The 144,179-nt window shown below is 42.0% G+C and overlaps 2 protein-coding genes across 3 annotated transcripts; one reads left to right on the plus strand and one right to left on the minus strand.

Annotated features, from left to right (window-relative positions):
• Positions 1 to 746: 746 nt before the first annotated feature.
• Positions 747 to 14,156, plus strand: FEM1B (fem-1 homolog B). 2 transcript variants are annotated; one of them, XM_020982501.2, is made up of 2 exons: positions 747 to 1,770; positions 7,390 to 14,156. In XM_020982501.2, the coding sequence occupies exons 1-2, from the start codon at positions 1,523 to 1,525 to the stop codon at positions 9,023 to 9,025; spliced, it is 1,884 nt and encodes a 627-aa protein (XP_020838160.1). In that variant the 5' UTR covers positions 747 to 1,522; the 3' UTR covers positions 9,026 to 14,156. The 2 variants fall into 2 exon arrangements, with proteins under 2 accessions (XP_020838160.1, XP_078007349.1); XM_078151223.1 differs by lacking the exon at positions 747 to 1,770 and adding an exon at positions 1,784 to 1,974.
• Positions 14,157 to 20,211: 6,055 nt separating this feature from the next.
• On the minus strand, positions 20,212 to 101,463 carry ITGA11 (integrin subunit alpha 11). Its single transcript, XM_020982483.2, has 26 exons — positions 101,354 to 101,463; positions 97,646 to 97,773; positions 95,464 to 95,612; positions 86,937 to 87,081; positions 85,148 to 85,313; positions 81,340 to 81,410; positions 70,327 to 70,471; positions 66,479 to 66,624; positions 63,667 to 63,807; positions 61,267 to 61,470; positions 55,950 to 56,080; positions 54,883 to 55,049; positions 52,946 to 53,088; positions 50,761 to 50,871; positions 47,200 to 47,285; positions 45,942 to 46,149; positions 39,700 to 39,798; positions 37,610 to 37,686; positions 33,799 to 33,888; positions 32,778 to 32,868; positions 29,827 to 29,940; positions 29,485 to 29,571; positions 28,076 to 28,186; positions 25,992 to 26,087; positions 23,669 to 23,782; positions 20,212 to 21,894 (listed from the first exon to the last, which is right to left on the minus strand). The coding sequence occupies exons 1-26, from the start codon at positions 101,412 to 101,414 to the stop codon at positions 21,823 to 21,825; spliced, it is 3,153 nt and encodes a 1,050-aa protein (XP_020838142.2). The 5' UTR covers positions 101,415 to 101,463; the 3' UTR covers positions 20,212 to 21,822.
• Positions 101,464 to 144,179: the final 42,716 nt, after the last annotated feature.

Below are 144,179 nucleotides of genomic sequence, written 5' to 3' on the forward strand. Positions count from 1 at the left end.
TCAAACCTGTGCTATAATGAAAAGTGCACTAGATTTTGAATCAGAAGACCTGGGTTCTAATCTTGATATTGTGGGACCTTGGGCAAGTCATCCTTCTCTAAGCCTGTTTCCTCATCGAAAACAACTAGACTCCTTCTGAGGTCTCTTCCAGCCCCATATCTATGATCCTAAGACTTTTGCTTTGAGCCTCAGTTTCCCCATTTTAAAAGTCGGGGTTGGGCTTTGGGGTGCCTCTCAGCTGTCATCCAGAATCCTGTGCTCTAGGTGGGTGGGGAGCTTCCCTAGGGAAAGTGGGTGCGCGCCCATGAGGTGGGGAGGCCTACGCCTCCGATGCGGAGGGACGCTGGACAGCGCCAGGGGTCCCCCTTTACTGTGGGCCCTCCTCCCCAGCCGGCGCCCGCGTCCCTCAGCCTCGGGCCGCCTCCAGCCGGCCTCCTTTCCCGCCGCCCCGGGGCTCCGCGGGCTGGACGTGCAGAGGTAGGCTCGCGTGGGGTGCTCACGTCCCTTCCCCCGCGAGGTGGCGAGGCTGGGGAGAGGGCTTGCGCCGGCCCCTAGAGGCCCCCCTCGTGGCCGGCCCGGCAGGCGCGCGGTCGGGGACTAGGTAGCGGGGTGTGGAGGATCAGGACTGCGGGCAGGAAGCCGGGGCTGGGGCAGGGCGGACTCTGCGTCCCGGAACCTTTCTTCTGCAGCATGCAGTTTCCTCATCGGGCAGCATTGGGGGACGGGACCGAGATTAACCGTCCCCCTTGGCCTCCGCCCCTTCCCCGCCCTCCTCTCCTCCCAAGGCTTCCCTTCCTCCCGTCCCGGAGTTCTGGGGGCAGCCGTGGCGGCACCGTTCCGCTCCGCGAGCCGGCCCTTCAGTCTCTGCCCCGGGGGCTCCGCAATCCCCGCCGCCGCCGGTCCCTGCAGGCTAGTACAGACCGGCGCGAGCAGAGCCGCCTCCTGCTGGATACTCGGGTTGGGGTGGGGGGGAGAGAGTAGGGAGGGAGGAGCAGCAGCAGGAGCCGGAGCTGGAGGCCTCGGGCCGGACCCGCTCCGAGCCCTCCCTTGGAGCCTTGCGCTCTCCCCGGCCTCCCAGGCCCTCGGGTCTGGCCCGCCACCCGTAGATTCGGCGCGAGCCCGTTCGACCGCGGGAGGGGGAGGAGGAGGAGGAGGGGGAAGAAGGGAGGGGTCCGACCCCAGGTCCGGGGCGACCGCCGCCATGGAGACCCCTTCAGCGGGCGCCCGGCGCCTCGGGGCCAGGGGGCGGCCCTGACGCTGTCCGCCCCGTCGGGGAGCGGGTCCCGGGACGTCCCCCTGTCCCCACTTCGACCGGCTGCTGCTCCCCGTGCCTTCGGCCGCTCCCTCCCCTCCTCCGGCCTCCGCTGCTGCCCCCGAGCGGCGGCGGCGGCCCCCTGTTGAATGGGCGGTGCGGAGCCGGGTCTGAGGCGCTGGCGGAGGCGGCCTCGAGGGGCAGGCGGCGGCGGCGGTGGAGGAGACGGAGGAGGCGGCGGCGGCGGTGGTGGCGGCCGCGGGGGCGACCATGGAGGGTCTGGCCGGCTACGTGTACAAGGCGGCCAGCGAGGGGAGAGTGCTGACCCTGGCCGCCCTGCTCCTGAACCGGTCCGAGAGCGACATCCGCTACCTGCTGGGCTATGTCAGCCACCAGGGAGGGCAGCGCTCCACGCCGCTCATCATCGCGGCGCGCAACGGGCATGCCAAGGTGGTGCGCCTGCTGCTGGAGCATTACCGGGTGCAGACCCAGCAGACTGGCACTGTCCGCTTCGACGGGTACGTACCCTGCCGGCCCGGGCCTCCCCCGGCCCCGATGGCCCCGTGCAACTGCCCAGCCCCGGCTGGGGCTCTCCCGCTTCGCCCTGAGGCAGGAGGAGGGCATGCGGTCATCAAATTACACCTTGCTCCATCCCTGTTCGGGGCAGGGCCGAGAATTGATCCCCAGTGCTGTCGAGAAGTTCAGAAGTTTAGCTATTCAAGGTAAACGTTAGCACACCCTTTGGGAAGTAGGAAATGGAATAAAGAAAGGACTGGTGAGGGAATGAGGGTGATGTACACCATCCATAGTTGGAGTCTTCTTGTAGAGATTTCATTATGTATTTCGTAGTTACTTATGCCAAGTATTTATTTTGAAGTTAATTTATCCCAAGTATCAAACATCTTTCCCCCTTTGACTTTTATTACTTAAAAACAGTCTGTTTAAAATTCTACCAAAATTTATGTTTTCTTCCCAAAATTCTTTGAATTTTTGGTAGTTTTTCCTCAGTTTTAGGAAGGAAACTTTTCTTACAGGTTTTAGATGAGAGGAAAATACTTGAGCAAGTTATCATTGAATAAAATGAAACTTGAGAATTGAAGCATTTCACTGATGTTTAATGTCTTATGCTTATAGTTAATACAAAAACAATGTAGCTGTAATATTTCCTTTATTGCCATTATCTTTCGCTAAGTGTTTATGATGATAACTCTTGTCACACCATTTTCAATGTCTTTCCTTCTTTCTGTCCAATGACAAATCGTGCTTGGTGATGTGGAAAGAATACTGAATTTCACCTGTGTTCAAGTCTTGTAAGTTGTTATCATCCAGGGCAAGTCGTTTAATCTCTTCTGACCTCAACTTTTTCTTTTTGAGAATGTTGGACTTGATAAAACTCTCAAGGTCCCTTCTACCTCCTTACCCCTAGGAAAGCAGAGTGATAAAAAGGGGTGTAGTCCCTGGACCTACTTTATATATAGCACCTTCTCAGCCACTGTCATCCATTCCAACATTCCTTTTTCCAGTAACAAACCATTAAGGACATAATCTGAATCTGTTCTGATAAGTTTTAAAAATGGATGAATGAAAACAATATAGGAGGGTTACTTGATTACTTTCCCATTTCAAGTTTTTTTTTTAAGGTAATTGGGGTTAAGTGACTTGCCTAGGGTCACACAGCTAGTAAGTGTCAAGTGTTTGGTCTGAGGTGGGATTTGAATTCAAGTCCTCCTGACTTCAGGGCCGGGTGCGCCATCTAGCTGCCATCTAGCCACGCCCACCCCCCCATTTCAAGTTCTAAGGGGAATTCTTCAAAAAAATATTTTGAAATGGTTTTAAAAAGTAGGTAATGAATGCCATATTGAGTCAGACTCGTAGCCACCCATCCTCCATAACTCATTGGTATCAATGAATATGTTTTGAGACTGTTGCTTCTTCATTTTCCTCGTTTGTAAAATACTAGATAAAAGACTAGATAGCCTTTGATGTATCTGTCAACTCTAAATCAGTTATCCTTAATCTCAAAAGGTTAGGGTTGTATACTTCATTTAATAACTCATTATGGATCCATCATTGGGGAATTTATCTAAAGCCTTTTAGAGTGTATATATCTATATTTAAACCTGTGGAGTTATTTTTACTAGTTTACTAGACATCATATGAAGCCATTTTGTACTTTCTTCTCAGTCATTCAGTCAAAAAACATTTATTGTGTGCTTATACGTTATACTTAGACCTCTTTTAATCTGGAGGCATGCTAGATGAAGATATCAAGGAAGACAAGATACCCTCAAGAAAAATATGGTTGAGTTGGAGAGACCCCTTTCTGAGATATAGCTATTAATCATGTTCCTCTTTTCAGGAAGCCTTACATATTCCAACTGTTTAAGCTCTCCCTCAGTTTACCTCATTTTCACTTTGTTCATGTTATGTGCTTTCTTCCTCCCCTCCTCTGTTAGAATATCAGCTCCTTGAGGGCAAGACCAAAAGATATATATTTGCTTGTGTATCCCCAGTTGCAAGAGGGAGGACCAGCTTTGGTCAGTTTATGGGAAGATAAGTATCAAACTTGAACAAGATGAGAGTGCTTGTCTGTACTGTGGTTTGATCTGTAGAAAGAAGTAAAGATGTCATTGTGATCACAGATTAATTGAAGTTTTGAAGTATTTTCCCAGTGCCTACCTAGCACCTACTAGGTGGTAAATATACTTTTGTTGAGTTGAATTGAATTGTGTGTAGACTACTGTGTTAGGTGTTGAGTGTGATGCAAAATGTAGATAGACGTGGTCCCTGTCTTTATGGAGCTTAGTCTAGTAAACTTCTAAGTATAGTTCTGATAAATGGAACTCATGAAGGTTTTTTGCCTACTCATACAACTCTTAAGCTATTTCTGTAGTCTTATAGTCATCTTGACATTTTGCTGTTTAGAAAAAGTTAGCCCCCATCTGTGATTTTCACAGTTCGATTTTACTGTCTTCTAGACTATTTACAAAAATGTTAATGAGCAACATGTAAAGAACATGAGGCTCACTTACTTATCCCCTCTGTGAATGGCTTTTGAAAGGTACTCGGCAAAAACTTCATGCTTTTATCCGGGTGACACTCTTAAGATAGATGGCCAGGATGAGTTTTTTGGTTAATATCCATGCATTGGTTTAGTGTAAATGATGAATGTCACCGTTCACACTTACAGCAGTAACCTTTGGAATTTTCTCCCCCTTATATGCCAGTGGATAGAGGAGTAGGAGTGAAATGGGTATCAGGAAAGATTTCATTAGTAGGAAGTGAGAAGAAAAATTCCTAGGAAGGGAAAGTTGTTAAAGTAAGAATGTTACAGAAAATGAACAGAACAAAGGGAGGGTGATATGTCATGTGACCCCTGGAATACTGTGATGGCAATGAGTTCTGAGGGACTGTTGTTGGGCTGTACTTTAAAAAAAAGTCATGTGGTAGGGGGAGCTTTGTGAGGAAAGGGGGGGAAATAAGATGAAGTTCTGATGACTTTCTTTTAGGTGCTTTGGCATCACTAGCACTAATAATTGAAATTAGCTTTTATGGGGAGAAATGGTGAGAGCTCCATCATTTGAGCTCTCTGAAATTAGGTTGAATGAGTCAGTGAGCAGGGTATATACTTCAGGAAACTTGTGATCTAATAAATTACTTAATAAATGATTGTTAAAGTCTTGATTAACATTAAATACTGATCACCTAATAAATAGTAAGGTTTTTCCATCTCAAATTCGTGTGATATCATGAAAGAATTGAGAAACAAACATAATTGGAGGCAGAATATTATCTTCTTTTTGAAGTTTTTGACACTATCCCCAGTAAATTCTTTTTGTTTGAAAATTTGAAAACTAGCTATAAAGTCTTGAATCTAAAACAAAATGCATAACCCAGAATTTGTGCTGTAATTTTGGTTTAATTTTAGAAAGCTAATTGTTTTTCAGTAAGGACCACATTGCATATATGAATTTTCTGTCATTAAAAATACTTGTAGAACTCTATTTGAAGCAATGTGTATTTTTTCATTTAAAGCTAATTAGCATAGAAAGAGAAACATCTTTTGTGTAAACCACAGATACAGTTCCCTGTAATCTGCCTGTTCTCTATTATACTTCAGATTTAGATATTTCTAAGTTCTCCAAGTGTTTAAGATTTATAAAAGGATAGTCTTTTATGAAATATTATGTAATGAATTTTATATTCATTTACCTTCCCTCATTTTCTTTAGAGATTTCCTTTTGTAGCTTAACCAAAGATACGTAATTTAAATATTATATCTTTTGTGATTTGCAAATAAAGCATCTTGAGGTGATGCAGCTCAAGGAACAAGCGATTGAAATGACAGTGAATGACAGAAAAATTTAATTTGTTTTCATCATTCTAAGCTTTTATATTTTACATAATGTGGAAGTCAATTTAAAAAATATATTTCCAGGCTCATGTTTCTAATAGTTTAAAGTTAATGTAGCTGGTTTTACAAATTTAACTTTTAAAAACATTACTTCAGGAAAACCAGGTAACAGTGCTTCTGGATAAATCTGATGATATTTTAAAGTAAGATTTTCTAAGGAAATGTATTGTGAAATGTAATGATAAATTTGGGGAAATGTTAAAGTGAATATATTTTTAATGGCATAATGTTATTCAGTACAATTCAGTTCTGTGCTGAGTTGAGTATATATACTTGTGTTCACTTATGATTAAAAACATTTCACAATTCACAATAATTAAAAACATTTTTTCTTTAAAGCAACTTATTTCCTTAAATCTTTAAAAGAAAATTCATAAGACCTTTTGTTTTTGAACAGTTTGTTTTATCCGTTGTTAGCTGAAAAAAATAGCATTAATTTATTATAGACTTGATATTCTATTTACAGTAAAAATAGTATTTTGTTTTGCTGCTGTTTTGGATCACTAGTAATATCCATGATAATGGAGTTATACTATTTTTGTTTTTTGTGGGTTTTTTTTACTATGCTTAAGGAACACAATTTGACTGGTGGTATTACTAAGTTTATGATACAGTGAGATGATTTATAATGAGGCTTATTAAGTATGTAGTTTTTTATAATCTATACCATCATATGGCAGTAAGTTTTACCCTTATTTTCTTCATAAAAGATTAATTCTAATTGGTCTAATTACAGTAGTGTTCCTCACAGGGTTTGGAATTTTCATGTAGAATTTTACCTGTTAGATCTAAAAGTTATTAATTCAAATATGGGGTAGAAAAAATGATCTGGCAAGCAAGAGGTCTAGTGGCTAGATAGAAGATAGTTTGAGCCCACTTATATTTAGGCTTATAAACTGCTTATCTAGGTCAGGAGGACCTGTTATGAACTGAGGTATATGGGGAAAGACTCCTTTGTTCTTAGAGAGTGCTGTTTATTTTCCAGCCATTAATGTTTTTCCAAAAGTAGTTTGACCTTTGTGGGGGAGCTAGAATAGGGAGAGTTTGCATATTCCAAACTCTTTTTAAGGAAAAGAAAGATTGTACTGATCCACATCCTTCTGCACAAGTGTTATTGGTGTTGCAGATTGTCTTGGAAAATTGGGTAGCATTAATATCGATCTTTGGAAAGGGAGATAAGATAATAGGAAGGACTGAAAAAGAGGAAGATTGGCATCCATTCCTATCTTGCTTCCCCTATGTCAGCCTCAGGAAAAATTGTTAGGTAATTGATGATCTGTAGAAGTAGTTGAAGATTTACTGTAGGCTTTCCAGAGTTAATTTTGATTTTGCCATAGGGAAATTAGTGATTCTTTCAAGGCCTTTTTCAGGGCTTCAGTATATTCATAGATAAATTGGATACTGGCCAATACATTTGTCTTTTTGGTATGGAGGAAAGAGCAGTTGGATTTGGAGTAAGAAGACCTTTATTCAAGTTGCAGTTCTTCTACCAACAAATATGACCATGGCAAGTTATTGAATCTCTCTGAACCTCAGTTTCCTCAGTTGTAAAATAAGGGGATTAGAATAGATAGCTTTAGGATTCTGTCTAGCTCTGGCTATATCTTTTGGCTTTATATAGGCTTTTTTGTAGGACCTTACAAAAAGTGTACCATTTAAATTAGGAATTTGTATTGTATTCTGAGGTATTGAATTTTTAATTGTTTGTTTTTTACATTTATAGTTATGTCATTGATGGAGCCACCGCCCTCTGGTGTGCAGCAGGAGCTGGACATTTTGAAGTTGTCAAACTTCTAGTCAGTCATGGAGCCAACGTGAACCATACTACAGTAACTAACTCAACACCTTTGCGGGCTGCATGTTTTGATGGCAGATTGGACATCGTTAAATATCTGGTAGAAAATAATGCCAACATCAGCATTGCCAACAAATATGACAACACTTGCCTTATGATTGCAGCTTATAAAGGACACACGGATGTGGTCAAGTATCTTTTAGAACAACATGCAGATCCCAATGCCAAAGCACATTGTGGGGCTACGGCATTACACTTTGCAGCCGAAGCTGGGCACTTGGAGATCGTTCGAGAATTGGTAAGGTGGAAAGCTGCAATGGTGGTGAATGGCCACGGAATGACTCCGTTAAAAGTAGCTGCTGAAAGCTGTAAGGCAGATGTTGTTGAATTATTACTTTCTCATGCTGATTGTGACCGAAAAAGTAGAATTGAAGCTTTGGAACTTTTGGGTGCCTCGTTTGCAAATGACCGAGAGAACTATGACATAATGAAAACATACCACTATTTATATTTAGCGATGTTGGAGAGGTATCAAGATCGTGAAAACGTTATTGAAAAAGAGGTTCTTCCACCGATTGATGCTTATGGAAATAGAACTGAATGCAGAAATCCTCAGGAACTAGAATCCATTAGGCAAGACAGAGATGCTCTTCACATGGAAGGCCTGATAGTTCGCGAACGGATTTTAGGCTCAGACAACATTGATGTTTCTCATCCTATCATTTACCGTGGGGCTGTTTATGCTGATAACATGGAATTTGAACAGTGTATCAAGTTGTGGCTTCATGCTTTGCATTTAAGGCAAAAAGGTAACAGAAACACTCACAAAGATCTTTTAAGGTTCGCTCAAGTTTTCTCACAGATGATACATCTGAATGAACCGGTAAAGGCCAAGGACATAGAAAGTGTTTTGAGATGTTGTGTTTTAGAAATAGAACAAGGGATGTCTAGGGTGAAAAGTACTCAAGACGCTGATATCCACACCACCCTGGACAACTATGAATGCAATATTTTTACCTTTTTATATTTGGTGTGCATCTCCACCAAAACACAGTGTAGCGAGGAAGATCAGTCAAGAATTAATAAGCAGATTTACAACTTGATTCACCTCGATCCCAGAACTCGAGAGGGGTCGAGCTTGTTGCATCTTGCTGTCAACTCTAACACCCCAGTAGACGACTTCCACACAAATGACGTCTGCAGTTTTCCCAATGCGCTTGTCACTAAACTCCTTTTGGACTGCGGTGCTGAGGTGAATGCTGTTGACAATGAGGGAAATAGTCCCCTTCATATTATTGTTCAGTACAACAGGCCCATCAGTGATTTTTTGACCTTGCATTCTATCATCATTAGCCTAGTGGAAGCTGGCGCTCACACTGACATGACGAATAAACAGAAGAAGACTCCGCTAGACAAAAGTACGACGGGGGTGTCTGAAATATTACTTAAAACTCAAATGAAGCTGAGCCTTAAGTGCCTGGCTGCCCGAGCAGTTCGGATTTATAACATTAACTACCAAAACCAGATCCCCAGAACTCTTGAAGAGTTTGTTGAATTTCATTAGGTGACTGGATATGTAAAATCTTTAAATGTGGTGCTAAAAAAGTAAAGGACTTTAATCACAGACAATAGAATTAAGTGTTTATAAATTCTACTTCTCCATCATCCCCTACCCTCCCTTTCCCTTGGTCTTATCCTCAGTTCTATATTTGGTCTCTCTTGCTCAGACTGGAGTCAATTACAGATAACATCCCAAGGAAAACCTTGGTATAACCATAATATGGTATCTTTGGATATTGGTCAGGTTACCTCTCCCTGCCTCTTTTTTAAAGAAACAAATATAAACTATTTTGTTTAATCGTACTAAGGTACATTTATGATTTGCAGTTGATAATGTTTTAAACAGTTATGTACAAATGTATTTCTGTTTAAAAGCCTATCTCAACATGTGATCTATGCAGCAGTTTTGATGATTTAAAGTTTTCTTTTGGAGAAAAGGAAGAAATAGAAACCCAGTGATTCATTGCAGTTGCCCATTATGGTTGTCAGTTCACACTAAAACAATTGGCAGGTTTTTTTCCCCCCACTTTTCCAGTGATCTTTCTTTTTTGAATGAAATATAAACAACACACTAAAACATAAGGAAGATTTGGAAAATACAGTATTAAATTATTGTGAATAAATATGCTAAAATAATAATGGTTACAAATTGTTATCATTCAGTCCATTGAAATTGATGTAGTTTGCCATGTTGAATGTGAGAAGGATGGTAACAAAACCCAATTTTAATCAAACCAGTTCTTTTTAGAGAACATTGAAGAGGGCTTTCTAGAGAATAAGCAGGCTTTTGTTCTTGAACTCCTTTTCCAATAGGTTGAGTTCTAAAATTCTTTGCTGATATTTTCATATAATTTGTACAACTTGGAAGAGACAGCATTTGACCTAGAATTTCCACTAATGTATGAATTATGAATGTTAGCCTTTATAATGAAACAGATTGTCACAACACGACTGTAAGTCCTGTTTCATGCCACCTACCTTCACTACTCACTTTACCCTCCTGTGGTGTCTTCCTTTTGAATATGAAAACCACTTTTCCAGGGGGAAATAGCTAGTGCCTCCCTAAGAAGATGCTTATGACGGGTGAAAGGGAACCTGGATACTTTTAAAAAAAATACATTTCTTTTATTAGTCTCTGACAAAGGTAGAAGAATCACAAGTGTGGTATGAAATGAAATTTTTTTATGATGAAAAGTAATTTGTAAAGTGTTACTTTGAAAAGGTACTTCTGTCTGAGAGCTACAGATTTTTCAACAACAGAATGTTGTATTTGTTCTGACAGGTAGTTTGGAATGTTCTGTTGATTGTTTTTAACTGCGATTTTTAAAACTGTCAGATTGAAAGAATATTTTGTGATTAAAAAAATAGTAAACCAGAAATTCAGAGGGAGGATACATATCTGAAATGTGAATGTAGCTTGTAATAACTCTTATTTCCTGTCCGGTGCCAAATGAACTACTCAGCTACTATAAGTGTGGATGCGTAACTTCTGTTTTGCAGAAAAATGTTTAGGTTTGTCACAATTCCAAACCCTCAAATGCAAAAACAACTGCTAATGTTTTAATTTGTGTTTCATATATGTATGTTGCCTTGTGGGATAATAATAAAGGTTCCAGTTTAAGCAGTGTAGAACAGAATGACCAAGCCAAACTCAACCACCTGGGGCCTTAAATAGTGCAACACCATAAAATGAAATGCTTGTTTTTTTGGTGGGGGGAGGCAGGGGAGGGATATTAATTTTTTTCCTTTCAAGAATGGGGGGAAAATGTGCAAGGTAATTTTACAGTTATGGCAATTTTGTATTTTGTATGTCTTTCTACTTCAGTTAGATATGGATTATGAATTGGGCAACAGTAATTGATTTCTATTTTGCTAAACAGATTTTATGAGAAAAGTTTTCAGTCTGATGTGGTTTGAAGGAGGTATTTTAATGTATATTAATTTAAAAATCACAGGCCTTGATACTACCAGTGAGTAGGTAGCACTGTCCCTTATTTTTTGGTGCTCTGAAAGAGGTTACAGTTCATAAAGAGGATTAGTCCACACCTTCCTCATTGTTAGGATCAAGCACTTTGTATTACAGACTTAAGGGCCTTCTTTTTTGACAGTTCCAAGGAGCAAATGTGATCTTCTTGGCATTTATTTGGTGATATTATTAATGTTGATATGTTCTTAAGGCACCAAAATTAAAAATAGTAAATATATTGCACTTTTTTCACTATATTTGTTTAGGAACTTATTCTGTCCCTTCTCTTGCCCTGGACCATAATTGTTTTAAACTTTGCTAATTTATGATGTCCTTTTAAATGATACAAATAATTACTTATGGATACACAGGCATCTATAGGTTTAAATAATCCCCAATTATTTTTAAGAGGGAGGATTGAATGCTGAGAACAAGTAAGGCTGTATTGATTACAATGCTGGCAAAATAGGAGAAAGGTATTTGGTAACATTTGAATAAAATATGAATTGCTCCAATGTTAATTGGTAACTTCTGTACTGTTATTTACAGTAGAACTTAATTGCACTATATTGCTCAGGATGTAATTCCAACTTGTAAAATAAATTAAGATATGTATTGTAAAATATCTGTATAAAACCATTCTTGGAACAAGTGATCTATAAGCCTGTTTTTGCTTTTCTTGTTTTTTTTTTTTCCATACAGCTGACATGAAGTATGTTTGGCTTAACTCTTCCCAAACTCTCTCAACTTACAGGAAAAAAACCCCCACCAAACAGAAAATAAAGCTGGTATTTATTGGTACCTTAGCTTTCTTCATACTGTATGTTGTCCATTTTTCAGTCACTTGCACTGGTTTGTGTTCATTTTTTGGTGTAGGAATGTCTTGTTTTGTCAATATTCTTTAATACTGTTACAGATCTCAGAATTGCTTTGTGCTGCTCAGCAATTGCTATATATGTTTGCACATACTAGCAGCCTAGAAGTACTTTCAGAAACCACAAGAAACTTGTTGGGATTTTGCCTTATTTTAACACATCTGGCAATGGAAATTTATATTCGAATGGCTATTTAACTTGGGGAATGGACAGCAAATCAATGCCAGCTGGCAGGAAGTATGGGAGGGTGTGAAGAAAAGGTCTATCCTTAAAGCTGAAAACATGGGTTCTCCAGTGCACAATTTGGATTTCACAACAAGAATTGGTATTGTCTTCCCAACAAATAGCCTTAAGCATGCCACCTGATCCCAGCTGCTGTGTTGAATGGGAGCTTTTAAAAATTGCTATCATTAAGCTTTCATTTTTTTTCCACTCTCCCTCTTGTATGCGGTAAGAGGTTAATTTCCTTATGCTGGAAGTTTAATGACAACTGTTAAATTTTAAGGATGTTCTCGTTACACATTAACATTAAGTAGCGGGATTGTATTATATGTTAGAGTTTTTTTTTCTTTTTTGGTGAGGCAATTGGGGTTAAGTGACTTGCCCGGAGTCACACAGCTAGTGCTATGTGTCTGAGGTCGGATTTGAACTCAGGACCTCCTGCCTCCAGGGCCAGTGCTCTATCCACTGCGCCACCTAACTGTCCCCATGTTAGAGGTTGAAGGGAGATGTTTTGGGGATAGTACCTATATAACTTGATAAATATCTTTCAAAGAGAAACCTAAAGCAAACAGCACTCCGTGGCCAGTTTTTCGCTGCAATTAAGACAATTATTTGGATAGTACAAGCCACTTCCTTTTATCTGTACTTTTCAAGCAGAAACTTTTGTTTTTTGGAAAGGGCCTAAATTACCCACATAACTGCTTTAGACCTCCATTTTTCTGGCAGGAGAGCGGCTTGTGGATGAATTAGCAAGTAGGTAAATACAGGTAAAACAAATATAAAGGGCTTATTTTTATGACAGCAAGTTTTTGTGCTTAAAAAAATTACGGTTGAATACAGTCAGCATGTCAGTGAACAGCAGATAACACTTCCTTTTCAGACAAGGTACTATAACATTAAACAGATCGTTTTGCCATTTGGTCAGTGGAAAGTTATTCTGCAGTATCTTAAGCTTTGTCTTCAGCCCTACTCTGAAAAGCTATGGAGCTCGGAGAAAGATTTTCTAAAAGCAGAAAATTACTAATAGTTTAATGATAACTCCTAAGAAAGTATGACAGGTTTCAAGGCCATCTGTGTTGTAGTCTTTTTTAGCAGAATTGCTCACATTTGGGTAGAGTACTAGTTTTCTCCCTTTCTTAAAAGAAGATAGAGCTGCTCTTCCAGCCTTGTAAACTTTTCCTGTTTTGGGATCTACAGTAGGTATTACACTGAGACTAGTGGGAAGAAGATATATTAGTTTGTAAATTGTGAAATAAATGTACTGTATTCATGTTCGGATAGGTGTATTTCAGTTTTGTATTACTGTTTAAGGAAGGTACAGTGACTTTATAAATTGTGGAGTGTATCCTGACATCTGTGTGCCGGGTTATGATAATGCTAAATGATGAGCACCTTTTCGGTTTTGGTCTCATGCTGGGAATACAGGGTCCACTATATTGTAGAGGTGGGGATCTAAATCAGCTAGCTGTTAAGAAGGCATCAGTGGAGACAAGATGAAGCTTGCAAGTTTTAAGTGAAAAAAGTCTTATTATTTTAAGTTTGTCCTTATGTAGCATTGTTTATGGCTCTTAAAGAGTTGGAGTGTTAGGAGAACAGGGGGAATTAAAACTGTTCTTTACTGTATTGTGTACCTTTTCTTTGCTGCAAAACTTGGGAGTGGGAGAGACAGGGAAACTGTACAGGCTGAATCTAATATCTTTTGGAAAGTCCTTGGTCCTCTGGCTTCAAAATTGCCTCACCCTTGATACCTTGTTCAGATGATCTGCATTGCTGTACTCCAGTAATTTCACTGTGATTTATAACTTACCAATGATGTCATTCTGTTGTGCACTTTTGTCAAATTGTTTACCTGATTTTAATAAAGAGAGTAAACCTGTCAGTTGCACTAGAGCCCTGTTGATAATTTATATACTGGATAGTATTTTTTATTTGAGTTTTATGACACCCAGGAACTCCTCCATTCTTAATCACTCTTATGGAAACAGATGGCTTGAAGAGCTCAACTAATTAGGAAAATAAAAGTGTTCTATAAAGAAAAAAGTGTACCTAAATCAATAAAGATATAAACTTTTTGAAGTTGGTCATCTTTGTTCAGATTGTTGTAATTGAGATCATCTTATGTGAAAACATGACATTTAAACAAGGTGATTTTATGGTACTTTTCTCAGTCTTATAACAGTGAAGGACATCTCATCCAGAATTCACAGTTTATCCTCCAGTTAGGCTGTCAGTTTCTGGTTACAATAGTCACAGGAAGCAACTTGATAAATCTTTCAAAGTGTTATCTGATTTATTAAGTGATGGCTGTTGTGTTAATGTAGCATATAACAAGACTAATAGAAAAAAAATTTGTCTAAAGTTCCTTACATATTTCTAACTCCTAGGTTTTTTGTATGTGAGTTGGATTATGAGTGAGATTATTTTATATAATCTGAGCCTGTAGTCAGACTTTCAGGGAAAAAAACAATTAAAAAATATAGTGTGTACGTTTGCCACCTGTCAAATTACTTTGGTCAAGTTAGAGAACAGGATTGTTGTATCTGAATCAGTAGGAAAATATCACTAGTGAGTAATTTGTAGTTTGATTTTTAAAGCCATATTCCACTTCTAGCATTCCCCTTCCCCCCTCCCCACCAGCATTCCTTTTTCAAAGCCAATTTAGGAACAAGAAGAAATTTTTCATCTGATACAGCCTTATGTGAAAGTTCGCAAAGTTGCTCTTAAGCTGATCTGGAAAATATCCAAGTAACACTCCAGCCTTGGAATCACTGTATTGGTCTATTTAGTATTTAGGAGTTCTTGAGGGATTGTGAAAATGCAAACCTGGTGAGACAGGATGGTTTACATTTGTGAGTAGTTTTAAAAAATTTTTGTAAATAGGTTTTCTAATGAAGTGGGAAATGGTATCTTAATGTAATGTTAACCCTGCTTTTTATTGAATATAGTGATTTGGCTAGGTGCAATCTAGCTTATATAAGTAAGAAACTTTTGAAAAAAAAAACCCATTGCATGTTAAATGCAAGACTTCTAAGCATCTGTGTCTAGAGGGGGAAGTTTTCTCAGTTTTTCCAAGTGCCTCAGTTTCCATCTATAAAGCTAATGGAATATATGCCACCATTATAATATTGTGATCAGTTAAATTGCCTCTAAAGTCTAAGTGTACCATTTATACTTAGATGTGAATGGTAATCTGAATTCTCAGATTTTGGGGGAATTTTAGATCCTGAGTACCAATCTACAATAGAGAACTAACTGCCTGAACTATAAGCAGAGGTAAAAAATGGGCAAGCCAGTCTTTTGGATCGAAATAAGGGATCATTCAATATTAGTGGCTGTACTCACTTAGCACAAAGTCATGCCTTATGTCAGGGTTGAGTGTGGTTAGGGAGAAGCCTGGCCATGTAGTGCCTAGTATGGTATAGATGACAGTTTGTATTGAACTGTTATACTAGAAAGAAAATATAAATAAATCAGCCCTCTCTGAGAACAGTTTTCATGGCATTTAAGTACTTGAACCTTGTGGTACTGACTGATCAGAGATAAGGGAGGATTGATTCTCAAAGCTTTTGGACATAGATTGTGGCAGCACCCTGTTGCAAAGAGCAATGTCTTATGTGTACCACAGTTGTCTCTTCTGATGTAGGAGGAAGAGGTTATAGCATATATATGTTGGGGGTGAGTTTGAGGTATTGAGCAAGTGACTTTTTACAGCTCTGAATTTTGGGGTTAGATGTCCTTTGTTTCTAGACAGTATCTCAGAATTTCAAAGTTGTAAGGGACCCATTTAGTGAAACCCATATCCGAAAAGAATCCCTGCTAACATACTTAACAGTGGTCATCCAACCTTTCCTTGAAGATTCCTTGAAGTTGGGGAAATCCTCTCACTCCCTCCTGAAGTAGCTCATTCTGCTTTGGGACAGCTCTGATTATTAGGAAGTTTTTCACCACATTAAGCCTAAATTTGGCTTTTTGCAGTTTCTGCTCATTGGTCTTGGTTTTGCCCTTTGGGGCCAAATAGGACAAGTTTAATTTCTTTTCTACATGACAGCCCTTCAGATGCTTGAGGAAAGTAATTATGCCCCTGGCCTTGTCAGTCAGCTTTTCTTCAAACTAAACATTGCTAATTCCTTAAAGCTCTCATCTTAAAACACCATCATCCATTATCTATAGATCTATTCTTAAAAGATCTTCTGTCCCGTAGGTATAAGATGTTTATGTACTCCAAAATATCTGATTTCATCAGTTTGGCTATTCCACCAGCATAGATCACAATGCCTTAGTCTTTATGAGTTGATGACTGAGTTCAGGAATAGGAGAATAATAAGAGTTAACATTCCCCAGTGGAAAAGTTGTTCCCCAATTTAGTAATTTTAAAAAAAATATGTATTTTTTTCCTCCATCAAAAAATTTATTGCCTAATGGCCAACCTTTTGTTGATGAGCCTTTCTGAAATGAACTACATTGTTCCTCAGACAGCGTTTATATACTACATCACTGGGTCCATACTTGAGGCTTTTACAGTTTTGTAAGACTTGCCAACTTTATGTTTGACCTTTAAAGGCAGAGCCTTTGTAGAAGCAAAGATTTAGATTTGGAAGGCCAACAGAGGCCATCTAGTTCAACCTCTTATTTTTTTTTTTGCCTTTTCGAGGTTAAGTGACCTGCCTAGGGTCACACAGCTAGTGTCATGTGTCTGAGGCTGGATTTGAACTCAGATCCTCCTGACTCTAAGGCTGGAGCTCTATCCACTGCACCATCTAACTGCCCCCAACCTCTTCATTTTAAGGATGAGGAAGTGAGGCCAATAGAGGTGAAGCCAGATAGCAAGTAACAGAATCAGGAATTGAACACAAGCCTCTTGACTTCAAATATGACTTCCTTACTCTACTTTCAAGTATCCTGGGTTACCAGCATACCATCATAAGGCATCAAATTAAACCTAATGAAAGAGGTAGTTATATATGACACCAGTAGTACTTTACATTTGTATAGCATATTCAATTAATGACTTTTTGAAATCTTATCTATATTCATAGTGTCTGTGCTTCTCTCTCCATTCTACTCCCCCCCCCAAAACCCACCCCAACAATCTAAACTAGACAAGACAGTTACACATTGCTTTAACTAAGGTAGAGATGGTCACAGTTTGTCTCCATGGGGGATACTAGTCAAAGAAGGGTTACATCTGGGGAACAACTTACTATCCATTAAAAGATAATACTATGTAGGTAATATTTGTTGTACTGCTTTTTTCCCCTGAAAAATATTCTGCGAATTGGAGGAAAATGGTATAAAAATGAGTCCAAACTATCTAGTCTGAACTAGAGCACATGTTAGAAGACAAGGCTACATGTCAACTTCATCAGCTATGGGACCGTGTCCCAACTGGTCTTATTACCAGATGTTTAGTCTTTGATTTGGCGTGTCCCAACTGGTCTTATTACCAGATGTTTAATCTTTGATTTGGCTCTTGGTTTCTCTCTTAACTTTCTAACATGGTTACCATTTAAGAATGAAAGAATGGTTTGCTGATTTATCCCATGATAATAATGACGGGTAAATGTGTATCATCCATATGATTATGATTCTTTGTTCTCTGTACCTCCCTTTGTGTGCACTCTTCCTACCTGAAAATGTTGAAGTCAAACTTTCTGTCTTTTGCATTGATGATCCTGAACTTTGGAAGACTTGATAAGAGTAGTGGTGAACTCTGTTTAATTAAATCCTGTCTACTGATTATTCATTCTTCTTCAGCTGTGTTTATCAAATATAAAAGACTCCCTTCTTAAAAAGGACTTCCTGAAGAGCTGAGCAGTTATGGAGCTGGTGGAGTAGGGTGGGTACTACCTGTCTGAAAAATTACCTTCTCAGTTATAGTGCTACAGTGTGACTAGAGTTGATTGCTGTCAGAGCACTGTAATCACATGATTCACCCCCCTGCCCATTTTAACAATTAAACAAATCAACACAGTAGATTAGATAGCATAATGAATCAAATCAAGCATTCTTGTATGTGGGGGTGAACTCTAGTTGCCCCTGGGAATTCTCAGAATACATCTTGAACAGGATATCACAAAGACAACCTTCTCTGTGTCACGAGGGAATTGTACTTAAAATAACCATATTGTTAAGAAGTTGGGGATGTGTGCGCAGATTATTCACTTTACCAGAAAGAAATTGCCACAGGGAACTCATTAAGTAGCTGTTACTGTGTGTAAAATAGAATTAAATTTATATGCAACTTTTCAGGAGGGCACCCACTGTGTACAATGAGGCACACATGGAACAAGTAGTAATGTGACCAAAATCATTGAAGTTAAAGTTGGTGGAACCTAAGTGAAGAATTGCAATCATTGTGGTAGCACTATCTTGGTGGGGAGAACAAGAGCTGAACTTCAACAGAGGATGAATTCAATAATGGTAATAACAGAGCTTAGATGTCATGACTGTAATTGGTTTAAATCTAAAATGATGTTTGCATTTTGGCTTTTACAAGAAAGCTAATCTCAAGCATATCCATACCATGCATGCTAAACCTGTTATACATAGATGCAAACTGCATCAATATCCATGGGATCTAGCTGAAGTCAAAACAGCACACTTAGTTCCAGAGTTCTGGGGCAGTCATAAGTCACCCATAATGTATTGTACCAGCTTATTTTGGGGGAGCAGTTTTGGTGTCGTAAAGGTAAGTGAAGAGTGCCAGGTCAAGTCCTTTATGGTAAATTCCATCCAGACAAAAGCTTATGTAACCTTCCTAGCCTGAGCCCATAGCCTATTTGTTCTGAGGAATATTTATATTCTTGTCCAACAAAAAAAGTTCAAATTGGCTCTTGAAGTTGTCATAGGGATTTTTTATGTTTGAAACACCTGAACTCTTCTTTTCATAGACTATATCAACCTGCCAGAATAACTAGTTTAAATTATCTACAAAATTTGGTTGCACTGCTTTTTTTCTCCCATCGGAGTAACTATATTATTTGTCTATGTTGGGTTAATTTTGATGTAATGTACTGACTTGAAGGGAATTTTCTTTGGTTTCAGGAAGTGGGCTTCTTATATCCTGGCTACTCATGTTGGTCACTGAGAAAGCCTTTAGAGTTTGTTTTTTTATTTGCACAGCCATAGGAGAGATTTTCATTTTCTTGGCTAGGCAATGGGGTTAAGTGACTTGCCCAGGGTCACATAGCTAGTATGTGTCTGAGGCTGGATTTGAACTCAGGTCCTCCTGAATCCAGGCCCGGTGTCCTATCCACTGCGCCACCTAGCTGCCCCCATAGGAGAGATTTCTGTCTCTGTTGTGTATGATGTGAAATGCTTGAAAAGAGTGTGGCTGGGATAAGGAGGGTGAGAAAAATAAAGCTAATCATTTTCATGTTCTTTAAACAAAGTCCTGGTATGAAATTGTGTTGAAATATCATATCTAAAATGAAATAGTTAGACCGCTTTGATAGTTCTCCGTACTGGAGAGTGTAAATATTCACTATTCCTTGAAGGCCAGGGTTGGACCATATGATCTTTCATGATTCTTTCTAGTGCTCTGATTTGATGCCCTCTTATAATGCAAGTAGGTGCAAAATAAATGCTTTCTTTTGAAGATGGGTGCTACCTTTTAAGACCAAGCAAAATCTGTTTACTTTTTATTCTGCATAATCCTTTCAATATTATGAAATAACTACAGGGTTACCCTATACAGAGATTGGAAGTTGGAATGGACCTCAGAAACCAGCTGATCCAGTCCCCTAAATTCTTCTCCATGCTGAGTCTCTCCTGTTTTCTAACTTGGTTCTTATGTGGCTTGGTTTTAAAGCCCCCTTACCATCTTGATCCTTACTAGAGAACTGAGCCGAAGCTGGGCAAAGCAGCTCTGAATTTTGTGATACAACCTGTGGAATGAGGGTCTAGGCTAGACAGATGACCTTTGAGCATCCATCCAATTCTGAGATTCTGCAGCTTTGCTAAAGGTAAGGAAGTTGGCAGCCCTTTTTATGTCTTTCCTCCTACAGGGGAAAAAAATGATGGAGTCAGCGTCATCCTGATAGAAAGGACCCTGACCACAGGATATTAGATCAAAACTATTGTTATCTTAAACATTATATTTTTAATTCTCAAAAATATTTAAGACAGTAAAGATTGTACTATGTAACAGGTGGACAGATGCTCTTGGTTCCCCCGCATCCCCCTGTTCCCATCAAAAATAAGTTCAAAAGGCATAAATAATTCCATTTTGCACAAAGAAGGCCTAGACCGTTGGCCTCGGTGTCTTCTGGCTCAGTGGCCTCATGGTGGACTCAGCCAGTACACACCTGTCAGTTTCCCTTGCACACACACACACTTATGAAGCCACACAGTTTGTAGAAGATGCTTCAAACTGGTTTTTTCATAATGTCTCAAATGTAAATGTTTCCTGAATATGTAGTTGGACACTGAACTCTGTACATTAAGGTGCTTAATTTGATAAGGATTTTATTCAGTGCATTCAGAAGATGATGAATCAAAATATCTCTGCTAAAACTCTTCTCTCTTAGACCACTGGTTATATCTTTGGGATTGGCAGGACCATGAGTGGAATCCTTCTAGGGGGTTTGGTTGAGAAGGGGTTGGCAGAAGCCACAGCTTGGCTGTAGTGAATGGATATGTTGCCAAATGAATGAATACTGTCAGGTACATAGAGCAGAGTTTGGGATTTGACTCCTCCCCGGTAACCAACTCCAATACCTTCTTCCTGTAGGCTGTCAGTAGGAAAACCAGAAATGTAGATTTCATAGCACCATGTTTTGCATCATCCAAACTCTTCCCTCTGAGGTACTGAGAAACTAAAGCACTTTAACAGTAGCTGGGGAGTAAGGAGGGAAGTGTGTGTGTGTGTGTGTGTGTGTGTGTGTGTGTGTGTGTGTGTGTTTGTATTTAGCCTGCCTCTCTGATTGCTGAGGCTGGTGACATAAATCCCTGCCTGTCCGAGTCTTCACATCCCATAACTGCTAGGGGTAGAAAACAAAACCTTATTCCCTGGGATAAATTGCTCCTTGGGATGTAGGACTTCCCTTGGCTCTGAGTTAATCTGGCAGGGGATAGGGAGGAACCTCATGAGGTCTTCCACCTGCTGTTGTCCAATCCAGCTTGGAGAAAATGTGGTAAAGAATCAGGATGGGTGGGACGATTGATGAGCCGTCAGCAGAATTTCAGGTGGGTAGGAGATGAACGTACCAAATCTTAGTGCCTCCTACAACACTGCTCAGATTTTCTGCACAGCCTAGTGTTGGGGATAGAGCATGAGCAGTGGCCGTTAGAATCTTCTTCCCCAGGTTTTATCTGATCATGATGACAATAATGATGATGAAGAAGAATTGCTTGCATCCTGGCACCTTGGGAAAGGTATGCTCCCCCAAAGCATCTCTAAATTGAGACACTGAGAAAACAGAGCTGGGTCTTTGGATAAGCCAGGCAGGAGCAGTGTGTGTGTGTGTGTGTGTGTGTGTGTGTGTGTGTGTGTGTGTGCGCTCAGCTGCCAGGGCTCAGGTAGAGCAGCGTTGTTTAAAAACCAGTTTGAAGTACCTTTCTGGGGAACGCAGGACTGCAGCCACCCTGGGAATTTATGCTTTGAGATGACATCATTTGAAAAGGGATGCCTCTTCTCTTCTCCCCTTGGTTCAGAGATGGTCAGATGGGCGCTCCACAGGCTGCAGACACCAAGCGTACCCCCGTCCTGTCCCCATTGAATCACACCCAGATGAAGCCTCATTCCAGCACTTTGGCATTGGGTTCCTGTTCTGTCTTCCTTTCTCGACTGGAACTCTTAAAGAATCCGAGCTGTGGGCATTGAAAGGAAACAACACCCCCCCTTCATTAGCCATAGGCAAGATAGAGTCTACTTTCCCTCCATATCCTGGCCTAGACCCCATCACTCTAACCCCTTCACTTTTTTGCTATCCTTCAAAGTCCCATTCACCTCTCTCATCTTCCAGGAAGCTTCCTGCTCATGATGTTAGTCCCTTTCAGATTCTCCTTCAGTTGAATGTACCAGTCGGTACTTAATTCTATCTTGGTTTATGTTTGCTATCTCTCAAATGATATTGTAAGCTGTTTGAGAGGAATTAATATCGATGCATTTCTTCCTTTCCTCTCTTCTTCCCTCTGCCCCCACCTCCTGTCACAGGAAACTCTGAATAAACAGTTGTTAATGTAGTAGAAAGAGCACTGGACTTGGAATTGGAAGACTAGGATTCTAGTCATAGACAGCTTGCTAGTCATGTGACTTTGATCAAGTCCCTTCATCTCGCTAAGACAGTTTCTTCATCTGCAAAATGAAGATTGTAATACACTGTCTAGTCTGACAGTGGTATTGTGAGGATCTAATGTGACAATATACGTGTAAGTGGAATATCAGAATTGTAAGGGATGATTATGGGTGAAGGAACTTCATTTAGGCAAGCAAGTTTAACTTTGGGGATTAGAAATGGTTTGGAGTGGTGGTGGAGGTAGTGCAGCAAAGGTGTGTGGGTTGGTGTGGGTATGGGTGGTAGTGAAGAAAGGAAAGGATCAGTAGTTGGAGGCAGGGCCAACCCTAAACACTGATAGAATTAAGGACATGTCTACATGGTATGATTTCAGGAGCCTAAAAAAAGGCCCCCTATCTCCCAAGCCACTGTTTCATTCATTGGCCTTGATACAGTAACTAAAATGTTCACCATTTCACAGTCTTTCTCACTACACTGGTTTAAAGCATTGAAGGCACAGTTAAAATTCAGATATTCCTTGGGAAGGAGGAACACATTAAGCCATTAACAATTTGGTATGAATTAATTTACTAGACGACCTTTCTCCCATCTCTCAGGCAGAACAGAGGTCTGCTGAGTTTTGATGTGGGGAAAGGTAGGAAGAGCAAACCACAGGAAGGAGGGGGTGAGTAGGCTATGACAGGGGTTACCTCAGGCAGCCTGGGTACAGTTCAAGAGCATTGTGAGACAGAGAGAAAGAGGGGGGGGGGGAGAGAGAGAGAGAGAGACAGACAGACAGACAGACAGACAGAGACAGAGAAATAGAAAATGAAAGGGCACTAAAGGAAAACTTGATCTACTTAAAACTTTCATTAGAGTCTGTTAAAGGAGGAGAGAATCTCTTAAGTTGACGTTAGTGCCCTTAATGTTAGTTGAATTGAATTTTAAAGATTCATATGAAGTTAAGATGTAAGAAACGTGGGATCTGGTCTCTGCTCTTATTCCAGCTTTGTGATTTTGGGCCCATCTCTTCTCTGTGTTCTCCTCTGTAGAATGAGGGGGTGGAACTTGATCTCCTTAAGGTTTCTTTCAGTTCTGATGCTCTATAGTTCTATCAAACTTAGAAGCATGTCTGATCTTCAACTCAAGAGCCTGGATAGTGGGCTGGAAGCAGCAGGTAAAGGTTTCATGGAGGAAAGATGGAGGGTCCAACCTCAGTCTCTTGGGGAGGAAGTACTCAAGAGGTCGGGAGTTTGTTTAGACCTTGGAGAGCTGATGAGGGTGAAATGCTCAGGCTCCCCAGCTCCCTATTCTCTTTTATCATTAGCCTGTGTCACCTCAATAGCTGCCTGTAGCCAAGGTCTCACCTTCCAGAGTGCGAGAACCAGCAGGGCAAGGAGCAAGAGGCCTCCCAATGTGCTTCCAATGATGATCCAGATTGGGATCTGGGAATCCTCTTGCTTAGAGATTTCGAAAATGATCTGAAAGGGACAACAGCCAAGAAACACCATTAATTGAATATTGCCCAAACAGTCTTGTTCATAGTTGGAGACACAGCTTCTGCTCTTGTGGAGCATGCAGTCTGATGGGGAGTGAGATCTGGTCCTTATCCTAACAGAAAATGCTAAAAAGACTGGCATGACCAGAGTCTAATTCTCTTCCTCCATTTGGCCCAACCAATAGGGAACCCAGTCTCTCAAGCCCTCAAGGATCAATACCTTCCAGAAGGAGGTTCTCTGTAGGTTGGCAAATCTATCTCTGGCTATCCATTACCTAAGACTCTTTTCTAGGCTGTACTTGTCAAATGGGAAGTATATGTGAATGTGTGTGTGTGTGTGTGTGTGTGTGTGTGTGTGTGTGTGTGTGTGTGTGTGTGAGGTTACTGAGAAAGCTGCCTTCAAATTGCTTTCTTATCCTTTGATTTTGGAGCTTTGAGGTCCAATGCCACCCGGTAAGATGGGGTCTGGAAAGGGGAGGCAGAAAGCAGAGAAGACAGACTTGGAGAGCTGGCTCTAAAGACCCCAATTCCAATTAACACTAGTAATTTTGGCTTTTAATTTTTATTGTAATGTCCATCCTCACTATCCTATTCAATGTTTATCTGTACCTCTCCACTTGTCTGAATTCTACATACACCTCAAAGCCCAGTTAAGTCCTCCCTTCTCCATTAAGTCATCTGCCACCATCCTCATCATCTTCAGAGGTGGTGATGTCTACCACCTCTGAACTCGTGGCACTCATGACAGATCGGTATAGTAGACAGAGCCCTGGAGTCGGAGTCTGCTGCTTACTAGCAGAACTAGGATTGCTTTGGGCAACTCATTTAACCTCTTTGTCTCTCAGTTTCCTCATCAGTAGATTGAGGGAGTTAGACCACATGACTTTTGAGATCCCTTTCAGTTCTAAATGCGGATTCCTTTGCTATGTGTACCACTAATATACTTAAAAAGTTTTCATACACTGTTCTTATACTTATATTTTGCCATCCCAACTAGACTGGGATTGAGGTAGGGGCCTTATCTTATACATCTTTGTATGCTTTATTGTGTATAGTACAAGAATAGGTCCTTACGAGTGAATATTGAAAACTAAAAATAAATAAATTTATATTTAAAAAAAAAAAGAATAGGTCCTTGCTAATTTTGGTTGATTTTCTGAAAGACAAAGTATCCAAAAAGCCTTACACTCCCTCGGGAGAAAGGGAGAGGATCACTAAATACGTGAAGATGATTGAAAAAGTCTGTTCCCCTACTTCCCTGTTAAAAAAAACCCCCAAAACCCAACTAAACTGTGGGTGGTGAGAAGAGCCGCTGAGTTGAGTTTCTGAGCCTTGCTTCTTAAGTAAAGCCAGGAGAGGGCAGCAGAACTACATGGTCCTCAAGTGGCCAGATTCTGGAGGCAGCCCCTTCCCTTGGTTTCTGTCTTCTTTTTTAGGTGGCCCGGGTACCAGAGGCTTGAGGGTGGGGTTCAGCAGATAGGACAGATTTCTTTTCCATCCCTTTGTGTCATCATCATCATCATCATCATCATCATCATCATCATCATCATCATCATCATCAAATCCCCTTATGTAAGTGCTTGGCCAGAGCTTTGTACTTTGCCCAAAGCAAAATGATTCAGAGTATCAGATCCCCCCCTTTAAAACAGCAACTTCCTGTAAACATTCCATATCAAATGATCGACCTTCCAATAACTTCTAAGCAACATATGATATGCATTCATATGGATTTAAGTTTTCATTTTATAGGGTGAGGAACAGGGAGATGAGCTAATGACTTTTTACTGGACATTCTGAATGGAGTTTCTTATTTCACCAACTAATAGAAAACTGATTATACAGACAGACCCAGAAAAATAGAGAAGAGAAATAATAAAATAGTTTATAGATTGCTTTAAGGTTTGCAAAACCTGTAATGCATTGTTAAATTTGCTTTAAAGAGATTACCCTGCCTTGCTGGCCTTTCCAGGGGAGTGGGAGTGGGGATGGGGAAGAGTAGAGTAGTCCTGACCTCTTGGGCCCTTGGCCCTTGTGGTCTTGCCTTCTGGGATGGAGTAAGGCCAGCCTGGGTTTGGAGGTGGAGTCTAGAGTGGACCAGGGCCACCTCTCAGGCTCAGAGCTCCCAGATCTTGTCTTGCCACCCCTCTATCCCAGCGAGTCCCTCCCTACTCCTTCCTCCCCCACAAGCTCACCTGCCGGCTGGGATCTTCTTCCCGGAAGATGAAAGGGCTCTGGAACTGACGCTGCAGTGCCGCATTGACTTTGATTTTCAAAGACTTGAATTTGAGCTGCCCAGAGACAGGGATGTTGTTGTCTGGCATTGGACAGAGAGGCTTCAACCCCCAACCCGCCTCTGTGTCCCAGGAGGCCACATAAGGATCCCCCCCAATATAATGGCTACTTCTCTGTTCCTCTCCTTCAAAAACAAAGGCACATGTTTTGATGCAAGACACTTTTCAGTACACCCTCACACGAGGTATATTATTGGAAAACAGTGCCACCTAGTAGAATAACTGGGACTAGTTACACATGGTGTTTGCCTTTGTAGCTGACTGATGATAAGAGAAGGGATGTGTACTTTGCCATAGGTCCTTTGGTGCCGTCTAGCTTGACCTGAGTTTTGGTGCCCATTAGTGTTTTCTTTATTGATGTTGTTGGAATTGTGTCTGTTGTTCTTTGAGTTTTGCCTTCTTCATTCTCCCCTCCTCTCCTTTCACCAGATGGGTCACCAGTGGTTCCCAGCCATGTCTGCCTTTGCTGGAGTCAACACCTTTCTCAGTTGCCCCAGATGAAGGGCTGTCAGGTTGGTTTACTACAGTGTCCAGGACAGTGTTGGCATAGAACGGGTGCTTAATGTTTGCCAATTTGATCCAAATACTGGGTGCAAATCAGCAATGGAAACTTGATTTCTTTAGTGTCGCTAAGGGAGAGAATGACAGATCTGGGACCATAGACTGAGATTGGGAAGGGACCTTCAGGGTCACCTAGGCCAACCCTTTTATTTCACATGTTGCTCAGCAGATGCTGCTGTGCAATGACTGTTACAAACAGATAAAAAAAGGCTTAAGGTCCTGGGAGAGATCAAGTCACCACTTCTACAAGTATACTCAGGGAGTACTCAGGTCCTATGACTCCTAGTTCAGTGTTCTTTCCAGGGCACTGATTGATCTGGTGTGACCTTGAGTGAGTCTTTTCTGGGACCCACTTTTTCCACGATTAAATGTTGTCTAAAGACCTTGCCTGCTTTTAGCATTCTATGATTTATGTATCAGGGATGTTATGCCCCAAGTCAATAATTAAACTTGTTACCTTTTCTTGGGGTGAAGTGTGACAAGGAAATCCATAGCTCTTGTCTTCACTCCACATTTTTGCCAACTCTCTCTTTGGCCACCTATCATTCACTAGGGCCCTTCCCCAGCTCTCCTACCCCCAACCCACTTCCATCTGATTTTGAGGTCTTTAGCTCTTACCCTGAATTCAACACATACGGCATTTATTTTTCAACTAGGAGAACTTGGTGGTATTAGGTAGACTACAGTGGGTAGGAGCTTATCCACTGAATGAGGATGGTCAGGGATTGAAGAGAATCCATTGGGGTCCAGGGATAAGGAGAACATATCTAAGGCCAGCCAGACTTCAATGACATACACCACTTTAGTGGATAATCCAGAGTAATGGATAAGGTAGAAAAGATTTCCGTTAGTTCTGAAGGCATTCTGTAATTATCTAGGTAGCATATCTATCTAGCTGCCTAATTATATTCTGCCAATCTTACCTGTTTCATGAAACTTTGTTTTACTATCCCAGTTTACAACAAGCCCTTCTCTGTCTGACCTCCTATAGCATTTCCTTTCTGAACCACCTGCTCGGCACTTAACATTGCTTTGTGCTGGCTTCTGTACTGATATTTCATTTTATTGTATTTATATCTTGTTGGCCTTGTTAGAAGATAAGTTGCTTAGCACAGAGATTGGGTTGTTTGCATATCCTACAATACAGTGTTGACTACATGTTGATTGTTCAATTAAGTTGTCATTGAGTGGGAGGAAGGAGGAAGAATTGGTGAAGGGGATAGATTGGAGGAGGCTGGTTTGCCATGAAATACTGGCTAAGAATAACCCACAAATTGGAAAACCAATCCGTGGAGGACCTAAAGAGGGGCTCTATTCTTTGGAAATTGAGAGGGATCGAATCCTCTTGTGGGTTCTGCATTCTTTAGCTGAATTAGGAGAGCCCAAGGATGGGGAGTAAGTCAGACAGGGACTTGACCACTTACTGCTTTGAGGGATTTCAGCCATAGATTCCCCAGCAGGTGGAAACTCATTTCTTGGTTGGTGGCCAGCTTCACGTTGCATTGGATTGAAACCACATCTGAATTGCTATGGTTCTGAAAAAAGATGGACCCAAGGGAGGCAAGTTTAATTGAATTCCACAAATGTTTATTAAGAGCCTACTCTGTTCAAGGCCTAGATATGGTCACTCTCTCTCAGACTAGACCTACAATCCTCCAGCCACTAATATTGAATGATCCCTTATTTAGAACCAAAAGACTGTCTAGCTCAGTTCTCTATTGTAGATTGGTAGAAATGACTAGCTCAGTTATTAAAATTAAGGACTCTTCCTGCATCTGAAAACCCCAGAGTCAGGCTCGATGGAATCTATCTCAGGGCATGAGACCTGAATCAGGACATCAGACCATGGAGATTCTGGAGCTTATGATCTCTCTGTCTCATAAATCAGGCTGGCCTTACATATGGGTGGATGCTTTTGTGGTAAAGTTTGAAGGCCCCTGTAGGACTGTGCTGGAGGAGGAGTCTACTTTATTCTTGGATTTCAGATGGACAAGACTGGTAGTATTTGGCATAGTGGAATAATAGCCAACATTTACATAACACTTTAACATTTGAAAACTTTTACCTGTATTATTTCATCCCACAGAAGTGGTTTGAGGTAGGTCTTATTATTATTCTCAGTTTACAGAGAAAGAAACTAAGGCACAGAGATGCTAAGCAACTCAAAATAGTTACACAGATCTGTTATTTAAGCCAGGGTCATAATTCACTGTGTCCTTGCTGCCTTAAAGAAGGAACAAAGTACTTGAGTTGGGAAACCTATTTTATAACTTTGGTGGTAGTCCTAATTTGCAGTACCTTTATACATAGTAGATACTTAATAAATATATGTGTGTTGAATTAAATTCTCTTTCTATGCCTCAGTTTCCCTACCTAGAAAATAAACTAATGATATATTTCCTATCTACCTTATGAATATTACAAAGGTCAGAAGTCCCTTTGCACATGTGAGATATATATATATATATAATATATATATATATATATATATGTATGTATATCATATATCTGTATATCTGTCTATCTACACATATATGTGTATGTGTATTTTTTTTTACCCTTTCCAGAATACCGGAACATCTGCCCTCCTTTCCTTTTGTCTCTTACCCATGCTAAATCCAACCTAAATCCAACTACTACCACAAATCTTACCCTGACTTCACTGGCCCACAGTGCTCTCTCCTTATTTATTGTGTGTATTCCTCGTAGGGTGGAGACCTACTAGGCATTTAATTACTACTTATTGACTATGGGAAAAACAGCTTTTAAGCTCAGGAAACAGAGCTCTTGAGTCTACTACATTCCAACCCTCTTTCCATGGGAGAGTCTCTACCAGCTGTGGTGAGTGACTCAGGTCCTCCTCAGTGGGAGCTTGTTGGTAGTCAGTATTGTTCCCCCAGATGTTGCATGTTGAATTCTCCTACACAGACACATAAAAACAGACACACATGTGGTCTTACAACCAGGCTCATCAGACAGTGTTCTTCCCTTGATGAATGAAGAAGTACTTTCACCCTGTGAAATAACCCAGGAAAAGACCCATACGTTGGCACTCCAGAGTGGGGGGGGAAAGGAAGCAGCAAGGGCTTACTCCTTGGGCAAGGTTCTTGCTGGCTCAGGGAAAGGCATTATGCCCACCTTAGACTATCAGGGAGGGTGCCTGGCAGATCATTACCTGATTCACAAAGAAGTCACTCAGCATCAGGAGGCGGTTCCCTCCTCTGGTGGCAATGGGGATCGTGATTTTAATTGTGACCCCTTCTACTGGGAAAAATCCCAAGTTTAGGATCTATGAAAAAAGAGGGAAGAGGTATTAGCATAGTAGCCACTGGGGCAGGGGATTGTGGGGAGCCCTGGGGAACAGTGAGGGGTTAGTCTAATGAGGGAGCATTACAGGACCATGATGTCTAGAGACTGAGACGTGCTCCTTAATTTCTGCTGTTTCCCCTTCCATTGAATAAACAAGTTGTACAGCTAATAACAATGACATTATTGTACAACATGGGATAACTGTGTTATAGCCCATCTATGTATTTTCTATAATTTCATTGGTTTAGAGAGGTCCTAGTGAGAAACTTTCTTTGCTGATGAAGATCTACTTCTTCACTTAAGAGTCTGAAAGAGTTCCCTAGGGGCACTGAGAAATTAAGTGACTTGCCTAGGGTCACACAGTCAGTATGTATTGTAGATAAGACTTGGACCCAGGTCTTCCTGATTCTGAATAGTCTACCTACTGTGTTATGCTGCCTCTTAAACACAGCGACAACCACCATTACAATCATAGTAATTAGATTTTTTTGAGGCCTCTACAGCTGGGCTCCTTTACTTGTCTACTCTTACCTCACACCTCTTCCCAGCCAGAGAGGTTTCCCTTCTTAGAACTCTGGGAGAAATTATACAGTGAAAAAAGCCCCCAGCGTATAGGCCCAGACTTGAGTTCTTTCCCTTCCCCCATATGACCTTGGATAAGTCATTTCCTTTGTGACTTTCCTTATCTGCAAAATGAGAGTATTAGATCAGATAACTTTTTAGGTCCCATCCAGCCCCAAATCTACAATCTTATGAACCCCAATCGCACTTAGAGTCAGCATCATACAAATTTAACTTTTAATGCCTGGAATTGTTTTGGGTATGTTGAACTCCCTGCCCCCTAGTTATATTGAATAACTTGAAGACTTGAGGCTCATCAGTAGGGGCATGACTCTATCATTTATTAGCTGTGCCATTTTGGAAATTCATATTGTTTCTCTGAGTGTCAGTTTCTTTATCTGTAAAATGAGAATAATAATAATACACTACTTATCTTACAGGGCTCTTGTAAGGCTGAAATGAAATAATGCATGAGAAAACACTTTGTAAACTGAAGGGCTAGATAGGGACTAGCCTTGTGATTTCATTGGAATGGGTAACACTCAGATGGGGAGACTCTCTTTCCCAAGGGAAGTCAGTACTTTCTCTGAAAATCAGGGTTTAGTTCAGTGTGTTGCCTAGAGCAAGCTGAGAGATTTAAGTGACTTGTCCTGTGTCACACAGCCAATATTCCATCCAAGGCAGCACTTGAACTCGTGTCTTCTTGGCTTCCAGGCCAGCTCTGTATCCACTATTGCTTTTCAATGGGCTACATGAGCATCAGCTATTATTATTCTCCTTCACTTGTATTTCATCTTTCCAAAGGCCCCTGGCACAGGGTTGGGCACCCAGTAGGTGTGCAACCAAGGCTTTTAAACCACCTGATGGATAAAATCATAACAGAATGATATATAAAGCCAGTCAAGAGATCGGATTGATTTGGCTGATTGCTTAAACTGTTAAAGCAGCTGTTCTTCCCAAGGGAGCTTACAGAAACCAAGCAAAAGATGGAAACGAGGATATGTCTCCAAGCACAACGCACATGGGGAAACTGAGGGACATCAAAGTCAAGCTAGTTACTTTCTCTGCTGTTGGAGGATTTTTTAAAATACAGCAGGGTTTGCAGCTGGGTGTGGAGGGACAACAATATTGTGTTTTGGTGACATTGCAGAAGTATGGACGTGTGTCTTGGGGGCCATGCTTGTAGACATATCATATCACCCTGAGATTCCGATCTTGTTTTTTGAGGCAGCATAGCTTAGTGGGTGATGAAGTGCTGAACTCGGAACCTTGAAGAATTGAATTTAAATCTTGACTCAGTACTTGGGAGCCATGTAATCCTGTGTGAGTGACCTCAGAATCTTTCTGAGTCTTATTTTCCTCACTTGAAAAATGGAAATACAATACCTGTAATCTCTTAGAGCTCAAATGAGATAATGCCTATAATATGCTTGGCCAACTTAATTTTTTTATTTTTTTGTTTTTAGTATAGTTTTATTTATTTCATTAAATATTTCCAGATGCCATGTAAAAAAATTGTTAAAAATTTCTGGTTCCAAATTCTCTCCCTCTCTGGCACTGCTCCCCCCTCTTTTAAGTAGGCAGTGCTTTGCCAACTTTAAAGGGCTATGCAAATGTCAGTACTTATCACTGTTATCAATAGGTTACTGGTATCTTAGGGCCTAGAACAGGGTTGGGGAACCTGTGGCCTTGAGGCCACATGTGGCCCTGTAGGTCCTCAAGTGAGGCCCTTTGACTAATCCAAACTTCACAAAATAAATTTGGGGATTTGTTCTGTGAAGTTTGGACTCAGTCGAAGGGCTGCACTTGAGGACCTAGAGGGCCACATGTGGCCTTGAGGCTGCAGGTTCCCTACCCTAGAATGAAGGGACTAGACTAAATGTGTGACCTTAGCCAAGTGATGCCTCCATCTGGATCATCCAAATACATCATTAGGCATTATTTTGGTATAGTACTTTGTATTTTTTTCCAAAGTACTTTCACAAATATTTTTTCCTCACACCAAGCATTTGCAATTGGCAGGACAGTAATACATCTTTCTATTCTGGGGGAATTGAGGTCCACGGAGGTAGTGTGAACCTGTACAAAGTCACACATTTGCTGAGACAGGACCAGAACATTAATTTACCGAATCCCAGGCCAGTGGTCTTACCACTGTACTGGGACAGCATTAGCTTAGACCCCAGATATCCCTTCCAGAGGTAGGGCCCCAGCTTCACATCCTTCACCTTCTTCCCTGCTTCTGTCTAGTCTTACCGTAAATGTGCATTGGAAAGGAGGGCCAATGCTGTTGTAACCCTCCAAGGAGCTGTTGGACTTGACCTCATAGCGGCTCAGGCTGGAACTTCTATAGGGAAGTTGGACAGAATTGTTAGTCAGAATGGGTCAGGGCAGGCTATCCTGTGAGAGAGAAGGAGGGAGGGAGGGAGATCTATCTATCTATCTATCTATCTATCTATCTATCTATCTATCTATCTATCTATCTGTGTATGTGTGTGTGTGTATATATATATATATATATATATATAGAGAGAGAGAGACAGACAGACAGACAGAGACAGACAGACAGACGCGCACACACACACACACACACACACACACACACACACACAGACCGAGACTGAGAGATATATAGATAAACAGTCAGACCTCCGTTGGGGTGCCTTAAGTATATCATATCTATTTCTACCCTGTTGCAGAGGTCTGGGACCTCAGGCAGGTACCTAGCTAGGACTTCTCCAAAAGGTATTGGGAACTGAGGACAAGGGTCTGGGAGTGGGAGAAAAAGAAACCTGAGTCCTTGGATACTTTGGAGCCAGGCTCATCATCTGCTAATTGTATTTATTTGAATGTTGCTTTGTTAAGTGTTGTTAAATATTTTTTTCTATTGTATGTGACCCATTTTCCCAATCAGACTTTGTTGTCCGAGGATGGGCACATTATCTTCTTCATTAGGCTGAGCTCTTAGGAGAAGGGACTCTATTGCTACCATCAAATTAGATGATCCACAAAGATGAGGACCGTGTCCTCTCTTTTCTCCACAAATCCCCATGGTGTAAACTCCATGTTCCAGTACCTGCCTAGGCACACGGACTTGGGGTTTCTAACTTCTTGTTTTCCTATTAGGATGCCCTATGCCCTTCAGCTTTATTTTCTTCTGCCACTTTATCGCATTAGAGGTATCTGGGTCTCTTTTAGGCTGTGACACTACTGTGAGCTGCTGGCATGATGCTCCCCTCTTGGACCTGAGGGAGTCTCAGGGAGGATGATTTCATACCTGGTGAAAAGGATGTCAGCTTCATATTTAAGGTGGAAATTGAGGAGAGCTGAGTTATCTTTTTTGGTGCTTTCCTGCTCTTCACTGTCACTGAAATCAGAAGACAGAAAACCACGGTCAGGAGTTCACGCCCTCTCCATGTGGAGAGCCAGTCTGAGCATTGAGCTCACCTAGGGTTGTGGGAGGGATTCAGGTCAGACAAAAATAAGAACTTCTTGGTATCCAGAGCTGCCACATACTTAAGCTGGGTTGTAAGGGAGATTGAGTAATCTCTTCTTTGGTGGGCTGGTTTGGTTCTTTTGGGAAGATGGGGAACAGACTGGATCAATATTTCTCACACTTTTCAGGCTGTGACATGTCCATGAACCTGAGGGGGCACCCTGTTGGGGGGATGTCACCTTGCTCTTCCTCTACTTCTTGTAACAGTCACCTTTCCAAGCTCAGGTCCCTCCCTCAACCACATCCTATGTGTGCAACCACACAAATGGAGGCAGCACAGTGTAATAAAAAAATCACTGGATGAGGAATGAAGACATTTGGGTTCTAGATCTGGTTCTGTCCCTAACTTTCTGTGTGATTTTAGACAGGTTCCTGTACTTCTCTGACATCATTAGTAAAGTACTTAAAGCTTTGCCTTTCTTGAAGGATTGCTGTATCAGTGAATGAATGAATGAATGAAAAAGCATTTGCTGAGCACTTGCTACATGCCAAGCACTATACTTATTAAGTGCTGGAGAATCAAATAAAATAATATATGTACATGAAAGGACTTTTAAAAAATGCATCAATTGCTATATAAATGTGAGTTGTTATCACATACATATACTTAAGTGCTTCAAAAGACCCATAATGTATCTTTATGGAAGCTTCCTTCAAAACTCTTCCACAGGGGGCAGCTAGATGGCGCAGTGGATAGAGCACCGGCCCTGAAGTCAGGAGGATTGAGTTCAAATGCGGCCTCAGACCAAACACTTGACACTTACTAGCTGTGTGACCCTGGGCAAGTCACTTAACCCCAATTGCCTAAAAAAAAACCAACAACAGCAACAACCAAGCCCAAACTCCTCCACAGATCAGTAGATGGTTTCATGAGTTGCTGTGGTTAAAAAACAAAACAGAAAACTCATGGCTTGGGAGGCTAGCTTTCCAGTGACAAGTCTCTGAACTTTGCTAAACTGGTCCTCAGATGATAAGTTCGTCAATGGCTTGCTCAAAGCCACTCTGGCTAAGTAGGACATGTTGGGCACTGGCCCTCTGCTGGCATATCCTTTCAGAGTTCAGGGTTACTTCTGTGCCGGGAAGAGGCATCCAAAAAGGATTGCAGTGATGGATCATCTCCGTAGCTTAAGAACAAACAGCAGGTCCTGTCACCAGCAGAGGAAAAAACCTAGGAAATCCTTGAATCAGCATTATAATTGTATTTCTATTTTGAGAGCAACTCACTCATTAGCTTCCTTTTAGGGGTCGGTACCTGAGAACTTCGCTAAACTTCTGTGAAATTCAAAAATAGTTGTGCGAATTCAATTACGTAGTTTAATTTCTCTTGGGAATTAATAAAGGTAAGCATTCTCTTTTCCCAAAACGTTCCCCCCACAAAAAACCAAAACCCAACACCAACTGACCGATCAAGCAAAGCAAACAAACCTCAAACTAACAGGATTAGCCAGGACAGCCCAAGTGCAGAGGTGGCTATTTAATTTCATTAATGAACTGGCTAAGTTTTCTTCTTTACTGTCGGCTTTCCTCTGTGTTTGGTCCATAACTCAGACATATACACAGAGGCAAAATTCATTTTAAGACTGCATTTCTCTTCATAAAGGAACTTAACTGTTTTGCTTCCTTTTTCTCCAGCAATGATCAGGAATGCTTTAAATCATATATAAAACATTCATAACTTAGCCTCAGGGTCAAGTAGAAATTCCATGTAATAATTAATTTGTCTTAACTACAGACATGAACTCAACATGCTGTTATGTAGCTCTTCAACCTTTGACACCAAATCTGTATGGAGTGTTTTGTTTTTATTTCGCAAATCAAATTACAGATTGGTGGGAAAGTCTGTCGGAAGATCATGAAGACTTCTTAATTGTCTCTATCACAGAGGGACTTCTTCCCTCCTTTAAGAGGGGTAGGGGGCTATACTATTTGACCTAATACATAGAAAGCACTTCGTAAACCTTAGAACACTGTATAAATTTTGGCTAATTTATTACTTAAGAGAGATTCATGGTCTCTGCAACTAGGTAGCTACTCTGGGAAAGGTCAGGCAGGAAAACAAGTGCACACACACACACACACACACACACAGAGGCACACTCACATGCATGCTATATACATGTCTTTACATCGATAGGGAATGGAAGGGCCCTTCCCTCATGTGGTATAATTTCGGTGGCACTCCTGCTCAGAAATATCTCCCCCACCTGTCTGATGCCTCTAGGGAATTGACGAAGGATGAGACATCTGGAATCAAGGGGAAGTGATCCCGGAGGAAGGGACACGGCTATTGAAACTCATTGATACCTAGAAATAAATGATCCTATTCCAATGCAAGTTTTGTTACAGGGAAGGGAAGAAAGAGGAAGATGACCCTGGGATTGTAATGAGGGGTGGAATGGAGACAGTGGAGAATGGGGTGTTGAAGCATTGGGGAGGGCAGAAAGGGTCAACTGAACTTCACAATTTTGCCTTGGGCCAGCCCTGTGTGTGGGTGTGGGTCTGGGTGTGTCCACGTATGGGCACACCTCTTACCACCTCCCCCAAATTGTTGTATGCCTGTTAGCATTGTGGACATGCCTCAGGTCAGATTACAGCCTCCAAAACCACTCTGCCCAGGAAAGCTGGATACAGCACCATTAGCACAAAACACACACATGCACACACACACACACGCACACACACACACACACACACACACACACACACACACACACACACCCCTTCCCCACTGACATCAATCAGCTTTATGTTAGGTTCCTACTGCTACAATAAGAAAATACTAATAGGATATGCAGCAGAAAAGCTTGTTCTTTCCCTCAGTTATGTGTTAGTGGATTTTTTTGAATTTCATTGACGGATAACATGAGGCCTTGTGGTTCAAAACTCAACTCTTTTAGGCAAGTCTTGTTTTTGGCTTAGCCTAGCACAGTCCCATAATATCTATTACTCAATGCTGTTTTTTCAGAGGTGTCCTGGAGGCAGCTTGAACTAGCTCCCAAGAAATGGACCGATAACTTCATTGTGAGCATTTACACCTTGGAAACCAGCAAACCTACACATCAGGGCTTGATTTATTATTTTGTTGATTACTTGGCCTGTAGATTAAAGTGTGTCCACAGAGAGCTGGTTGTTAAATGTTTTCCAGAATACTATAGCCTTTTTGTATCATCATAGTATTTTTTGGGGGGTTTACATTGATGTCTGTCTTGCCTCCCCTAGCAGAAGGTCTAGTCTATGGGCTGGGAAAAAAACATGTCTGTTCTGTGCAGTATAGTGTAGTAGAAAGAGAGGGAGAGAGATCTAGGCTTATGTTCAGCTCTTCCATTTACTAATAGCATGGCCATCTAAAATCACTGAACTTCTCTGCGCCTGAGTGTCCTTATCTGGAAAATGAGGACAGTAGTGTCCATACTTCCTCCCCTGAAGAGTTTCTTTGAGGCAAGCACTCTGGAAGCAATGCATTGCTGTATTAGGAGTGTATGTCATGCCTACTACATGGAATATGGAGTGAAAGCAGGCAAATACATGAAGAGTGTTGGAGACCTGGAGTTAGCAGAAAGAGCTTAGGACAACCAGAGCATGGCCCTCTGACCTGCCAACTGTCAGGAGGATCTCCATATTCTGAAGAAAATCCGACTTGCTGAATTCAAAATCCAGGCGGAAAGCTCCCTGGAGAAAGAGGAAAAATACCAATCAGAGCAAGCCTGTTAGAAAACCGGGGATCCCTAAGGCCTTTGGCTTAGTATCTGGGGCACAGCAGAGCTGTGACTGCCGTGCTGCATCCTGTATCCCCAACTTTCCCTCACATAGGGGCTGAGTCTAACCCTTGTCCTGCTGTCCCAGCAGAGCATCTTAGCCGGCTGGGAATGTGCTGGACGAGGAGAGATAATGGGCTGAAACGTCAACAGGGTATTTGAAAGGCTGCCAGTATGGCTCTTAGGAGCCAAAGAAAACAGCTACTGAGAGGGGGGCCTTTCCTGACTGTTCCCCCTCCCCTTTTTTTTTCTTGTTTTTAAGAGCAAAGGGAAACAAGGAGAAAAATTGGCTTTGGAATGTCTTTCTGTGGGCTTCATGAGGTTTGGGATAGGGTAATGGTCATAGAATCATAGGATTTCAGAGCTAGAAAAACCTGAGAGATTATCTCCTCTACCTTGCCTCATTTTATAGAGGAGGCAACTGAAGCCCTTCAAGGTGAAGTCCCCTACAGATCGTAGAATGCAGATCTAGAAAGGACCTTAGAGGTGAGTTAGTCCAACCCTTTTCATTTTGGAGAGGAGGAAACTTAGGGCTTAACTTGCCCAAGGCCACACAGCTAGTAACTGTCTGAGGCTGGATTTGAACTCTTCTCAGTCTTCCTGACTCCAGTCTACCGCTCTCACTACTTATACCACCTAGCTGCCCCAGGCTTCAGAATACCTGGTGAGAATTCCACTCTATCTTCCTTCTAACCCTTTCCCCCCAACCCCCAACCCTAAGTAGCTGTTTTAGGATATTTTGAAGATAGGGGCTGCTGAGTTAGGTATTGTGACCCTGGCTCCCAGCTCCATTTTTCCAAATAGTTCCATTGAAAATTCCCTAGGCTCCCTATCCCTGATCCTATGACTGGGTGACAAATACTTTCTCCTCTACTAGCTTCTCTCCTATTGAACTTACCACCTCCTTTATCCCTCTTCTCCACTCCCAAATGCTCACAGCTCAGACAGCTATGATTTATTTCCCTCCTGGCACTGTTTTATAAGGCAGTATTATGAGTCCAAGATGTTGCCTTCCTCCTCCTTCCCCCTCTTTCTTACTCTATGCACAGCTCATTTATTTGGGATAATGAAATATTCTGTTCTACCCTGGGCCCACCCTGCTGCCTTCCCAGGAGGTGTCCATGGGGACCTGACAGTGTTAATAAGCCTCCCCAGGGGTCTTCCATGGGCAAGCATGCAGTTTGGGGAGGGGACTGGGAGACATAGGGGATGATTTAAGAATAATAGATTCCATACTATGTAGCCTATTAATTGGCCTTTTGGAATCTGGCTGATTTATTCCCAAGTCTTGCTGCCTTCACAGAATAATGTCAGCAAGGCCATAGATTAGAAAAGTGAATTTATTTCCTCTGGGCAAAGAAGGGTGGGACTTATTAGGGGGATTGAAGTTGAGGATGAACAGGGGGTTTCCCTCTGAGGATGAGGAGGCTTGTGTCTAAGGGGAGGTTGTCCCATTGCCGAGAGGCACAGAGTAGCAGTGGTCTGAGCACAAAATCCTCTGATCCATGTCCTTTCCTTTCCAAGGATGGGACTAGCCTTCTCTCTGTTGACTGTCTCCAGTATATCCAATATATATCTTGTTTGTACAAACTTATTTTCACATTGTCTCCTCCCCCGCCGCCTGTGTAAGACTGTGAATTCCTTAAGGGCAGGGACTGTCTTCTGCCTTTTTTAGTATTTCTAGAGCTTTGGGCAATGCCTGGCACATGGTAGGTGCTTTTGAACTTAGTGGCTGACTAGCTTTGTGAGGGCACCTCAGCCTGATAATTTGGTCGTTTGAAATGTCCTTATATGATCTAATGATAAGAAAAATATTCTAGTGACTTAAAAGCACCTCCTCCTCACCCATATCCTTGGCTGTCCACACTTCCCCCACCTCCTTGCCCCCTTTCGTCCCCTCTCCCCCTTCCCCCCCCAAGTTTTTTACCTTGGCTTTTGCTTTAAAAAATGGGTAGCTGACATTGCAGACTTTCTTGTTGATCCTTCTCTCCTCGTTTATGCACTCAATGCTGCCATCCGAGTCATCCTGTGGTGTATGGGGGTAGGAAATAATATAGGGAGAAAAGAATCAAACCCTGATCTAAGTCTTCTACTCTTTTCCCAGCCTGGGGCTGCATCCCTGAAGTGGTCCTGACATTCTGCCAAGCATGGCTGGTGGGGCTTGGAGGATGGGACATGGTAGAGAGTGTAGAAATCTAAGAGCGATGGAAGCCTGTGACCTCTGGGGAACTGGCAAGCCAAGTTGCTTGATTCTGTTTTGACCCAGATTGGGGCACGGTCCTCAAGGATGTGGGAGATCACCAATGGAGACATCTAGAGATACATAAAATGTGGTCCATGCAGGAGATAGCTTGAGGGTGTGAAGGCAGGTCGACAAGAAATGTTGGAGATGGGACGCACTTGTGACTGCCCAGGCTCTTATGTCCAAGGGAGACCAGCCAGCCTCCTTGTTCTTCCTCACCATGGCTTTCCTAGCATTTAGAACGCTTTCTCATCTTTAATCCAGAAGGATTAGAGGCAAAAGCCTAACCCATTTCCTTGCTTGTTCTTTGTAACTTCTGCGCTTAGTAGGGAAGGATGATAACATTTTGGACCAAGATGAGGTTTAGGGGTTTTCAGTTAGCCAGGTCCCTCCTTGAAAAGTGAGTTCATTTGCCTGAGGGCAAAGAAAGGTGGGACCTGTCAAGGAGGAGTTCATTAGGAAAGTGAATTCATTTCCCTCCTACTTGATAAATCCAAGTTAGTCAAATTTCTGGCAGGTGGTCTGAAGGCTGATGTTTGCTGATGACAAACCTCCTGGATTATCCTAAAGAAGCATTGGCTCTGTGTGTAATGCTTATCATCATGAGGAAGACTCATTAAGCATCTAGTATGTGTGGTGAAGCAAGAAGGAAGGGAAAAAGTATTTATTAAGTACCATTGCTAGGCACTTAACAGATGTCTCATCTACCCTCATTGCAACTCTGTGAGGCAGGTGCTGTCCCCATTTTATAGCTGAGAAAATTGAGGGAGACAGAGGTGATTTGCCCAGAGTCACACAGCTAGTAAGTGTCTGAGCGGGATTTGAACTCATGTCTTCCAAATTCCAAGCCCAGTACTCTATCGATAACTCTATTCAGCTGCCTCTGTAGGGAGAAGCCTGGCTAGGAATTCAAGAGTTCTGGGTTCTACTCCTGGTTCTGCCACTGACCTTGTGTGTGACCTTGGGCAAGTCACTTCATCTCCCTCTGCCTTAGTTTCCTCCTCTGTATTAAAATGAGGTGATAAACCCTGGCAGCCTATGATATTCAAAATGACACAGGATGAGCCCCCAAGAAGGTCTCATAGTCAACTAAAATATTTGCTGAGGTTCTGATTTGCCAGTTCCCCACACCTCCTCTTCTCCTTTCTGCTACCTCTTTCCAATCTCTCTCTTTGTGAAGGACCCATACTTTTTATATGGCTGGGGCTTGAAACCGACCTGTACCGGGGCTGGGATGAAGGTTGGGGGTGGGGAAAGAAGAGAAAGCATTCTGTGGTGTAGTGGATAGAGTGCCAGTCTTGGAGTCAAGAAGACCTGAGTTCAAATCACGTGACTCTTAGCCTCTGCCTGTCTCAGTTTCCTCATCTGTAAAATGGGGATAATGATAGCATCTATGTTCCAGGGCTGTTATGAAGATAAAATGAGATGGTATTTGGAAAGCACTTTGAAAACCTTAGAATGTTACATAAATGTTAGCAACAACAGTTGCCTTATCATCATGCTGGTTATGAAGTCGCTAGCTATGTGGTTGCGGACCTCAGCTCATTTTTGGGCTTTTCCCTACCAGTTCTTTAAAGCTGGAAATGAAAGAACTTTACCAAAAATAGCTTCAGTACAAAGGCAGACATGTTTGCTGGTCCCAAGTGGGCCTTCAATCTGTGACTTTTGAGCACTTGGGGATTTAATTGCACTTCTTGGTGCATAACCTGATTTTTAGATCATTTTCACATGATATGCGTTCTGCCTTACCCCATTACACCAGAGGTCCCTGAGGGTGGGGCCTTAGTCTGCCTAGTAGACTGGAAGCTCTAAGGCTGGGGACTTTGTCTTTCCATCAGACTAGAAGCTCCCAGAGGCCAGAGTAGTGTCTCCCAGGGTCTAGTGGGCCTAGATCTCAAGCTGCGGGGGTGGGGCAGGCAGAGAGATGATGGGGTGTGTGACTAGTGCACCCCAACCTGCTGTCAAAAGGAAGCCACAGTGAGTCAAATGTGTATTTCCTTGTTACAACCGTGAATCAGGGGTGTGCTGGAGCTGGGCCAAACCAGCCAGCTGATAGTTAAAGTTTCACCATGAGCATTTATTCCTTAGAAATCACTAAATGCTACAAATCAGAGTTTTATTGTTTGTTGATTGGACCTAAGCAAGTGATGAAGAAAATTGTTAACAATCCAGGTTGAACTTTAAAAGTGTGTTGTGTGCATGTTTTTCTTTTTGAGAGCTGGTTATTAAATATTTGCCAGCATAGCCCTTCCCTGAACCCTGTGGACTCCTGGATGACTTCTGGTTTCATGACTTCTTACTTCTGGCTTCTACCCTGATTCTTTTGTTGTCATTCTTTCTGTATCAGGCTCCCCTCCTTCCATGACTTTAGATCCGCAGTTGCCAACACAATTTATATACTATTTATATTTACATTTCTCCCCATCCCACGCACACACACACACCATCTGGGGGCTAGGATTACGGCAGCTGTCTAATTACTTGCTGTCCTCCCAATGCACGGGGAAGGGATTTGACACCTACCAGACTGAGGTCAGAGACTTTGTCCCCCAGCAGACTATGAGCTCTCATGATCCTTGAATTCCCATCACCACCACTAGGCAAGAAGTCAAGTAACAAAGGCCAGGAGCAGCCAGATCTGGGTTTTGTTGGTGGTGTTTTAGTAACATCCAAATTCAGCCAGGTGATAGTTAATGGCTGTTTGCAGTAGGAGGAAAGGAAGTGGAATACCACCAGTAGAGGCAAAGACAAAGCACTGAGGTAAAGTCAAAGCCAGGTGTTGTACTCAAACCTATCAGACTGATGGAAATGGTAAAGGATAGAGGGGCTGTGGGAAAACAGGTACATGAGTACCTGTTGGTGGGGCTGTGAATTGGTTTAGCCATTCTGGAAAGCAGTTTGGAATTATGCACAGAAAGTCACCAAACTGTTCCTACTCTTTGACTCAGCTACACCACTATTAGGCCTATACCCCAAAGAAATAAAATAAAGTGGGAAAGAATCTATTACCTATACACAAAAATGTTTATATCCCCTCTTTTTGCACTAGCCCCCCCCAATGGAAACTAAAGGGGTATTCCCTCCTTTTAGAGAATAGCTAAGCAGATTGTGGCTTCTGATTGTAATGGAGTGTTATTGTGCCATAAGAAATGATGAAATGGACGGCTTTAGAAGAAGCTGGAAGGCCTGTATCACAAAGCAGAATAAAGTGATCAGATTTAGAGCAGTTTGTACAATGATGATAACATTATGAAGAAATCAACTTTTTGTTTTTGGCTAGGCAATAGGGTTAAGTGACTTGCCCAGGGTCACAATAGCTAGTAAGTGTTATGTGTCTGAGGTCCGGATTTGAACTCAGGTCCTCCTGAATCCAGGGCCAGTGCTTTATCCACTACGCCACGAGAAATCAACTTTGAAAATCTTCAGAGCTCTAATCAACACAACAGTGATAAACCATGAGTTGAGAAGAATGATGGTGAAACATGCCTCTTACCTCCTAATAGAGAGGTGATAAACTTAAAATGCAGAAAGAGAAATATAGTCCTGGATGTGGCTAATGTGGGAACTTATTTTGCCAGATTATATAGATACGTATTGAGGGATTTGTTTTTCAGGTTAATTTTTTTTTTTGTTTACTATGAGGGAGATATTGAGGGATTAATTTTTCAAGTTAATTTTTTTGTTGTTCAGTGTGGGAGAGGGGTAGCAGGAGGGACAGATTAATAAACAGAACTTGTTACTTGAAAATAAAAATAACAAACTATTATTTAAAAAACCCCCCCAACATCCTGGGAGTTGTAAAAGACAGAGCCAAGCCAGAGGAACAGCTGGAATAGGGATGCCAGCAATGCAAAAATGGCAGCAGGCCGCCAGGAGAGGACCGGAGAAAAAAAAGCTGTAGGTTCAATGGTACACATGGAAATACACGTATGCAAACATGTATGATATAGGCTAATGTTAAAGTTGTGTCAAAAAAATTAAGGTTTTACCCAACATGATGCTTGCCTTTTATTGCTGAGATCCTCAGCTCTTGTTTGCTAAATCAGCCATCATATGTCTTGTTCCTGGATGCTCCATAGACTGAACTAGAAGGGATCTTAGAGGTTATGGATTAGAAAACGGGCCCAGAGAGGCTAAGGGACTTGCCTAAATTCACTCAGGGAGTGAGTGGAAAAGCTGGGATTCAAATCCCAATCCAGCTGTCTTTACTGGGCCCCATGACCCCTCTGGCATCCGTTCTAGGGACTGACTGCCTGACTCATGGGCTGCTGGGAGGAAGCAGCCTTCTGGGGGACCACCTTGTAGACGTTTCCAACCTTTCTAGGTGGTGCTCTCTGCCTTATCCAGGTACCCAGGACTGATGGGAATGGTGTAATGGCCTCTGAAACAATCTGGGGATGGACCTCTGACTCACAGACTGTTTCAGAAACAGAATACTGCATAGGGTATGTAGCCTGCCCTGATAATTTGGTGTTCTCTAGTAAGGGCTATGTGTATATGCAATAATAATAATAGATTGTATTTATACAATGCTTTATGATACACAGAGCATTTTACATATTGTTTGTGTGCATGCCTACATACATGCAACCATATGCAAGGTACACATGTATACAGGTGCATTTTGTGCTTACGTGTATATACATATTCACATGCATGCACATGTGACATGAAGAATAACATTAAAGTTGTATCCAATGGGGTTCTTTTTCATTAGAAGTCCCCTTATTCCTGGGGGAATAATAGCTTAGCTGTGAAAATCCTACTTAAACTAAAACTCAGTCCCCTCAATCTCCCCACCCTTGGGGCCCCAACCTGAGAATCAAGATCTGATCTCTTAAATGTGCTGCTGAGGAAAACCCCAGCCCCTACAAACGGCCTGCTCTGTGCCTGGAGACATTGGCTGATCTGTATTACATGTTTCTCCCTTCTCTTTACCTTTGCTCAGTTCTAAAGGGTCTTTTGTGATGTAGACACAGAACTCTATGGGGGTCTCTTACCCCAGGAAAAACACTTCATTTTGTTTTGAACAGCAGCCAGGAAAGTCTGGGGTGGGGAGGGCATGGGAAGGTAATCTCTCTTAATACCTGAACCTCAAACAATTCCAAAATCCTCAGGTGGGCAGGGAACCTGAGAGGTCATTAAGTACCTCTCCCTCACCATGATTGCTTCTTACTTTTGCATGCTTGTATTTTAGGGTTGGTGTCTTGCCTAGGGAGAGACTTTCTTAATCCTGATACACTAGGTTGCCAAGGGCTTAAGAGGAAAGAACACAGTAGTCTGGCTGTAGCCACTGAGGCCAGTCCCTATTCAAGGAGTACCTTAAAGTCTGGGGCTAAAAACAGGGGGTCTACTGAGGGAACAGAAAGAAGAAAGGCCGCAAAGCCTGGCTCTCGCTCTGTGGTCTCACTCTGCCACGTGTTGGTGACAGACAATGGAATAACAGCTGCTTCATTGGTTATAGGGTTTTTTTTGGGGGAGAACCCCCAATTCTTCCCCAAGAGTGGTAGGTGTAGGCCTTGGGGTTAAATGAAGGGGACCCTAAACCATTATGGGCCCTTTCTGGGGGACTGAAGAAAATATCAGTGCTTAACACTGCCTAGCTGGCTTCCAAGGAGGTATTCAGACTCTTGGCTATTTCTCCATGCTGTCTCTTAATGAGATACATATGATAATGTATATCACAAAATGAGATAATATATAAAGTGCTTTGCAATACTTAAGTACCATATAAATACCATTATATGCTATTTATTAGTATTATAGTATATGGTTATATTATGTTATTGTTATTATTATTATTTACATTGCTATATACCTAGGGTGAGCGTGAGGCCCTGTAAACCCTGCATCTTGCCCCAGGGTGGGCACTTGACTCTCTTGCTTTCTGCAGTTTCCCAGGTTTCAGGAGGAGGTCAAAGCCTTACCTTCTGAATCAAGCTTGCAAACTGCAGGTTTTTTGAGTAGGAAATGTTCAGAACTGTGTTATAAGCATTCTCTCCCCTGTTCTCCAGTGTAGCCTCCACTGCCACACGCCGCCGGGTGCTCTCTATGATGAAAATGGATGTATCAAAGGACAGGGTGTAGGAAGAGCACTCTGGCTGGGTCTTTCTCAGGATTCTGTTGCAATACTCCCTGCAAGAAAACCAGAGTTTCAGGGTGCTGGGTAGAGGATGAAGTGTGGGTGGGTGGGAGGCATGATAGCTCAGAAAATAACAGAGGAGGGAGTCTGAAGGGATTAGTAGTGGTGGTGGGCTGTGAGGGAGTCTCTCTTGGTGACTAGTAAGTCTGCCTAGTGGAAAGGCACATATGTGGCTCTTCCCTCTTAGTCATCATCGTGGGAGGAGTGCTACAGCTCTATTGGAGGCATTCCATTCTTCCTGTCCTGCCATGAGCCGCTGGGTGAGAGTATTTCCTTGATTGTTAAGGGAAGGGAGAGAGAGAGAAGAAAGAAGTAGAGGAAAAAGAAGAGGTAGAGCTCATACTTCAAGGTCCAGCTTATGGCCACCTCCTTCATGGTCTTCTCTAGGTACTTCAGTGACTTTTCCCTTCCCTGTATTTAGTGTCCATACCATGCACTAGACACAAATACCACCTTGCATTATTATTTGCCTTATTGGCAGAAGGGGCTTCTGGGAAGTATAGTGTTCACAGTTGAAAGGAGAAACTGAAGGACTGTGAGAGGTGAGAACCATAAGGGACATAGTGCCCTCCTATGGAGCTCCCACAACTGACAAGTCTTCTGTCTCTCCTCCCAACTAGGAAAACTATACTTCCCAGCAATCCCCATTGTCAATATAGCATCACAACTGTTTCATCTCTTCAGCTAGATAGCTATGTGACCTATCTCAGAAACTTACAAGCTATGTGACTAGTCAAGTGACTTCCCTCTTCTGAGCCTCAGTTTTCTTATCCCTAAAATAAGTGGGTTGGACTCAATTTCTAAGACCTCTTTCAGCGAGAAAGCTATGGTCCTATGACTGGGCATGCAGTACACATTCAATAATGGCTTGTTGAAAAAAAATGAATGAATGAAAGAATGAAGAGATGGAGGAAGAAGATGATGATGAGGGGCAAGTCTGGGGGATACAGAGGTCCACCTACCAGGAAGAAGAGACAGGTCCCCTAAGCTGCTGGCAGAAATTGTGAAAGCAGCAGGAAGCCCCAGTCTGGTGATCTACTCACATGGCGGTGGGAATGTCACTCTGGGCATCTAGGACCAAGTCAGGCACACAGTGTTCATCCTCATTGCATCCATTCCAGAAGGGTACCTGGATCAGGGGAAGAGCATGACATGGGTAGGGGAACAGTGGAGCAGCTCCCCTAGTCCATAACTTATACTTCATTCATTTAATTTCCTTACGCGGTCTTCAGGTCCCTTCACCAATTCCAGTCCTTACCCTTGACACACATATATTCTCTTCACAATTAACTGATTCCTCTCTCAGTACTACTCGACGTGTTTTCTGCTAATTTGTTCCTTGTTTCCTAGGTACCGTTTGCTTTTTCCTACCTTTATGCCTTTGCCCAGACTTTTGCTCAAAGGAGCTTTCTTATCTCCTTCAAAACAAGGCTCAAAGTGTAACTTCTTTAAGAACCTAAATTTTGAGCTCCTATAGCTCAGTCCACTTTACTCTGTACTCAGATGGCATTAAAGTAACAACAACAACAATAATAATGTAATCATTTACTTTAGTCGTTCACAATAAAGTAATCGTATAATAAAGTAATCATTTGCTTTAAATCATTCACATCTAGGATTCACTTACTGTGCCACTATTTGGAATACAGATGAGGAAGAGCCTAAGAGGCCAAAGGGATGTGACAAAGTTTATGCTCTGGGCTTTGGAGGTGGTGGTGGGGGCACTCCATTAATATCTGTATAGACTACTTTGGAAGTAGCTCTTCAGGCCTTCATTCAGAGCCTTTTCACTCTTAATTTATACAAAATTATAATCAGGGCTAGAAATCAGATTGCCAAGTCCACAATAGAATAGAGGCAGCATCTCAGAAGGGAGGGAGAAACTTCTAGAGGGTAGCCATAGTAACAGCAATACTAATTGATATCTGATAGCATGGGAAATAGACAAAAAACTATTAAAATCAAGGCACAAAGTATAGCTATCTGGAGCCACTTAGCAGAAGGGCAAACAGCCCAACACACCTTAATGGTCCCTGAAGATATAGATGTTCTTAATGATGACCCTGGGTTATCGTGACAGGTTTAAATTCTTTTCAGAATATTTTGTTTGAGAGGATAGACACGTTATATCATGAGAGATGATAGATTTGTACAGAGTGATGACATCTGAATGAAATGATACAAAGTAAAGAGCCAAGGAAACATATATATACACAATAATTATAGGGATGTAAGTAGAAATAATAGCAACCAAAAGAAATGGAAATGAGTACTCTGTGATTATAATTAACAAGGTTCCTGAAGAAGAGAGGGGACCATGCACCTCCCTTCCTTCTTTGTTTATTTATTTTTTTTTGGTGAGGCAATTGGGGTTAAGTGACTTGCCTAGGGTCACACAGCTGGTGAGTTCTCCTTTCCTTCTTTGTAGGGTTTGGGGGCTATGGGTGTGAAAGACCACACATACTGTCATTCTTGGTTAACATATTGGCTAGTTTTGATAAACTGCCCTTGAAAAAAATTCTTTGTTACAAGAGATGACTCTCTGGGGAGTAGAATGAAGAGATGTATTTGCAAATAAAGGTGATTTAAAACCAAAATAAATAAAAATTTTAAAAAGAAAATAGTAAAACATATAACATATATGTGTATATATGTATGACTATATATGTATATATGTATGTAATACATTTTAGAAAGATTTCGATGCAGACTTTGGTGCATTTTCAATTATCTGGAAAATTGATATATAATTGTTTATAATTCAGTTAATTAGGTATTGCTGCATGGACTATTGAAAACTACTGTGTTGCTTGGCAGATGTGTCTTTGCTTCTTTTCCTGTGTGAAAATTCCATCCCTTAGCTAGGCTTTGTTCTTTTGACCAATAGCACCAATTTGACTGATCCATCCTGGCTGGCCTCTCACAGGTGAGTCTTTGCCTTTACCTTTGTCTTGCCTGCTTCCAGGACTCCGTCTCTCTTAGTCACCATCTCCAAACCATACTCTAGAATTTTGCCCGGAGTTTCAGTTAAGCTCACTGGCCTTCATTTCCTTCCTAGCTGTGCTTCTGGACCACCATGCCTCAGTTACCTGTCCTCTCTCTAGAACATCCCTCAACATCTGGGGTCTTCTTATCCTGGGTAGAGATGTGCCAGAGTCAGCTTGAACCAGCTAGGGTCAATTGTTAAAATTTCACTGTGAGTGTTTACATATTGGAAATTAGTAAATGTTACAAATCAAGGTTGAGTTATTATTTTGTTGATTTTCTAGAGTAGATTTTTCCAGAATAACGCACATTTTAAAAAGTATATCATATATACTTTTTTCCCCTCTGGAGAGCTGATTGTTAAATATTTACCAGCACATCACTATTCGTGGGCTTCCATTTTGGGGATAGGCCCACATTAACCAAACTTCATTTCTCTCCTGGCTATGCCTCTGATTCTCCTGGAATTCAACATTATGAATTCTCATCCTGGAACTTCCCTGTACCATAATGGCCTCCCTCTCCCACTGAATCTGGGGTTTTCTCACTTTGCGTGTCCCCTTCGTCCATTGTTGATTTTTTTCCAGGCCCTCTACTTTGGTGACAGGCCCAGGCCAGCCGTGCCTCATCCCCCTCTAGGCTATGTGTCTGACTTTCCTGGGCTTCACCACCATGCCTTCATTCCTCATTGCTTTCTCACCCCCTTTTATATTTTGTTTTCTCCTGTTTGAATGTAAGCTCCTAGAGGGCAAAAACTATTTTTATTTTTTATTATATTGATAACCCTAGTGCTTAGCATAGCGTCTAGCACAAAGTAAGCACTTCATCATAGTTTGGTGGCTGCCTGCCTGTAGTAGGATCCACACACAGTAGGTGCTCAAAAATTATTCAAGATGCACTGGCCTCACTGCCTCATTTCTATTCTCTCTGGGAGGAGTTTTTGGGGGCCTCAGTATTTTGAGGGTTTCTGGGCTAGCTGGCTACAGGGAGAGAAGTAACCTGAGAGTCAGAGAATGAAAGAAAAAGATTATAGGGAATACTGATAAAAGAGTATAATCTTTGCACATTAGGAAGCTAGGGAAAACGTGTGTGCTGAAGTCTTGGGGATTTCATCAATCAATAAGCAGGAGGCCTGGGTTCTAGTCCCAGCCTGGCTACTAACTCCTTCTATAAATTTGAGGAAATTTCTTATGTTCTCTGGACCTTAGTTCCTTAATTAGTAGAGTGAAGTGTTGGACTAGATGACCTCCAAGTTCCATCAGGAACATTCTATAACCCATATGTTGATTTGAGATCCTATTGTGTGTCCCCCATCATCCATGCTATGGATGATGCTGAAGAAGACCTGGTCCTTTGTCCCAAGGAACTTCCAAGAGTCTGCCTGCCAGACCAGGTTGCAGGTAGGTTGCAAGAGAGTCAGGGTAGGTCAGAGGAAGGGAGAAGGTAGTACTGTTGGAGTACATTATTTGGGCAATTTTTCTGGAGAGGAAGAAGATGATGGAGTGGTCCACAGTGTATTAATTCTCTGCACTGCAAATGCTCTGGCCTTGGATCTTTGCTGAATGGGCAGAAAGAAGGACCATTTATCTTACTCCCACATCCTGCTGGCTATGACTTACTGAGACTCTGAGTGTAGTAGGCCAACCATCATCCAGGATGGGCCCATTGTCAGGATCACCCAAGGCAAACTCGACTGAGAACGTCACTGGCTTCACGTAGTCTGCTGTGTCCTGTGGAGGAGGCAGGGGTGAGAAAGCAAATGGTCACATAAGAGATGCCATCTAGGGTCACTGACAACTGAGGTCTAGATTATTTTGAAAAAGGCTGGGGAGGGAAAATACTACAGCACTGAGAGGAAAGAAGAGAGAGGAGGAAAGAGAAGAAGAGAGAGGAAGGGAGAAAGAGAAAGACAGAGACGGAGAGATACACAGAGAGATTCACAGAGAGAAACAGAAACAGAATGAATAATGTTACTGAGTCAGTTTGCTAAGAAAAGGCATGTCTAGGAGGTTAGAAGCCTAAAAGTCTGTATATGCACAGAGAGAAGGGGATTGAAGCATGGTCAGAATAAGGCTGAGCCTTTGCATCAAGCCAGAGAGACTTTGCTGGGTTTTGGGTTCTAACACACTCCCACGCAGTTTAGGGCCATGATATATGTGAGAGGCTGATCAGATGCTGTATATTTGAGTGGCAAAGTTCTGAACTCTCAATGGGGCCCCTAGGAGAGAAGAGCCCTCCAGGGTATAGGAGTGGGGACTGGATATTGAGGAAGGACACAAATAGCCCCAGACATCTGGTCAGTATGAGCAATATAAATAATATGACTGCCAGTGAGTTTGAATGACAGAGATTTGTCATTAACATCAGTTCCCTTGGGGATCTTAGAATCATTTCGATGAGTAGTGTCAAACATAAATAGAAACTGATCCTTGCAGGCCACAGATTAACTTAGAAAAAACCAAATCTTCATTATCTGTGTGGTATTGTATTCTTGTTTATTTTATGAAACATTTCCCAATTACATTTTGATCTGGTTCCTGCCTAATTTGAGAATTTTCAGCTGGTGGTCTTTGAGTTTAACATCTGTGATTTAGACCATTCCAATCCCCAAAGAGATTCTATTAAAATGTAATTGGGAAATATTGAACAAGATAAATAAAAATACAGTGGAGCATAGATAATGTTAATATGTGGTTTTCTAAGTCAATATGCATCTGCAGGGATCCTTATGTACAGTTGGCTGTTTTTATTTGAATTTGACACCAGTCTAAAAGAACAAGAGGGAGGTGATAGAGCCACCCTGCTTCAATCAGATTAGATGTGGAGCGTTGTATCTAGTTTGGAGCACCACATTTTAGGATCACAGGCATTTCAGGAAGGTGAATTATGACCAGAGGACAGGGACTAGAGAATATACCAAAGATATGTATGTGTGTGTGTGTATGTGTGTAAGAGGGTTGGGATAGTTATCTTTAAGTATCTGAAAAGTGTCATCCATGAGAGGGACTATACATTCTGCTTGACTGTAATGGGGAGAACCAGGAGCAGTGCGTGGAAGTTGGGGGGAGGAAGAAGAAGAACATGGATTTCAACTAAAAATCGGAGCTGTCCAAAAGCGCAGTGAGGTGGCTCGGGAGGTTTTCAAACCAAGAGTGTACGACCAGTTTTTGGCAATATTGTAAAAGGGATTTTTGGTTGACTGTGGGATGGGAAGGGATGTTCATTTGGTCTTTTATGATTCTGAGACACTGAGAATGCTTCAAGAGAATGTAACCTCCTTGAGGGTAGGGACTGTTTTTTGTTTTTGTTTCTGTCTTTATGTCCCCAGCACCTAGCACTGTGACTGGCGTCTAGTAGGAACTTCATTAAATAGGTATTGAATTGAAACTAAAATTATGGGTTGAGCTAGAATTAGTGGGGAGGGGTCCACAAATTTTAGATATGTGTATATATACATATGCAAACAAACATGTATACATATGCACATATACATATATAGTATAACTATTTCAATATATTTGGTTTCCTTTGCATTCCTATGTATTTTATGCATTTAAAAGCATTCTGAGAAAGGGTCCTAGGGGTACAGGACACAAAAATGGTTAAGAAGCCTTGGGCTAGATGGTTTCAGAGGACCCTTCTAGCTCGACGACCTATGAAGATGTGCTCTTGAATAGATCCAAGCTATACTGGCTGAACTCACCCACCTCAAGAAAGAGATGCCTGCCGTGGCCCCAGGGCAGGTCACATTCACTACATCAGTGCTTTGGAACAAACTGACCTAAGCCCCAGTGTCAGGCTTACCAGAACGTGGAAGTTGATGCGGTCACAGTATTCATGGCCAGCAGAGAGCAAAGCTGTCCTGTGTGTGTATTTGTCTGCATTCTCATCCAGGTGGGCTCGTGGTGTGTACCGCCGCTCATCAATAGTGGCATTGTACTTGATGCCTGGAGAAAGTGGGGGTGCACAAAGTAGTAAGAAGGCAGAACCACATTCAGATGCCAAGTGGATTGTTTCTCCTCATTTAAGCAGCTCTTAAAAATCACACTTCCTCAGTGAAGCCTTTTCAGGCTTGTTGGAGAAGAACGGACACTTCTCTCTCACTCTAGTCTGAATAAGGAGTGCTCATAAAGATGGGAAGGGATTGAGAATAGAATAAAGGAAAAAAGAAGGATGGAAGTCCTGTAGCGGGAGCATGGGAAGAAGAAAGAGGGAAAGGTGAAGAGGAATAGAGGGAGGAAAAAGTGAGAAGAGAACAGGAAAGAAAGAAGGGGAGAAAGAGAAAAGGAGAGAGATAGGAAGGAATGAAAGGGAAGAAAGAAGCTTGTAAGGAAGAAGACTGCCATGGTAACCTTTTACAATCTAGTTTCTTTTTTTTTTTTAATGCATTATGTCTCTAATTTGGAAAGGCTACCACCAAAAGGTTCAGGATATGGCCTAATGATCTTAAAATTTAACTGAACCAAAGACTATAGCATGTCTTTCTCAATTATATTTTTCCTATTAAAAAAATGAGACTTCACTAGAATAGGTATACATCAACAATTACTATTCACTAGTTACTATATTTAAAAGGCTACTCAGAATTTAGAGCAAAAATTAAAAAAATGCAAACACCTAGGTACAAATAAGTGCCTTATTCACTAATTTTTAATTATTTTTAATCACTGCTTAGTCTAACATTGGTTGTTACTCCAGGCTTCAGTGGTCACAAACCTTCCTTATTCATTTTGAACTTTTATTGGCTTGTTCAGGTCTTATCTGAGATACTGGGATCCATGGGCAAGTTTGAGCCAAAAACCTTTGCAAAAAAAAAAAAGCAGTTTCCATTTACATCAAGCGCTATTTCTCTTCTCATCTCATCTACCCATCTCTGTCATTAGATTCAGGTAATACTGGAATCTGCTTGATTCAAGTGGATCAAAGCCAGGTCAAAGGAGAATTACAGGAGAATCACACTAATTTGTATTTTTTGACAGCTATTTAGTGCTGCAGATAGAATGCTGGGCTTGGAATCAGGAAGGTACCCGTGTATACTCACCTTCAGACACTTATTAGCTGTGTGACCTTAGGCAAGTCACTTGACCTCTATTTGCCTTAGTTTCCTCTTCTATAAGATGGGGTTAATAATAATACATACCTTCCAGGAATGTTGTGAGGATCAAATGAGATAATAATTGTAAAGCACTTAGCAAAATGCATAGCAATAGTAGGTACTACATAAAATTATTATTATTATTATTATTATTATTATTATTATTATTATTATTATTATTATTATTACTACTACCACTATCTTCATTTGCTTGACTCCTGGATGCAGGAACCCTGTTCACCTTGACCACAGAGGCCTAACAACTCTCCCTTTTTTACATATCTCCTGTTTCCTAAAGCTCTGAGAGCTATCAACCTCCTGACTTTAGCCTGGTCCTCATCTACCTATCCTGACTTGACCCAATTTCTTCACCCCATAGGATCTTTAGCTCTTAGTCCATCACCTGCCCAGTTACTGTTACTGCCCAGTATTTGTGATCTTTCTCCCCAGGATGTGCAAAAACCACTAGTTTCTGAAAGGGCTTGGAATTAGGAAAAACACAAAACAAAACACTAGTCTGTGGGAGGGTGTAACTTCCATAACATGTTTAAACAGAATACAGCACAATTTTTTCAATAGAAATAGAAGGGGAAAAGAGGGGTCTGAGGAGGAAAGGGAGAAAGTGAAGGAGGAGAGAGGTGCTCACCTACAGTTGCACTTTGGAAATGAGGGGACAGGAAGATGGGCAGGAAGCAGAGGAATGCCACCATGCAGGTTGAATCCTTGCCATTCCGCTTGCAGTCCTTGTGGAAGATGTTGATCTTGGATGGCTCGAAGTGGATGCTGGCATTGATCTGAACCACACTCCGGGACCTGGAGAGAAGGAGTAGGGAAGAAAGCGCTATAGCCCCCTGGTCAAGTTCGTGGGGCTGCTCTGGTGAGAAAGAGGCACCAAGTGAGAAAGAGGAGATAGAGTTAGGAGGGAACAGAGATTATGTTGAGGTTTGGATGTCTCCCCAGATCCTGAAGGAGTGGGCCTGGGAATGCATCAGGCAACTAACTCACGGTCACGACAACAATTTTTCTATGATCTACCTGTAGATTATGAGGTCGTATGATCATAGAGTTAGAAGGATCTTCAGAGGTCATATAGTCCAACTCCCTCATTTTATTGATGAGGAAACTGAGACCCAGAGAGGTTAAGCAACTTTTCAAGGTCATTCCAGTGACCAGCCGAGGATTCAGATTCAGGATATCTAATTTCAAGACCCACATTCTTTCCAATTCACCATACTGCCTACAGATATGTGTGTGTGTGTGTGTGTGTGTGTATGTATGAGAGAGGGTGCTGAACACAAGACAAACTGCTTACTATGCATGAAGAAGACTTGTACCTATCATATTTGAGGGTACCTCAAGATAATTGGTTTCTTATATTCAAATTTTTTTCTGCATATCTTTTTTCCTACTAGATTATAAATCCCCTGAGAATGTGAATATGCCTTTTTAAATCTTGGTGTCTTTCTTAGAATTTGGCATAGCATCTTATGCATTAATAATATTAATTAATTGATATTAATATCACCAGTAAAATTAATAATATCAATCAATAATAATATCAATATGCAGGATGCTATGGCGCTTAATACATATTTTTTAAATGAATGCGTGTCAGCTGCTAGCCCCTTCCTCCCTGTTCCCCCCTCCCCCATATCCAAGCCCTAAAGAATCTTCAGATGAAGCCAGAAGCCCCCAAAAGTGGGGATGACACACCATAAGATCACAGCACCACCAAGGGATCCCACTGCCAAGTCAATGAGTCCATCTTCATTGAGGTCCAGCTGCCCATGGACACTACAGCCAAAATACTGGAGACCTGGGGCCAGCTCTGAGGATGCAATTCTCTGTAAGGTGAAAAAGAGAAAGCTGGGCTCATCCACCTCCAGGTGCAGGGAAATTGGGAGGGCTGGAGCTGGGGAAATCTCTAGGTATACTTGGAAGAGGGAGCTGCCTATATGATGTGATTTGAAGCTGCTGGGAAGATCCCCTCACCTCCCAAGCTCAAGGATATCTTTCTCCAACGCTTCATGGGGTGCTGGAAATTTCCACCATTAATATAATTGTTTTGGGTTAAAGCAGGGCCTCTTAATCTTGAGGTCCACTCACTGCCTGACCCCTCCACCCCCCAGAAGTCCATGCACTGATTTCATGGGGGCCTTTAAATTTGGATGGGGCGAAAATACATCTATATTTCAAGACAATCAGTTTCCTTTATAAGCTTCTGTATTTTATTTTATTCATTTAAAAACATTATTCTGAAAAGGGTGGATAGTTTTACCAGACTGCCTAAAGGGACCATGACTCAAAAAAGGTTATCAACTTCTGAGTTGAGGCAGTGTTTTCAGAAGGTCTTTTGTTAAAGTGATAATTCATTGCCTAGATAGGGAAACACGTAATCCCTTGTCCTTATTAACATGAATTAGCTCCTCAGATTAGCTTGTCACCACCAAAGAACATAATTCTAGGGAGATGGAATACAGGTCAGTTCTGATGTAGAGGAAAAGGTAGGGAAAGGTACTATCCAGGAGGCCACAGTAGGCACAGGAGGTAACATGAGGGTACTGAGCATCTGGTAAGGTATTGTGGAATTAGGGAGAAAGAAGGGTACTAAAGGGGTAAAGGAATGCAAAGTTTGTCCGCTTCAGAATTTTAACTAGTCACTTGTGGCTAGAAGAAAATTGAGTCACTTGCTGTGTAAGTCATTGTCTATAAAGGCAATCCATGGACTGAGAATCTGAGTCCTAATGCATTCAGATGATGTGTGGTAAGCCTGTGACATTTGGGATATTCACCATATAGTCTCTTGGGTGCATCCTTTTCAGCAGTGATAACGGCCTCTTTTCATCCTAGGGCTCAGGATACTTTTTTTTTAATAGACTTTTTATTGATAACTTTGGTTTTTTCTTTATTTTCCAAATATATCCTTACTGCCCCTTTTCCTAGAAAGCTACTCATTGTAACAAAAAGTAGAAAAGAAAAAGCCTGCCAAAAAGCAGTTCAATAAAATTATCCAAACACCGAAGTGGAGTCTATGCGATCCACACCCATCATCTCTTGCCTCTGTAAGTAAAGGAGGGAAATGCATATTCTCCTCTCTTCTTCTGGGTAAACCTGATTATTGTCATCAAACAACATTTATTTTCTTTTTGTTGTTTGTTTTCAGTTTAAATTGTAGTCATTGTGTCTATTTTTTCCTTTAGTTCTGCTTACTTCATTTTGCATCAGTTCATATAAGTCTTCCCATGTTTCTCTGAATTGTTCATATTTATTGTTTCTTATGGCACAGTAATATCCCATGCCATTCACATACAACAGTTTGTTTAGCCATTATCTTGTCAATGGGCATCTATTGATCCCAGTTCTTTGCTAAAAAATGCTGCTATAAATATTTTGGTGCATGTGGAAGCATTCTTTCTGTCCTTTACCTCCTTAGGGTATATGTCTTATAGTGGGATCAAAGTGACAAAGGCATGGACATTTTAAGTATAATTCCAAATTGCTTTCCAGAAGAGTTGGAATAATTCACAACTCCACCAACAGTGCCTCTCCTCCGCCTCTCTAATGTTGATCATTACCATATTCCGTCACTTTTGACAATTTGGTGAGACACTATTTTTGTTTTTCTGCACATGACAAATATTATCAAACATGAGCATTTTCAGATACACAGAAGTACAGAAAAGTGGATTGCACATGATATTATGAATCTCTATTATATATAGCTTGCATTTCAAAATGACATAATAGATTTAAATAAATTTAGTTTTAAAGATGTCTGGTTGGCCTGCCTTCCTGAAGATAGACTCAAATAATTCTTGGGAAGGTTTTTCTACCCTAGTTCTACATTCAAGAGGACTTGGTATAATTAAAAAAAAATAAGCACCAATAATTCCTTTCATTTGTCCAAGGGGCAGCATAAGGTAATGGACAGGATATAGGCCTCAAAGTCAGGAAGATCTAGGTTCGAGTCCAGCTTGGCTGTATGACTCCAAGGTCATACGGCAAATCATTTAACTTCTCAGTGCTCTGGGTCAGTAATGTCAAAACGCAAATAGAAATAGGAGCTACTAATTGTTCATATTCATTATTCCAAAAAATCTCTGTGGGCTGCCTATTGACTCAGTTTTAAAATGAAATATTATCTATGTTTTATTGTATTTTTACTTATTTAAAAAATATTTCCTGATTACATTTTAACCTGGTTCCACTAGCACTTGGGAGTATTGTAGACCTCATTGGGAGCAGGCTGCATGTTTGATACCTCTACTCTAGGTAACCCTCTTTAAGACTGTAAGTTGCAAAGAAGGCGCTGACCTGCATTGTTCAAAGAATTCCCCATCCAGGGGTGGGGGAACCTGTGGCCCTCTAGGTCCTCAAGTGTAGCCCTTTGACTGATCCAAATTTCACAGAACAAATCCCCTTAATAAAAGGATTTGTTCTGTAAAATTTGGACTCAGTCAAAAGGCCATACCTGAGGACCTAGAAGGACACATGTGGCCTGGAGACCATGAATTCCCCACCATTGACTGTAATAAAAGGATTTGTTTTGTAAAACTTGGACTCAGTCAAAAGGCTGCACCCAAGGACCTAGAAGGCCACATGTGGCCTCGAGACCACAGGTTCCCCATCTTTGCCTTATACCAATGAAATCACAGATTTACTTCCTATCTCTTCATTTCTCTAGCTCTTTTAACTTTTCCAAAGTGCTATGAAAGGTATTGTCTCTTGTAAGATAGGCAGGAATTATTGCACCACTTCAGGGATCTGGGACTTCATTGGTGTGGCCACTCCCTTCACTAATGCAGATCACAATTCCTCTGTGCCTAGGTAAATTCTTCAAGAGTTGCAAAACAAACCAAACAAACAAAAAGAACAAACCCAAAACATCTGGTGGCCAGTCTTCCGGTGATGAGATTTTCTGAACTTAACCAGGCTGATTGGTTAACCATACATCTCTTTCTGAGCTTCTACTTAAGTCCTCTCCAGCTTGGTAGGATCTACCCATGATGCTGGGTACAGACTTCAAGAACCTAGGGTCACGTCTAGGCCTTGAGGAAGCATTGGAATAGAAGGGCAGGAAGGAGGGTATCTCTTATTCAGCCCTAGCCTCCCTTTTCAGCCTTTTGCTAGAATAATACTGGTTAGTGTGAAGTTTCCTTCTTCTTCCTACCCCATTCTGACTTCCCTGTCCTGAATTCCTCTAATTTAGAAAATACCTGGGGCAGCTAGGTGGTGCAGTGGATAGAGCATCGGCCCTGAAGTCAGGAGGACCTGAGTTCAAATCTGGCCTCAGACCAAACACTTGACACTTACTAGCTGTGTGACCCTGGGCAAGTCACTTAACCCCAATTGCCTAAAAAAGCAAAAAAAAAAAAAAAGAAAATACCTTCATTTTACAGGTCCTATAGAGAACAGGGAAGTTTCCCAGTGGTTTCACGCTGGCACTTTGTCCTAAATAATGTATAAGGGGAGCCCTAAGGATCTTTGGGTCTTTGACCTGAGCATGGGTACCCCACTGTGTGCTGCCCACAGGGGGCATGGAGGCTCCTCATGAGAATCCTCATGAGCAGCAGTTTTCTACCTTGCCTTGTGAGTAGCAATAAAGTTTGCTTAAGCTATCTCTATGTGGAATGATGCTTTTCATCTGGACTCCCTTACATTACAATATCCACTTTACTGATGAGGAAACTGAGGCCCAGAGAAGCAGAGGTGATTTGCTTATGGTCACATCCATGAGTTTGTGGTAAAGTGAGGAGTGGAACTCAGTCTCCAACTGAGTCCTGGGCTAAGATTTCCCTAAGCCAAGACAAGAGCATCTCTCTGTCTCATCTCTTTCTTTTTGTATTTCCACTAAAATAAAAAAGATACTAGGTGAAGTCCTCCTTGGTTAAAAATCTTAGGTTCATCTGAGGGCATAGGCAGCTAAGTAGCACGATGGAGATAAAGCACTGGGCTTGGAGTCAGGAAGACTTGAGTTCAAATCCTGGTGCAGACACTTATTAGCTGTGCAACCCTGGGCAAGACCTCTCTCAACCTCAATTTCCTCAACTGTTGTTATTGTTCAGTCATGTCTGACTGTTTGTGACCCCATTATGGGAGTTTTCTTGGTATAGGTACGGGAGTATTTTGCCATTTCCTTCTCCAGCTCATTTTACAGATGAGAAACTGAGGCAAATAGGGTGAAGTGACTTGCCCAGGGTCACACAGCTAGTAAGTGTCTGAGTCTGGATTTGATCTTATGTCTTCCTGATTCTAGGCCCAAAGTTCTATTCACTGAGCCACTTAACTGCCCTACTCATCTGTTAATGGGGGATAACAGTAGCACTTACTTCACTCATTAGGGTCAAATGAGATAATATGTAAAGCACATTGCAAATCATAAAGAGCTATATAAATGATATTATTATTATTATTATTATTATTATTATTATTATTATTATCATCATCATCCCCTTAGGAGTGTTTAACCTTTTTTGTGTCATGGACCCCTTTAATAGTCTGGTGAAACCTATGGACTGTTCTCAGAATAATACTTTTAAATGCATAAAATAAAACATAGGATTACAAAAAAACCAATTATCTTGAAATACTGATGTCAAAATATTTTTTAAAAGAGTTCACAGACCCTTGGTTAAAAACCTCTTATCTAATTCATGGATATTTCCAGTGGGTAATCATTCTTAGAGATATCCCAAGTGAAATTCAGCCTAGAACTGAGTATCCTTGCTCCATTATTCACCTCCATTAAACTATAATATTTGTTAGGAGATGCTTAATATTTAAATCCAGGCATACAAAAGAGCTACCTTCCTGCTTGAATGTAATAACAAGGAGAAAAAGAAGGTAGAGTCTGTTCATATTGTGGTAGGTGGACAAAAATCACTGAGGAATAGAATGGAATTTGCCCTCTGGCTAGCAGAAAATTTTGCTTGAGGCAAGCAGGCTGGTGAGTGCTGGTATTCCCTGCAAGCCTAGATTAGAGGTTGTTTGGGGCTCAGGAGAGATGTTGCTCAGGTCGGGGAAGTTTTACCTGCTTATACCTCTTCAGTATGTTGTTCTGGAAGCCATGAAAGATATAGATGACTCCCTGGTGGTCATTCTCCAGGGGAGCTCCCACCACGATGTCATTGTAAGAATCCTGGTTGAGATCTTGGACTGAGGAGATGGAAGAGCCGAACCGGGCATTTTGGTAACCGTGGGAATCTTTTAGTGTCCCATCATAAATAAATCGGTTCTACAGACAGAAAAGGGATAGGAGAAGGCCCATGGTGAACTGGCCAAGGAGCCCCACCATCATTATTTCCTACTATTGTTAAGGCAGACCTACTCTCAGGGAGGTAACCAGGGATGTGGGAGAGGGGAAACTAAGGAACTGCTTAGATGGAGCCCTTTAGGACATCCCTAGCACCACACCCACCTCTCCTGTCTGCACTGGAATAGCTAGATAGGGAGAAAATTCTTATGTAGCTCCTTTCTCTTTGTATAATAAGAACAACTCCACTGAAGAGGATTGGGGCCTGGGGAGATCTTGGAGAGACCCTGACACTTTCTGAGTGTACAATCTTCCTGCAAGGTGAGGTGCCGTAGTCTCGGACTATCGAGAAACACTATCACTCTGCTGAAGATTTAAAAATACGTTTGCAGGACACTGTCTGTAAATGATCTCAGTATTACAGTTTGCTGATGAACTCCATCTTCATCTCCCTTTCTCCTTATCTGCCTAATCCACCTATCTCCATAATGCCCTCTGTCTCATCTATCTATCATCTATCTATCTATCTATCTATCTATCTATCTATCTATATCTATCTATCTATCATCTATCTATCATCTATCTATCTATCTATCTATCTATCTATCATCTATCTATCTATCTATCTATCTATCTATCTATCTATCTATCTATCTATCTATCATCTATCTCTAATCGAATTGTTTCTCTGTATCTATCTGATTGTCTATCTCTACCCCTATATCTAGTCTCTCTGATTCTCTTTCTCTCTCTTTTCTATGTCTCTTTCTCATATCTCTATCCATCCATGCATCCATGCATCCATTTTTCTATTTCTATCTAGGTCCTCTCTCTTTTTGTCTGTCTATCTCTCAAAATAATTTATATTACAAGTTTGTGCCCACTCTTTAGTCTCTGGCAGCCCTACTTGGTACAATGGAAAAAGCATTAGCTCTGCACCCAAGAGGTTCAAATCCCATCTCTGATTCTTGTTAGCTGTGTGGCCATGGATGGGCAAGCTTTTTAATCCCTCTGGGCCTCAGTTTTCTCATCTGTAAAATGGGGAGGTTGTACTAGATGGCCTTGAGGTCCCTTCTGGGCTTGCACCTGTGGTCCCCTGAACAAACTTATATGGTATCTCATCACTTCCTGGACTTGTGTTCTGAGAAAGCTCGGGCTTCCCTTGAACCATTGCCATGTATGGGCTGAGTCATCTCCCAACCTGCTCTGCCATAGCACCTGAAATTCCTATTACTAATGAAATTTGCAGAAGAGGCAAGAAGTATAAAGGAAGGAATGTTGGATTTTGAGAGGGCAAGGCCTGGATTCAAATTCTGCCCCTGAAATTTAGTGACTGTATAACTGTGAGCAGGTCAACCTCACTAAGCCTCTGTTGCCTCATCTGAACGACGATGAAAATGGACTAGAAGGCCTATAAAGTTTCTTTCAGTTCTAAATCTATGATCCTAGAGTCTTATGAAATTCTCCTCCTATGGGTTAAGGCATTTTGTCTTTGGAAGGCCCCAGGAAATTACACATACGTTATCTGTAGAGGGAGAGCAGATTAACCCATGATGCGCCCTCATCCATTTATCTCATCCCAGAATCAATTTGTTTACCAGATTATCTAAAAGAGAGCTGAGCCCTGAGAGGTTGGGACAAAGAACAGATAAATTTTATTTGGGGATAGGGATAGAGAAGGAAAGGTCCAGAATCTGGGATGTTCTCTGGGGAGGGATGCCTGAGTAAGACAACTCAGTGAGGGACCCGAGGTAGGGGAGAGCATTGGGCACTTGTGGGAGGAGGGACATTGACACCTCTTGTCAGTTAGCCATTTGTCTGATCCAATCATCAACTTCCCTTCCTTGCCTGGGGATGTTCCTGGATATTGTCTTGTGACTGTAGGGGAGACAACTCTGGCTCCTGCCTCTCAGGTCCTGGCCCATCAAGGTGGGCATTAAGAGAAAGAATTGCTACTTCCATAGCTCAATCTTCTTTTGTAGGACATTGGAGAGCAGTGGGGGAAACTGAGGTCTGATGAAAAGGAATAATTAAATTGCCCTCATCAGATGGAGACTGGTTTGTTTCAAATTATGCATGCACCAGGGGCCTAGGTTTCCCAAGCAGAATGAGGTCTTGAATGTTCTCCCAGAGTTTGACTCATCACAGGGCACCCAGGGCAGCACTCTCTGGCATTACCTGTCTCAGAACATAGACGTACACTTTGCCCCGCTCTCGGCCCTCACTGAAGAACATCGGTGCGCCAACCAGTAGAATGTCTGTCACCCCGTCGCTGTCCACATCCAAAGAATTGATTTCACTTCCATAGTATGAGCCAATCTGCAGCACAGAGGGGTAGAGTACTTTGAGGGGTGAGCTTCACTGGCCTCCTATTGACTCCAAGATAGAATACAAACTCAGTTCTGTTTGCTATTTAACATCCTCCACAGTATGGCCTCTTTCCAGACTTAGTACGTATCACTCCCTGTCATAGTTTAGCCAAACTGGCTGACTTGCTATTCACTGCATATACCGTTGAATCCCCAACCTCTGTGTCTTTGCACAGGCTCTATCCCATAGTTGGAATGCTCTTTCACCTTACTTCTCTTCTTAATAACAGATGTGTTGGTTGTTGGCCTGTCCTCAGGACTGTAACTAACCTGGGGCTACTGGGGCTTTGCCCAGGATAGGGAACTTAAAGGGTGTAAAAATGAACATATATTTATGTTAAAATTTAACACAATATACCCTAGGCTATTTATTCCCTACCTCTCTCCCTCAGTCCCATAAAGAAACCCATAAATTAGCTCTGTCCCTTCCTGCTCCCTCCCCAAGAGCTTTCCCCTTCCCTCTTCCCCTTCCCTCTTCCTCTTCAAGTGATACTTCCTTCAAGCAAGAGTGCTACCTTCCCTCCCTCCCACATACTGTGTGGAGAGAGCCTCCCTGAAGCCTCTTGGTGGAGTAGAAAGATCAAGGGTCCCCAAAACCCAGTGGGTTAGACAGGTTCTTACCCTGACCTTCCATTCCTGAAGTCATTATAGTGGCTAATTCTCCCTCCTACTCTGTTAAATGTGTGTCAATTACTTGTGTTATTTCACATCATGAATTAAAAAGTAGATTTGAGGGTACATTCTTAGCTCTTTGCCCTAGTTGGTACCTCTTGCCTCAGGACGGTGGTCACCCAGTGCTTGGGCTTGGGACCTGCCAGAGCTTGGCATACTCTTTAAGAACCCAGAATCATTTCTATGCCATGATGAGATATTGGGATAGGACTTTGAGGAACTGTCTGTCTGTCTGCTATCTACCTACCTGTAGCTACCTATCAATAAATACTTGTTAACCCCCTTCTACGTTCTAGGGGTTGGGTGTACAAAGATGAGGAAGAAAACATCTGTCTATTAATCAGTAAACATTTTAAATGCTTACCGTGCGCCAGGAACTGGAGATAGACAAGGACTGAAACATCTGTCCACTTCTCTATAGATATACATATACCTATGTGTTACAGCTATGATATGTATGTGTATGCATATATACATATATATTTTCTTGTATCATTGTGTGTATATATTTCTACAGAGAGAGCTTGAGAGACATACAAACATTGGGAGACAGAAGAAGAGAAACGAACAGAGAAACAGGGAGGACACCCCTTTTCTAAACACGTGGATCCTGAAGCCCTCAGCTATGTAGGTCCTGTGGATTTGGAATCTATTTAATTTAGAAGCCCTCAGGACTGTGGTTTATCATTCGGATGTTGGAGTCAGAGCCCAGCAGGAAAAAATGTCATAAATTCATCAAATAGCTTCCCTTCTAACTTACTGGGTCTAGAAGCCAATTCCTGAAAAAACCAGCCAAAGTCTGGGCGTGGGCGTGTGGGAGTGAGACTGAGAATGTCGGTGGTGAGCAGCCGTCTGCCAGCTCAGCTGGACGACCAAGCAAGCAGGACGGGACTGGCTGATATGTGTGAGGGAGTTAGGTTAGACACGAGGGAGAACTGCCCTTTTTCATGCTGGGCTGTGGGCAGTGGTAGACGGTGCGAAAGGGTCAAGTGAACAGAGACAATAGGACTGTGAAATTGAGCTTAAGACTGCCCTAGACAGAAAACTTTTTATATTCTTCCTGCTATACAGGAGAGGCAGTATGGTCCAGTGGTTAGAGAGTTGGCCTCAGACGTTGTGACATTTGGTAAGTCACTTAAATTCTCAGTGTCCCAGGCAACTCCCAGACTTTAAAGTATGCATCACTTATTTAACTCTTAGGGAGATTGAGCGGGGGAAGCTATGGCACACATACTAAAGTTTGACTGGAGAATGATTTTTAGTGGTCAAGAGGGTGAAAACTTGGCACGCCTCTCAGAAAGGTTGTCGATCCTTGTTCTGGGATTTCTTTCAGGTCACTTTAAATGATAATTCGCTTTGTGATTCATGAAAGAGTGCTCAGGAAGGTACCATTCTAAATATCAAGCATTCTTTGGCTGCTACTCTGACGTTGTGTGACTTCATGCCAGCTGTGGTGTGGCTAGGGGAAGAGAGTCAAGGTTGCTAATATCCACACATTTTCTTAGCACTGGGTACAAATCCCCTCCTTGGCACAGATTGGCTTCTCTGGATTGGTAGAAAGACTTTTCCTCTCCAGGAGTTTCCCTATACCATTAAATAACAGGTCCAGGCAATAAATAAAAACAGCAGGAAACACCAGGGTGAGGTTAGCACAGGGCCTGACACCCTTAGCCAGTAGCTGCTGGAGTAGACTAACATGCTAGCCTGAGGAATGGTGTTGAGGAATTCGCTGTCTCAGATGTCTTGAGGGGTTTGGGGGGCAGATAGTCCTGCCCAGAAGCCAGGGAATGGATGAGAACTCCAAGAAGAACTCCAACTACCTGAAGTGGATTCATTCCATCTCTTCTCTTCCTCTCTCTTCCTTTACTCTCTTGCCACTCTCCCCCAATCCCATTCCCTTCCTGTCTCCCTCCTCCTCACCTCCATGCCTATAACTTCTCCTTCCTTACCTGTTCTCCTTTCAGAGACTGGTGGATTGTCAGGCTACGGTTGCTGTGCATCATGAAAAGGATGACTTTGCCTGTGTGGTTGAATCGGGGTGCTCCAGCCACATAGACCCTGCCCTGATCACGGGACACAGAAGTTACTGTGTAACCTGTTGGGGGAGAGGAGAAGGAAAGGATCTGAACACAGGTGGAAAGACTTCTGCTCCCCGACATAGCCTTGTCAGAACACCAGGCAGGCTAGTCCTTGGAATAATGGAAAGGAGGCAACACATTATAAAATGATAAAAGAAATCTCAGACAGTAGGGAGCAGGTAGGGGAGGGGCTTATGCATAAGGTTTGCTCTGACGTTGAGGAACATTATTTATAGTGTTAACCCTGGGGGTTGTTACATTCAGAAAGGGCTAACCCAAATAAAGGGTGAGATACTGGGATGACCCTATGGGTTACAGGTCTTTCTAGAGGCTTGGCGCTTTCTCTGATCCCAGGAGGCCAAGTATTCATTGGCTCAGGTTTTGCAAGCCCTTCCCTTGTTAGGAAAGAATGGGTCAATAGCGCAGTTCCTTGCACCCTCTACAGCCACCTGGTCTGTGGCTGTCAGATATGAGGGGACTGTCTACACCTGTGATGTCACTGGTATAGAGAACTTTCCTGGGAAGAAACTCCCTCTACCAACGCAGCCTGGAAACTGTTCTATGATCTCTCGTCTTGGAGGGTTGCCCAGGCTCACAAAGCCTGTGGGTGTCAGAGTTTAGACTTGAACTCAGGTCTTTCTGCCTCAAAGGTGACTCCATGCTGGCACCAGCTAGGATTATATGACAAAACTGGTGTCTGGACATCCTTAAGGCTTTGTAGTAATGGAGGAGAAGAGGACAATCCTACTGAGGTACTGTCCTCGGCTCACTCCTGGTGTGAGAATAGGGGTGCTTCTTAGTTCAGAGCTCTTAGGGAGCCCATGGTGGGGTTGGGGTGGCTGATGGAATCCAAGCCATCTCTGGGGCTCAGGATCCTGCACGAATGTAGGTGCCGGAGGGAGGCATACAAGTTAGGGGTTTGGGATAAAAGACAAGAAAATGAAGATTGGCAATTCCCTTTTTCTTTTTCTTTTTCTTTTTAAAATTTATTCAGTTTTAGTTTTTAACATTTACTTCACAAGATTTTGAGTTCCAAATTTTCACCCCATCTCGCCCCTCCCCCCACTCCAGGATGGCATGCATTCTGAATATCCCTTCCCCTAGTCTGCCCTCTCTTCTATCTCTCCCCTCCTTCTCTTATCCCCTTCCCCTTCTACTTTCCTGTAGGGCAGGATGGCAATCCCCTTTTTCAATCCAGGAATTCTTCAAAAGCTTTTGTGGAAGTCCATCATTAGGCAAGGGATTAGAGTCATGCATGGCATGATCTACTTCCTACCTACCAGCCAGTATGCTTTGACCTTCCTTTGCATCTGCTCCTCAGACCACTCAAAGTGGAGGGGGTGGGGCAGAGAAAACCCATCTTCCCATCTTCCTTATGCAGTTGAAACAGCACCCAGTTTTACTCACCACATTCCAACTAAGGGGAAAGTAATGGTCAATATCAGGTGAGCAAAATGACATGCTCATCTCACTTACTTCACCTCTGGGGAAAACTGGCTTATCTATCTGAGGGCAAGGTCTGGCAAGCTATGACATCTGTTCCTTGAAAGTATGTAAGTTGGAGAAGTAACCTCAGAACATAAAGCCCTCTTGTAATTCTTGGGTTTCCAAGTTGTTAAATCCCTGTCAGCCACAGATCAGACTTGACCGTTACCTGGTGGGCCCTCTAACCTTAAAAATTGGATCCTGTTTCCTGGCAGTGGCAGAAGGGGGCTACAGTAGTGTGGGTGGGGTGGGGCAGAGGTGATGGAGAACCCAACCTATATCTGCCTGAATGGAAATTGGAAGCAGTCCCTTGGTCTAGGTCCAGAGCTTTTTCCTCCTAAGCCTTCCATTCCTGGAGTGTGGAGGAATATTTTGGCTGTGTCCTGGCTCCTTACAGCCTGTTTTTCAGCACAGAAACCAAAACAATGCCCCCTCTGGGGATCCTTAAAGCTGGGTGGGCTAGGCCTAACCCCTTTCCTTGGGAGAAGGTCACTTCCTCAGCATCTCCCGCCCACAGAGGGAGGGTTCAGGAAAGTGGAAGTGGCTAAATAGCCAAAGAAAAATGACCCAGTGGTTGTCTTTGAATCCCAGTTCCTCTCCCATCACCCCAATATCCATAGCAAAAGAGCCCTGAGCTGAGTCAAGAGATCTGGGTTCTAGTCCTAGCTATCACTACCCTCTCTTGACCTTAATTTCCTCACCTACAAAATAAGAGATTTGGACTGGATCATATCTAAGGTTCCTTTAAGCTGTAAGAATCTATGATTCTCATGTAGTAGATATTCAGTATATAATTATTAATTTTTCTTTTAATTTGGGGGTGGCTGTAATTTAGTAGAAAGAACACAGGGTTTAGCGTCAGAAGACCTGAGTTTGAATGGTGGCTCTGCCACTTACTAGCCACGTGACTATAGACAAGTCTCTTACCTACTCTGAGCCTCAGTTTCTTCACCTGTAAAAGGGGATAGTAATACTTGTCCTGTTATTCCACCTGGTATTACGAAGATCAAATGAAATACCTTATGCAAAACACTTTGCAAACTGTAAAACATTCTATAAATGGTATTATTTTGACTATTTTATCTTAAGGTGCCATACGCTGCCATTTTCTAAAGTGACTTTTAGGGCAGCTAGGTGGCACAGTGGATAGAGTCCCAGCCTTGGAGTTAGGAGGACCTGAGTTCAAATCTAGCCTCAGACACTTGACATTTACTAGCTGTGTGACCCTGGGCAAGTCATTTAACCCCTAACTGCCTCACCAAAAAGCAAAAAAAAATATTAAATAAAGTGACTTTTAGTTTCTGAGTCTGCCAATCCAACATGACTTTTGTGCTTTTCCTTCTGAGTATACTTTCTTCAAATGCTTATCCAGTACCTGACACCATGATACTATTCAGGAGCCCCGGGGTTATAGATACAAGCAAAATGTATAGACCATGCCCTCTGAGGAGCTAAGGCCTAAAGGAGGAAATGGAAAAACAAGCAAGGACTAACCAAAAATGGACAATACACACAATACAAAACAAATACAAATACAAAACAAAAATACACAATAGCTGTATCTTGATCATTCAGGGTAATGGATGTGTGGTTGGGAAAAAAAAGAGGCACAGATGATATAAAACAATTAATGACATCAGATCATATATACTTAATTTCAGATTACAGGTGCCCTGAAACTGACATATTGACTTCTAACCTCTACCTTGCTCAGCTCTGTTGATAAGAATGAGGTCTTAGAAAACTGTGGATAATTTGTTCTTAAGTAATTGAGTTGATGAAATACTGTGTCACAGCTAAAAAATTTAATGGGTGCTAATGCCAGGTGCAAGGAAGAATAATTAGGAAATTCACCAATTGTGTTTCTGCTTGTCTTTATTTTCACAAAATACTTCATTAGAAGTCATTTCTGCCTTGACTGTGCTGACGAGTCAAGGAAACTACATAATTCTTGGATTTTATACCAAGGAAACAAACTCATGAGATGCTTTATGTGCAAAAATTTCTAATGAGGACAAAATGCTTTAAACAGTTGACTTTCAAAATAAAAGTGGAAAGAGAAGCACAGTTTATTGCTAATTGTTTTTTCCTGATGTGTATTTTAGCTTAGGTAAAGGCTCTATATTACCAGCATATTACAATTGCTTCAAAGGCAACAAAAGGTTTCCTTAGTTACCCATAAATAACTGTCTCCCACCTTTGCCCAAATGCCCATTTCTATTTCATGACCTTACCGAGATATGCCCCATGGTTCTTCAGCTCTTCAGGGAATTCCTTTAGATATGACTCTCGGTGAGGAATGACTTTTCCACCACTGGTCTCCTTCAGCACAGCTCCATTCCAGTCATATGCGCCAACTGCTCCCAGCAAAATCCCATCCTAGGCAGGAAGAAGTGGAACCCAAAACAATCCATGTCACTCCTAGAGAGAAAGTCTTTGCATAAAAGGAAATGGCACTGCTAGTATCTCCATCTTATTATTTTTTTTTTACCCTTAACCCTTATTTCTGGTCATTAATTGAATGGAGATCATCTTCTTGCCCAGCCCTGTGAAGTTAAATGAAGGTGATCCTAGTAACTGAATTTTAGGAAGGAGAATTAGTAAAGAAGAGCCTCCAAAGCCATATACGAATTCTGGTCCCTGGCCAATTGCAAAATTTCAAGACCCAAGTTCAAAACTCACTGCCTCCAGGAGGTCTTCCAGACTCTGTTGCTACCTACCTTTGTGGCTTGGACAGATCACTTAAACTCTCTGGGCCTCAGTTTCCTCCCTTGAAAAATGAGGTTGGACTGAATGGCCATCCAAGGCACCTTTCCCTCTCTAGACCTCTGATCTTACAATCTCATAATTGCCATTGTCTTACACACGGAATGACACCCCCTTTAGCAGTCATAAATACAGCCTGTATATCTTCAGCTTTTGTTTTGTTGGTATCCCTAATATTTTTGTCTGCTTTTTTCCCCCTAGGCTGATGGCAAGCTCCCTGAGGGCAGGGGTTGCTATGCCTTCCGCAGTTTGGAAGTGACCACTTCTATTTCTGCCCATCAATGTTTTGGTTCAGTGTCTGTTTCAATGACTTAGGCAGTGAGATTAGATTTTGGTTTCTCATGGAAGAGTTTCCGTGCAGGGCTGTGGGAATAAGGGTGAATGTATAAACCTAGAGTAAATCACACGGTCACTTTACTTCCTCCAACTTTTTTTGGATTCAGATGAAATAAGAAAACAGAAAGTGCAACTTTCAAGGGGGAAATGATGTCATAATAAGGCATTAGGGAAGACACTGACATTAATATAATTAGGAAACTCAATTAGTACAGATTAGCACCTGCTTTGCCAGTTGTGGTTTTAATGAGCTGCTTGGGGCACTGACGTTAAGTGACATGCCCAGGGTCATGTACCCAGTATATGTTAGAGGTGGGACTCAAATCCATGTCTTTATCACTCTGAGACCAGCTTTCTGACCACTTTGCCACAATGCCTCTCATGGCAGATGCATTTTCTCAACTCTTCTCTGGGGTGAAATTTATTGAATTTAAACGATATAATTTAATATAAAATTATTTTCTCAGGGTCAAAAAACAGAATTTGAACCTGCAGCCTCTGACTCCAAATCCAGGGATTTTTCCCACTATAGCAACATCCTCTCCATAATAACAAAGATCCCTTGCCTTTGGAGATGGTGATGGGGGTGGCAATTTCCCCATCCGTTATCTAATTTTGTCCTTTTAACAATCCCATGAGATATTTAAGTCAGGAAGTATTCTCACCATTTGACAGATAAGGAAACTGAGATTCAGGGAAGTTTAGAAACTAGCTCATAGTTATACCATGTCAGAATTGGGCCTGGCAACTAGGTGACCTCATTCTGATGCTTTATTACTCTTGCTTTCTGTGTTCAGGAATATTCAGTGCTCTCTTAAGATCCTGTTAAGTTACTCAGCCAGGTTATAGCTGATTACAGGTTACAGATTAATGGAGGGCCATCACATACTCCAAGGCAGGTAGGGTAAAACTGTGTAGGAAGAGAAAGTTCCTAATGTTCTCTAACACCAGATGGATCCTATTCTCCATTTTCCATCTGAAACTCTGGGAGGTATCCATCAAAGTCGGTTTCACCCCTCTTTGCCCACTGAGTGAGAGGATGCAACTGTGGACCAATCTGCTTTGCTTTAGAGAGATGCCTTTGAAGATACATTCTTGGCTTGGTGAATACCTCTGTAAGCCTTGCAGCACATCTTGAAGAAGGACTGATTCAAACCAGGAGCTTGCAACCCAGCTGGGACCTCCACTCTCCCCAGGCCCTGGGAGGTTTGGGAATTCCATCTGAAAATGTTGGCAGCTTGAAGGGGTCTGGCAACACTGGCTTTATGTCTCTTTGGCAACAGGAACAGAGCCAGCCTTGCTGCTAACTCTGTGATTGTAGAGGCTAGGAAAGGCCCTCCTATGGCCAAAAATACCTCCCCTACCTCTGGCTGACATTCCAACCTCCACACGCTATTACTTTAGCTTGAGACTTTGATCTCCACAGGAATACAAATTCTTCTTGAGCGGTGGACACTGTAAGTTGTTATCAGTTATTGACATGTTCGAGCAACTGAGTTCATTACATTGTTCTTTTAGAGTAAGGATCCTTAATTTTTCTGGGTCATGGACTCCTCTGTCAGTGTGGTGAAACCTATAGACCCTTTCTCAGAATACCATTTTCAAATGCATAAAATAAAATAAATAGGATTACAAGGGAAATAGGTTACATTGAAATATAGTTATTTACATTAAAAAAACAACAACTTCAAAGACCCTAGTTCAGAACTCCTGCACAAGAGGGAGCTGTGAAGAGGAGAAGATCAGGACTCTGAGCCAGAAGATACTGGGTACCACATAGTATGTATGGGTGTTGAAGGGAGGTAGGAGGCCAATAAAAACAAAGTCCATTGATTTCACAATTTTACCCGAGCCAAGGAGGCACATATATTTTGTTTAGAAAAGTAAGATGGGGAGTGGCTGGTGACTGGGTCTTGATAAATGAAGTCAGGAGTGTCAACACATTCAAAATATCCATCCTTGGCCATCTGGGAATCCAAGGTTTTCAGCTGCTTCCTGACTGAGGCCATTCTCACTTTCCCCCTACTCTCCCAATAAGGCCAGGAAATTCTGGTCGGGTAGCCTTTCCCAGGAGAATTCTTCTTATGGCTGAACATGATAAAAGTCATGTTTGGTTGACTTGTTGACAGACCAAGAGTACTGGGACTCTATTCCCTTATCTGTCTCAGAGAGGGGTAGAGAGGACATAGTCTTAATGAAACCTCTGGCCCTGGCTATTTTGCTGATAGTTGGATTAACTGTCTTGTCAATGGGATGGAAGTGGAGAGGCAGAGGTAGGGGATTTTCTTTGGGGGTGGATCTAAATCTCTAATCTTGGCATTAAAAAACATGCTCTGGTTGTGCCCAATCAAACAAATACCTTTACTGAGCACTTACTAGGTGCCTGGACACTCTCATAGGTGTGTTGGGAATGATAAAATGTATTGGGGGGTGATCAAAGAGAAGTCTCCTGCTTTCAAGTTGAGATCAAAGGGAATAAGGGCTGTGTCCACCTTGTCCTCAAGTTGGGGTCGAAGAGAGCCAAAGGAAGTGAGGGCTGTGTCCTGCATCAAGGCAGTCAGATGCCATCTGTCCTGCGGTGCAGAATTCTGGAAGGTTGAGTCACTGCTCTTGTTCTGTGCACATGGGATCATGGGGCCATAGGACTGAGTTTTAGATCAGAACTTAGAGACCACCCAGTTCACTCTCTCCCCTTATTTTATAGGAATCTAAGGTGTAGAGAGGTTAGATGACTGGTTCAAGGTCACACAGGTGGGAAATACAAGCATGGAAATTCAATCTCAGTTCCTTTGATCCAAATGTATTTCTTTTCCTTCCAGCTGTATTGGCTACCTATAGAATGATTTGATGAGTGCAGGAAGGGAGCCCTCTCCATTTCCATTGGCCTTCCCCAGTGCTTGAAATACCACCAATAACACTTTTTTAGAGCAAGGCTACTGTGTCTCAGAAAGACATTTTCCAAAACAAAAAATGTGCCTTCTAGGAAGGAATGATATGTTAACCATTTGTCAAGATTAATTTATCAGAAAACTGATAGCTATGGAGCAGAGAACAGAACCATGAAGGAATGGGACATAGGATAAATGAATTTTTATGGGCTTGTATAAGGATGAGGAGCTGCCCTAGCTCACCCAAGGCCTCTCTCCTAGAAGGCTGGAGTTAGGGGGTGATGGATGGTGGATAGATTTTTAGGAACAAGGAGAAATTGTTCATAAATGTACTGCTAGATTGTTTGAAGTCCTGGAAGTTGTAGCAATTAAGGTAATGGCATATGTATCAAATTTGCAGATGGCATGAAGGTAGGAGGAATATCTAACACACTGGATAACTAAGCCACAATTCAAAATGATCTTGATAGGCACGAATATGGAGTTAACTCCAATAAAATGAAGTCTATTAAGGATAAATGGAAGGTCCTATGCTTGGAATAAAAAATAAACTTCACATGTACCAGGGTAATAATAATAATTGACATCTTCTCAGCACATTATAAATATATATTCTCATCTGTTCCTCACCACAACCCTTCAAGATAGGTATTACAAGTATTATTATCATCATTTTAAGAGGAGAAAACTGAGGCTTGATATTGTTCAGTAAATTTTCAATCATTTCCAACTCTTTGTCCAACCCCATTTGGGGTTTTCTTGGCAAAGATACTGGGATGGTTTGCCATTTCTTTTTCCAGATCATTTTACAGATGAGGAAACTGAGGCAAATAGGGTCACACATCTAGTAAGTATCTAATAAGTGTCTAGCTGCCCAGGAAACTGAGACACAGAGAGGTTAATTGATTTTCACTGTGTCACAAAGCTGCATATGTGAGAAGCATTAAGAAGGGCAGCTAGGTGGCACAGTGGATAGAGCACTGGCCTGGGAATTGGGAAGATATCTTTCGGAGTTCAAATTCAGCTTCAGACACTTACTGGTTGTGTGACCCTGGGCAAGTCACAACCCCTATTTGCCTCAGAGTTCCTCATCTGTAAAATGGGGACTCGCTGGAGAAGGAAATGGCAAACCACTCTAGTGTCTTTGCCAAGAAAACCCAAATGGGGTCATGAAGAGTCAGACTTGACTGAAAAAATGACTGATTGGCTGTATGATTAATCTAATAAGACTAAAAAGGTAGTTTGGGTCCAGGATGTGAAGAGTTTTAAATGATAAACCAGAGGGGTTAGTTTGAATAAGATAGTGTTTAACATTCTTTTCATTTGTAATATTCTATCAGTTACTGATTCCAATAGGAGAGGTTAAGGGGGTGATAGTGTATGTGTTGCAATTTGGCCATTAGCTGTGAAGCTATTAAATAATTTCCTTTTAACCACAAGCTTAACTTAGATTCAACTATGTTTATCCACCCATGATGTGGTGTCCATAAATCTCTATTATCACACAAACTCATCAGAAGAAGGAAGTTTGTTTGATGAAGATGGATTTTGTCCCAGATGCTAATGATTAATTGGTTGGGAAAAGGATCATTTTTCTAAACAAGCTGATGATTAGGTCAGTTTCAGCCCATACAAAGATGCATCATTGCCTTCCACATAAATGTGAAAAAGGGAAAACTTTGGAGCCCTCCAATTTCCAGATCATCACAGCACCACTCCTCTTCTTCCAGTCCCCATTCTGATTTCATGCCTGCTAATACCTGGTGAGGTAAATGGAATGAAGTATTTCAATCATACTTCTCTCCCATCTTCTCTAGGAGCACTTGGATTTTACTAAAGAATTCCTGGAGACCAAAAAAGCTTTAGTTCCATAACGGTGGAATGACAAGCAACAGGGGCTAATATTTGGGACAGGGCCCCTGATAGGCCCTAGAGCCTTTCAAATGCCATATCTTTGTGTGACATGCATTTCTGGGCATGGTCAGTGTGGAAATTTGTTTTGTGTGACTCTATATTTGTTACAAAGGTTTTGTTTTTCTTCTTTCAGTTTGAGGGTATCCACCTCAAACTGGGAGGGAGAAAAAAATAAATGCTTGTTAGTAGAAAAAATAAAATAGAATAAAAGTTAAAAAACAAATAAACAAACATGTCCTGGTATGAATAGGACTTAGTCACCAGGACTTGCCTGTCTTTGTTCCTTGTTGCAGAGAGGGTCAATGACATCATGGTGTGATGTCTTGACTTGGCCTGAATTAGATTTAAGTGAGGCAGAGTTGTGCAAAGTCATCAACTTCACTTTCTCTTCCAGAGTCATCCAGGTCCAGTAGCAAAATAAAAGTCAAGATGACTGGTGATGGCCTGGGATACAGAGGATGGCCTTGACCTCTTTGATGTCTGACCAAGCTCTAAGAGCTCCACAGCGCCTGCTTCAGCCATCATGGCCATTGGAACAAATTGTTGTCATTGGTCTGTCCTGCTGGGGGAAGTCTTCATGTGCTTGGGGTAGCCGTCCCCTTAACTCATCAATGAGTTTGAGACCTATCATCAACATGGTTTAGTCCATCTGCTGAGAGTTTACCAGGGTGTGGCTGCTATGTCTGCTACAGCTTCTTGGAGCCACAGGTGAAAAGGTGGATACCAAAGGTGAATGAGCAGCCCTGAAAAGGGCTGGGCAAGCTCTCACACCAGAGGAGCCACAACTTACCTGTTGTAATTGTGAGGTACCGGAGGCTTTACTCTACTTCCTACCCTCCTATTTCTCCTCCCACCTTAACCTCATCCCCCTCATTCTCACCTTACCCCTAGCTAGGTGGTGAAGTAGCTACAACACTGAACCTGAGGTCTAGTAGGCCTGGGTTCAAATCCAACCTCAGACACATGTAGCAGGGCAAGTCACTTAGCCTCTGTCTGCCTCAGTTTCCTCATCTATTAAGTGGGGATGATGGTAGCACCTATCTCCCAGGGTTGTTGTGAGGAACAAATGAGCTAATATTTTTAAAGTGCTTTGCAAGCCTTAAGTTTTGGCTGTCACGACACTCCATCCCCTATCTTCATGTCTTTGCAAAGGCTGCCTATCATGCCAGGAATGCATTCTCACTTTATCTGTCACTTTATCTTTTCAGCATTTTGCTTCCCTCCATTCTCCTCTCCCCCCACCTGCTAGTGCCTTTCCAAGATTACCTGGTATCTATTTTGAATATTTTTCTGTATGTATATGCTATTCCCCCTGGCCTGATTATAAGCATCTTGAAGCAATAATTTCCTATTGTTTTTGTATTTCTAGCACCTAGCACAGTCTCCGGCTCTTCATATATACTTGATGATTGATTGATTCTGTCAGTTGATATACAGTATCTTTGATATGAACATGCTGATTTTATTTGACTAGTTCTAGTGGGAAACAGCTTACTACAGTACAAGGTGACCTGAATAATTGGGTATTGGATGTGCTGGCTCCTGGTGATTACCATGTTATTTTCCCAAATGCTTGCAAACTATTTGTTTAATATTCTGTTCCAGAATTATATTAGAGATTGACGTCAACATTGAGTGTAATTTAAAGGATCAACTTTTTCTCCTTTTCCAAAATTGGGACATTCCCCCTCCTATTCTGAGTAACTTCTCAAAGATTAACAACAGTAAACTTGAGCTCATAAAAAGATTTACAAGCAGGGCCTCTGAGATTGTAAATTCTCTGAGATGCAAACTCCTTCAGAGGTCTGAAATTTAATTCCCCTGGAAATGGAAACTTAAAGTCATTCAAAGTGGCCTGAGGACAACTTACTATTCTCTCTTCTATCTTGGACTACAATTTCTTCTTTGTGTCATTCTCTACTTTTATTTATAGTTTGAAGACTGTTCTTGTTGGACAAAATGGAATAAAAATAGGAGGTGAGTAGTTCTACCTTCTCTCTATAGATTGTAAGCTCCTCGAGGGCAGGAGTAAGCACATTGTCATATAGTAGGTGCTCAATAAATGTTTATTGATTGATTAAAAGAAACAATTTTAATGAAAGCACTTTGTAATGAATAAGGTACTTTACAAATAAAAGGTATGTCTCATTTGCATTATAATTTCAACGACCTCTCTGTCTCTGTTCCTTTTGTTCCTTCCATAGGAAATAAATCTTTTTTTGTCATAGTTAGCATTATTTAAGAGCTCTTTGGGCTCTTGTCAGGTTCCAAATAGAAGCAGTTTCTGAATCCTTTAATTCATTTCCAGGACATCATTTCAAGAGTCTACCTCTCAATCACTTCCAAGGAAGATGGGAGCTGTTGGCTCAGCCAGAGGATAGATATGTTCAGGCTCATATTTTCCCTCTGGCCAGAGCCAAAAGCTTAGATTTCCCACTGGTCTGTCTAGTTTCTTTTCTTGGGTTACTAGGCCAAGTGGATATTTGAGAAGCTGACATTCTAGTGTTAGGGAAGGCATTTAAAGAGCAGACAGAATAGTTGGTTGCCTGTGTGGTACAATTTGAGGGGTGCTAAAAATATCTTCTCCAAGACAGTGCCAGAAACTGTACATCTTTAGAGCTTCATTCTAGGGGCTTTGGAAGCCTCTCTCCCCTTAAAAGAATGGAAGGGTCCCTAATGAAAATGCACTTCTGTTCCTTCAAGTCCTTAGGAGCTACTGCGGGGAATTGCCCACAACCTCTGAGGGAAAACTGCAGTGGATTCCACAGCATCCTCAATACAAGAACCCAAAGCTTGGTAAGCAGATGATTGGAGGAGAAGGTGAACCAAGAACACCAGGAAGAAGCTTTATCCAGAAGAACCTTTGATATGGTGGTTTGTGAGGAGGGGATATTAGGAGGAAGAAGAGAGTCAGGGCTTTTATAGCACCGTCGAACACTCCACACTGCTGGCCTTTCAGTTTGCTCCTCTTGGCTTAGGAGGATTTAAGAACAAAAGCGATTTGGGTAGAAGTGGCTATACTTCTACATTATACTTGTTAAGTCTTCTCAAAAAGCACTGGACTCAGAGACAAGACACCCAGGTCCTAATCCCGGCTCTGCCAGGAACTTTCTCTGTGCTGCTGAGCAAGTCACGTGACTTCTCTTAGTTTCCTCATCTGTAAAATGGGGATAATACTTGGTCCTACCCCAAAAGGGTATGTAAATCCGAAGGCTTCTTGAGGGCAGGGACCATTACACTTTTATATTTTTCTTCCCAACTCTTAGTATAGTGCTTGGCACATAGTAAGTGCTTAATAAATGCTTTTCACGCATTCATTCATCTATCTATTCATTAAATGAGAAATGAAAGTATTTTGAAAAAATTCAATGCAATGTATAGCCTGTGTCAAATTTCATGCCCGTCTTGGGGAGTGGGGAGGGGTGAGAGGGAGAAAAAAATTTGGAACTCAAAATCTTGTAAAAGTGAATGTTGAAAACTATCTTTGCATGTAATTGGAAAAAATAAAATACTATTAAGTGGGAGGGGGAGTTCAATGAAAACCTAATGTATTATTGTTTTTAGAGGTCAGCTCAATTTACGTTATGGGAGAAAACCTGGGAATGCTCTGTATCTTTGGTCATCTGCCCACTGAGTTCTGTGCATTATAGGCTTCCCCTTTCCTCAGTTTAGAAATTCCTACTCTGATCCCACTTGAAATAATGGCAAAAGCCCAACTTCTACAATTTCAGGCGCTGGTGAACGGTACGTTGTCAAGTCAAAAGACTTTGGTTCTGCCTGTAGCGTACCGTGTAAACTTTGGGAGGTTACTTAAAATTCTCAAACCTAAGTTCGAGGAACATCTATTAAAGGGAACAATAATTTGTGCCCTAAATACTTGATAAAGATCAAATGAGATGATATTTATAAAACGTTTGGCACAGCGCCTGGAACATAGCAGGCACCATATAAATGCTAGCTATTCTCCTCATCACTCCACTTTGCGTCTGCTGCTTTGCCTGTTCTCAACTCCACAGAAAATGATTCCCCTCCCAGGGTAAGCTCATCGCCTCTAATCTCACCACTGACTCAAGCCTTGACTGATACCACCTTCTTCAGGCCTCCTCTCCCCTCTGTCAGGATGGCTGGAGGTGGAATATGAAACTCCTCCCAATGCCTTCCTTTACAGGGGGCAGAAACTGGACCCTCAGCTCACTCCACTTTGCATTTGCTGCTCTGCCCGGTTTCAGCTTCATGGAACAAGATGCCTCTGTGCTGGGTACCCCCTGGTGTCCCATTTCCCCTCCCACTTTCCTGCTTCCTTCACCCCCATTAGATTATAAACACCTTGAGGGCAAGAACTGTCTTTTTGTTAATTGTATCCATAGCACATAGTAGGCACTTAATAAATATTTATTGGATTAGATCATCATCAGGAAAGGTAGTATAGCATAGTAGATAGAAAACTGACCTCACAAGTCTTGGGTTTCAGGTCCTGCCTCTGACCTACACTGGCTGTATAACCCAGGGCAAGTCACTTAACTCCCTAATGCTTGCCAAGACAACTCTGTAAGACTAAAAGTTGCAGAATAGTTGCTGATATGCATTGGTGGAGGACATTTCCTATGTGATTGAAATCATAAATCTAGACCATCACCACCAAACCCCCCCCCCCGAGTTATTGCAAGGATCAAATGAGAGAATGCATGTGAAAATATTTTTAAATGAACAGACCATTGTTTTAATGTAAGCTATTATAATTTCTCTGGAAAAGGATAGACTATACCCATAGCATGGGGCACAAGAACAAAGACAGAATATAAAAACATGCCACCACAGTGGCACACTGAAATGTAACCAAAGGGAGTATGCACTTATACTATCCAAATGGCCAAAGCACGTGCACATGGAACCCTCATAGGGATGCACACACAGTGCACCTACATAGGTGTATGTGGAATAACTGGGGACCCAAAGGACACACACATATGGTGCACAGACATGTACACAGAGTGGGTACCAGTGTAGAAGCTTAGATTTAGAATTGGAAAGGAAATTCGAAATTGTTTGGTGTAAGTCCAATGATTTTAAAATGAGGAAACCAAGGCTCAGGGAAGGGATTTGTACTTAAGATCACATAGGTTGTGTGGCATACTTGGAATTTGAACCCAGGTTTATTGACTCCATATCCAGTGGGGTTTTTTAACCCCTCTGCATCAGGTATCATCTGCAACTTATCCCGGTGGTTCCTGAGCATCTCCAGTTCCCTGATGGAAGGTGGGGGTGAGGGGATGGGGAAGAGAGACCCAGAGGAGCTAAAAATAGAGAAAATCAGAGACTTAGAGGGATATTTCCAGCCCTTACCTCCACTACATGTGAGGAAAATCCTGTCTGTGACATTTCTAGTCCAAAGGATGTTTCATTCTTGTTGGTGCCTAAAGCAGAAGAAGGATTGGAACGTTAGGCTTGGAGTAAGCAGACTTGGTCTACTGCTGCTGTGTAACTTCCATGGGAGATGTTTCTAAGGATTGGGACTTTGTCTAAGGGTGTCCTAGTCCCAAGAGCACTAACACATGGAGAGAATGCAAATCTGGATAAGGGCAGGGGGTGGGTTGAGTGTGTAGGGGTGTCAGCTGGAAACCTTAACGCATGAAAATACCTAAGAGAAGAAAAATGAGAAAGCTCGCTGTACAGAGAGCCTCAGCCTCTTTGGATTATCCTGTCTATAGGCACACTGAGACCTCAGACTTCTTCCATTGTTTATATTCATTAGGCCATTTCCCAGTCCAGGAGCCTTCCGTGGCCTGCAGGACTGAATGAGTTCATCAGTCAGCAATCATTGATGAAGAACTCACTATGTGTCAGGCACTGTGCTCAGTGCTTTGGATACAAAGAAAGGCAAAAAATCATGGTCCCCGTTCTCCAGGAACTCACATTCTAATGGGTAGCAATATGGAGGTAACTATGTACATACCCGATATAGACAGCATAAATGGAAGGTATGCTCAGAGGGAAGAGCTTAAGAGTGGGGGCCAGGGGCCAGGACCAGGGAAAGGGAAGGGCTTCCTGCCGAAGCCAAGGTTTGAGTTCAGTCTTGCAGGAAGACAGAAGCTAGGACTAGGAGGTGAGAGGGAACATCATTCCAAGCATGGTGGATGACCAACTCAAAAGCATGGAGGTGGGAGATGAGGAACCCCAGTGGAGGCCAGTTTAGCTGATGGTAGAATATGTGGAAGGGAATCCAGTGTAAGAAGACTCAAAAGGCTGGAGGGGGTCAGGTTGTTAAGACTTTTAAATGCCACCTGTAGGATTTCATATTTGATCCTGAAAGCAATAAGGAGCCATTGGTATTAAATGAATTGGGGGTGACACAGTTGAGCCTGAATGTTAGGAAAATCCCTCATCTGAATGGAGGATGGATTGGAGTGGGCAGAGACTTGAGTCAGAGGGACAAATTAGAAGTCAGTCAATAAATGTATATTAGGCACCCACTGTGTACCAGGCACTAGGCTAAATTCTGGGGTTGCAAAGAGAGGCAACAGTAGTCCAGGTGAGAGGTGATGATGACACACAAGGGTGGTGACTGTGTGAGTGGAGAGAAAGGGTCACACATGAGAGATGTTGTGAAAATTAAAAGTGATAAAATTTGACAACAGTTTGGACATGAATCAAATCTAGATCAAGTCTTATGACTGTTCTCGATCTACCTCTTCAACTTTCTCTCTCTCTCTCTCTCTCTCTCTCCTCTCTCTCTCTCTCTCTCTCTCTCTCTCTCTCTCTTTTTTGTCTAGGCAATGGGGTTAAGTGACTTGCCCAGGGTCACACAGCTAGTAAGTGGTAATATGTCTGAGGCCGCATTTGAACTCAGGTCCTCCTGAATCCAGGGCCGGTGCTCTATCCACTGCGCCACCTAGCTGCCCCTCAACATTATCTCCCATTGCTGTCCTAAATGCCTTTAGATTGTGAGCTTCTTGAGGGCAGGGGCTATCTTTTGCCTTTTTTATATTCCCAGCGTTTGGCGCAATGCCTATTAAGCACACAGTAGATGCTTAATAAATGTTTATTGACTGACTGGTATCTTGTTCCCCCAAAGCACCTAACAGTGCTAGTCACATAGGAGATGCTCAGTGATGGGGAGAGAATTGAATTGAAATATAAAAACAGATTTTTTTTTTTGCCACTTAGTTTCTCCTAGCAGCTCAAGGCAGCCTCTTCCAAGAAGTCTTCTCTGATTAGTCTCACTTATCCTTCAATTCATCAGCCTGCCCCGTGCCCTGCCCTGCTTTTCCCTAGGCTTTACAACATCTGTGATGGGTGGTTATCCTGTCTTCCCTTTTGTGCTGACTCTAGGCATTATTTCATTAGCGTCTCTTAAAGGCCATTTTATCTAATTATCCCATTGGCAACTTTTAGCCAAGTCAAGGTTCCTCTCTGTTCCTCCTCAGTTTAGTCTTTTATAAAATGGAGACAGTAGTACTTGTCTTATTTGCCTCAGGGGACTAATACTTGAGAAGATCTGCTGAAATAAGGACTGTGCAAAATTTTTCTCAATGAATAAAATGTAATAAAAATGCAAAGATTATCATTCTCTTTCCCTCACTTATTTAGACTCAGTTTCCACACATACCAATTATAATTATATTTATTTTTATAATTGTGATTATATTTATAAGTATATTTAGTCAGCTCGTACCCTCCAGACTAGATCCAGATCTGCCCTCCATTCTGATATAGCCTTATTACCAGGCCACATTTCACGTGGCTGGACAAAGAACCCAGGAACTCTTGCACCCCACGCTGCTGCTCAAGTCCACATCATTACTCTTAATTACTCATTATTCCTTTGGCCTGAAGGATATGTGGGGTCTATGCCCAGCCTTGACATTCATGAGCTGTGTTACCCTGAACAAGTCATAGAATGACAGAATGTCAGAAATAGAAGGGGACATTTAGTCCAGAGGTTCTTAACCATGATTACAGAGACCCCTTTAGTTTCTGTGGACAGATTTCAGGGGGTTTGTGAACTTGGATGGGAAAATAAATCCAAAAATCTTTATTTTCACTAACCTCTACCTGACATTTAGCATTTCCTTCAATTACATAATGAGTAACAAATCACAGTATTATTAGCAGTACCTGTGACTTTGTCATTAATGTAAATCACAGATTTTTTTCATACCACATTACAGCTGTTATAGATATCTCAAAATATCATTTTTTTACTTATCAGTCCTTTGAAAATCTCAGAGATAACTTTAAGAAGTTTTATTGTTGTTGTTCAGCCACTTCTTACTTTTTGTGAACCCATTTGGGGTTTTCTTAGCAAAGATACTAGAATGAATGGTTTACCATATCCTTCTCTAGCTAAGTGGCATGATGGATGGAGTGCTGGGTCTGAAGTCAGGAAGACTCATTTTTGTGAGTTCAAATCTGGCCTCAGACATTTACTAGATGTGTGACCCTGGGCAAGTCCCTTCACCCTGTTTGCCTCAGTTTCCTCATCTGTAAAATGAGCTGAATAAGGCAATAGCAAACCACTCCAGTATCTCTGCCAAGAAAACCCCAAATGGGGTCACGAAGACTTGGATATGACCGAACGACAACAACAACCACTACAGGAATAAGCACATAGGCTCTGGAAGTGACTGCTTTGAAGGGGACAACAGTCATTTGGACATGTAACTTTCAGTGTGTTTGTTAAACAAGCAGGCTCATGACCCTACATTCGTTGGCAATTTATACATTTTTTTGTAAAGCATTGCTGGAGTCTTTTCCCTATGTGTTTGCTTTATCTATCACCCAGCTTGGACCACAAGCTTCTCAAGCACAAGGACATTGTCTTGAGAACTATTCTTTTTGTATCTCTCCTCTGCCCTGTGTCTAGTCCCTGTGGACCCAACAACTCTCATCTAAATTGGATCTGTGGACTTTAAATCCTATTTTTAATGTGATAGGAGCCTTGGTTATATAAAGAAATCCTGCAGAACACTTCTTCAGAAAAGTGAGGATGCCTATGTCTTGTGATATGAATTACAAAATCCTAGCCCTTCTAAATCAGTCTGCTTTTTAATTCAGGTTTCCCTATTTAGGTGTGTTTAAATGGAGGTCCACTGGTATGTGGTTCTTTATTCTTCCTGAAGGTATTTCCTGGGAACTGGTATGTATCACTCACCTTCCAAGCTGAAAATCCTGTCCCCCAGGGCATCCACAATATCCTTCAGGGCTGCCTCATCCGTGACGTTGAAGAAGTGCTTGTCATCAGGGTCACTGGCTATGTATTTGATTTCATTCAGAAAAGCTTCTGGGTTGATGCCCCTTCGGTTATAGTAGCCAAGGACCTACAATGGGGTAGGGGAAGGGCCATAACACAACTTGGTCTCCCAATGCCCCCATTCCCACAGGCTTTTGGGGCAAGGTGGGAGGGTTTCATTTTTTCCCCCTAGCTTATGGGTTCCATTAGAGCTAATGTTTATATTAGGATGGAATGGAACCAATATGCCAGGAAAGTAAGGGCCCATAGCATCATAGAATTAAGATTAGGTATTTAGAAACATGATGAGATCAAAGGATCATAGATCTTGAACTGAAAGAGACCCCAGAAATTATCTAGTTCAATCCCTACAATTTGAAAATTAGGAAATATGCTCAGAGAACAGGTAGGTGGTATAGAGTCAGGAAGAGTTCAAATCCAGCCTCAGACCCTTTCTAGCTATGTGACCCTGAGCAAGTCACTTAACCTCTGATTGCCTCAGTTCCCTTAGCTATAAAATGGAGATAATAGTAGTACCTATCTCCCAGGGTCTTTGTAAGGATCAAATGAGATAATAATTGTAAAGTGCTTAGCATAGTACCTGGCACACAGTAAGTGTTATATAAATGGTAGCTATCATTATTATACAAGTTAAGTGACTTGCATATGATCATATAGCTAGGGATAGAAAGTCTGGGATTCAAACCCAGTTTCTCTGATTTCCAAATCAGCCACTCTAAGGTTTCTGCCCTTAGTGAAGTCTCGCAGACTATATTTTGGCTTTTTGAGCCCCTGTCCAATGATATTGCTTGGATAAATAACAGGAAAGATTCCAGGGCTGAGGAGAAATAAAAACAAAACAGTCTCTGTACTTATACAGGACAAAAGAGAGATTTTCACACTCCCCAGAGGGATAGATAGGAGGTAGAATGGGCAGGCCAATCCTAAACTTAGGATTCATGGGATGGCATTTATACCATGGGCTTTGAGCTGTGTCCCCAAAGGACTTTATTTCTTTTCATCTTTCCAGTTTTATCTTTATTTTTTAAAATTATGTAATAGTATTTCATTTTTTCCAATTACATGGAAAGACAATTTTCAACATTCATTTTTGGAAAGATTTTGAGTTCTAAATTTTTCTCCCTCACTCCCCAACCCCCTTCTCAAGATGGCAAGCGATCTGATGTAGGTTATATATGCGCGATCATGTAAAACATATTTTCCCAAAGGCCTTTAGCACCAGCCTGCCACAGTAGCCCCTTCTAACCTGCACGAAATTCCTACCATTAGATTCCTTAGTGGCTTAGAATGAATGAATGGAAAGAGTTTATTAAGGGTCTGTGATGTGTTCAGTGTTAGGGATATGAATGCAAAATTGAAACAACCCTTGCCCTCAAGGAGCTTACATTCAAATTGGGGATGCAATACATATAGGGGAATGGCAGCCAGGGAAGGAAGTTATGGCCTGGGAAGTCACAAAGACAGTGAGTAGTTCAAGAGGGCAGTCAATTGGACTTCAAAGGTAGGGGCACTGGCTTCAGAAGACCCTTGTTAAAATAGAAGAGTTACTGGGAGGTAGCCCTACAGTACTTTCCTACTGGCACATAGCCTACCAGAGTAATGAGACCACCTTGGCCAAAGAAGGGATGGGATTCAGGATGGAATGAAGTTTTGATGGAGTGAAGAGGGAGTGGGTAGAAGAAAGACTTACAGCCACAGCGTATCGAGTTACGTTATCCTTCTCACTGTCCTCAATGACCTTCTCCAGATCTGGGCTGTCATGGGACTCTCCATCTGTGATAACAATCATTACCTTCTTAGCCCCCTTCCTTCCTCCTTTCTGGAAAGCCTCCGAGCTAGAAACAGAAAGGTCTAGTCAGAGGAAGCAGGGCCTGGGGAGTGGCATCTTTCCCTCCAGACCTCACGAGACACAGGGGTGAGAATGAGAATGTATCCCATGTCAATAACCACAATAATTCTATATTCTCCTATAAAACCCAACTCTGATGCTCCCTTGTGGTGAGGAGACAACCCTAGGCTTAGATGAGGGCTCTTTACTTTCACAGGCCCCTTTGTCAGTCTAGTGAAGCCTAAGGACCCCCGTCCATAAAATAAATTACATAGGATTACCGAGGAAACCAATTACATTAAAATTCAGGTGTCAAAACATTTTTTAAAAAAGCTTATGGTTGGTTAAGAACCCATGATCTAGAAAGTTATAAGTTATAATGGTGTATTGTAAATTCTTATTGGTTCTACCAATATTAAGTACCTACTATGGGCCAAGCACTTTACAAATATTATCTGATTTGATCCTCATAACAATCCTGGGAGGTAGATGCTATTATTACCCCTTTTGTACAGATGAGAAACTGAAGTAGGCAGAGGTGAAGTGACTTGCCCAAGGTCACACCACTGTTAAATGTCTGAGGCTGGATGTGAACTCAGATCTTCCTGACTCCAGGCCCAGGTCTCTACCCACTCAGTCACCTAGCTGCCTCCTATACAAATACAAAGAATGAAATAATCTCTATTCTCAAGAAGCTTATGTAGCAATAATGAAGACAGCACATACATATATGAAAATAAAATACATAACAAAACAAATGCAAGCCAGTTAGGTATCATATTGTTAAAGGGACAGAAAGGAGCAGTTGAGGGAAAGGCTTCATGTAGAAGGTAGTGCTCAAGCAGAGTCTTGAAGGAAGGGAGGAATTCTCTGAGGCGGAGGCTGAGGAAGAGGGAGTATGTTTCAAGCAGAAAGATGGCATGTGCCAAGGCATGGGGACCAGAGTTGGCCTGTCATGTATGAAGAACAGGGAGGAGGTCCGTTTGTCTGGATCACAGAATTCAGGAAGGCGAGTACAATGAGGCTGAAAGATAAATTAGGGCCAACTTGTGAAGGGGAGGAGGAAGAGAGCACCTGCTATGTGCCAGGTCTAGTCCCATTGGAGAAGGACATGGCAAGCCACTTCAGCAACGTCGCCAAGGAAAACGCCACGGACAGTATGGTCCGCAGGGTCATGAAGTATAGGTCATGACTGAATGACTAAACAACGACAATGAGCACTGTGCTGAGTGCTTTACAAATATTTCATTTGATCCTCACAATGACCCTGTGAGGCAGGTATTATTATTATTTACATTTTTACTGTTGAGGGAACGGAGGCAAACAGATATTACGTGACTTGTCCAGGGTTACACAGCTAGTGTGTGGGGCTGGATTTGAATCCAGGTCTTCCTGACTCCAGGCCTGGCACTCTCTCCACTGTGCCACCTAGCTGCCCTCAGATGTGTACTTGAGGAAAATCACTTTGGCAGTTGTGTGGGAGACGAACTGAAACTGAATGGGGAACATGGGTTGGGTGGTGAGCATATGATTGTCATCTAAGGGCCAGACTGGTTACATTCTGAGAAGTTTATCAGTAGATTTCTGGCCACCAGGTGATGTCACATCCCCGTCCCTACTTTTTATATCCATAATAACTTTTGGAACATCTGGGAGACCAGCTTGTGGCCTGCAGTGTTGAGGCAAGCACAGGTGTTAGGAGGCATTTGAAGTCAGAAATATTATACATTTATCACAGTGGGCAATTGCATGTAACATGTGGATTCCAAATCAGTGGTGCCATTCTGAATACATTATTTTACTAGGGTCTCCACTTGATCATATTATCTAATTGTCTTAGAACAGGAATAGATAACCTCAAAAAGGGACATGTGAAGGTTCTGGCTTGTTTCCTTCAATCATACTGTGGGGGTGAGAAGGGAGGTGAGGAGGAAAGGCTAATCACACTGACACCTAGTTCTCACAAATCAGAGTGCTCAGAATATTGATTCAAACAGCAGGTGATGTGGCATGATTGTGGCAAGTGGCCCACATGCCACTGGAAACCACCATTCATGTTATCTTTGGCATACGTTTCACAGATTGCCAAATTCTGTCTGAAACCCTATGCTTTTCAAGGGCATAGATAGGGGTTGTTTAACCTATTCTGTGTGATGCCCAGCAAGGTGTCTCAGTGGATAGAATGCTGGATTTGGAGGCAGAAAAACCCAAGTTCAAATCCTGCCTTAGGCATTTACAAGCTATGTGACCCTAGGCAAGTCACTTAACTGCTATCTCCCTCAATGTCTTCCTCTGTAAAATAGGGATAATAATAGCACCTGTCTTCTGGGGTTGTCATGAGGATCAAATAAGAGAATACATTTGTAAAGCACTTTATGAACCTTAAAGTACTACAGAAATGCTAACTATTATAATATTGCTGGTATTATAATACCAGCACCAGTGCGTTCAAGTCACACTTCAAGGAGATGAGCTATAAAGAAATGAGAATACTACTAATCCCTTCTATTTGTCTCTCATTTTTAAAAATTTTCAAAATATATTCTCAAATGAGATCATCTCTTAAATGATCATCACATTTTAAAACATTATGCAAGACATGAAAGGAAGCCATAAATAATGTGCATCTAAGCACGACCTAGAAATATTCTCTTTTGGAAACATGGACGAAAAGGCTGCCAACTTTGTAGGACAGAAACCCTTAGCCCCACAGTTTTGACTCAGCAATGAGAGTGTACAGTAACCAGAAGCAGTGGGCTGTCGTGGCTAGAATGTCAGCTTTGGAGTCAGGGAGATGAACGTGATTATTCCATAATAGCAGAAGACGCACTTTACATTTGGGAATAGTCTTAGAAGCCTGACCATTTGTTAATTGGCCACAGCCAACTCTTGATTTTCTACACTAATGATGGGGAATGGGATCCAGAAAATCTAGAATAGTAGAAAAGTCCCAAACCACTTATATTTGGAAGCCCAAATACCTTCCCCCACCCTCACTTATCTAAAGTGTGTATAATAATGGCATTTACATAGTGCTTTGAGGTTTGTGAGCTGCTTTACAAATATTCTCATATTATCTTCCCCCAAACCCTGGAAAGTAGGTACTATTATTATCCCCGTCTTATGGATTAGAAAACTGAGACAGACAGAGGTTAAGTGATTTGCCCAGAATCCCAATGCTAGTGTCTGAGGTCAAGTTTGAACTCAGGTCTTCCTGACTCTAAGTCTAATCTTCTATCCACTGCATTCTTAGCTCCCTAGTGGAAGAGCTTCAGAAAACCTGGGTTCTAGTTCAAGCACTGCCTTTAATTGACTATGTTAGATTAGGCAAGTCATAGAATCATAGAATCATACAGTATTAGAACTGGGAGAGAGAAGGAGCTTTAGAGATCATCTATTCTATTTCCTTCACTTTTTAAATGAGGAAACTGAAGGCCAGAGAGGTCCAGTGATATGCTATAGGTCATAGGGGTAATAAGTGACAGACTAGGCCTAGGATCTAGGTCACTGATCTTCTCTATTAAACTGCACTGCTTCTCAGATCATTGACATTTTGAATAAAATCATTAAGCAAAAATTATCTCTTTGCAAAGCACTTTCACATTTGTTGTTTCAAACAAACCTCATACCTGGCCAAGGCAAGGAGGAAGGATAGAAAACCCTGAATGAACAGAGAATGAAAGTGAAGCAGATGAAGTGACTTGACTCTTACCCAGTGGTTATGGTAACTGGCCAAGGTCACAAAGAGAGTAGCAGAGCTGAGATCAACAGTTACATTTCCTAACTTCTAGCTGAGTATCTCTGGAACAGTTTTGTCATCTGTCAAATGGGCCTAATAACACCTGCCTTTTCTTATAGGATTATTGGTAGGATCAAAGGACATGATGAGTAGGGAAATATTTTGAAAAGTATAAACACACTTTATATTACTCAACTGGCTAGTTTGTAATCAATACCTACTATGTGCCAGGGACTGTGCTTGGCCCTGGGAATATGAATGCAAGAATGACTTAAGAAGCTTATTTCCTGATATGTAAGGCCTTGTATTTTTGATCACTTTGCTCCTGTTGCACATATCACAGTTCCTTGCACACAGTAGATATTAATCAATGTTTCTTGAATCAAATTGGATTATAATTATTACATGGACTGTTGGCAGCCTGGGACCTAGCTAGGCATATGAAGAAAACAGAGTTGAAAATACTATTGTCTTGGTCAGAATGTAGGCTGACAGTGAACCAGCTGCATTCCCTAAAATGAGATCTTTTTGCAAGGAATAAAAAAATGGGTATCCCCTGAAAAAATAATACTTATTATAGGCCACACTCAAGTTTTATACAATCCAGATTTTGAAAGAAAAAAAAAGCCCATTCTTTATTTGGACCAGCATAGGATATTGTCCTTCTGTTTCTTAGAACAAAAAATTACCTTATTTCAGTAAAATCACCAAAATATATGCATTGACTAGTTCTTGGATCCTTGGGGGAAGGAGCAGAGGGCTTTTCTAGCTTTGTAAGTATGGCATGTAATGTAATTTGGGGCTAAAAATGTGCAGGTTGTATAGTTGAACCTCGCATAAAGTACAGATTATACACCACGGCGATCCCTGTGAGCCACTTTAATGATCCAAAACATCTGGTGAGTCATACACTAAACATCTGGCTGGGCTTTGTTGGGACTGGAGTCTGGTGCTAATGAGGTGGGTTTGATTTAGGTATGGGCTAATTAGCTTTGAACAGGGAACAAATCAGTCCCAGGACCTCAGCCTCCCTCATTAACCCAGTGGTCGGCTCATTCACGTATGCTGCAGGTCACCAGGGCAGATGATGGTGGGCACCTAGGAGAAAGGTTTGGGATGGACTCAACACTAGATGTCCCCACTGTTAGCAAAACAACTCCCAGAACAAAGTCTCCTGATGGTGAGTCACTAGTGCGGGCTTCACATAAGTAAGGTGTTCACTGAAGAGCAACATAGAACCAGTCTCAGTCTACCAGTTTTAGCTAAACATGCTCATCAATATAGTAAGTCAATGGCCATGATGGTCCAGGGCCTGGATGAAGCTGATGAACAAGAGGGAGAGGAAGGCTACAGGAGCCCTCCTGAGCTCCCAGGTTAGAAGTCCTCTGGGAAATACTTTATCAAATGGTTTTACTTGAGACTTTCAGGTTGGGTAACTACTGCTTAGTAGGTATTTCATCACATTCGTTGATCAGAGTGCCAGACTTGTAGTAAGGATGTCTTGGGTCCATATTTTGTCTCTGACATGTAGCAGCTATGAGATCACAGGCAAGTCATTAGCCTTTGTGAACCTCAGTTTCCTTATCTGTAAAATTGGGATAATAATATCCTATACCTACTGCTTAACTCCCAGGATTGTTAGATGCCTCATATGAGATAATGTATATAGAGTGCTCTGCAAAGTTTAAAGTGCTATATAAATGCCAGCTAGTATCACGTATTACACATGCATTGTATTACATATTATATATTGTTATTGCTGCATGGGGTCGGGGGTCTAAGTACAGAGAATTGGGATTTGGTAACCTGAATAAGAGGCAGGTTCTTTGCTAAGGCCGTCTGCACTAGGGACAAAAGTTAGGAACCATAGAGTTAATAGACCGAAGGCCAAAACACAAGCCAACTATCAGGGAACAGAGCATTGGACCCAAAGGCAGGAAGACCTGAGTCCAAATCCTGACTCAGATGCTTATTGGCTATGTGACCCTGGCCAAATCTTAACCTCTATTTGCCTCAGTTTCCTCATCTATAATGTAATAGCAGCTATTATAGTATAATATATTATAATAGCATCTATATATAATAAATTAAATATATTTATATGTTACATATTTCTATACAATATATTTACATATAATATATTATATATGGTATAGTATTATATAGTATATAATATATAGTATATGTACTATATATATCATATACATAGTGTACATAATATATATTATAGTAGCATCTACAATATAATAATAGGGGATAATAGTTACACTTTTCTTGAAGGGCGTTGTGAGGATAAAATGAGATAAGATATGTATTATACCAGAAGGGACGTCGGAGGCCAGCCAATATAACCACCTCATTTTACAGCTGAAGAAACTTAGTCTCAGAAAAGTAAAGTGACTTTTCCAAGATCAAAGAGGTCATAAGTGGAAGAGGTGAGAGTCGAATCCATATCCTCTGACTTAAGAACAAATTCTCCTTCTATTCTACCATGTGAGTACATTCTTGTGATGAAATCCTGGCATTAAAGATACTAGTCGGGGCAACGAGGTGGCGCAGTGCATAGAGCATCAGCCCTGAAGTCAGGAGGATCTCAGTTCAAATCTGACCTCAGACCAAATACTTGACACTTACTGGCTGTGTGACTCTGGGCAAGTCACTTAATCCCAATCACCTAAAAAAACCAAACAACAACAACAACAACAACAACCCCCCTCCCAAAAAAAAGATACTAATCCACAGGGGAAGCTTGGAACTAATCATAATCATAACTAGTATTTACTATAGTGGTTCGGGGTTTGCAAAGCACTTTAGCTAGTAGGTCCACAGTTGACTCTCCCATTAGAACGTGAGCTCATTGAGGGCAGTGACTGCTTTTATTTTTTATTTGTATTTACAGTGCCTGATATGTAGCTAGCGTTTAATAAATACTTAACTGAATGAATTTATTGAAATGGTGGAGGAGCAGGGAGCCCACAGAATGTGATTGGGCTCCATTTGCCTCCTAGAGATGACCCTAGCATTGGCCAATGACTAGGCTTCTTGGGTAGCATCCGTTTAAGAGGTAGGTATAGGCTATGTTCCCACTTAATCTATACCTGCTTCCTAGATGGACACTTCCCAAGAAGCCAAGTTATTGGCCAACACCAAAACCACCCCTGATGATAGTGGGCCACGGAGGAAGGCAGCTATCTAGGCTTCTTTCTCCAATTCTGACACCTGAGGCTAATTCTTCACATCTACTCTGCCACGTTGCTTCTCTGGGTACTCGTGATGTAATTCATATTTATAATTATTTGTGCATATGTCATATCCCCCTAGGAGACTATAAACCCCATGTGGCCAGGAGCTATGTATTCTATTTCCTGCCTCCCTCCGAGCCAGGTACAGTGTTCTTCACTTAATAAATGTTTGTTGAATTGAATTCTGCACTTTCCTCATGTAGAACAAAGACCCCAATTAACAGGCAGTGAGTTACTGAGTTTATCACAGTAAGTAGATTGTTCAGTTATTTCTGTTGTGTCCAACTCTTTGTGATAACGTTTGGGGTTTTCTCGGTAGAGATACTGGAGTGGTTTGCCATTTTCTCTTCCAGTTCATTTTACAGATGAGGAAATTGAGGCCAACAGGGTTAAGTGACTTGCCTAGAGTCACACAGCTAGGAAGTGTCTGAGATTGGATCTGAACTCAGGACTTCTTGACCCCAGGCCTAGCACTCTATCCGCTGTGCCACCTAGCTGCCCCAATAAGTAGGTATTTCCTGAAAATTTGGATTTTCATCTGGGATGAGGATGGTTCAGCTGAGATGGGCACAGTGTGATGAAAAGAACACCAGACCTACAGTCTAAAGCTCTGAGATTTTCAGCTCCAGCTCTATGACTAAGTCTTACCAGTGTGTAGCTATAAAATGGGGAGGGGGAGCCTGGTGTAATAGAAACAGCGCTGCGTTTGGAGCCAGAAGGCCTGGGTTTAAATCCTGACTGGGGCATGCACTTCTTCTATGTCCTTGGCAAGCCACTTTCCTTCTCTGTCTAAGCTTCCTCGTCTTTAAAAGGAACACGGTGGATTGGATGGCCTTTGCCCCAGATTCTTTGAATCTAACCTGCCTAAGGATTATTGTGAGGATCAAATGATAATGCAAAAAAAAGTTTAGAGCAAACATTAGCATCAATAGAGATGTGTCGTCCTAAAGGATCACACTGTGTAGAGGTGCTGTGCTTCATGGGATGTTGGCAGAATGGACCAGTCCTGGAAACGTCTTCTGGTGTGGCGTCAGTAACTCCCTAGGGTCAAGTTGGTCCCTGGGAGCCCCATCGGTCTCAGAATCTGTTTACCCACCCCCACAAGCTTTCAGGGGCTGCTTGGATGTAGTCCATAGCTAGGCCTCTGAAATACAGGTAGATGAACTCCATCCCTTTTATTTTTTGCACTAGGTATGTGTGCATGTGTGTGCATGCGTGCATGCATGCATAAGAGTATGTGCACTCATGCATTTGTGTTCATGTGTGTGCACGTATGTACATGCATTCATGCATGTGTGCGCGTGTGCGTGCGTGTGTGTGTGTGTGTGTGTGTGTGTGTGTGTGTGTGTGTGTAGCCTCTGGCCTCATGAAAACAGGACATTTTTGAATTCCACATCAGAACTTTTACCGAGCAAATTCTATCCCAAACGCCGTCCGGGTCTCTGTACCTCCTCTCTGCTCGATGTGGCTGGCAGCTTCCACCACATCTCTGACAGACCTGTAGTCATTCAGGTGAAACTCATGCACCACATCTTCTCCGTACTGAACCACGCCCACCTGGAAGTCAGAGGAGGGGGAGGGAAGCGCATGACCCATTGTCCGTTGGACTGACTGGTGAGGGTGAAGTGTTCTGGATTCTGCGCCCCATTGGGCGAGATGGAAGATTTGTGGATACCACCTCCCTGCCTCCCCGCCTCCCCCAATCCGCAGGAATCCACTAGCACTGAGGCAGAGCCCTCTAATGGCCAAGGGGACAAGAATGGGAGGTGGCTGCAGAATGAGAACAGATCCAGAGAGTGAATTGAACAGGTTGAGAAGGGACAGGAATGAAGTCTATGGCCTTAGAATGGGTATGAATTGGACAAACATAGACTTGTTTACCAAATCCCAGAATACTGGAATTCCAGGAATTCCTTAAAATTTAAAAAAGAGATGTTTAGGACAAATAAAAATAAAATCTTATTTTTTGTAATGAGACTGATTACAGGATGCAGCAAGAGCCTTGCATATAGTCAAAGGACCTGAGTTCACATCCTACCTTTAACTTTGACTGGCTGTGTGACCCTTAACCTCTCTACACCTCAGTTTCTTTATCTGTTAAATGGGAGGGGCTGGGGAGAGTTCAATTAGATGGCCTCTTCCAGTTTTAGCTCTATGATCCTGTAACCTCAAGAGTTTGTACAGGTTGGAAACAACGGCTTTAATTCATTTCAACAGATATTTATTAGGCACTTACTGTATACCAGGCACTGTGCTAGGCTTGGGGTGAGAGTACAACGCCGTAAACCAAATAGTTGTTGCCTTGAAAGACTTTGCCTTTTCCTGGGGTCAAAATAATACCATACATGGGTCAGTAAATAAAAAATAATTTTTTTTGTTATAAAAAATAAGAACAACAACAGAAAAGGGTGGGGGAAGCACTAATAGATCAGGGGAATCCAGAAAGTCTTGTAGGAGGTGGCACTAGAGCTAGTTAAAAAAAGGCTTAGACTTTGAACGATTTAAGAACTCTAATTCTGATTGATGATGAGGAGTGCTGCCTGCCTCCTGACAGAGAGGCAATGGATTAAAGAGAGACATACTTTCGTACATGACCAATGTGGGAATTTGTTTTGTTTCACTATGTATGTTTGTTATAGGGGTTTTCTTTTTTTTTTTAAGTGGGGGGTGGGGAGAGAAAGAAAAAAAATGCTTGTTAATCGAAAAAAAAAGTTTCGATGGATTCCTAGCTCGTGTCATAGAGCCATGTTGTTGTTGTTCACTCATGTCTGACTCTTCATGATCCCATTTGGGGTTTTCTTGGCAAAGATACTGGAGTGGTTTGCCATTTTCTTCTCCAGCTCATTTTACAGATGAAGAAACTGAGGCAAACAGGATTAAGTGACTTGCCCAGGATCACACAGCAATTAAGTGTCTGAGGACACATTTGAACTCAGGAAGATGAGTTCCCAACTCCAGGCCTGGCACTCTATCTACGGCGCCACCTAGCTGCCTAATAGAGCCATGCAGGATAGTTAAAGATAACTAGGAATGTTTTGGGGCATGGTCCTAACTTGTGAGGACAATGCAGTGAGACTTCCTCAGTCTGTCCTCTGGAGTCCTCATCGGAGAAAGAACTCTGCATTGGAGGGGTTGTGGAGCTAACTGAGGCTGATGACTCTGATTTTTCAAATATCCCAAGTGGCTAGGATCTTCCTTGATCCATTTCCTTTGTAGTGATCTCTTTCTATGGCTTTGAGGCTATCCCACCAGCACAGAATGGATCAGTTGGTGGATTTGGGAAAAGTCAGTTATTACAACGCTGAGCCTTGCCCAGAAAAAAAGGGGATATTTCTGAACTGGAAAGAATACTTTAGATTTTTCTATAGGGTTTGTTAGTCTATAAAGAATTCACCTCATAATAATCCTATGAATCAAGCAGAGTAGAAGGTATTATTATCCCCATTTCACAGATGAGGAAAACAGGTTTCAAGGATCATGAATTGCCCAAGGACATGCCGCTAGTTGGTGCTGGGACTTGAACTCAAGTTTTATGCCTATGAATCTAGCGTCCTTCTCTCAGCAGCATGAAATAACCCTTAGACACTCACCTGGATCTGACCAGGGCCAATGTAAAACTTCTTCAAGATGTTTATGAGAAAGTGCTGGACTTCCACCCAGGGGTAGATGCTGTTGGAGCCATCCAAGACAATAATGATATCCATGTATGTTTGACACCCTAAGGAAACAGACATATAATCGTAACTTTACCATATTTGCATATATAAGGAGTCACAGACTTTTGGACTGGAGGGGACTTTTCCTTCAGGCTGGAAGAAATCTTAATCATCTCAGGATATTAAATCCCTCTTTAAATGCCCCCAGGGAAGGAGATTCCTTAGTCTTTCTTGGCCATCTGTTCCAGCCCTTAGCCACACTCACTGTCACAACATTTTTCTTTACATTTGACCTAAGTCCCTCTTGGTATAGCTTAAACCACTTTCTCTCTATTGATCTGTTCTCAGAGGATACTTTCTAATAACCTTTCAGAGAGCTAAAGCTCATCTCAATGTCACTTCCTAGTATCTCTTCCTGGCCAAATAATTCCAGTTCTTTTAAACTCTATGAATTTGCATCCCTCTCATCTCTGTCTACCACATCTGTCTTTAGTTATGGAACCCAGAAACAGATGAAGATTTCGAATCGGTTTTGACTATATTGAGGGTGATGGACAAAGGACTGCAGGGTTCATAGGTCCTAGAATAATAGGATATCCAAGTTGGAAGGGACCTTGGAGATCATCTCTTCTGAAGTCCCTTCCAGATCAATGATCCTGTGTATGAGCTTTTGACTACCAAAGCCTCCATCTGACAGATGAAGAAACTGAGGCCCCAGAGAGGTGACACAGTGATTTGGTCAAAAACACAGAGATGAGCATCGGAACTGGGCTGCTTCCTCTAGCCAGGTCATTCTCCCTCGTTTTACAGAGAGTGAAGAGGTCGCACAACTAATTGTGGGCAGAGCTGGAATTGGAACTTAGGAGGTTGACTTCCAGGGTTGGTTGGGAAAGGCTCTAGTCTGTGGGCTGCAGCTGGCCCTTGGCTTAATAACGGCATTCTGGGAAAAGCATCTGATTGGGAATTAGGAGTCCTAGGTTCTAGTCTTGGCTGAGCTTGTATCCAATTTATCTTCCAATTTATTTATCCTGTTTATTCCTTGTTCATACGTAGTAATTTGTATCTTGTCTCTCCTATTGGCCTGTAAGCTTGAGAGCAAGGACTATTTCTTTACCTTTCTTTGAATCATTCAGTCTTTTTCAGTCATGTCTGACTCTTTGTGACCCCATATAGGGTTTTCTTGGCAAAGATACTGGAATTGTTTGTTGCTGTTTTTTTTTCCAGCTCATTTTACAGAAAAGGAAACTGAGGCAAACAGGGTTAAGTGACTTGCCCAGGGTCACACAACTAGTAAGTGTCTGAGGCTAGATTTGAACTCAGGAAGATGAATCTTCCTGACTCCAGGCCTGGCACTCTATCTACTGTATTACCTAGCTGCATTAAGCATTTCTTCGAATGCCTAGTGCTTCGAACGGTGCCTGGTACATAGTAGACATTTGTTGACTAGACTTGACTTAGCTCTACTGCCAGTCAACTATGTAATCTTGAGTGACCCCCTTAACTTTTTCAGGGTCTCAGTTTCCTCATCTGTATAATGAGATGGTTCTATCCAGTTTTAATATTCTATGATCTGAGCCTTCCTCACCACCCTCCTCCACCCCCACCTTTCCTCTCCCCCAATCATGATTATATCAAGGGGAGGTTGTTCCATTGAGGGGACTGGACAGCAGGGTTTGGCAGGGACTCCTCAACCCACTTATGGGGCCCTGGGCAAACATTTGTGGCTGGTCCACTGTTTATTTTTTCCATATTGTTAGGAACAGGGAAAAATGGATACCATTATGCAATTTATCGTAAAGCAGTGCCTTATGAGACTTTTTGGCTTGCAAATACGTCAATAATGTCTGCGTTGTCGAGACTTTGAAATATGCCCACTTCAGCTCTCATTATAGTAAAGATCTGTGGGACAATCTTGGGTCCTATTGGTTAGTGCTGAGTTTTTGATCCCCTTCATTTTAGAGTAAAAAAAAAAACCCAACTCCAGTTCACCAGGGTAGTTTGGAATTGGTAGAGTAAGACAACTCCTCAGGCTGTTTCCATGTGGGGAGAAGTGACTTGGCCATTCCTATCACGTTGGCTGGGCTACAAGCAGGGTTTGATCATCTTAACATGTCTGCGGTTGACCAAGCTTGATGAATTTGCCTCCTCCCCCTGCCCCCACCCCCCACAATGGATTCAGGACTTTGCGATAGGGGCCCCTGGTATTTGGGGGGCCTGAGAAACTTGTCTCTTTCTGCCTAGAGCAGGGGTTCTTAATCTTTTTTTGTGACCCACTTTGGCAGTCTGATAAAACCTGAGTCCCTTCTCAGAATAATGTTTTTTAAATGCATAATAGCAAATACGTAGAATTATAAAGGAAACCAATTCCACTGAAATACCGTTATAGAAATATTCAGAAAGAAAACCAGTTCCTGGAGTTAAGAGGTTAAGAGCCCCTGGCCATCTAGTCCAACCCCCTTATTTTGCACATTAGGAAACTGAGCCATAGGGAGGTCGAATGCCCTGCCCAAAGTCACATCGATAATATGTGGCAGATCTGAACAACACAGTGAGTGCTCTTCGTACCACAGTCCTGACGGGCTGATCACAGAGAATGTTTCTGAAACCTTTCTCACCTATTGAAACATGTGTTTTCTTGAATCCAGCAAGATTTTCAATTTGGGGGGGGGCCTGTCTCTTCATCTCCTGCTACCATCTTTCCCTCTTTGGGGGCTTGGGGAGGGGGAGAGGGAGAATTACTCATCACCTTGTGTGAGCAGACCCATTACCTGTTTTTTTTCTGCCAAGTGGTGTTGTTATTTCACCGACCAAGCTCCTTACAGGGTAATGATTACTCCTCCTGGCTCCTTGCCCCGGATCCTCTGTCTGAGACCTCTCCCCTCTGCCACCCTTCCCTAATATAATAATTCCATCTACTGGTTGAGTCCTGTTATTAAGGGAGGGTGAGGGTGTATGTATGTGTGGATAGGGCAAGGTGCTAATCCTTTCACCCTCCATAAAAATGGCAGCAGGCAAGGCTTCTTCAATGATATTGAACAGAAAGGAAATGGGAGGGCGCTGAGCCAAGCAGTCTACACTTGCAGGAGATGAGGCCCAAATTCTTTCCTTTTTTTTTCTTCCTGAATTGATCTGAGCTACATGCCCATACCAGGAGAAGAAGGGGTGGTGGAAGTCTCCTTACTTCAATATTCTAAGACCCTCTTAAAGAAAAACAAAAGACCCCAAGGGTGGAGGGTGAGGTTTGGTTGTCCTGGGAGCTCTAGGCAGGCGGGAAGATGGCTCCCAGATGCCAAGGGTTTTTGTCTTCGTGGAACTTTTCTTAGAATGATTTTCTCTTCAATTAGATCACTGGCTCTCTCATTTACCTACTAGTCCCTCACATTTGTCTAAGACTTTTTACAGGTCCTTTCTTGCCTTGAGCTTCACAAACATCTTGTGAGGCAAGTATTGTCATTGTTGAGATGCAGAGATGCCAAGTGATTTGGCCAAGGTCTTCCCACAAGCTAGCAATGGGATAAGGAACCCTCCAGGTGGGACTCTTTCTACCCCCTAATCACAGTCATGGCTGAATTAATCAAAGCTGCAAACTTCCCATGAAAGGTCTAAGGTTCGGCCCAAGACATAAGCTATATAGTGACCTACTTTGGAGAGCTGGGGCCACTGTCTTGGAGAATCTGAAGTTGGAGTTGACCCGAGAGCACATCCCTGTGGTATAGTATGAACTCCCACACTCGTGAGACCAGAGAGGGCTGCATGCCTACAAAAGATAACAGGAACAGTTGTAAGATAGGTGGAACTGAAGGGAGGAATTCTGGGGCAGAAGCAGTTTGGGGGACAGGGGAATAAATAGGGCCGAGGAAGACAATCTGAAGGAGGGAGAGGAAGAGGGGACAATAAAAAGGATAGGTTAACCATAGGAGCAATTATCCCATCCTCCATCTGGTCCAGACTCCATACCCCAGGAGTTAGTTAGAAAGGCAGCTCCTGGGGAAAGGGGATTGAAGTTCTAGGAATTTTTGATCCCCTTAATTTTTTTTGGTGGGGAGGGGGGAAGGAAGGGTAGTAGGGGTAGTGGGCCTGAGCTGGAGTAGGGTCACGCTATGTGAAACAGGACAGGTGGTCTGAAGGCTGCTATGGGGAGGAAAGCATACCCTATTCCATGCTGACACTGTGGGGAAAAGCCCTCACCTCCCCACACTAGCTACACTTCTGAACTTAAGGAAAGGTTCTTAAATTCTAGAGCTGGAAGGTCATCTTGCAGAGGTTATCAGGTCCAGCTCCCTGCCTCCACTGCCCAAGACAAATGCTCATCTCTCCTAGTTATAATGTCCCCAGCGGTTAGCAAAGTATTCCTTGTGGCTATTTGAATTCTCTTATCATAGCTTAAACTCATTTCTCCTCTGAAGGTTGAGGTCGAGGGAGGATGTAGAATAATAGTTAGTCCTAGACTTTGGCTTCTGTAAGTTTTCCCCATTTCTGGAATGGCCTCCCTCCCTTTTTATCTGTTTTTTCTCAAAATCCTGTTCTTCCTTCAAGGCTCATTGCAGTGCTCTGCCTCTTCTGTGAAGTCTTCCATGATTCCCCTTGCTGAAAATGATCTCTTCCTCTCCAAATTTTCCTCCAGCACTGTGCTTGAATCTTTCCTTTGCACCCACAATGCTCTTATCTTGTATCATGCTTATCTGTATACCTTATAGGTCATATTCTCATTTAGTAGATGGGAAACTCCTTGAAGGCAGGTGCCAATAATTTTGATTTGTTTTTTTGTTTCCCCACTGCCCATCACAGTACTTTGCATGCTTTGTTTTGGCAGGGTCTGTGATTCCATCTGGGTGTGGAAATGCCCTTCACTAATGTAGATAGACAACTTTCTGTAACTTGCAGTCTTAGACCTAGGGCATTGAGAGGTTAAATCAATGAATAAGTAAAACATTTATTAAATGCTTACTATCCTAAGCCCTGGGCTAAGTGCTAGGGATACAAATAGAAAAGTCCCTGTTCTCATCAATCTCACATACTCATGGGGGAAGACCATATGTTAAATTTTTTTCATTTTTAGGCAATTGGGGTTAAGTGACTTGCCCAGGGTCACACAGTTAGTAAGTGTCGGATGTTTGATCTGAGGTCAGATTTGAGCTCAGGTCCTCCTGACTTTAGGGCCAGTGCTCTATCCACTGCACCACCTAGCTGCCCTGAGACCGTGTGTTAAATAACTTAAATGACTTGGTCACACAGCTAATGTGGGACAGGGGAGGATTTGAACTCCTGACTTCAAGGTCAGCCCTCTATCCACTATACTTAGTTACTTCCTCTCCATCCTCATTTGCTCATAGTAAGGTGCTTAACAGCTGAATACATGTTGTGGAGCCGAAATGAACGGAATGGGTCAGAGACTCCTGAAAGCAATAATTATGTCCTTACTCAGCCTTTTTTTCTCCAAGATATACAAGTCTTTTAGTGTTTCCTCAAAGATCCTATTTCCTATTTTAACTGTGCATGTAACTTTCTGGAAATCTATGGGCCACTTCTCAGAATAATGTTTTTAAATGCATAAAATAAAATATATAGGATTACAAAGGAAACCAATTGTAATGAAGCACAGTCATCAAAATATTGAAAAAAGGCAGGAAGATCTCCCTGGTTTTATCTAAGCGCCTTTCTGGCAGCTTCCATCTCTATGCACAGAATGTTTCAATGGTCTCCTTCAACCACCATGGTTCTGTGGGGGTCATTTCAGCGGCTGTCTGGAACCTTCCCCCTTTCAGGGCTGCAAAGAAGCTCCTTTGGGAAAGAAGGCCTGGCTCGGATAATTCATCCTCGGTGAGACTCCTCATAAACTCAGGCCCTGTTCAAGCCACACGTGGACTAATAGAAAGTTCAAACACTGGTCCAGACCAGCCCAACAGGTAGGACGCCAGCCATGCTATTAGGGCTAAGCTTAGAGGCTTTAGATCTAGGGGTCATCACTAGGATGTTCAATGTAGGATAAATAAAATACCAAATCCCTATCCCTTTCTTCAACATTTGAATACAACTGAAATCAGTTTAAAATGTATATCAAATGCAGCCTTGAAGATGCTTTAAAAGCACGGGAGGGGAGAGGGAACAAAATTTTATTAAGCACCTACTATGTGCCAGGCACCGTGCAGTCCAAGGGGGATGAGTGAAGAAGGAAGGCTGGGGGAGTCCCCTTCACTTTGTTGTGGAGTGAGCCATAGGTATTTTTTAGTACCCGCTGGGAAAGTTGCTTCTTTCCGTCTCAAATTTCCTCCTTTGGCTGTTGTCCTGAGTTACTGTGTGGTATAGTTCTATGCGTCTGGAACCCTCAGATAACACTCTCTGTTACATCCCACTATTGCATAGAAAGCCCTAGGGGAACCGAGATCATCTGCCTAAGACCAGGTGATGTTCAGAAGCCTTTCACTGGGAAGCGTGTGGGACAAAGATGCTCCCCAGCCTGCTCCCCATCAGCTGGCTCCCTGGAAACATCTCCCAGAGGGCAGCCCAGAAGCCCATCTTGTGCCCAAGATAATAATCCATAATTCTATGGAGTTCCCTTCCAGACCAGGGTCGGGGGACAAGCAGCAGCATTATTATTGCAATGTATCATTCAGTCAATGTACATATATTTCCTGAGCACTGGATTTGGAGCTAGGAAGACCTGAACCCCAGTCATTCACTAGCTCTGGGACTCTGGACAAGTTCTAAACCTCTTTCAGCCTCAATTTCCTCAACTGTAAAATGGGGTAGCATCTACCTTACAGGTTGTTGTGAGGCTCAAATGACATAATATTAGTAAAGTGCTTTGCAAGCTTTAAAACATACAAATGCTAGCTATTACATGTGCAAGGCTGGAAACCATGGGGGATACACAGGGTTTTAACTATTTCCCTTGTTGTCTCTGTCCCTACTTTGTCCCAGGAGCCCACTCAACTTTTCTTCTTTCTTAATTAGCACTTATTAAGGGTCTACTATGTACCAGGTGCTGTGCTAAGTTTCAGTATCCAAGTTTCTCCTCATCTTCAAAACATTGAAGATTCATCTCCTCTAAGTATCTTCCCCCAAGAATCCTATTTAGCTTACGTTCCCTGGGCTCACAGGGAATTCCCTAGGCAGCTAAGTGAGAAAGGAGTGTGGCTAGCACTGCTTAGCTCAGACTCCTGTGACAAACTGTTATTCACAGATGCCTTGTGTTCACCCCTCTTTAGTGTTACTTGAATGGCTCATGTTGACTAGATGCCTCCTGGCTTTGACTAGGAGGGGAGGAAAATTCACAACTCCTGCCTAATTCTGTAGATTTATTGATATCAGTGAACCCATCCAGCACGGCGTTCTGGTTAATCACCTTAATCACCAGGATGCAGTCATCTCCCCATCCCAGGCTAGATGGGGGCCTGACCTAGATCACCTGTTCCCCATGAGTTCTTACGAACATGATTTCCAGTAAATTATTTTTCGCTCCTTTCTATGGTTCTTTGAAAATGTCTTTAGATCTTGGGTAAGTCTTTTGTCCCCTGTTTAACTAGGAACTTCCCAAGGCAGGGGCTGTCTTTCTCTTCATAGGTGGGAACTATGTCTCTTTAGTCAGAGCTCCTTGAGGTTGGGGACTAAGACATCTTTCCCCATATACTTTTCAGGAGAGATGGGGGCAGCCAGAACTCTTTCTCTTACACTTGGGAAAAAGAGAAAAGAGAATCTGCTGCTCTTCCCACCCAGCCCTTGGAAAAATTCTCTGGAGTTCTTTCAGATGAGTTATTCTCTTATCCATGACGTCTTTCTAAATCAGTATGAAAAAATCTTATAAAAGTGAATGTTGAAACCTATCTTTACTTGTAATTGGAAAAATACTATTAAAGAAAAAAAATAGTCAGAGAAAAAAATCAATATGGAATTCATGGATGCGGCTGTAGTGAAAGGAACCTGGGGATGGGGACAAGAAAGGATAGGGTTGTTTCTTACCACAAAACTGTTATCCTTGGGGTTGGTGGTGAGACTCAAGCCCAGGCGCATGTTATCCTTCCTCTCAGACACGTTGGACAGGGTGACTCTGCCTAATGAAAAAGATCAAGGGAAAAAGGGGAATATCAGAATAGAAGATATCTTAGGACCAGAGTAGTATTAGTATCAGTAAGATTATTAGGAGAGGGAGTCCTAAAAAAAACTGTCCAGGTTTGTCCCTGGTGTACTCATCAGCTTCTTTTCCACCTCAGGTGATATCTTTTGCTCCTTTTCTGTTCTTTGATCTCCCTGGTTGCTCAGGGAGCTGCACTGTGACCTACTCCCCCTCTCCCCATCTATCCAACAAATTTCTCTTTTCCCCTTCCTTCATGCTACCAATGACCCCATCAATGTTGCATTTAAATCATCACCATCACCATCACCATCACCATCACCATCACTATCACCATCACCATCACTATCACCATCACCATCACCTCCACCACCACCATCATCATCACCACCATCATCACCATCATCACCATCACCATCACCATCACTATCACCATCACCTCCACCACCACCATCATCATCACCACCATCATCACCATCATCACCATCACCACCACCATCACCATCACCTCCACCACCACCATCATCATTACCATCACCATCACCATCTCCACCACCATCACCATGACCACCACCACTACCATCACCATCACCACCACCACCATCACCATCACCACCACCACTACCATCACCATCACCACCACCACCATCATCATCACCTCCACCACCACCATCACCATTACCACCACCATCATCATCATCATTATCATCATTATCATCATCATCATCATCATCACCATCATCACCATCATCATTATCATCATCATCATCATTATCATCATTATCATCATCATCATCACCATCATCATTATCATCATCACCATCATCATCATCATTATCATCATCATCATCATTATCATCATTATCATCATCATCATCACCATCATCATTATCATCATCACCATCATTATCATCATTATCATCATCATTATCATCATCACACATACACACACATAGAGTTCAGGTCTTGTAACAGCCCAGATGGGGAGATATATTTGTGCAGATATAGTCTGATGTCTTCAAATTGTTCCTCCATATGTGGCTGCCTAGTTTGGCTATGTATAGGGCCCAGACCTATGCTTGAGTGATATCTAGCCTCCTGTTAGCTCTACACAGGATTCTGAATCTGAAGCCTTAGAGTCAGAAAGACCTGGGTTTAAAGCCCATCACTGACAAATACTGCCTATCTTCTCGGTGTTCCCAGGAGACTCTCTAAAACAATAAATTGTTCAGGAGGTGCTGATCTGTAGGAATAGAGGGAGTTTTCTCACTGGGAGTTCCCTATAACAATAAAATCATAGATCCATCCCTCTGTCATTCCAGTCCCCTCCCTGCCCTCCCTCCAAACAAAATAAAACAAAAACCAACTCTCCTTTCTCAAAGCACTAAGAATGGTTAGGAATCATGTTCTTAGACTAGAAGTAGTTGGGGGGCAGTGCCTGGATCTGAGTTACTTGCTTTGTACAGTATTCAACATAATGTTACTTATAGCAAAGTACTTAATACAGGCTTAAGATGATGGGAGAAATGATATTTTTCTTCTTTCTTTTGGAGGCAATTGGAGTTAAGTGACTTGCTCAGGGTCACACAGCTAGTAAGCATCTGAGGCTGGATTAGAACTCAGATCTTCCTGACTCCAAGGCTGGTGCTCTATTCACTGTGCCACCTAACTGCTCTGATACTTTCTTCCAAAGAACAAATTCATATCTCTTTCTCTCAGTTCTGGTGGCTGTTCTAACTCTCCCTGCTCCCTCTGACTCCCCAACTCTTTGAAGTTTTCTGAGCTTTTGGAAGAAGAGGACCAAACTGTTTGATTCTTTCATTCTAGCTTGGTAGGAGGAGTGATAGAACAACTACTTTCTCTCAATCCTTATCAAACTTGTGTTCTATCCTTCTGAGCCCTACTCAAAGGGTGACCTAGTATCTAGTCCATTATAATAGGAGCTCACATTTGATAATATATTACATTATATTATATCACATTACATTATTGCCCATCAATTCCACCTCCCTCTTCTGCCAAATACCTTCATTGAGTCCCATAAAATATGATATAAACTGTCATTCTTTAATCAGAAATCAAGTTCTCAAGATAATACCCCGAGGAGAGGGACTATAGTGTCAAACCATCACCCATTCAAAGTGCTTGTGACTGATGCCAGGGAGGGAGAATATGGAGAGGGAGAAGAGAGAGAGAGAGAGGGAAAGAGAGAGGGAAGGAGAGAAGAGAGAGGAGAGAAGAGAGAGGAGAGAAGAGAGAGGAGAGAAGAGAGAAGAGAGAGGGAGAGAGAGAGGGAAGGAGAGAAGAGAGAAGAGAGAAGAGAGAGTAGGGAAAGAGAGAGGGAGAGAGAGAAGAGATAGAAGAGAGAGAGAAGAGAGAGGGAGAGATGGAAGGAGAGAAGAGAGAGGAGAGAAGAGAGAGTAGGGAGAGAGAGAGAGAGAGAGAGAGAGAGAGAGAGAGAGAGAGAGAGTAGGGAAAGAGAGAGGGAGAGAGAGAAGAGATAGAAGAGAGAGAGAAGAGAGAGGGAGAGATGGAAGGAGAGAAGAGAGAGGAGAGAAGAGAGAGTAGGGAGAGAGAGAGAGAGAGAGAGAGAGAGAGAGAGAGAGAGAGAGAGAGAGAGAGAGAGAGAGAGAGAGAGCGCATGAGAGAGTGCAATGGAAAGCTTTTGGGGGATAGAAAATGCACTATGGATGGGGGAAAGGCCGCAGAGGGTGGTGGCCCTATAGACAAACTTTGCCAACTTTACAATTTTGCCCAGGGTTGGTTCTGTGCCCAGACTTTCAAAGCTTCTGCTACTGAGCTCCCTGGCTAGGGACTGTTAATTTTATGGGCTTGGTTCAGTAAATAGACTAGGTTTCGGGGGAGGGCTTGGCCCTTCAGCAGCCTGGCAGAGGGTATTTTGTTTAATAGCTTTTTGGCCTCTGGGAGGGCTGGGTTGGGGGGGGTCTTAGCTCTAAGGGGAACTTCAGGAATTTTTTGTCTGGGATCAGGGCCAGTGCTCAGGACAGATGTAAAGTCAATGAAGTGCCCCTTCAGGGTCCATCCTTGGCTCCTTTCAGAGATGCTCCCCTTCCCTTCCATTCAGCCTGGGCTCTCATGGCGCTCCCTAAAGTTGCCCAAGTGCCCAAATACTGTACTATTCACGGCCTCACCAAAGGTGATGCTTTTTGTCTCTCTTCCTCCTTCTCAAAGCCTCCCTATCTGCTGATTCATTCTGCAGGTCACTGCTCTTACCCTCTGGAGATGATGAGCTAACACATTCACTCATGCTATTATGGTAGGAGCTCTTAGTAGCATAAGGTGCACCCAGCCATCTCCACACCACGCTGCCTCCACTCTGGCCACCCTCTCTGTCTTCCCCTTCCCTACCCAAACCCTTAGCAGGAACCCTGGACTCTGCCCAGGATACTGGGGTCTGATAGGTGTGTTTATCTTATCTTGACCAGAACCAGGTTCTAAGCCTCCTCCCTGCCTTCTCCATTATTGTGCTATCTTCCTTTCCAACGTTCCTTTATGTCTTGTTTTTTCTCATTAGAAGTAGTTCTTTGAGGGCAGGGACTCACTCATATTGTATCCCCAGCACTTAGCACAGTGCCTGGTAAGTGCTTAATCAGTCATCCAGTTAGCCATCTGTTCCTACACTGCAGAGGTTCTTAACTTGGGGGTTTATGGAATGGGTCCATGGAAAGACTTCAAAGGGCCCATTAACTTGGATGGAAAAAAATTACATTTTATTTTCACTAGAATTGATTTCCTTTGTAATCCTATGTATTTTATTTTATGCACTTAAAAACGTTATTCTGAGAAGGGGTAAATAAGTTTCATTACGCTGCCAAAAGTGCCCCTGTCACAAAAAAGGTCACAAACGCATGTTTTGCTATGCCCAATGGTCTATAAAACTACATACTTTTGGACCTAGCAATACCACTATTAGATCTATATCCCAAAGGGATCAAAGAAAAAGGGGAAGGGTATATGTACAGAAGTATTTATAGCAGTTCTTTTTATGGTAACAAAACTGGAAATTGAGGGGATGCCCATCAATCGGAGAATGGCTGAACAAGTTAGGGTCTGCGAATGTAATAGAATACTATTGTGTTCTAAGAAATGATGAAGGGGATAGTTTCAGAAAAACCTGTAAAGATGTATATGAACTGAGGCAAAGTGAAGTGAGCAGACCCAGAAGAATATTGTACATAGTAAGAGCAGTATTGCAACAATAAATAACTGTGAAAGGCTTAGCTACTCTAATACAATGATCCATGACAATTCAAATAACTCATGATGAAAAATGCTGTCCATCTCTGGAAAGAGAACTGATGGACTCTGAGAGCAGATTGAAGTATATATTTTTCTTTACTTTCCTTATTTTTCTTGCTTTTTTTTTTGCAATATGGCTAATATGGGAATATGTTTTGCATGACTTCACATGTATAATAGGTATTATATTGCTTGTCTTCTTAATGGGTGATGTAGGGCCAAGAAGAGAGGAGAGAATTTGGAACTCAAAATAAAAAAAAAATGAATGTTAAAAAATAAATAAAATAAAGAATAGACAAAAAGAACCCATGTTCTAGGGATATGTTCATTTTTAACAACAATCAAAGCTTCAATAGAAAGAAATGAAATTATAATAGCAGAATGCAGGTAATGTGATGGAGAGGAAGGGAGCAAGTGAGTCAACAATAATTTATTAAGTACCTACTATGTGCCAGGCATTATGGTAAGTGCTAGGTATAAAAATAAAGGATATACACTGTTCCTGCCCTCGAGGAACTCAGATGCACATCCCAGAGGGAAGGGAGAAAGTACCAGGAAAGCTCTCCAGCAGAAGCAGGCATTTTAGATGAGTCTTGAAGGAAGTCAGAAAAGCTGAGAGATAGAGATTAGGAGGGATAACATTCCATCATGGAGATTAGCTGGTGCAAAGGTATGAAGTTGGGAGATGGGATGTTGTATTCAAAGAACAGCCATTAGATCAGTGTACCTGGATGTGAAGCATGCACAGTATGTGGAGAGGAGTAAAGTGTAAGAAGACCAGAAAGGAAGGAAGGCACCAGGTTGCAAAGTGCTTAAAATGCCCAACAGGATTTTATATTTGATAATTGTGAGCCACATGAGTTTATTGAATAAGTGGGTCACACAGTCAGATCTGTGCTTTAGGAAAATCATTTTGACAGCTGATCGGAGGATGGATTGAGTGAAGGGAGACTTGAGGCAGGGAGAAGAATTAGCAGGCTGCTGCAATAGTTCAGGAGTGAGGTGATGAGGCAGCCGTGTGAATGGAATGAAGAAGAGGAGAGAGAAACGACAAGGTTTGGCAGCAGATCAGCTATCTGGGATGAGTGTCAGTGAGGAGTTGAGGATGACACTGAGATTGCAAACCTGGGTGACTAAGAAGCTGGTAATGCCTTTGATGGTTATAATGTTGGGAGAGGGGAGGACTTGGGGAAAACGTAATGACTTCTGTTTTAGACATGTTAAATTTGATATGCTTCTGAGATATCCATTTTGAGATGTTAAATAGTAGTTGGTGATCTAAGACTGGAGCTCAGGAGAGAGACTAGGGCTGAAAATATAGATCTAGGAATCATTAGCATAGAGATAATAATTGAATCCATGGGAGCTGATGAAGTCATCAAATGAGATAGTATAAAGGGAAAAGAGTACAAGGCCCAAGACCATCTTGAGGAATACCTCTAGTTAGTTGACATGACACAGATGAAGATCCAACAGAGATTCTTCTTACATCCAAAGGCATCCATCTTCCTCCCACAATGCTCCATTATCAGTACAGCAAGGAAGGTCTTTGGGTTGGGAAGGCAAAAGCTGAGGCTAATGGCCCCAAAGAGTATCTTGGGGTTATTGGGATCTTCTCCCATTCCACGCCTGCCTAGAGTCAGCACATATAAGAAGGGAGTACACTGTGGGAGGTTGGAAATGAGTTCTGATACCCTGTGCTTGCCAATCCATGCAGTATATGGAAAGAGAAGGAAGGAATCAAATAGCGCTTCATCATAGTGGAACAGCACAGCTTTGAAGGTTGGATGCTCTCACATTTTTTGTTTTGTTTTGCTTCATTTGGGCCTAGTAATGCTATTTTCTTGTCCTTTGAGTGTTTCCTTGGGAAGTTTCACATGGCTATGCTTCTGAATTGCCTGAGAGTCTGGGTACCTGCTGTACCACTGGGTAGTGACCTTTAATGAGTTCAAGTTGTAAGAGCAGAAAAAACTGTGACTCTGATTCATACCTTCTGAGAATCCTCCCACCCCAACAGAATGTAAACTCCTTGAGGGCAAGCACTGTCTCATTTTGGGGTTGTATACATGTACTGAGCACAGAGAAGGTATTTAACAAATGTTTGTGGATTGATTGCTCATTGAAATTCAGGGAATAAGAACAATTACATTTCAAAATTCTCTCTCCTTCACACCTCTCCCCCTCCCCCAAAATCCCCAAGCATGTACTTCGGCTAAATTTTAGAAGGTAATCAATCTTTTAACTTAATTTACACTAAAGTATAAATGACCAAACATAGCCTAGCAAGGGCGGTTTTACATTTTACATTTTAGATGAGAATGCTGTTAGACCAACCCTAAAGGCTCTCTCTGACCGGGAAGTGGGAACAAACTGATGTGAAAAATGAATCATCGGTGGGAGAGAGGCTGTTTATGAGCTTGCCCTATCCACTTACATTTAAATCAGGGGCTGCTAATTTTGCCTGAACATAAGGCTGGCCCTAGCTATAGATCTCTAGTCCCAGCCAAAAGCCATGGGAGAAGAAAGAGAATTCCAAGCAGTAGGAGCACATGAAGTGAAGATTGCTGCCTGGAAAGATCTTAGGAAATCCAGAATTTAGGCTTTGCTCTCTTTCTTTTTCCACTATGGGGTTGAAACTTATATGGATTCCAAATACCCCTGGCTGCTACTCATTTTTCCCCCATTGGGAAGGAGGAAACTCCAAGATTGTGAATTTTTTGATTGTCAATTTCCTCATCTCCTGGCTTACTCCTCTTGCTCCCCCATTGCCTCTAGCCATTTAGGGAAAGGATAACAGCTTCAAATGTCATGGAGAGAATGCTGAACTAGGAGTCAGGAAGACCTGATTCAGACACTTATTAGTTGTGTGATTCTGGGCAAACCACTTAACCTCTTTGAATGGGGATAATAAATAACAGCACTAACCTTACAGGGTTGTTCTGAGAATCAAAGGAGATAATGTGTATAATGCACTTTGTAAATCTTGAAGTGCTATATAAATGTCAGTTCATGTTATCTCATTCTGTTTTTAATGGGGTTCAGGTAGCAATAGCCCTGGGACAAGTTGTTATTCGGTTATTATTCTTTTATGTTTGATGTTCTACAGACAATTGCATAGGCAAATAAAATAACTGCTTTTTTGTTATTTGAATAAAACTATTAAGATGTAAATATTCCGTAGGCTTACTGTGGACATCCTCAGTACAACCTCAGTAGCAGATTGGATAACAGATTACAGTGTTTCCCACATGATTTTGACTTCCTCTATTAGGTTTCTATATTGTAAAAACTTTTTTTCCATGTAGTTTGGAAATTAGGAGTATTTGGTATGGCGTCTTCTATCAAAAACATTATTCGTAAGTTTTTATGGGATCAGTATTACTGTGAGCAACAGTTTGATACGTGATGATCCTCCAATTCCATTCCAACGTATGAGTTAAATTTTCTAGGATATTTTGAGGTCTGTATTCAATTATATTTGACAAACCCAGTGGTATGTACCTGTTATCAACCTTTATTCCTTATTGGTGAAGTGATGCCTGCTAGTTCCAGAAGCATTTCTTCAGGCTTTATGCCCTTTTTAAAAAATGTGCTCCAATCTTCTTTCTCCTTTTTTGATGATGAAGTGTTAATTTTTCCTATATTTTCTATAGATGCCTTAGGATGATAGGCCCTGTGTATTAATATTGTCTTAGTAAGGATACTTTCCAAATCTGTTATGGTTCACTTAACAGTTCCAAACAGCTACATTGAGATGGTTATTGGGTAGATGTTAACAGCTTTAAATATATTCTTCCCATTTAGATCTGATTTCAGGATGCCAATAAGTTTCTTAACATATTCAGTCACAGTCTTCTCTTTTATGCCTTTCTGAGTGATACGTTTTGCCTGGAGGAGACAAATGTAGTTTTTGGTGCTGTCTTTATCTACTGTCTTAATTGGACCTCTAGATTCATGCTCAAAGCCATCAGTCTCTATCTCTTCTTGGGCTACACAAGACATTTTACACTTATCTAGTACAAGTGACATTTTACTATCCTTGGAAAAAGATTCCATGAGATGAAAGAGCACTTTGATGTGCTTTTTTAAAAAAACAAAATGAGATAACTTGATGTTACCACGTACAGCGAATGATTAACATGATGCTGTGGTTTGACTCACTCTTTAATCTGGAATTCATACTTAATTCTCTTTAGAAGACATGATTCTATGTTTAAGGCCAGACCAGGTATTCTTAACCTTAGAAGTCTGTGAACTTGTTTTAAAGAATATTGGGGTTTTAAAAAAATATAATTGATCTCATTAATCCTATGTAATTTTTATGCATTTAAAAGCATTATTCTAAGAAAGGGTCCAAAGGCTTTACCAAAGACTGCCAAAAGGGTCCAGAACACAGAAAAGGATAAGGACCCCTCATGAAACCATAATGGGCTTAAACTGCTTCCATGAAAAATGGCACATTTTATGTCAATTGTTCTTGACATTATTATTTTGCTGGCATGTTTTAAAGAATAGTTTTCCATGACGACATGAAATACTCTAGTGTTTTCGCTAGAGTAGGGTCCGTTTTATATATTTACAATATATGAATATACTAGGAAGGCTGAACTGAGTCAAAAACTTTGTGATAATCAATACAACTAGGGTAGATGTTAGGCTCGTTCAATTATCACTGAATCGATAAGGAGTTGCTCTCCGTACCTTCAGACTTTTTGGCATACCTTTTGTTCCTCAGTCTATCACTTTCTTGTAAGTGTTTATAGATTTTTTTCCCCCTGAGAGTCAGGCAGTGAATGCTTATATATATATGGTAGATAAACATGTAAGTGATCTGTATTTGAGGGATTCTTGATCTTTAAGGAGAAAATAAGTGATGACTTTAGTTAAGAAAGATGTGGTCACGCTGGCTTCTGAGAGGAACCCGGTTAAGTGCTGCTAGTAATTCATGCACTCCTGTGAAGTGTGTGAGCCAATGATTCCGGCTGTTATCTGGCTTCTCTGCTTTCCAGTTTTGCCGAGAAGTTAGAGTTTCAGTCATCTCCCTTGATGCAACTGTTCTGTCATTCATTATATTAACTATTTGCAAGCTTTCTGTTTCTTCTTTGATCCAATTTGTATTTTTATTGTGTTTGGTTTCTTGTGATCGTATATATGACCAAACGTTTTACATGTTCTCTTTCTTTGGGCATTCTCTCTCTCCTCTGATTGCTCAAGTTTCTGTAGTAAAGTTTTAGACTCATGTTGAATTGTTTATTGTGTTTTCTTGCATTGCTTTGATTCCCTGCATAGCCTTGTGTCGATTTTTGCTTTCAATTGTTTTTTAAGGGAATGTAGATTTTAGAGAGGTAGGAAGTACAGTGGATAGACCACTGAACCTGGAGTCAGGAATACTTTAGTTCAAATCTCACCTTAGACACTTCCTAGCTGTGTGACTCTGGGCAAGTCACTGAGCTATTTCCGCCTCAATTTCTTCATCTGTGTTCAGTCATTTCAGTCATGTCCAACTCTTCATGACCTCATTTTTTCGGGTTTTCTTGGCAAAGATCCTGGAGTGGTTTGCCATTTAAACTCCAGCTCATTTTACAGTTGTACTGATGCAAACAGGGTTAAGTGACTTACTGATGGTCACACAGCTAGTAAGTGTCCTATTCCCAATGCTTAGTGCATAGATTGTTGTCATTTCATTTTTCTCATTTTTATGCTCAGTGGTGCTCAGATAGATGGTCTTGGGGTTAATCAAGATTTATATAAGGGGATCTGGGAGCAGCAAGCCAAATATTTCCCTATGACGTTGGTTGGGCAAGTCATGTTCCTTCTGACAGCCTCAGTTTCTTCATGTATTATTAAATGAGAGGGCTAGACTAAACTCTGAATTGATGATCCTGGGAATGAGCGGGTTTGGGGAAGGTGTGATTTCACCCCAGTTAGGGCAACAAACATAGAGGCAATCTAAACCCTAATGATGTGGTTCTACCCTCTTTCATAAGATCGTTCTCTTCCTCCTCCTTCCTCCAACTAAGTGAGAGAGAGAGAGAGACAGAGAGAGAGACAGAGAGACAGAGAGAGACGGAGAGACAGGGAGAGACACACAGAGAGAGACAGAGAGAGAGACAGAGACAGAGAGACAGAGAGAGACAGAGAGACAGAGAGAGAGACACAGAGAGAGACAGAGACAGAGAGAGATACAGAGAGACAGAGAGAGAGAGACACACACACACAGAGACAGAGAGAGACAGAGAGAGACAGAGAGACAGAGACAAAGAGAGAGACAGAGAGAGACAGAGAGACAGAGAGACAGAGAGACAGAGAGAGAGAGAGAGAGAGGGTTCTAACTATGTCTTAAGTTTCTAACCTGTGGCGTTGGAACAACTACTGCTGTTGACATCTGGATGTAACACCATCATGTGACTGGGACAGCTGGTGGTTTGGCTTCTTGGCTGGGATCTGTGTATTCTTAGAGTTTAGCTTTGATGATAGCCTTTCATCCATCTGCTTATCTTCCTAATACTTAGGGGGTCTCCCCTGCTCATCGGGGAGGAGTCTGGCTCCCATGTAGTCCCTCTCTTCTGTCCCTACTCTCAGGGAAGTGGGGCACAATAGGAAGGCGTGGCCAGAACTGTCTTTATGATTGTTTTGAAACCAGGACAGTCTCTTAGGACTTTTGCGCCATCATGAAAGCTGTCTCAACAGCTAAATTGGCATCTTTCTGTGATTGCACTAGCTCCCCCAAGAGGTTAGAGAATGTATCAGTACTTCAGTGGATTTGTGACATCATCCATTCCCCAAAGATGCCCGCTGTGACCCACCCATGCCTTCTCATCCTTCATAGATCTAAAGCTGGGAGGGACTTCAGGAGCCATATAGTCTACCCACCTCATTTTACAGATGAAGGAGTAACTGTATGAGGCTCAGGGAGCCTTGACTTTCCCAAGGGCTTATCATCAGGTGTGGAATTTGAACCCAGATCTTCTGAGTCCAGAGTTAGTACTCTTCCTACCATACTATGCTGCTTTCCATTTCTATGGTACTCTTCTCCATTTCCTCTCATAAATCCTCTATAGGGACTCACCCACAGTGGTAGGAACTTCTTCTTTATCTCCTAGCCCTAGAGAGATGGGTTGTCACTCTCTAAACCCTCACTCTCACTACATGATCAGCCTTCCTCTTTTCTTGATTGTATACATTTTTAATGATATATTTTATATCACTTCATACAAGCAATTTGTCATTCATAACATGCTATAATCTATTCATGCCCACCATGCATCTCCCTTGCCTTTTGAGGGACCTACAATTTTCAGTCTTAGGAAATTGTGGTATCCCATGATTTGCAGCCAAATGACATCAGCAGAAGAAAATTAATGTTAAAAAGATGGGATTTTGGTTCAGGGAGAAACTTGAGGTCAAATGCAATCAAGCTGCTCTCATCCTCCATTCAATTTTGGGCCCAATTTATTGTTCATGTGTGGTAGCTTTTCTAAGATACATATACTGTTGGGTGAGCTCTGTGGGTCATCCAATCAACTGCGTATCCCAGTCTGGACAAATGGCATTCTTCACTCAGTTTTTTTTTAGCCTGTGTGGCTAGAGAGGCTAAAGTGTGTGTGTGCGTGTGTGTATGTGTGTGTGTGTGTGTGTGTGTGTGTGGTGTGTGTGTGTGTGTGTGTGTGTGATTTTGGATCTCATTGAGATCCAATGTAATGTTTTCCTTGATGCAATCAACATGATACCATCTATGAAGAAAAAAATCTGGAGGACTTCATCTAGACTAAGTAAACTAGTTAAGTGTCTGAGGCCAGATTTGAACTCAGGAAGATGAGTCTTCCTGATTCCAGGCCCTGCACTCTATCCACTGTGTACTATCTAGTTGCCCCTTTAAAATGCTTAAAATACATCAAATTACAAAGGAAACCAAATATAAAGCTGTATTTTTTCCCATCCAAGTTTATGGACCCTCTGAAATCCATCCACCAATCTCAATTTAAGCACTCTTGATCTGTAGGTAACCTTTCTTCCATTTGATCTCTGCTCTAAACAGTCTTCCATGACAGCTGCAAACACTTTTGGCTAGCATTTGCCTCGCTATTGTATTCAATCCTTGTTATTAATAATCAGAGGTCCACCAATAAAGTCCTCTCTGTTGTATCAGTCATAAACTCTTGTATGGTCTTGATATATGCATGGGAAACACCCTGTTGGAGAAAAGCCTTTAAGGTTCCATTCTGCTCTTACCAAATTGATGCTTTTTATGACGAAGAAACAATAAACAGAGGTGGAACTTGTGTTCTCTACATTTTTTTGGTCGACTATAGACTGTAAAGATGTGGTCTGACACAGAATATTATTTGAAAAGTCTGCCTTTTCTCTTCTCATATTTTTTTTCCCCTAGGAAAGCCTCAATATGTATGTAAATTTTTTTCTTAAAGGTTTTGTAGAGACGAGAAAGTAGGCAAATAAGCTGTTATTTAGTGATTTCTTCTTGCTCGTCTTCTTGGTAATAGAAACATCTGTGATTTATTTTTTTCTAATCCTGATATCTCCTTTCCTTTCTGATACCTTGGGGCAGGATCCCTTAATATTCTTAAAATGATATATGTTCCTGGATGAGTATCCACTGTGTTTTCTTGGTCTGGTCCGGCTACTTTCTTGTCTTTGTTTTAAAGTGCTATCTCCACTTCCACATGCAGCTTATTGGGGACTGTGACACTGATGTCTAGCCATCATAATTTCACTGGCATTGATGGAGAAAATAGTACATTTTTCAGAAAATCTTCATAATCCTTTTCCGTTTATCAAGTTTGTTGCTCTGCCAATCTTATCCTTAACTGCTCTCGGGATTATCAAGGTCGGTCATAGCATCTCAGACCAAATCTTCTGCGACTTTATCTGCAGCTTTATTCTTTCCACTGCTCATTGTTTTACGAGCTGAAATTGCTTATAATCTTCCATTCTGTGGTTCCTTAAGATTTTACAAATGCGTTTTTGCATGCTAAACTTGTTTTGGCCTTGGTTGCTACATGTGCCTCTGTTCAGCTAACAAATTCCGAATTTGCTATTTGAGGCAGTTTCTAGGCTACTCTGGCAACCTTGTTGGGATGCTTTATAATTTGTTTAACTCCAGTAGGAAATAGTGATAGCACTTCTTAATTTCTGTTTCTTGCTCCATCTCCTAGTTTGTTTAAATAGGTCATCTTGGAGCTGGTTTGTTTGCCCAACATTCCTTTTCAACTTTATTTATGGTGCTGATTTGGTCTTTGTACTGACCGTACACAGATAGGGTGATTCAGAAATAATTCCCACATTGGTAGCAGGTTATTTCCTCCAGCTTCATTCAGCTATACATGAACAGGAGCAAAGGTGGTGAGAGTAAACCAGGGCTAAGGATTGGCAAGGCTGAATCAATGGTAGGATAAGGGGGCAAGGCACTAGAGTAGGGGTCAACAAACTACCACTCGAGAGTCAAATTGGACTTGCCATCAGTTTTTGTAAGGCTAGGGGCTAAGGATGGTTTTTATATTTTAAAATACAGTAAGACTTTATTTAAAAATGTAAAAGCCATTCTTAGTCAGTAGGCCACCTAGTTTACAGGCTACAGAGTAGAAAATTGTGTAGAGTCTAACTGGTTTATGATGGGGTTAAGATGGTGAAGTTTGTCTAAAGTCACACGGCTAGGTGCCCAAAGTAGGATTTGAACCCAGGACCTCCCTTATCTCCAAGCCCAGAGCCATATCCACTATATCGTGCTACCTTAAAAAGACGTAACAGAAGAGTCTACTCCAGGGGTGGAGAACTTGCGCCTCAAGGCCACATGCGGCTCTCTAGATTCTCAAGTGTGGCCCTTTGACAGAATCCAAACTTCACAGAACAAATCCCCTTAATAAAAGGATTTGGTCTGTAAAACTTGGACTCGGTCAAAAGGCAGCACTCAAGGACCTAGAAGGCCACATGTGGCCTCAAGACCACAGGTTCCCCACCCCTGATCTACTCCCTACCAGGTACTATGAGTAGTGTTACCTAGGTTCAGTTTGGAGCAATTTCCTTGTATCACTGGACACTTGTAAATGTCCCCAGTCTTCTGGTGACCATTGGTTTCAAATGGAGCTCCCACCACCAACCTAGGAAGAAAGAGGAGAGAGGGTGAGTTCTTCCTAGTGTGGGGTATCAGTTCTGGTAGAGGGTTCAGACAGCTTTTAAACATAAGAAGCAGGGATTGGGGAGAAAGATGCTGAGAGCAAGGGAGGCAGGAACCATCGTGGAGGAAGGACATCTCCAAACTTTCTAGTCTGGACCTACATACCCATAATAGTGAAATAGACCCATGACAGAGACCCATGACAGAGACGAACTGGGGAGGACAAGAGATACTGACAGCCCACTTTTACAGTGTGGAGCACTTCTTGGTGGCATTGGCTATCCCCTAAGTCCCTGTCTTCACTTCAGGCAGAAGAGGCAGGCAGTCCAGGAATATGGGCCCAGAGCATCAGTCATCTTCAGAGAAATCTGGGGTTTGGCACTGGTATGGAAGGCAAAAGCTGCCAAACACTTTGCCTTTTGTCTTGGAGCTTACTCAGACACACATGTGTGTGTTTTCAGGAAATTAGATCTGTCTGTTCTTGGGTGATTTACATACAACACAACATGATACCACACAACACATTGTCTTCTGGTGGAAACAATGATTGGGGGAAAGGGGTGGAAGAGAAGCTATGGATTCTCTCTCTCTCTCTGAATTCAGAGAATTCCACTCCCAGTAGGCACTGGCAGGCAGTGAAGATGTGGGTTCTAATCCTGGTTTTGCCACTGACTGGTTACATGACCTTGGAATTCACCTTTGGGGCATAGTTTCTTTATAGGAAAAATGAAGGGTTGGACTGTTTTCTTCCAGCTCTAATATTCTCACATTTCACCATGTTGAGTGAAATGTGTCTTGGATATTTGCCTTTCCATTCAGTGCCCCTCTCTGGGGGGATCTTGGACCACCCCGGTTGCCCCCTACTCTTTCCAGGTGTCTATATTGTTTTCAACTAGCTGTTAGTTAATGCCCCAATAAATAGAACCAGCCAGTTGGTCAATAACCATTTATTAAAGAGCTAATATATGCTAAGTGCAGGAGGATACAAAAAGAGGCAAAAAGACAACCCTGCCCTCAAGAAACTCATGATCTAATGGGGGAGACAAACAAACAAATATGTACAAACAAACTATAGGATACAAAAAGGAGATAACTAAAAGAGGGAAAACATTAGAATTAAGAAACGTTGGGGAAAGCTTCCTGGAGAAGATGGGATTTCAGCTGGGATTTAAAAGAGGCTAGGAAAGCCAGGAGGAAAAGGAGGAGATGAGAAGGGAGAGCATTCCAGGCATGGAAGACAGCCAGAGAAAAAGCTTTGAGCCAAGAGATGGAGTGTCTTGTTTGAGGAACAGCCAAGGAGGCCAGTATCGCTATATGGTGGGGAGTAAAATGTATGAAGACTGGAAAGATAAGAGAAGGCTAGGTTAGGAAAGGCTTTGAACACCAAACAGAGATTATTAAATATGATCCTGAAGGCAATAGGAGCCAGTGGAGTTTACTGACTATGAGGGTGATGCGGTTGGACTTGTGTTTTAGGAAAATCACTTTGGTGGCTGAATGGAGGATTGATGGGCATGAGGACAGACTTGAGGCAGGAAGCCCCACAAGCAGCTATTTCAATAGACTAAGTGAGGTGATGAGGGCCTGCGCTAGAGTGGTGGCAGTGTCAGAGGACAAGTGGGCTGTATTGAGATGCTACAAAAGGTTGCAGGCCTTGGCAACAGCTTGGATATAGGGGGAGACATAGGGAGGAGTTGAGGATGACACTGGGTTGGGAGCCCAGGTTGGAAGGATTGGGAGGATGGCGTTGCCCTCTACAGTAATAGGGAAGGTGGGAGCAGGGAGGACTTTGGGGAAAGATAATGAGTTCTGTTTTGGACATGTTGAGTTTAAGATGTCTATTGGGCATCTAGTCTGAGATATCTGAAAGGCAATTGGAGATGTAAGATTGGATGTCAGGAGAGAGGTTAGGGCAGGATAGGTAGATCTGAGAATTATTAGCAGAGAGATGATAATTAAATCCCTGGGAGCCGATGAGCTCAACAAATGAGGTAGTATATCTAGAGAAAATGCCGTAATTTGTATGAGATGCATGGAGCTTTGCCCCAGGGCTCTATCTAGAGCAAGAAGTACGTTTTCTTCTTGGGGAGTGGGCTTCCTTTCTGTCTGAGACTTAACTCATGGTACTCCTCCAGCCAACGCAGCCATCACCCCGAGGGTATATTGGTGTGGCACTCCTTTTCCAGGCCCATGGAGGTGAGGGTTGTATCTCACTTGGGGTGACTGGACCTGCAACTCCATCCCCAAGTGTTTTCATTATGGGTGAAAAAATTTCTAGTTGTTAGTTCTACCAATAAAACTATAATTGGCTGATTATAGCTTAGAGTATTATCTTTTACAGTAGAATTTTTATTTTAATAGAGGACTTTCAACCAATCAATCAACCAGCATTTATTAAGCACCTACTAAGTGCCAGGCACTCTGCTAGGCTCTGGAAATAAAGACAAAAATGAAACAGTCCTCGTCGTTTAAGCAGTGTACATTCCACCTGGGGAGACAAGATGTACATAAATGTGTATTTGCAAAACATATGTAAAAATAAAAATTTTGGGCAGGGGAGAGCATTAACAGCTTGGGCAGGGGGCAATTAGGAAAGGCTTCATGTAGAAGGTGTCACTTGAACAGAATTTTGAAGGAAATGAAGTATTCCAATGTATTCATATTCTAAGAAATGGATCACTAATGGTAGAATGCAGACATCTATACCTCTGTGGTAATGGGATTTTTTTTTAAAGCAGCATGTACAACCAGTGCCCCTTACTTTCCAAATATATTGCATGGGTGATTTTACATTACTATGATGACAACACCTTAAAGAAACTCTCCAATTTTCTTTCCTTGGCTCAAGTGACTGAAAAGCCAAGTCCCTAAGGGCCAAAGTGGTTTCTAGGAGTCGATGGAGTCTCCCACCCCACTCCCCCAACTCTGATCTAGAATCCAAAGTGGCAATGGACAAAACTCTGTTTGGAATTAAGAACTTATGAAATAAGTGGGATAAGTCCTCCCTGGGGCAGCCAGATAATGACGGGTGTCTAAATATAGCCACCTATTAACCATGCCTATTTTTGAGCAGCAGAATTAATTGGATCCATAAAATCTGTTTGTCTAGACGATGGTGACTTTTGGCTACTTTTACAGCTGTTTGTGCTATCAATGTCTCCCTTATTTCTTCTAACTGAAAATAAAGCAAAACAAATGTAGATAGGGGTGCATGGGGCTGCCTTGCTCTAATTTTTAGGATCATGGGAGCATAGATTTGGAGCTGGAAGGACCCTGAGCTGTCATTGAATTTCCAACCCTCTTACTTTTCAGTTGAGTAAACTGAGACCCAGAGAGGTTTAAATCCAGGACCTCTTCTTCCAAGTCCCATTTCCCACCAGGCTGTACTTCTTTGGATTTATCCATCATACTCTCAAATATAGTACCTGCCCACTACTCTTCAGCTTATTTTGGGGTATTGTCTTTCCTCATGAGATTGTTAACTCCTCTGAGGCCAGGGACCACATTTCACTTTTGTATTTTTATCCTCAGAATATAGAACAGTGCCTGGTACATAATAAGTGCTTAATGAAGGTTTATTGACCAACTGGCCAAACTATCTTATTAGGTGGCTAATTAGGAGGTCCATTTTCAAGAAACAGCCATAGGTGGAGGGCATGAAGGTTAGGACAGGTGAACAATGGCTGGTTACCTTATACGGAAACCATGATACTAACAACAGCAGCCTGGCATGTTTGTTGTTGTTCAGCTGTTTTCAGTTGTGTCCGACTCTTCGTGAACCCATTTGGTGTTTTCTTAGCAAAGATACTGGAGTGGTTTGCCCTTTCCTTCTCTAGCTCATTTTATAGGTGAGGAAACTGAGGCAAACAGAGTAAAGTGACTTGTGCAGGGTCATACAGCTAGTAATTGTCTGAGGTCAGATTTGAACTCAGAAAGATGAGTCTTCCTGCTTCCAGGCCTGACACTCTATCCATTGTACCATCTAGCCTGGCTCATAGTAGGTGCTTAATAAATATTTGTTAATTGATTAATTAACATCACTAATAAGAGTGATAGCTAGTATTTACAAAGATGATGCTTCAAAGTTTGCAAAAATGCTTTACATGTTTACTCTTTTCATCACCCTTGTGAGGTAGGTATTATTATTATCCCCCTTTTACAGATGGTGAAACTCAGGCAAAGAGGGGTTAAGTGATTTGCCCAGGGTTGTATAGTTAGGAACTCAGATCATTTTGGACTCCAAGTCCAGCAATCTAGCCATCTCTTTGCCTCCATAACATAATAACCTAGCATTAGCAAAGTTCCTATGGCACTTCCCATTTACAGAGGGGAACTGGGGCAGAGCACATTAGACATTAGGAGGACCAGGTTGGTGTAATACAAAGGATGTTGATCCCTGGAGTCAGGGGTTTTAATTTTTTTTTCCTAGTTCTGTCCTTGACTTGCTGTATAAGCCAGGGCAAATCACCTTGGAAAAATGAGAACTATTCATGCCCTATATACCTCACAAAGTTATTGTGATGATAAAATGGAAGGAAAAGTGCTTTGGAAAGTTTCAGGTGCTTTAGAGACAGATCAATGGTTTCCCAAAAGTTTGGTATTTCACCTATTTCTGAGACTAGACTAGAACCCAGTTTTCTCAAGCTATCATCCCACTGGGTTACCTTTCTGCTAAGGCGATTTTTGTAAAGTGATAGACTTGGGGCAACTGGGTGGTGCAGTGGATAGAGCACCAGTCTTGGAGCTCAAATCCAGCCTCAGACATGGACACTTACTAGTTGTGTGACCCAAGGTAAGTCACTTGAACCCAATTGCCTCATTCCCCCCCCCAAAAAAAAGTGAAAGCCTGACTATGCCACTCCCTTATTCAATAAACTGCAGTGGCTCCCTCTTACCACTAGGGAAAAATGTTAACTCTTCTGCTTGGCATTTAAAGCTCTTCACAACCTTGCACCTTCCTACTGGTCTAGTCTTCTCAGATCCTCTTCCCCTCTACACACTGCACAATTTAGCCATACTGGTCCATTTGTGGTTCCTCCCACACGAGCCTTCATCTCCCACATCTGTGCCTCTACTGGCTGTAGCCCATGCCTGGACTGCTTTCCCCCTCCTCTCCCATTTCTTGGAATCTCAAATTCCTTTCAAGATTCTGTCCAAGTATCAACTTCTTGAATTCTCCCTAGGCACCATGGGCTTCCCTCCCAAGACTTTCTTGTCTTTTGAGGGGATGGGGTGGGATATGTATTCTCTCTCCATACATGCACATGTTGTCTCCACTGACACAATATAAATTCTTTGAGCACAAGAACACAAGCACTTTTGGTTTTATATTCCAAGTGCCTACTGCAGTGATGGCACATTTGTTGTTCAGTCATTTCCCATCATGTTCAACTTTTTGTGACCCCATCCGGGGTTTTCATGGCAAAGATACTGGAGTGGTTTGCCATTTCCTTCTCCAGCTCATTTTACAGATGAAGAAACTGAGGCAAACCTCGTGAAGTGAGTTGCCCAGGGTCACATAGCTAGTAAGTACCTGAGGCTAGATTTGAACTCAGGACAATGAGTCTTCCTGACTCCAGGCCCAGTGCCCTGCTCATTGCACCGCCTATAACAACAGCCTTACGCATAGTTGCTGCTGTCGTTGCACGTCCTTCATTCTCAGAGAGGCCCAATGAGATCGTGGGTTATGTCTTGACTTGTATATGAATTGGACTAAGTGAGGCAGAGGGGCGCTAGTCCTCTTAGAATGCCCCATACACCCCAAAGCACATACTAGTAGATGCCCAATAAATGTCTGTTTATGGGTTGATTACAACAGTGCTTCATTCTTTTCCAAGTACTTTTTAATCCATGATCACAAAGAACTGGGTACTGGGTGTGGTGGTTATTTCCCTTTGCCCAACGATGAAACTAAAGCTAACAGCCCAATGTGTTATAGATTTAGAGCCGGAAGAGATCTCAGAGGTCATAGGGTATAGCCCCTCGTTTTACAAAGGAAGAGGCCGAGGTCCAAAGTTACACAGTACTAAGTGATAGAAGCTGGATTTGCACTGAGGTCTTTTGACTTCTAAACCAGATGTCATTGTACCGGCTGGCTTCTGTTCAATTCAGTCCAACAACCATTTGTTAAGGGCTTACTATACACCAAGAACTGGGACTGCAGAGACAAAAATGAAATAGTCCCTGCCTTCAAGGAGCTTATATTCCTTTCTATGTTAAGCAAGTTGCCCAAGGGTATCTAGCTCATCAGAGGCAAGATCAGACCTAGAACCAAGGTTTGTTTCCGCCGACCAGCTCAATGCCCTTTACATCTTGCCTCCAATCTTTCACAGCCACAACCGGCCTGGGTAGCCAGCCTTCTTCACTCCGGAGTGACTCTGCATTAGGTATGCCTAATGGATTTGAGATTTACCCATCGAGTTAGCCTTGTGGTGATATACAACTGCTAAAGCTCAGGAAAAATGTCACCGAGAGCCACTAACTCGCTCAGTTCCCCCCTCCCAATAACCTCAGCCTTCCTTATACAGTCATCTCCTGGTCAGTCATCGTCATTCTTGCACGGCAGACAGGATATCCTATACCTTCTGGCGTGGACACCAGATGGCAAAGCAAAGGTCGTGGTATATGGCGAGAAATTTCCATCGGCTGGGGTGAGTCATGGAATCTGGGCTCCTGACATTCCTGCTGTGGGGAGAGTGGAGAGAGGGGGAGGGGTCGCTGTCACTGGGGATGGAGACGGGGAGAAAGACGTTTTTTCTTCAGCAGAGACCTCAGGGGGAAAAATCTGGGGTTTCCTCACTGCCTTTGGAGGCTGGCTTGTTTCAAGGAGACAGAGAAAGGAACACACTGGTCTTCCTTCCAGACTCGGGTTCTAGGACAGACTAATATGGCCTTCCTTGTATGTAGCTAGGTGACAGGGAGGAGAGGTCACTGGGCCTGGAGTCAGGAAGATTCTGACTTAGTCACTTGCTAGCTGTGTGACCCTAGGCCAATCACTTAACTTCTATCTATCTCAGTTTCCTCAGCTGTAAAATGGGGTTAACAACAGCCCTCCCTTCTAGGGTGGTGGTGAGGATAGAATGAGACAATATTTGTAAAGTTAGCACACAGTGCCTGGTATATAGTAAGTGCTTAATAAATGCTTGTTCCCTTCTTTTCCCTCACTAGGGCCTAAAGTCCTGAGTTTGGATGCAGATTGCCATAGAAGGAAAAAGACCTGGCTGTCCAACCTCCACAGGGCAGCCCAAAGGAATCTCCCTCAGTTGGCTCCGCCTTGCTCATCCAATCTTATGATCTGCCACTCTCCTTTTGTGTCAGACAGGTTGGACTCACTCTTATCTGCATAGCCCATATTCATTCCCCAGACTTCACCTTTGCTGTCTTCTGCTAACCCAAACCTTTCCCCTACCTTTCTGGCCCTAGCTTAAGTCCTTAAGCCCCATACAAAACATTCCCTAACTACTCCAGGTCTATTGATCTTCCACCATGAGCTATTCCAGTATTGCTTGGCTTTGCTCCATTCAGTAATTCTGGATGAAAGCAGCTTGTACCATCACAGAATCACAGAATTTCAGAGTTGGAAGAGACCTCAGCATACAAACTATGACTGTTTGCCAGGTCCTGTGCTAAATGCTGGGACTTTAAAGGAAAGTAAGCGAGACAATCCCTACCTTCAGCTTCTATTCTAATAGAGGGAGAAGCCACGTGAAGGAAATCTGGCAAGACGTCTGAGTCCTGGATCATGGCAAGGGACGGTGAAAGCTCAGCAGTCAGAGCCCAGGATGGTTCCAGGGGCAGAGTCCAAGGTTCTGGTGGGGAGGAGGTGGGGATGATGGTCTGAGCAGAGAAGGTAAGGTGTGGAGATGGCTGGGAAGTAGTGATTCAGTACAATGCAGGCACAAAAGGAAACCCACCTGAACGAGTAAATCGCTGTCTTGGGTCTGAAAAGTGCCCTGAGGGCACTTCCTTTAAATGTCTGCCCATAAGAGAGCCTTCATTTTCTACCCTAGATCACCTCCAACTGAGCAATGTTGCTAACAATAATTATAATGCTATCGTTCGTATGGTGGTGAATACACATATTTACTCGTATATACATATGTGTGTATATACACATACATATATACATACCCACATACATACATATATGTGTCTATATGTGTATATTGTATATATACGTATACACACACACACACACACATACACATACACATATATTTATGAGGCAGGTAGGTGGTGTAGTGGACAGAGCTCTGGGTGTGGAGTCAGGAAACCTGAGTTTAAATCTGGCCTCAGTCATTTCCTAGCTGTGTTACCCTGGACAAGTCACTTAACCTCTGTTTGCTTTAGTTTCCTCAAATGTAAAATGGAGATAATAACAGCACCTAGGGTTGTTGTGAGATTCAAGTGAGATAATATCTGTAAAGTGCTTAGCACAGTGCATGGCACATAAGAGGTGCTCTGTGTGTGTGTGTGTGTGTGTGTGTGTGTGTGTGTGTGTGTTTATGCCCTTATACAATGCTTCATGGTTTGAAAAATGCTGTATATATATTTTTATATATTATACATATTTACACATATCACAAATATCTCATTTGATCTTCACAGCAGCCCTCTGAGGTAAGTACCCCATTTTACAGATGAAGAAACTGAGGATGAAAGTAATTAAGCGACTTGCCTCGGGTCACACAGCTTGGAAGAATCTGAGGCATGATTTGAACTTAGGTCTTCCTGATCCTATGCACATTCCCATTATACCACCTAGCTTCCTATAGCTTTGTATATCATATTTCTGACCCAATTTAGAACTACCATTGTATCTTGCTTCTGTAATTAGACTTCAAGTTTTGGAGGGTAGGGGCTATATTTTAGACTTTGACTAGTTGCTAATGCAAGACCAGGCTAAAAATTAATAAATAAATGGTGGTGGATTTGATTTGGTCCTCAGGTACGCTGGAGGCTGGTGACAGGCTCTGGGCTCAGTCCTAGCGCAGGGAATGGTTTTTTAACTTCTATTTTTTTTTTTATGCCATGGACCTCTTTGTTAGTCTGGTGAAGCCCACTGACTCTTTTTTAGAATAATATTTTTAAAAATTATTATTATTGTTATTATTTTTTGGTTAGGCAATGGGGTTAAGTGACTTGCCCAGGGTCACACAGCTAGTAAGTGTTATGTGTTGGAGGTCACATTTGAACTCAGGTCCTCCTGAAGCCAGGGCCGGTGCTCTATCCATTGCACCACCTAGCTGCCCCTAGAATAATATTTTTAAATGCATAAAATAAAGTGAATAGTATTAGAAAGGAAACAAATTATAATGAAACAATTATCAAAATATTAAAAAGGAAAAAAAAAAGTTCATGGACCTCCAGGTTAAGAATCCCTGTCCTACTGGACTAATGCTGAGAGTTTTAGGCTGTTCTGTTTTTTCTGGGGGGAAGGGAGGTTCTCTGACCCACACAATCAAGTGTTTCTATCCTACAAAGAAATAGAAGCATTTTTGTTTGGTTTGTACCTCCATTTCTAGGAGCTAGGACAACAGTGCCCAGCAGCACAGTATGAAGGTTAATTAATAATATATACTGAGGAAACAATCCAATCAATACTATTTATTAGCAACGCAGGCATAATAAATGGGTCAGTAGATTCCCCAGTTAGTCCAAAGACCCTGAATACAGAGTGAGACAGATTTGAATGTATTAAAAACGATTAATCAAATAAAACCAATTAATTACAAGAAAACAGTCAATCTGCTTATAAAACTAGGATGCAAAATTAGGTAATCTGATTTCTAATTGGAGGAAAGAGTAGGGGCTTTCCAAGTTGTGAGAAGAAATGAATCAATTTTGTTCATGTTTGGAGGGGGACAGCTAGGTTTCTATTCTCAGAATTGAGAGATGCTGATTAATTGTATCCACCTGCATTTATGAAGCAGTAGATGTCTTATACCACCTAGTTTCCCATGGATGATTTGCAGAAAGGCAGCAAGATGGAGAAGAAAACATGTGGAAGCACAAGATGGAGTCAGTGCTCATGACATAAAATCTGATTGGTTCTCCTGAAGGTCTGCACTCTGTCTCATCACTTGGCCCATGTTGTATAGAAACAGAACCATTTTTTGTTTGGTTTCCATGTCCATTTCTAGGAGCTGTAACAATAATGCCCGGCTAGGTTAGCCAATGAATAGAAACATAGACCTGCAAATCTGGTAAGGGGCCTTCATCTAGTTCAACCAAGACTCTATTGCTTTGGTGAATTACCTAAGGTCAGACGGAAAACAAATATCAGAACCCAGGTTTCCTGATTTCAGCTTTTCCTTCTATAGTGCAATGACTCTGATAACCCCAGTTCTGCTAGTGGTCTGCCGTGTCACCAAGTCCCCTCCTGCTTGGTCAGAATCTCAGCCTCTAGGTGCAGCGTAGGGATTAAGCCCTGATGGAGGAATCAGGAGGCAGAGGTCTCCAGCCTCAAGCTGGCCACTTACTGACTGTGTGACCTTGGCCGAGGTATTTTAGCATCCTGATTTTCCTCATATGTAAAATGGGGACAAAAATATTCCTCCTGCCTCCCTAATAGGGTAGGAACAGAAAATATAACGTATGTGAAAATGTCCTGCACATGAAAGGATGTGGTAACGACTCTCAGAGTCTCATGCATCCTTGTGGACAAGAGGAACAACTGTGGGCTGGAGAAGGATCCTGTTAGGTATTTCCATGGCTACCTGAGCAATGGGATTAAAAGAGTGTTGATTAATGGATGGATGCCAACCTGAGGCTGGTCTCTACTGGTATGCCCCAGGGCTCTTCAACATCTTCCAACATTCATCCAAGGATATTGCATTCTCATCAGATTTTCATGTAACACGGACCCGGAAAGGGTAGCTAATGGGTAGGAATACAGAGTCATCTCTCGATAGTCTGGAATCTTGAGCAAAACTGAGATGAAATTTAACAGGTGTGATGGTAAATTGCTACTCTTAGGTTAAACAAATCACTTATGAAAGTAACAAAGCCATAGAGGGTTGCCTAGAATCTTGAGAAGTTAAGTAACATGTTCAGAGTCACACAGCTCAGGCTGTCTCAGAGGTCTTCCTAACTCTAAAGGTCAGCCCTTAGCAATATGCTTCACTGTCTTCTTGTGTTACTTATGATGTTACTTCTAATAATAAAAATGGTAGCAGCTCCCATTTCTCCAGGGCTTTGAGGTTTATACAGGCCTGGTTGGTGGAAAAGGGCTTTGAAAAGGGAAAAGGGGAAAATACGGGAAGGAGGAAGAATGTTCCACATGGTCCGAGAGGCAGAGTTGAATAAGTTTGTTTGGAAATTTGTCAGCTAGAAAAATACCTCCCTCACTATTTTCGAGGTAGATGAGAGGACAGGTGTTATTCAACATACGTGGGCCCCATTGTTTTGTGTAGGGGTGGGACTGAGGGCAGATAAGTGTAGCAGTGGATAGAGTACTGGACCTGAAATCAGGAAGACTCATCTTCCTAGTTCAAATCAGGCTGCATACACTTACTAGCTGTGTGACCCTGGATAAGTCACTTCACCCTGCTTGCCTCAGTTTCCTCATCTGTAAAATGAGCTGGAGAAGGAAATGGCAAACCAATCTAGTACCTCTTCCAAGAAAACCCCAAAAGCAGTCATGAAGAATTGGACACGATGAAAATGATTGAACATTAACAAAGGACTGAGGCCTTCATTGTGGTCTCACCCAAAGCCTTTTTCTCCCATCCTGGGGATTCTCCCAGTCATTCTTTAGAAAGATTGTCTCACTCTGCTGGGATTATGATTTTTGGCAGCTAGATGGTATAGCAGATAGAGTGCTAAGCCTGGAATCAAGAAGACCTGGGTTCAAATCCTGCCTCAGACACTTATTATCTGTGTGACCCTGGGCAACTCATTCAACCTGTCTGTGTCTGTCTCAGTTTCCTCACCTACAAAATGGGGATAATAACAGCACCTCCCCTACCCCCAGGATTATTTTGAGGATTAAAAGAGATAATATTGATAAAGTACTTTGCAAACCTCAAAGCAGTACAAATGCTGGCCATCATTATAATCTTTGGCTTTCAGGTCAATGATTATATACTAAACACTCGCTTTTTGCCCAGCTCTGTGTCAGAGGTTGTGGAGGAAAGATGAGAAGATGAAGAGAAAGATGAAAATATAATTTCTGCCTTCAAGGAGCATCTAAGACCAGTTGGGAGAAATGACTAACAAATAGGAAACAATTGGGGAGAGGTACAGGATGATAGATGATCAAATAATGGGACTATGATGTATCTGTCTATGACATATAAGACATGCATCAGAAGGTCAGTAGATAGAGAGGCAGAAGGGACCTTGGAGGTCATCTAGTTCAAACTTCTTTTTTTTTTTTTAGGCAATTGGGGTTAAGTGACTTGCCCAGGGTCACACAGCTAGTAAGTGTCAAGTGTGTCCGGATTTGAACTCAAGTCCTCCTGACTTCAGGGCTGGTGCTTTATCCACTACGCCACCTAGCTGCCCTAAACCTCTCATTTTAGAGGTGAGGAAAAGGCCACATAGCTTTGAGTCATCTTGACCACAGCAAGTCGTGAAACCATCTAGTAAGGCATGGAAAGAGTCATGATTTACATTGATGGAGAGAGTAGCCACATGGACGAAGGCAAAAATCCCTTAAGTATGGGACTTGCTGTGGCCAAGATGACTCATTTCCTGATAAAGAGCCCTTCTGACCTTTGCTAGGCTTGTCCTTGGACGACAGAGATAGACATTCTATCACTAGGTCCGCAGAGAAACCTTTCCTCTTCAGTAGGACCTGTTAGAGCACAGCTTTTGAGAATCTAGAGCCAATAAGAACTAGAAATTGAATGGATGCTCATCGACTGGGGAATGGTATATGATTGTGATGGAATATTATTGTGCTATAAGAAATGACAAGCAGAATGATTTCAGAAAAAACCTGGACTTACATGAATTGATGCAAAGTGAAGTGAGCAGAACCAGGAGAACATTGCACACAGTAACAGTAAAAAGGTACATGATCAACTGTGAATGACTTAGCTGTTTTCAGAAATACAATTATCTGAAACAATCCCAAAGGACTCATGATGAAGCATACCATCCACCTCCAGAGAAAGAACTGATACTATCTGAATACAGATTGAAGCATGCTATTTTTCATGTTCTTTCTTCCTTTCTTCCTTTCATTCTTTTTCTTTTTTTTATTTGAGTCTTGCACAAAATGACTAGTATGAAAATGTCTTATATAATTGCACATGTATAAACTATATTGGATTGATTACCATCTCAGGAAGGGGGAAGAGGAGGGAGGGAAGAAGAATTTGGAACGCAAAACTTTAAAAAATGTTTAAAAATTGTTTTAACATGTAATTGGAGAAAAAAATAAAATATTACATATATAAAAAAGAGAATCCAGAGCCAACTTCTGGATTTCATTAGACTGTGAGCTCCTCAAATACAAGACTGCATTTTGCCCTTCTCTGTATCTCCAATACTTAGCACAGTGCCTGGCACACAAAGGCTACTTAATAAATGCTCCTAGTAGTTGCTGACTGATTTCCACATCCATCGTAAGGATTGGAGTTTAGTGGAGAACAAATAATATGATACACATATACATATGTGTACACATATAAAATATATAGTGTATATAACAAGTATATTCAAAATGTACAATAGAAATTCAGAGAATGGGCAGGTGAATTTGGAAGACTCCATGGAGGAGGGAGGGGACCGGAGATCAGACTGAAGAATGAGTGGGATTTGGTTAATTCTTCTGCTGCCCTTCTTCTGAAACCTTCCCACTGGTTCTGCTCATGTTCCATATTCATGCCTCTGGATCGTCTTGTTGAGCTATAGTCTTTTATTAATCTTTCTCCCTTAAAGAAACATATTAAAGACCAAGAAGGGGGTAAAGTATAAGAACTATTGTATCTCATAATTTCTACCACCTCAATTCCTAGAAAACATGTCACCAGGAATCCTGCTGGTATTTTGGAGACATGGAGAGCAGAAACATATTCCTGGATTTGGTTGAATTTAGCAGACAGGAGGGGAATACCGTTTCTAAAACCTACTGAGTTTATACCCTCGATGCCAGGTCAGAGTGTTTAGGTGCTAAATGCAGGGGTGGGAAACCTATGGCCTCAAGACCACATGCAGTGCTCTAGGTCCTCAAATGTGGCCCTTGGACTGAATTTGCAGGTTCCTCACCCCTCGTGACAGATTCCTTTCCTTATACTTCCCTCCGCTCCCTGAGTACTCATTTCCTCTCTTTCCCCCTTCTTCTTTCCCTTTCCCCCTAAGCTCCTGTTGACTGATGATATTTCAAGAAAATTAGATGTAGAACTACAAGGGAGTTTAGATAAAATTTAGGCCGGGAGTTCTGAATCTATAGTCCACGAATTTGTTTAAAAACTTTTTTTTAGTACTTGTATTACAGTAGAATTGGTTTCCTTCATAATCCCATATATTCTATTTTATGCATTTAAAATCTTATTGAGGGGGGAGGGCGGAGCCAAGATGGCAGAGTAAAAGCAGTGACTTGCTTGAGCTCTCCCCCAAACTCCTCCAAATACCTATAAAAAAATGGCTCTATACAAATTCTAAAGCAGCAGGACCCACAAAAAGACAGAGTGAAACAAATTTTCAGCAAAAGACAGCCTGGATGGTTGAATGGAAAGGTATATCATGCCGTACAGGTAGAGGAGCACAGCGTGGCGTAGGCACACAGGCCCCAGTGAACCTGGAGCAGGCCTCAGAGGACTAAATCGTGGGCAGCTGTGGTGGTTTCCAGATTTCTCAACCCACAAATGCCAAAGACAACTTAGAAGGTCAGTGGGAAAAGTCTGTTTCTGCGGTGGCGAGAGAAGAGCACGGGGTCTCAGCTCCAGTTTCTGAGCTAGCCCCGGGGCGGTGGCTGCCTCCTGAGCTTCTGGCCCACAGACTGAGAGGGAATCAAGTAGCTTATCAGAGGGGGATTGCAGTGATCTCTTTGCTGGTACAGGATTCTCTTGCTTTGCCTGTGCTTGGATCTGGGTCACAGTTCTGGGTGGCAGTCCTGGGGTGAGGAGGGGTGAGGAGGAGTGCTGGCGTGGTGGAGCTTGTAGTGGCTGTGAAGAGAAAACCCTCATAGTTCCAAGACAGAAAAGAATGCTTGTGGTCGGTCACTCATAGACCAGAGCACAGGACAGGAGAGGAATATAAACACCTTGCCCTTGATCATAGCACCTTGGAAGAACTGAAAATTTACAGGTCCCTAGAAGTATCTCTGACAACAGCTGCACAAAACCCCTGAAGCTTGGGACAGTACATTCTCCCCACTGGAAACAGACTCCTACCTTAACAAAGAGTTTATAACTCAAGTAATTGGCCAGGATCGTGAACAAGCAGCGCAAAAAGAGTCAGACTGTATTATCTTACTTTGGTGACAAAGAAGATCAAAATGTACAACCAGAAGAAGACAATGAAGCCAAAACTCCTATATCCAAAGCCTCCAAGAAAAATATGAATTGGTCCCAGGCCATGGAAGAGCTCAAAAAAGATTTTGAGAAGCAAGTAAGAGAAGCAGAGGAAAAACTGAGAGTGATGCTAAAGGAGACCCAAAAAAATACTGAAGAAAATAACACCTTGAAAAAATAACCTAACCCAAATGGCAAAAGAGGTCCAAAAAGCCAATGAGAAGAAGAATGCCCTAAAAACCAAAACTGGCCAAATGGAAAAGGAAGTCCAAAAGCTTACTGAAGAAAATGCTACCTTAAAAATTAGAATGGAGAAATTGGAAGCTAGTGACAATCTGAGAAATAAAGACACTGTAATATTAATCCAAAAGAATGAAAAAAAATAGAAGAGAATGTGAAATATCTCATTGGAAAAACAACTGATCTGGAAAATAGATCCAGGAGAGAGAACTTAAAAATTATTGGACTGTCTGAAAGCCATGATTAAAAAAAGAGCCTGGACATCATCTTTCAAGAAATTATCAAGGAAAACTGCCCTGATATTTTAGAACCAGAGGGCAAAATAGAAATTGAAAGAATCCACCAATCTCCTCCTGAAAGAGAGCCCCAAAGGAAAACTCCTGGGGAATATTGTAGCCAAATTCCAGAGTTCCCAGGTCAAGGAGAAAATATTACAAGCAGCCAGAAAGAAACAATTCAAGTATTGTGGAAACACAATCAGGATAACTCAAGATTTAGCAGCTTCTACATTAAGGGACCACAGGGCATGGAGTATGATATTCTGGAGGGCAAAGGAGATAGGACTACAACCAAGAATCACCTACCCAGGAAAACTGAGTATAATCCTTCAGGGGAAAAAATGGTCATTCAGTGAAATAGAGGATTTTCAAGCATTCTTGATGAAAAGACCAGAGCTGAACAGAAAATCTGACTTTCAAATATAAGACTCAAGTGGAACATGAAGAGGCAAACAGGAAAGAGAAATCATAAGAGACTTATTAAGGTTGGGACTGTTTACATTCCTGCATGGAAAGATGGTATTTGTAACTCATGAGTCCTTTGTAAGTATTAGGGTAGTTGGAGGGAAAAAATTATATGTACGTATATACATAGATAGATAGATTCATAGAGAGCACAGGGTGAGTTGAAGATGAAGGGTGATATCTGGAAAATAAAATTAAGGGGTGAGAGAGAATTATACTGGGAGAAGGAGAAAGGGAGAAGTAGGATGGGGTAAATGATCTCACATGAAACACAAGAGAAGGCTTTTACAGGGGAGGGGAAAAGGGTGATGGTGAGAGGGAATGAGTGAATCTTATTCTCATAGGATTTGGCTTAAGGAGGGAATAACACACACAATGGGGTATGGAAATCTATATTACCCTATAGGAAAATAAGAGGGGAAGGGACAAGAGATCAGGGGGTTGATAGAGGGGAGGGCAGATTGGGAGAGGGGATAATCAAAAGCAAACACTCCTAAGGAGGGACAGGGTCAAAAGAGAGAATAGAACAAATGGGGGATAGGAGAGGATGAAGGGAAATATAGTTAGTTTTTCACAACAGGACTACTATGGAAGTGTTTTGCATGACTACATATCTATAGCCTGTATCGAGATGCTTGCCTTTTCAATGAAGGTGGGTGGGGAGGGAGGAAGGGAGAAAATTTGTAACCCAAAGATTTAAAAACATAGGTTAAAAATGAAAAAAAAATTAAAAAAATAAAATCTTATTTGGAAAAGGGGTATATAGGCTTCTTCAGAGCATCAAAGGGGTTCATGACCCATGAAAAAGGTTAAGAACCCCCTGATTTGGATCAATATTTTACAGATGAATAAACTGAGGCCCCTTGAAAAGCACACAAGGTTATGTCAGTAGTAAATAGCAGAGTTAAGATTTGAACTCCGGTCCTCTGACTCTGAAGCCAGTGTTCTTTTCGGTGTACCGTGTGTAGGAGTATGATCAGACTAAGTTGTATGTATGTAGGCAGACGCCATTCTGGTCGCATTGCATTTTCCCTCCATCTCCCTACGCTCTGGTCTGGGAAGCTTTTAGACCATTGCTACTCAGTGCTTGGGGTTTGGGATTTTTATATATAATCTCCTTGCCTCATCTTAACTTCCTCTTCCTTCTCAGTTCCTGGAGCTTGCCACTCTGCTTGGTTTCTGTTACTTAAACCAACCCCAGGGGTCTAGCCTATAGATCTATTTTTCTACGTGGCATCTTATCTCTTCAGGAATAAATTGGGGCAGGGGTCAGAAGGGAGGGGGAACATATCAGGTCTCATTTCAGAAGCTGAGAACTCAGGAGGGAACAAAGCAGAAACTATTCTTTTTGTGAGATTCTATTTTCTTTTGCCCCACGGAAAATGTAATCTCCTCCAGTGTGTGTTTGAGTAGAGCAGTTAATACATTTAAGATGGGAATGGGCAAAGTGCTGAGCACAGCAAGCCAGAGGAGATGGGAGCGTCCATGCCTGGAAAACTGCATCGGTTGTAGAGTAGCAGGGGAATGGATTAGGTATGTTGAGAAAGGAGTGATCTGGCTGTCCAGAAGACTGGGTACCAGGAGAGAGGAATAAATGTACTTAAAGGACTTAGCTGAATATAGATATCTTATCCTGAGCTCTACCATTTCAGCCTAGATTTGACAGGGTAGTAATAACAACAATAATAATTTTGGAACAATCAGACACTGCTTCTTTGAGCCGTAGTAAAGACTGACAAAGGTTACATGGTTCTGGATTTGTCAAATATAACCAAAATTGACTTATGTGTGAATGGAGTCTATGAAATTGATCTGAGTGGAATTAAAAGGCCCTTTGTGAGTAACATCTGTATGAACTCAACAAACATGTCAACAAAAGGCCAGATGTGTGTTTTGTTTTAACAGAAACGTAGGGGTTGATGATAGAGATTCAGGACCAGGTCACTGAAATCAGAAATTATAGAAAGATAATTTTAAGGAATCCCAGCCTATCAATATAGATTTTGCAGAGCAAAGACTGAAAGAATTTAGTTTGCAGAAATTTAGCACCTACTAAGACACTACCTGATCTTAGTGGCCAGATTTATACATAAAAAGCTTGCTATCTTTTTAAAATGAACAGATGGCGAATGCCCAGTCCATGGTCTCAAAATACTTTTTTCCCCTCACTTAATAGCATTTTATTTTTTTTTCCAATTATGTGTAAAGATAGTTTTCAACATTCATTTTTATAAGCCAAAATATTCTTAAGAATTCAACAAATCAGCTGTATTGAATCTGCAACATTATAACACCCAAAACTGTTGCCCTAAATTGCCTGGATATCACATTGATCCACATAAGTTTAAGAACAACATTTTAGTTAGACATCACCATCCTGAACACCCATAATGTCCAATCTATGAGGAATGAAGAGTTCTCAAGATATTAAGACCTAGCAGAAGAAATCAAAACCAGATGGGCACAAGATGAAGTATCGATCATTCCCATCAGCCTGCCTGCTCCAGAATTGTTCTAAAGATAGAATCTACAAAAGATGCACTTACATTCCAATACTTGTATTCAATTACAGAAATCAGTCTTATATACTGATGAAACAGGATGCTGAACATTAAACACAAAACAGGAAAACAATCTATCCCTAGCCTGCTTTTATCTGAACTCATTCAAATATATAATGAAAAGAATGAGAATGATAGTAATAATCATTGACATTTGCATCTTCCTTTAAGTTCTGCTGGGTACTTTGCATATATCTCACCTGACCCTCCCAACAACCCTATGGGGTGTGTACTTCAAATATTATCATTATTTTTCCCATTTTACAGATGAGGAAACCAAGGTTCAGAGATGCTGAGTGATTTGCCTAGTGTCACACAGCCTCTGGCATTTGAACCCGCATTCCTAACTTTAAGTCTAGCATTCTTTCCACTATGCCTCATTGCTTCATGGGGAACATGGCCTAGGTCTAGTCATTCAAAGGTCAAGTAGAAGCCTGGGTACCAATGTTGGGTGTTCCACTGATTAGCTATTAGGCCTAAGGTGAATACCTTCACTTCTCTGGGCCTCAGTTTCCTCATTTGTCCAGTGGGGATGATAATAACCAGACCTGCTTACCTCATTGGGCAGCTTTGATGATCATATGAGGTCATAGATGTGAAAATTCTTTGAACAATTAAAAAAGTGCTCTAAATGCTTTGGGGAAACTTCAGGCGCCCTAGTGTTGCTGGAGAATATCATTCTGGATAGGTGCGCTCTTGGCAACTCTCTTTTTATGTTGGTATAGTCTATATATGGGGCTGGCCCAATTCTCACTCTGTCTTTCAGGGCTATATCCCACGGCTGAATTGGGTTTCTATGACTTTTACATGCAGGTACCGAATAGATATAGGCAGGCCATCCCAGCCTCTCAAACTCTGCTTATTGGCCATTTTCTCCCTAGGAATGAGGGTAGGAGCCAGCAGAGTCTGCTGCTTCCTCCCCATGATTTCTACTCTCTAAAGTCAGAACCAGCACTGTGAAGGACTCCTCCTCCCCCCACCCCAATCCTTTTCCAAGTACTCCATAAGACCCTGTTTGTTTTTTTAAGTTAAACTCAGCGTTTTTCCTGTTTTATAACAAACGCTTTCATCTGAAAATGAAATATAAACATGGCTACAATTTGAACAGATGTGCCCCATTGGAATGTAGAGGTCTAATTTCATGGTGTATGTAAGTACTATATTTTCTCATCTGTTGCTTGGCAGAAAAGAATAGAGCCTAAGAAGGTCCTGTCCTTCATTCTGGGTGCATTTCCTCTTGTTAAATCTAACAACAACAATCTTTCATTTCACTTTATTGCTTCATTCATTCAACCAACATTCGTTGAATGAATGAATGAATGAACAAAATCAACTATATAGGATGTCCCAGAATTCTTAATGCAGTTTTAAGTTTCAAAAGTTTTAAAGCAGCTTTACTACTTAAAGCACTAACACCCTGTATACAAAGCAATACCAGACTCTGTGGGAGATACAAGCAAGAGTAAGGAACAGTCCCTGTCCTTACAGAGCTTATAGTTCAATAGGGAAGATGAGACAATTAGAGAAATGACTAGAAGACAGAATCACTCATTAGAGAATCTCAGAGTTGGAAGGGGCCCCAGAAGCCATCTGGTTGGAATTAAAGAAGGACAAAATCTGTTCTATAATATCCATGACAAGTGGCCATTCAGCTGCTACTGAAGGACAAACAGTAAGAGAGAACCCATCATCTCCTGAGGCACACCATTCTGTTGTTCCTGACAGCTCTAATCAGGGGAGGGCTGGTAAATGTTTAACAACCAGCTTTCTGAGGGGAAAACAGTTCTAATCAAGGGAGTGCTGGTAAATGTTTAACAGCTTTCTGAGAATAGTAATAAACATACAGGGGACATACTTTTAAGTTTAATCTTCATCATTCACGTTTTCTCTATCACTTTCTTATGTCTAGGCAATCAATACAACAACAAATTAAGCCTGATTTGTAAGTGTTGATTCTGAAGTGTAAATGTTTTAATGGTGGCAAGCCCCTGGCTTTGATTCTTAGATAATACTTCTTTGTATCAAGCCGTGTATAACTCTGTGCATCTTCCGGGGTTCCTAGTTCTGTGCTTTGGGACCAATCAGAAGAAGTGGATCCCTCTTCCATGTGATAGCCCTTTAAATACTCGATGTGCCTTTCCCTAAGCCTTCTCTTCTCCAGGTGAAACACTCCCATTTCTTTCAGCTGACCCTCATATGACATCAAATTGAGGCTCTTCATCCGGTAGAATGTGAAAGGGCAGTAACAGAAACCCAGGGAACTACAGAAAAGTTCAGAGAGGAAGAGATTCCCTCTGTTTGGGACTGTGGAGATCAAGGAAGGCTTCATGGAGGAGGTAATATTTATCCTATGCCCTAAGGGTGGCTAGGACTTGGGCAGAGAGAGGTGAGGGGAAAAGAGAATTAGAGGAGAAGGGAATAGCATGATCAATAGCAGAGGTAGATAAGCTTAAGGAATATGAAGGGAATGGGGAGGATAACCCAGTTTATCTGGAGAATAGGAGGTGTAAAGGGCACCAACAAGAAATAAGGTTGGAACTAAATTATGAACGGTAGGCGAAGAAGCTTGGAAGTTATTTGTAGAATCATAGGGTATAGGTCCACAAAGCACTGTGGAGATGATATACTCCAGTCCTTTCATAGATACAATAAGGATCAAAGATGTTCAGTTACTCATCTAAGTAACCATGGCTAATAAGTAATAGAACTGGGATTTGAACTCAGGCCCTTTGCCTTCAAATTCTGATCTCTCTATTGCCTTCTCAGTAGTCAGTAGTGAACTGTGAAAGTTTTTATTTTTTTAAATGGGGCTAATAAGGTGATAAGAGCTATGCGTTAGGATGATTAATCTGATGAAAGTTTATAGGATGGATTAGAGGCATTCTGTGTGACCCCAAATCCATGGGATTTTCTTGCCAAAGGTAAGTCTATTTAGGACAGTGGCATCAAACCGAAATAGAAACAGATCCCTACAGGCCACATATTCACTTAGAAAACCACAAATTAACGTTGTTTATATTTCATTGTATTTTTAATTTATTTTGTTAAACCTTTCCCAACTACATTTTCATGTAGTTTTGGAAGCAAAACTTGAAATTTGCAGGCAGCCAGGACACTATTGCAGTAGTCCAGATCAGAGTCACTGAGGCACTAACTAGGGTTGTGGTAGCTAGTGATTAATAATAGCAATTAACACACATAATGCTTTAAGGTTCGTGAAGTGCTTTGTAGATATCTAATTTGATCCTCTTTTTGATATATGAGTCAATATATATTCTATTCAATATATCATCAGATTCGATCCTCATAATAACCTGTTCGATATTTAATCTAATTCAATCCCCATAATAACCTTATGAAGTCAGCACTCTTATTCTCCCCATTTAACAGATCAGAAAACTGAGGCTGAAAAGTTGAGTGATATCCCTAGGATCACATAGATAGTAAGTATCTGAGGCAGGATTAGGACCCATGTCTCCTGGATTCTGAGACTAGTGCTCTCAGAGTTACAAAGAGGTGGTAGTTGATGCTGGGAATGGGCATGAAATTGCCAAGAGAAAGAGTATAGGGAAGAAGTTTGAGAACAGAAACTTTTAGTGTATAAGAGGCAGGAGGAGGAAGAGGAAGTAATTGAGATGGACAAAGACTGGCCAGAGCTGATAGGAGAAGAATAGGAAGGATTCAGTTTCCTGGAAGCCAAGAGAGGAGAGCATTTCAAGGTCACAGTCAAAGCAAAGCATGAGGATTAAGAAGAGGCTTCTAGGAATAATTCTGGGAGTTGTGAACAATTTGCTTTTTGGCTGAATAAGCAGGAGAGCTATTCCAAAGCAAATGTTTATGACTCTTGTTTTGTTTTTAAAACATTTCAGTATAATGTCAGCTCCTGTGTCATTAATTATAATGAGCTAGCCTGGCTCTGAAAAGGAGATGAGAACAAGGATCTCTTCCCCTTCTGGTACAGAGGTAGAAGATTATGGTGGAGGAACATTGACTGTCCTATCAATGTGTGGGTTAGTTTGCTTTTTTCATTGTTTCTTTTTTATCTTTTTTTTTTAAAGAGGGTTTGGAGAACCGATGGACATCCTAAGATCTGTAGTTCAGAGGCACAAGCATTCATTCCCCCCTTAGCACTGGGAGTGATTGAGGATTCTCATGATCTTTGAGCCAAAAAGCAGAATGGAGTCATGTCCTGAAGGGATATACATAGTCTGCAAGATAGACTGAGAGGAAGGAATGGGGATTTCAAAAACAAAGCCGCAGTAATAAGAAGGTCTTCCCCAGCCTCACCCAAGACTTAAACAAACTGAGCTAGAAAGACTCCTCAGAGCAAAGGCAACAGGCAAAAGGAGGAATGGAAGGAGGGCCATTTGCCCCCTTCCATGGGTATGTTGGGACAAGAAACTCAGTCTGAATCTTGGGGTTGTATGTTATTGTTCAGTCATACAGCATATCCCACTTTTTGTGACCCCAAGTCCATGGGGTTTTCTTGCCAAAGATACTGTCATTTCCTTCTCCAGTGTGTTCCCATTTTACAGATGAGGAACTGAGGCAAATAGGGGTTAAATGACTTGCCAAGGGTCACACAACTAGTAAGGGTCTGAGGCCTGACTTGAACTCAGATCTTCCTGATTTCAGGCCCACTGCTCTATCCACTGCACCACCTAGCTGCCCCATGGGGGTTGTATTTACACCTTCTCTTTAAGGACTGAGAAAAGTGCAGACAAAAAAGTCTGCTCTTCTTTCCCCAACTTCCATTCCCTGTGCTTGTCCAGCAGCAGAAATAAATATACATTAAAATTAGGGCAGAGAGCCAAACCTCTGCCTGAATGTTAGGAATTTTCCTAACTGGAGGCTCTGAGCTATGGTGATTTTGCTACCTTTCATCTGGTATAAACTTCATAAAATAGCAGAAGAAGTGACCATATGGACCCATAGGGATATTATATTGCCCTGTGATTAAAAAAATAAGCTAATTTAATCAAGCTTAAAAATAAGCT

Source organism: Phascolarctos cinereus, unplaced genomic scaffold (genome assembly GCF_003287225.1).
Source record: "Phascolarctos cinereus isolate Bilbo 61053 unplaced genomic scaffold, phaCin_HiC Scaffold_3;HRSCAF=262, whole genome shotgun sequence".
Taxonomy (NCBI): Eukaryota; Metazoa; Chordata; class Mammalia; order Diprotodontia; family Phascolarctidae; genus Phascolarctos; species Phascolarctos cinereus.

Bases quoted from the DNA above. Each gene is read 5' to 3' on its own strand.
- FEM1B (XM_020982501.2), top strand. From the start codon at position 1,523: ATGGAGGGTCTGGCCGGCTACGTGTACAAGGCGGCCAGCGAGGGGAGA. The intron at 1,771-7,389 runs GTACGTACCCTG...TTACATTTATAG, and splicing joins GGCACTGTCCGCTTCGACGG to TTATGTCATTGATGGAGCCA.
- ITGA11 (XM_020982483.2), bottom strand. From the start codon at position 101,414: ATGTGCTCTCGGGTCAACTCCAACTTCAGATTCTCCAAGACAGTGGCC. The intron at 95,613-97,645 runs GTGAGTGTCTAA...TCTGACTTCCAG, and splicing joins TTGGCCCTGGTCAGATCCAG to GTGGGCGTGGTTCAGTACGG. The intron at 33,889-37,609 runs GTCAGAGGGCCA...TTCTGATTTCAG, and splicing joins ATCCTCCTGACAGTTGGCAG to TGACAGTGAAGAGCAGGAAA.